Source organism: Mustela nivalis (genome assembly GCF_964662115.1).
Source record: "Mustela nivalis genome assembly, chromosome: 1".
In the NCBI taxonomy this organism is placed as follows: domain Eukaryota; kingdom Metazoa; phylum Chordata; class Mammalia; order Carnivora; family Mustelidae; genus Mustela; species Mustela nivalis.
The window spans coordinates 38,690,831-38,835,009 of record NC_139020.1 but is presented as its reverse complement, the minus strand read 5'-3'; positions in this window follow the sequence as shown (position 1 = coordinate 38,835,009).

Genomic DNA, 144,179 nt, shown 5'->3' with positions numbered 1-144,179 from the left:
TGATAGTGGATGCTTCAAAATAATATATAGTAACAGGGTGTATACGAATTTCAAATTTACTCAAAAAGTTGAATTGCCTTGGATTAATGTAGCATTTATGTTAAATGTATAAATTTTAAACCTCTGAAACTATGTTTCTCTTTCAAGAATTTTCAAGGGCAACTTTTAAAAGAGCCCCTTTAATCTTTCCAATAGAATGTTTAAAGAAAATTACACACACTTATTAAAACCCGACTCTTCCCAAGGTGTGAAACCACTGTCTCCATTACGATTAAAAATTGTGATAATCAAATAAACTAGTAGTGATAATATAATTAAATGCTGAATTTTCCTGTGAAATCACACCTTTCCCTCATATTTAATTAAATCTTTAGTATCACTTCCTGATGTCTTCATCCTGAAAAGCCTGATATATTTCAGGTGCCATTGTTGACATGGAGAGATACTGAATAATAAAATGAATAAAAATATATGATACCGCCTTTCAAGGAACTTAGAGTTCTACATAAGTGTGAATTGATTTTGACATTAGGCACCTGTTTTATTGTTTTTTTATTAAAACATACATTGGATTTCTGAGTGGCTCAGTGGGTTAAGCATGTGTCTCTTGATCTCAGCTCAGGTCTTGATCTCAGGGTTGTGAGTTTAAGGCCCGCGTTGGGTTCCACACTGCGAGTGGAGCCTACTTAAAAACAAATAAAACAAACAAAAAACAAAAACATGTATAACATGAAATTTGCCTTCCTAACTATTTTTAATCGTAGAGTTCTATGGTAGTAAGTACATTCACAGTGTTGTGGGACTATCACAGTTCTTCAACATCTTCCCCAGCTGAAACTTTGTAACCATTAAACAGGAACTCCCCACTCTCTCTCCCTTCACTCCTGTCAACAAATTTCCACTTTCTGTCTGGATGGATTTAATTACTCTAGGAACAGTTTCTTTTGACTGGCCTACTTCACCAAGCGTATCTTCTAGATTTTTCCATGTTATATACCATGTGTCAAAATTTCTTTTCTTTTTAAGGCTGAATGTTACCTTGTATGTGTGACATTAAGTGCCTTTTACATTTTCATGGTTGCCAATGACTTCTTTCTGGAAAATTCTATCTAAATTTTAAATCTCTTATTTAAAGAAATAAACCTTTTATTTTATAATAGTTTCAGATTTGCAGAAAAGCTGCAAAGATAGTTTCTATCTGCCTCCCAGGCAATTTTGGCTGTTACTAACACTTAGTGCAGTGCATGTGTTAGAACTAATGAGCTAACACTGATACATTATTATGAACTAAAGTCTATATTTTCTTAAGATTTCCTTGGTGTTTACTTCATTTCCTTTTTCAATTCCAGTATTCCATCTGGGAGACCATATTACATTTAGATGTTATGTCTCCTTCTGGATTGTGACTCTCAGACTCTTTTTGTTTTTAAAGACCTAGGTAGTTTTTCAGAATACTGTTCAGGTATTTTGATGTTTATCTCATAGTTAGGCTAAGGTTATGGATTTTTTTGGGAAAAACTCCAGAAGTGCTGTTCTTATCACATCAAGGGTATAGACTATCAACATATGTTATCGTTGATAATGTTAACCTTAATCATGTGGCTTGACGTAGTGTTTGCAAGGTTTCTCCACTGTCAACACACTGGTGTTTGCCAGTTTTCTCCACTATAAAGCTACTTCCCCCTTATTTCTATACTATATTCTTTGGAAGCAAATCCTTAAGTGCAATCAATATTTAATGAGTGAAAACTCCTTGAGAGAGGAGTATCTGTGTAACTTCTTTGCAATTCTTCTGTACAAAAGGCTTATTTATCCCACTTTATTTTTTGTAATCATTTATGTCAGTATGAATAAAGCCATTTTTAGCAAAGTAAATTACATCATTTAGTGTTTGCTATGCCCTGGCACCCGTGCAAACTAAGTATCCATTAATTTATATAATTCTAGCCATAACCATATTAGTGTGTGTGTGTGTGTGTAAGATTACATATATACATATGTGTGTGTGTGTATGTGTTTCCTTCCTAATATTGATGTAGAAGCCAAATCTCTTGATTAGAAACTTTAGTTCTCCAAGAAACATTATATATCTAACTACTTTGGCCACATAACTAAAATTTTAAGCTACTCCATGACTCCAAGAAATGGGTGCAATTTTTTGTAATTTTGCAATAATTTGTCATTATTATTTGTTTATTTTCAGTAACACCTATGTTAAGAGCTTTAAATAAGAGTCTTGTGGAATTTTTTTTTCTTTTATTAATTTTTTATTTTTTATAAACATATATTTTTTATCCCCAGGGGTACAGGTCTGTGAATCACCAGGTTTACACACTTCACAGCACTCACCAAAGCACATACCCTCCCCAATGTCCATAATCCCACCCCCTTCTCCCAAACCCCCTCCCCCCAGCAACCCTCAGTTTGTTTTGTGAGATTAAGAGTCACTTATGATTTGTCTCCCTCCCAATCCCATCTTGTTTCATTGATTCTTCTCCTACCCACTTAAGCCCCCATGTTGCATCACCACTTCCTCATATCAGGGAGATCATATGATAGTTGTCTTTCTCTGCTTGACTTATTTCGCTAAGCATGATACGCTCTAGTTCCATCCATGTTGTTGCAAATGGCAAGATTTCATTTCTTTTGATGGCTGCATAGTATTCCATTGTGTATATATACCACATTTTCTTGATCCATTCATCTGTCTTGTGGAATTTTTAAAAATCTGACAAGGTAGAGATAATTGCAGTTGTGGACCTAAGTACAGCCCGTAACTGTTGGTCTATGGCAAGAGTGTAGCTCTGTTGGATCCCAACCTCTGCCCTTTATACCTAGGAATTCCACTGATCTCTATGTTTTATGAATCTATTCTGATTAGTTTTTAAGAACTGAATTTATAGAGAAGTTAAAGCTGTAGGCTTGAGTCCCTTGGCTAGCTGGGAATCGTGGGGATACCACTTGCCCACTTAAAACTTTAGATTCTGGATCTATAAGTTGGGGGGAGAAAGCAGGGATTAATAATAGCTATTCTAAGTACTAAGGTAATTGGTAACTGCTTAGAGTTGTTTGCATGGTGATTGGTAAAATGCAGCTACTCACTTTATGTGAGCTGTTATCAGTATCATTGTGTTCTTTACATGTTCTGTGTTTGTTTATGTGAGATAGTCTTACAGTTTTAGTTTGGCTTGCTAGAAGGCAAGCTTGAGATTTATTCCTCTGCAAGTGATTATGGCTTCAAGCAGGCAGGAGAGGAAAGAGAAGAAGGTAAACGGGGGTACGAATAGATGAAGTTGAGCCTCAGCCTGATCCCAGTGAGAGTTCTGGAGTATAAATGGCTCTCCCAAGGTGGTTGTACTCAATGTTTATAGAGCTGGACTTTTGTATGTTGCACTATTCCATCTATGGGCTGTGGAAAGGAGGGCGGGGGGAGATGGTGACGATATAAAATCTCAGGAACAACCAGGAGGTCTACAGTCCATCCTCAGAAGAATGTTGTCCCAGCTGGGAAGCATGACTAGCAAATTAGTACAGAACCAGTAAGAACTATTGGAGATACGATCAGGGCACCAAGAATGGTCAGTATAGTCTTTTCTCCCCAAATACAGCAAATTCCTTACAGATAAGACATTTATAGGAATTACAGATATCTCTTAAACTCTGTAGATTAGAGCAATGAATTTGCAAAGGGACAATTAGGCATAATATGCTTGCTTGAAATCTTTTCCTTTACAACAAAATAACCCATTCTGTTATGGTTATTGTATTTTGTACATGATTATTTTGTTAACATTGATCTGTGGTAGAGATGGCTTGGTTCTCTTCCTGAAAACCAAAATAGCTATCAGAAACTATTCATGCAAACATGTTGATAGAGCTGCTGCTTCCAAGAAAATATAGCAGAGATTATAGAGCTTTGGTTCTCTAGCTGGGGACACATAAACACTCTTAGCCTTGTTTAGTACCTCTCTTTTGTCCCCGCCCCACAGATGCTCTGATTCATTTGGTGCGGGGTGAAGCCTGGGTTTCAGTTTGCTTTCAAAGCTCCCCAGCCAAGACTGAGAACAACCAGATTGCAGTAAAAAATAGCCAGTTGGAAAATTTCAAGTTGCCTAACTCCTACAAAATGCAAGCAAAGAAATCTGTCTCATTTTGAAATTGTTGTATTGGAAAATGTCAAATAGGTGTATAATGACAATTTAGAAGCTAATGGTAAGGGAAGTATAGATTACTTCAGTATGCAACAGTGTCCATTCAAATGGTCCTGAAAATGCAAGCGCTCCATTACCTTTCCTACTTCCTCCCAAACAGGAATCCTGGGTCTAAAAGAGTAGTAGTTAAACCATTTTGAGTGAACTGACATGTTCACTTAGGAATGCAGATAATGTAGTTAAAATGTTAGACAGGTATACATATAAACAGAGCCAAAGTGCAATTTCAGTATATGTAAATACAAAATGAAGCACTCAGAACCTAATACAAATGCTCGAGTGAGACTTAGTCTGGTATTATTTAGATGGTATAGCTAAACCAGTTCTAACATAATTTTAGTCAGATGGAAAAGCAGTAAAAAGCATGTCATAATATTTTCCTTTCTCTGGAATTAACATTAAAAGTTTCGATGGCACATTAAAAACAAAAACCGAAAGCAAGTGAAACAGTTTTAATTACTTTATTGGCTATTAAAGGCATGGCAATGCTTTCTTTAGTTTCTAAATAACCTGTAATTTTCTTCCAATATATTAATCTGTCAACAATGCCTCTTCAATAATATCAGCACTTATAAGAAATAAAATTCATAGCATTGACAAACAAAGACTAAAACAACAACACCAACACATGTTCCACACCCTCTAGCTACTTTTTAAAAATGTTTCAAGCTCTAGTCTTCTTCTTCTTCTTTTTTTTTTTTAAAGATTTTATTTATTTATTTGATAGACAGAGATCACAAGTAGGCAGAGAGGCAGGCAGAGAGAGAGGAAGGGAAGCAGGCTCCCTCCCAAGCTGAGAGCTGGATACCGGGATCGATCCCAGAACCCTGGGATCAGGACCTGAGCCAAAGGCAGAGGCTTTAACCCACTGAGCCACCCAGGTGCCCCCTGAGCCAAAGGCAGAGGCTTTCACCCACTGAACCACCCAGGCGCCCCTCAAACTTTAGTCTTTTCAGGGAATAAGAACATTGGTGACAATACTACCAAAAAAAAAAAAAAAAAAAATGGCGTCAGGTTTGACTATAGAACCCTTCAACGATGTATGACCTTCAAAATAAAAAAAAAAAAATCTACTCTGTTGATTATCACTACAATTCTATGAAGATTACATTTTGAAAACACCAGCTTTGTTTTTCCTGGCCACGAATAGTTTTATTTTAAAAAACGCAACAACTACTATTGGGTTTCTGCTGGCTTTTCTAAGTTTGCCAGACAAATGCCTCAATCGAAAGCTGTAACTGTGATTTATTGGGCTTGAAATATGAAGCATATCTTTCATGTTGGAACTTTAAATATCTTATTAAGCAACGGTAAGTTCTATTTGATACTTAATCAAAACAAAGCGCAAAACAAGTATGTGGGGTACTTTGCCCTCTCTCAGGAGCCACCAGCTAACGGAGATAAGGGAAGGGAATAATCTCACAGTCTCTACTTGCCTCTTTCCACTTTCCAGAGGTGTTTCTAAAACTTCCATCTAGCCAGACTGATACACCAAGCAAACGTTCAGGCTTATGTGAGTATATATGTTTCCTATAGCAACTATTAGTGCACGAGACTTACATCAGAAACTATCTGACAAAGTATCCTATGACTGCCCTCAATAAAATGAAGAAGAGAGGGCCTCAGTCATTTTGGAGGATGCCAAAATGCAGGTAGCATATGTTAATTCCATTCTCACTAATGTTTCAAAATATATTTTTCAAATCTTATAAAAGGGAAAATGTTTGCATACTTCTGCAAGAATACTTTACAGATATTTGGAAAATATTGCTGCTGCTTGTATTTTTAAAATGATCTCCAGCCATTTAAAAGTATATATTCCACTTCTGATTTTCTCTTTTTCTTCTCTGTGATGACAATGGTGGTAAATGATCTAAAGGGAAATGTGTTTTAAAACGATGGTATTCAGACACTAAGCTGTTGGAAGGAAATGGATGACCAAGAAAACATGATAGAAATTTCATTGTAATATTGACAAATATAATGAACTAAAAACTCAGCTCTGCAACATACTGAAATATGGACAAGATTGAATAAAAATGAACGTTCTGTTCAAAAAAGCCATGAGCCACCCTGGAATGTTAAGTACAGAATTACACTCACCTTTCTGTGAATTAGAGTTTAACCACAACTGGCTATTTAATTGGTCTGGTTGTAACACCTCTGTTACCTCTCTCCGGATGTGCAGAATTGGATAAATGGGAATCCAGAGCTTTTATTAAATTTTAATTGTGTTTTATTAAGGCACAGAAAAACAAAGACTTTTTTTGTGGTTTTATTATTATCATGGTAATTTGCCAAGAGAAGGACTTTAATGGTTTAAATACTAATTATTCAAAGATAGATTAAGCTCTACAAAAAGAGAAATGGTTGCTCAGAGAGCTGGACATGCTGAGGAATAAAAGATAACATTTGATACAACAACCCATGCTGTTTTTTAAAAAAGGAAAACAGATTTTTAAAAATCTGCATTTCATGAAAAGCCACAAGAATAATAAAGCCAAAACAAAGACACATACATATTCATTCATTCATTCATTCATTCGACAAATGTTTATTAACTGCCTGCTTTGTGTACCAGTAACTTTAAATCCCGGAGTATACAAAGTCCAATTATACATGGTCGTGCCCTTGAGGGGGTCGGTGGGAGGCAGAGAGAGGTGAATCGACAGTGGCCTGGGACAGTGCTGTAAAGGATTAGAGTTCCACAGAATTTCAAACAGAGGAACATGTGGGGGGGCGGTGGAGTCTCTCCAGAAACTCTTATATTACATGCAATTTTGACACAGTAGAAGATAAATGTAAATGAGGCAAGGACGTTCCAACCACTACTATGTTGTGAAGCAGAGAGAGAGAACAGAAACTAGGGAAGTAGGCAAGGGCCAGATCACAAAAGGTCCTATTTGCCAAGATAAGGAATTGGAAATTTATCCAAAAATTTAGAAGGAGCCTCTAGGACGGATTTCCTACCCCTCCTTAAATTGAGATAAAGTTTGCATAGAGTGAGATATACTCATGGAAAGATTCTCTAGGCCAAGGGTATGTAGTGAGATTTGCATGTTAGAAAGATTACTTTGGCAGCATGATGGGAAATAAACCAACGACCACCTGGCTTTATACCAGCCATCTTCCTCTACCAGGTGTCTGACATTTGCTGCTCGCGAAGTAGCTATGTGTTCCCATTCTTTTCTTATCGCTTTTCAGTTAGGCAAGACCATGTGATTAGTCCTGGCCTATGGATTATGCCAAAGGATAGTGAGCTCTGTCAGGGACTCCTTGAGTTTTCTTTCTCCCCTTTGGTGCAAACTTAGAACCCTGTGATCTGTATGGTGCAGCCACAACGTGGAGAACCTCCAGCAGCCTGACTACCTGAATGATGGTATGGAACAGGGTGCCCTTCCCCTTGTCTCCACCAGCCTCGTGCATATCATGTCAGTGACCTTGTGAGCTGAAAAAAAATAAAAAATAAAAACATCCTGTAACATAGTCTAACATAACATGAATGCCACATTCTTGTCACTTCCTTTATTTTTTTGAAGACATCATTTCTTGTCACTTCCTCATTAGGGCTATCCTAATTCTTGGCAATTTTAATACCTATGCTGATGGCACTTTGAATATTCTAGGCTTTTTTTTTTTTTTAAGGATTTTATTTATTTGACAGACAGAGATTACAAGTAGGCAGAGAGGCAGGCAGAAAGAGAGGAGGAAGAAGGCTTCCTGCTGAGCAGAGAGCCCCATGCAGGGCTCAATCCCAGGACCCTGGGATCAGAGGCTTTAACCCACTGAGCCACCCAGGCGCCCCTATTCTAGCCTTTGTGTTATTGGACTTTTCTTGCCAAAATTGTCTTGTCCCCCACTCTATCTCAGCCATTCATTCCCATGATTATGTACTAGTTTTTTTATGATGACCCATAATTTCAATTTTGAACATCTTCCCCTCTAATCTTTAGCTTCTGTCTTTCTGGCCTATTCCATGTAATATCCCAATTCATATTATTCTTCAACTTCATTGGGACTTACAGTCTTATATCCAACTTTTCACCATCAGCCCCTTCATATTCTCACTTTCTTATCTCTCTAGATCCTAAGATCATTATTATGATCACTTCTTTGCAAATTCTTTTAACTCATTTGTTCCTTTTTGGGTTTTGATGCTCTCCTGGAAAAACTTTCAATGTTGCTGAATTCAACTCTGCCTTTGCAAATAAATATGGCTAGGAAGATACCAGCTTAACATGCTTTAAATTCATGACTTCTACATATGCGTTTTCCTTGTCCATTTATTTTCCAACAACTTTTAATTTAAAATTTCTCCTCTCATTAAATCTCTTCTCAATACCAAACTCACTCATAGATGAATATCTTGTTTCCTATTCCTCTAGGAAAATTGATTTGCAAGCAAAAAGACTTTTCTCAAGCTATGACCACACATGTGTACTACACACTCCACCTTCCATCCTATAACTATAAGGTATCTATAATGATTTTTTTAGACTAACTTCTCCACTACTGCCCTTCATTTCAATGTTCCTTGCCTATCCATGACTATAGTTCCAGAGATTCTCTCAACTCCTTAGGATGATCAGATTTTCCCTATTGAGAAATCTTGTCAATGTGGAAAAATGTATCAACATTAAACACTTTTTCTTGACCTTAAATTTTCTTACTGTTACTACACCCACCTCTTTTTGTTATGGCAAATCTTCTTAAATATTTATCTATACTATCTCTCTTTAATTCCCTTCTTCCCACTCTTTACTGGGTTTAATTAGAATTTACCACATCGTTCTGCTGGAAACTCTCTTGTCAGGCATCTCCAAAGATATTCATATTGCTATACACAACACAATTCTCAGCTCTCAGATTTCCTGACCATTTTTAATTCTCGTATTTATTTCTACAGCCTGAGTTATTTCCTCAACTCTACATTTTTAAAATGAAGTCGTCTTGTTTTTTTTCCACACAGTGCATTAAAAAAAAAAAAATCCCTCTGCTTCTCTCCATCTCTTTCCTCATCTTTTGCTGATTATTGAGTGTACCGGTTTTTCCCTAATTCAGTGCTTGGCCCTCTTTGGTTTATTTTCAAAATGGACATTAGAATGCATCTTTTGAAAGTCAAGTAAGTCATGTCACTCTTCTATTCAAAACACTCTCCGGGCTTTCAGTCTTTCTCAGAGAGAGAAATGATCTATCAAACCCTATGTTTTCTGACCCCCAACATTTGTGATTTCATCCTACTCCCTCTTCACTCTCTCTGCTGTAGCGACGCTGGTCTCCTTGCTGTCACTGTAATACACCATGAAATCTCCTGCTTTCAGGACTAATATACTTGCTGCTATTATGTTGACTATTATTCTGGAAGATATTGGCAGGTCTGCTTTCTGCTCTACTTTTGGATATCTGCTGAAACATCACCCTCTTAATGAAGTCATCCCAGACCATGCTCAGTAAACATTTTTATTCTCCTGGCAATCTTGTGTTAGATATTATTATTCTATACTAAAATTGAGTAAAAAAGTTCACAGGTATCATCCCCATATTAAAAAGGAAGAAACAAAGGCTCACAGAATAATGACTGTCCTATAGTGTTACTTCGTACCAAGGATTCTAAGCTCTTTACATATATTAACTTATTTAATCGTTAAAAATTCTATTATCACATGTATTAAATGTCCAGAATCACAGAATCAAGGAGCTGCATAGATAACTGAGACACCTTCTTTGAATCAATATTCTTTCCATCATAGTCTCTGGGCACTTAATATTATCACTCAATCATACAAAGATACCCTCGATCATAAATAAGTGCTTAGGAATTAGTTATATGTATTTTTCCTGTTTAAGCTCTTCTATAATCTTATATTACTTTAACCAGAACTTTTTTTAAAGTAGTGAAATATCAACACCTAGGGTGATTATACTTTTTAAGGTTTTAATATCTCCATAAAGACTGTTTGCTGTACTTTATTGTATTATGAATTTTTACCATATTTATGGTCTCCCCAACAGATAGTCTATTTCTTTTCCCAATATAGATTTATAAATTTTCAAGACATGACTTCTAGAAAATAGTATCTTAGAATTTCACACTACTTTCTATTTTTGGATCTCTTTTAAAATATTCCTCATGCAATTGATTCACAACATTAACAGTGCCTATTAAACAATAGCTGAGATTTCACAAAACCATAAAATATAAAAAAGTGAAAAAATGCAAATTTCCTAAAGAAGAGATTTGTGATTTCTCTAACCTGATTATAGGATGGTTAGGTAAAATTTAATTTTCATAAACGAGTATAAATATTTTAAAAACGCATCTCAAATTTGTAATAATTTTAAATATCATTTGGTTGTTCAAATTTTATTTGCAAATTTTCTATTAAATTGTTCTTGTGCTACTTCTCCTCACTTATAAAACCAATAACTCTCATACATAAGAAATTGAGTTACTTATTTGCCCATTAGTGTCTGCACTTGTTCTTTTTTCCCTTCACTCCTGAGCTTTACTTTCATTCCCATCAATTGAACCCCGTTCTGTCATGTTTGATATGTCTTTAAATATTCATAAAATCTTATAAAATACGTAGCATTAATGTTTATGTGTTTTAAATTTTCATATATGGTCTTGAGGTATAAGTCTTGGTCTGCTTTTTATTTTTTGTTTAATTCAATGTTGCTTTTAGGAACTGTTTTTCTCTCACAGGGGGGCAGAGTTAGGGGAAGGGCAGAGGGAGTGAGGGAGAGAGAGAATCTTAAGCAGGCTCTCAAGATTCTCTCTCTCCTTCTCCTGAGTAGGGCTCGATCTCATGACCCTGAGATCACGACCTGAGTCAAAATCAAGAGTTGGACACTTAACTGACTGAGCCACACAGGTACCCCAGGAACCATATGTTTTTTTACATGCACATCTTGTTGATTCTAATTGGTGTGTAATATTTCACAAGTATGTGTATACCACATTTTATTCACCGACTCTTTGAGTTGCCTATGGCTTCTTGTCCTTACAAAAAAGTAAACATCTGCCTTCTTACCCTCATACAGACCATGTGAAAATTTCTCTGAGACATGCATCCAGAACCAGGATCCCCAGATCAAAGGGCATACTCATATGTAATTTTACTAAGTACGATCATTTACTTCCAGAATGCCTGTGCCAGTATATATCCTCTAAAATAACTCATATCTCTCACTTTTCAATGCCACCACTTCCCCCTCCTTTTTTTTTTTTTTTTTTGGTCTGGCCATCCCCACTTTTTTCACTTATCTCTGCTATCTGCTATTGCATATATATTATTGTATTAACATTTAACAACAGGATGATAGAAATTTGGTTTAGATCGCGATGTTTGTCTTGTAATATTAGGGTAATACATGGAAAGATAATTTGTGAGATATAGCTGTACTTTTATCTGTAGCTATTAAACATTTTTTTCCTTTGCCTTATATTTATATGTACATTTGTTTTAGGTCCTATAATTTTGAGCTGCACCTTTAGCTACACTAAAGATAGGAGCTACCCCTGAACATTCCAGTATTCATTCATATATTCATTTATTTATTAAAAATTTTTATTAAACACTTCTTTAATGGTAATAGTTTTCTAGGTCTAAGAATAGAGAAATGAGTAAGACTTTGTTCCTATCCTAAGCATCTCAGCTCAAGAGTGGAGAAATGCATGGAGATAAATTACAAAAAATGCAAAATTGTAACTGTGATCATAGACGTATTTGCACATATATAGGGTATCTCCTTTATATTTTGTTTATGCTTCTCTGGCCTTAGGGCATGAGAAAACAGAGCAAGTGTATGCTTTTACTTTCCTTTTTCTTCCTTATCCATCTCATTCTTTGTTACTGCAGAGCAAGTACTAAGATAAGAAAACAAGCAAAACCACCTCTTAAATGTTAATGAGTCAGAATTGAACTCGAGAATATTTTCTCTGAACATGTACCTAAATATTGATTCTGAAAGCAAGCTAAAAGAGTAGGACAAATAATAATTAAATACTTCTTAACAGACATCCTGGGCATTAATAAACCAAAGGGAAGTAAAATTTCACTTTTGATACAAGCGTGGTGGAGCTTGACTTTTGTGAATCACATCTTGTTTCTGGTATGAGAGTTGGTCAGGAAACCAGACTGTCGTTGTACCTGGCAGTTTGTAAAGAAGATATGTTCAGTCTTAGCCTATTAATATTGAAATTTGTTGGAATTAATTCCTCTGGTACAGACCAAGGAAACTCAAGTCATTGTTTTAAAAAGGTCTCTATGCGTTGGCCAGCCATATGCATTCCAAGGTGAAGAGTCCAGGAAAAAGAAATAAAGGAGGGTAATTAATGATGGATACCACTAAGGACTTTTCCCAATGAACTTGATAAATAGACTTTTTTCTCTTCTTTCGTGTTCCCAATTTGATTGACACATGTGGGTGGCATGAAGTGGGTAGAACTAGCTGTTTCAAATTCTAGAGCAGTAAGAAACAAGTCACAGAAGAGAGGAAAAAAAAAAAAAAACATTGTCAGAGTTCTCTCTTGGAATGTTTCTCAGAGGAAGAAATATTTGAAGGGAGTCTTGAAAGGTGACTCACTGAGTGAGTTCACCAGGTAAATGAGGGAGAAGGGGACATTTCTGATAGACTAGTATCTGTAGTGGCACAGGACGTGAAGCAGCATGCTTGGTTCAGGAAGTTAAAAATAGTTCATTAATGCTGGAGCACAGACAGTGTTTTGAGGGCCAAGAAAGCAGAGTTGTGTGAAAGGAGCCTGGAGGGTAGGTCTCATGAGAAAGAAGTTATAGTTTATTTTAGAGCAATGGGAATCCTCTAACATTCTTTTTTTCTTTTTATTAAAAAAACTATATTTATTATAGAAAATTTGGAAAATGTAGAAAAGCAAACAAGATTAAATATACTTACTCACTATCCTCTCATTCCAACCCAACTACTGTTAACATTCCTTTCTATGTCACCAGCTCCATCCATATATGCATCTGTCTATATTTTTAGCGTATTACTAATATTTTAGCTTTTTACTATATCTTTAGTTCATAAATATATTTTTATTTTTTAAAAAAGTGTTAATTTTAATTCTGATTACTTAACATACAGTGTAATATGGGTTTCATGTATACAGTATGGTGATTCAACACTTCCTTACAACACACCTGGTACTAATTATACCAAGTGTACTTCTGAAAGTTTATGTATTTTGTTTACTAAATAAAAGTTGCAATGTTTTGCAATCAGCATTTTTACTTAAAATATATTGTATTATCCCAGTCATTATACTCCTATAGTATACCATATTCAGAATAAATCTCATTTTATCTAGAAGTTAAATTTTAAAAGTGAAATAATGAAACCCACATTGCTGAGTTTATTTGTTTAGAAAGGAGAGAGGAAATAAGCATATTGTGTGATAGTTATTTCTAGAATGTGATAATATGGATGATTTCTATTTTTTATTTGATTTTTTTTCCAAATGAATTTACTACTGGGTTGTAGACATTGTCTGTGGGTCTTTAGTCTTGCTACTTTAGTTATTTTGACTGTTTAATGGGGAAGTCTAAAACCACTCCAAAGCCAATGACATTCCCCACCCCCCTTTTTTTTTTCTTTTTTGGTTGCTCTTTTTAATTTTGTTTTATTTTTTAAATAAACCCTACTCCCAACATGGGGCTCAAAATCATGGTCCCAAGATTGAGAGTCACATGCTCTGCCAGTTGAGCCAGCCAGATACCTCCCCATTATTTTCTTTTGAAAGTACTCCTATTACTACCTTTCTTTCTAAATTCATATGGAATTGTACTCTTACTGAGATTTCTAAGCATTTCCTCAAAAATTCATTGTTTTAACTTCACTGCCAAGATACCTACTCTTCTATTTTTTTCTTCTATTATAATGTCTACACCCTTTGAGTCTTTTCTGATTCCTCTTATCTTGGCTTCTGAGCTTTGAAATACCCCAGGGTTCAGTCTTCAGATTTTATGTATTATATACAATTTTTTTTCTCTAGATGATTTCATTTAGTCTTTGGACTTTATATACCAACTATATAGTATATATGATATGTAAACTCCCAAATTTGTTTTCCTAAACCAGCTTTTTCCCATTAATATGTTTTATGTAGTTATTTGTCTATATCCTTAATCATCTAATAGGCATTTCAAACATAGTATGTTTACAGTCAATTTCCTCCTCTTACCTACCAAACCTTCTCCTTACACAGTTGCTCAGTCTCCGTTGATGACAATTCTATCCTTGCTCAGGTAAAGGATCTTGGGGGAAACACATGGCTCTTCAAACTCCATGTACTATCTATTAACAAATCCTCTTGGTCTACATTTAAAACCTATCCAGAACTGAGCCGTTCCTCGTTTTCACTGCCATGACCTAGCAGTCATCGTCATCTTAGTCTATACTATAGTGGAAGTCTACTACCTTATCTACCTGCTTCAGGTCGTGGTGTACTAATTCTCCAGTTTGCTCACAGCACATCAGTGGTTTAAAAACACATATTAGATTGTTTCAGTTTTCTGCCTTAAACTTTCCAGTGGCTTTCTGTGTTATTCAGAGTAAAGTTTAAAGTTTATAGAATGCTCCACAAACCCTTGCATAACCTGACCTCTTTATATCTCTGACCTTATTCTCTATGCTTCTTATCTTAGCTTTTGCTATTTCAGCCATACCCTCCTCTGGAAATAAGCCAGATATACTTTTGCCTCAGGGGCTCTTACATGTTCTTCCCTCTCTTGGATACTTCTTCTACATAATGCCTACATGACTCAGTCCCTTACTTGATTCTGTGCCTCTTTTCTTTTCTTTCTTTCTTTCTCTTTTAATGTCACTTTTTCGGAGAAGGTAATAGGCTTCTCAGTCTTTCCTGATTACCATGTTTAAAATAACTGCTTCTTTTTATGCTGTATTTTACTTACTATTATCAAATAATAATACAACTTTTTTTTTAAAGATTTTTATTTATTTATTTGACAGACAGAGATCACAAGTAGGCAGAGAGGCAGGCAGAGAGAGAGAGAGGGGAAGCAGGCTCCCTGCTGAGCAGAGTGCTCAATGTGGGGCTTGATCCCAGGACCCTGGGATCATAACCTCAGCTGAAGGCAGAGGCTTTAACCTACTGAGCCACCCAGGCGCCCCTAAATATTAATACAACTTATTAATAGTTAATTAATGTCTCCTTGTGGCTCAATGCAAGCTCCATGAGGGCTGGTCATTTTGTTTGTTTTTTGCTATATCCCCAATAATACATAACTCCTATGTCATTTTATTTTTTGCTAAGTAAAAAGATAATTGAAAAAAAAAAGATTTGTATAAATTAGACATTCAAAATGTTGAAAAATTAGAAGTTTCTGACTCTTAATTTTATAATTGCATTGAATTTATGCTTTATCTATAAGTGTATTCTAAAATGAGCAACATTGGATTCCTTATGTCAAAAATCCATTGCACTTATAGGGATGGATCATAAAATGTTACAGATCATACAGCATTAGAAATGATTCTTATTTCACTTAGACAAAAACTATAAGATTCTTACTCATGATTTTCCATAAATCATTATATTTATATAATAAGATGACCCTGCAATCATGTCGAATTTCTTGTAGTATATCTTGATGTCAATCACATATTTTATCCCAAGTCATGTGGGATTGAGAGGTAAAAAGGAAGAAAAAAATCAAAATTGTTTAAAAAATTAAAATTACTTAAAATTATTATGTTGAAAGAGGTTCAGAACACATTACTCCAAAATATAGCAACTTGTCCAATAGAATATTTTAAGTTCAAGGAATTTGAGAAATGGCAAGTGCAGGGAAAACTGTCTGACCTCCACCTTGTCCCCTGAAGCAGATCATAAGACCCTCATGTGAGAGGTTCCTTCTCTATACCCGGAGGAAAGGAGCATCCTTATCTCCAAAGATGAAGGGATGCCAAAAGGAATCTGAAGGAACAGGCATTGTTGTTTCCCCATTTACTACCTTTAGCTCATACCTCTTTGTCTTATCATATTTTTATGACTTTTCACTTTTCATCAAAACTGGTATAAAAAGACTCAGACTTAACCTTTTCTTCAGGACTTTGTTTCCTTATGAAGACGCTCTATCATGCAAAACTTCTAGTAAATACATTTGTATGCTTTTCCCTTTTAATCTACCTTCTGACAGTTTATTCTAAAGAACCACAGCCAGAAAACCTAGGAGGGTAGTAGGAAAAGTAATTTTTCCTCCCTTATAAAAGTACTCCAAGTTTTCTTGTTCTGAAGCAGAATAAGGTGTTTTAGATAATTTTACTGTGAAATGACATGAAAGAAAATATTTTGTTTTATATATTTATTATAGGTATATAAATGAATAACATATGTAGCTATTTAGAAAAAAGATAGGTAGATGTACTAAATTTGAGACTTAGTTTTTTAGCTGACATGTATATTTCAAGGTTTCATATTCACTTTAGCACATATTTCTGTGTCTGAAGACATACTGATTTTTTCCCCCTCAGGCTATCCATAATTCAATCCTTTTTTTAAGTTAGGAAGTTCAATTATGCTTTAGTCTTGGCTTTTAGTCTCGACTGTGAAACATAGGCTCTGGATCAAAGGGCTTAAAATCCCATCATCATAAAGCCAGTAAGTGACAGAAAGGCTTTTCAATAACTCTATAGAAACCACTTACATTGAGTAAATTATATGCCACAGTAAAACATTTTTCAGAAAGTTTTAGACCACATAATGGGCATGGGAATTCCATCAATTTGGTTTCTTCAATCAGGAAAGTTCTGTAATATAATTTCTGTGCTGATGTTTGGTATAAGCCTCAGATTTTATTACACCATCATATCTGAAGAAAATTATAGATGATAGTCAAGCAACTGATTATGGAACGTACAGTCCCAACAATTAGGCAACAAACAAGTAAAAAAAAAAAAAAGGAAAGGAAAATAATTGTTGAAAATGCAAAACTCATAGGTAAATCTGTCAGTTTACTGCCAGAGATATCTTAATTCCACTCAGCCAGTTTTTGTAGCTATAATAAGAAACACTAGCTGTGATAAGAAATCAAAAAGTTTAAAGGAACATAGTTGGGACACAATGAAAATGGTTAATTTAGATCTCATTCTACCAATATCATATTGAAAATATATAGTGTTAAAGCCTTCTGCTTCGTATAAAGAATAATGTAAGATGAAATATCTTAATGTTAGGAATGCTTATGTTCTAACTTATAAACTGTCACAGCATTCCACTCCCAGTGACCCCAATCCACTTCTTATTTCTCATATAACAACCACTTCATAGCCCTACAGCTCCGGAGCTCTGTGGCATCTGCACTGGAAGGGTAGGAATTCTTGTTCCTCCTCGAATGACAATAGTCAATGTGAGAAGGAATGGGGAAACTTCTAGGCAGTAAACAGATGTAAAAATCTCCTTGTCCTGCTTCCCAACAGCTGTCAGTCACAGGATATCCAGGACAAGACACCCCTGAGAACAAAAGTTAGCTATCTCTTCCTGTTTGTCGTCTTCATAGAAGACTCACAGCAGGCAGGACAGCAAGATTGGCTACCTGGGAAATCCAAGCTCGGGGATACAGAACAGTAAGAATGGCATTCAACAAATGAACAAGGATGGTAGGGGACTTTTCTTCATTGGGTGCCTGTTTAGCACACATGACTCCAGTCTTTAGGAGAATAATGGAGATCCCAAGAGAATTAACAACCAGCTTGTAGCAAATGCTCAGTTTTGGCTAAGGCATGTGCTCTTTGCTTTACGTTGTCAAAAACATCCAAGTGCTGGGTGTCGTGCTCTACAGATTAAGACAATGCCTTGTTCTTTTTCACAAATAGGATTACCATACTATTTGTTATCTTGCTTAAAACACTCTTTGTTGTTGTTGTTGTTCCTGTTTTTATCCTCAGATGCTTGATTGACAATACCCTGGGAGATGTCATAGTTTCTGTAGCAATCATTGTAGTATTCTTGAGCAACAGAGAGGCTGTGAAGACTTGCAGGTATTTTGTCAATGAACCAGAAAGATGGCCTCTTACGCAGCTCACTTATCCAACACCAATATAAACCGATGTCTACTTGAAGAGCAGATAAGAAGGAAGACACTAAATGGTGTAGGGGGAAAAAGAAGGAGGCTAAGTTCATTATGGGTCTCCATCTGAAAGCAGCATGTGCGGATTGTCAATTTAATAATAGAATTGACAGCTCTTCTCTGGTGTCACTCTGTCACAATGGCTTCTTTGACAATTTATAAAATGGACTCTTTGTAGATGCCAATGAGTGGCACTGCATACATTTGTGAATGCCTCGCATAACTAACATTCTCCCTCATGCCTCGTTTGGAGGATCTGTCCCAAGAATCTTTTTACACTGACCCAGGAAACTGGTACATGGAGATCTGGGGAAACTACTCCATCTCAAATTTAGTATAAAATGTTAGAGACCTATCATCATCAGGTCATAAATCAAAATGTTAACTAGTTTGAAAATACTCTTAGGCTAGAAGGTATTTTTGAGCTATGTTACGCTGCTGTCATGAATACAAAAGTAATTTGATTACTTATTAACCTTGGGATGAGCTTAGTATAAGCTGATTTAATTATTTCAGGCTAAATTTGACCTTATGAATTGAGTCAGGCAGTACTGCATATACCCAGAAATGAAGATTTTTAAAAATCTTAAGTAGCATTGACTGTAGAAAATAAAGAACACTGTAGAAAGCCAAAAAAAATTCTCATTGCACAAGTGTAGAATCTATCACTGAAATTATATTTTTTGTTGCTTAAACACTTTTTTTTTTGTCTGGCTGATTAGAGTTGAATTAGGAAAACAAACAAAACAAGACAAAAATGCAAAGTGGATTTCCCAAATATCCAAAATTCCTATTTAAATTTCAGTCATTTACTTTATATATTAAAATTATTTTATGATTTTAGTAGTGTTATCAAAAATTGTTGTCCCTAAATAAACAAATACATACAAATACGTTCATCTTTTGAATAAAGATGGCAAATATCTAATTCCATTTACTCTAGTCATCATGAAAAATTGATTTGACCAGATCAATGACAATTTTGTTCATTGTGCTAAAACAAAAATTATAAAATATATAAATTATTTTTTCAAGATAAGAATATTGAGTTCTTTTTTTGTTAGGGACAGGTAACAGGAAAACATGTATATTCCTTTTTCTCAGAGGAATATTCATTGATTCATTGATCCTTCAACCATGCTTGATTTCTTTGGAAAATAGTACTATAGTATCTCAATTATTATGTTATAACAGGAAGACATTGCTTTTATCTGTAAGTAACAGATACAAAGTAGAAGATATTGAAGAAGCTAATTTTATATCTAAATTATTTTTACTGTGCTGATATTACCTATTTATTCACTTCAGTAATGTTCAATATTTCACTATGCATAAAACTAATTTAATTTTGGGTGGAAAGAAGAGAAGCATAAAATAATTCTACAGCTAATTTGTAATGTTCTGGAGATGGAAGGAAGCTTAAAGATCCATGAAACTAACTTTATTATTTTAACTTTGAGGAAACTTAAACCATAAAGTTAACCAACTTTCTGAATTTGAGGACAAAATGTCTGACTGATCACAATATAACATGTTGATCATAAATTATTAAATAATTTAAAGATTTTTGTTTAATAACATAAAAATGCAGCTCAAAATATTTGACTGTGAAATATCCCCATTCTGCATGGTTGTTTGTTCTTTGTATGTGGCCTATTTGAGCATCCTGGAACAAAATAGATCTATATGAACCTATCTTATGGAAATATTCAATGTAAATTAAATGTAACACAGTTAACCATCCATTATGTACTGTATTTTTAACACTGATTTGTCTTATCAGTTAACTGGTAATAACAGGCTATTACCTTAAAGGTATATAGAGAGTTAAAGTATCTTTAATTTAGCTTAATAATTATAACAATCTATAAGATGGGAGAAAGTATTGTAACTCATAATCTGGTAAGTGGTTAAAATCCAAAATATATAAAGAACTCATAAGTTCAATAGCAAAATAATAATAATAATAATAATAATAATAATCTGATTTTAAAATGGGCAGAGGAACATTTTCCAAAGAAGATATACAAATGACCAATAGGAACAAGCAAATATGTTCAAAATCACCAATCATCAGGGAAACATGAAACAAAACCACAATAAGATATCATTTCATACCTGTTAGGATGGCTGTAGTCAAAAAGACAGGTGAGAACAAGTGTTGGGAACAATTTGGAGGAAAAGAAACCCTTGTGCACCTTTGGTAGGAATGTGAATTGTTACAGCCAGTATAGAAAACAGTATGGAGGTTCCTCAAAAAATTGAAAGTATAGTTACCATAAGATTCAGGAAGCCAACTTCTGGGTGCATATCTAAAAAAAACAAAATTAAGATGTTAAAGAGATATCTGTACTCCCATGTTAATTATGGCATTATGCATAATAGCCAAGTTATGGAAATAACCAGTCTACAGATGAATGGATAAAGAGAATGGAATATTATTTAACCATGAGAAAGAAGGACATCCTGTCACTTGGGACAAAATGGAAAGACCTTAAGAGCATAATGCTAAGTGAAATAAAACAGAGAAAGACAAATATAGTAGTCCTTTGCTTACCCACAGGGAATATGTTCCAAGAACTCCAGTGAATGCCTGAGACTCTGAGACTACTGACAGTACTGAACCCTGTATGTACTATGTCCTTTCTTACACATTCATTCCTATGATAAATTTTAACGTATAAATTAGGCATGGAGATTAACAACAGTGACTACTAATAAAATAGAACAATAATAACAACTTATTGTAACAAAAGCTATGTGAACTGTCTCTTGCTCTCCTAATATCATTTGATATTCACACTTCTGATAAAAAGTCTGGGCGACAAGTTGAAGTGAGATAATGACACAGACACTGTGACTTAGCATTATGTTACTATTGACCCACTTCACCACACATCAGAAGGAGGATCATCTGCTTCCAGACCATGGTTGAACACAGGTTAACTAAAAACTTAAAAAGTGAAACTGGATAAAAGGAGGCTATTGTATTCTGTGATATTATTTATACATGGAACCTAAAAAAGCCAGACTCATAGAACCTTGGAAGCAGAGTAGAATGATGGTTGTCAGAAGAGTTGTTCTAAGGATACAAAATTCCAGTTGTAAGATAAATAAGTTCTGGGGATATAATGTACAACATGGTGGTTTTACTTCATAATACAGTATCATGAACTTGAAAGTTGCTGAGAGAATAGATCTTAATAAATGTTCTCACCACAAAAAGAAGTGGTAATTATGTGAGATGGTGGAAGCATTAACTAATGCTGGTGTGTTCATCCATGAGCAAGCTGTAAGCATATTACATCAATGCGTTGTATGCTTTAAACTTACACAGTGATATATGTCAGTTATATCTCAATAAATCTTGAAAAAGTAAAAATAAAAAATACATTAATAAATCTAATTTTTCTACTATTTATCCAAACATAAATCTTCTGTTGTCTTCAGGGTGTTAGAGAAAATTGTTGACATAAGCATCTATTCCATGTTGAAAGTAGTTTTTTTTTTTTAATATTGATGATGTTACAAAAAATATGTTAACCCATGATATTGTTTAATAAAATATGTGTCTAGGGCACCTGGGTGGCTCAGTGGGTTAAGCCTCTGCCTTCGGCTTAGGTCATGGTCTCAGCGTCCTGAGATCAAGGCCTGCATCAGGCTCTCTGCTCAGCAGGAAGCCTGCTTCCCTCTCTCTCTCTGCCTACTTATGATCTCTTTCTCTCTGTCAAATGAATAAGTAAAATCTTAAAAAAAAATTATGCTTAGAATACTCACAAAAATTAAAACAATGTAAAGCATATAATATAGCAGGAGTGATTATAGGTTTCTTTTATTTTTGCCTCACAAAAGTTTTTTTAAAGTACTGAAATAAAATGCTCTATTATGAGATTAGATTTTGACACCAATAAGACACATCAATTTCACTTAAAATTACTGCTGGACTTTTAAAAACAAACAGTTGAGGGATGCCTGGGTGGCTCAGTCAGTTAAGTGTCTGCCTTTGGCTCAGGTCATGATCCCAAGGTCTTGGGATCAAGTCCCACGTCAGGCTTCTTGCTCAGTGGGGAGCCTGCTTCTCCCTCTGCCTGCCAGTCCCCTTGCTGTTTTCTATCTCTCTGACAAATAAATAAATAAAATTAAATTAAAAAAACAAAAGTTGAATTCAATGATATAGCCAACCCTTAACCCTTCAAATAAATCTATTTGACTACAATTTAATGCTGATTGTTTTCTTCAGACTATTGTATATAGATGTAAGTTAATGCCATTTTTATCATAGAAAAACTAAAACCTGTAACCTTAACTCTTGTTAAAACAAAAATTACAAGATGCTTTTTTGAGTCACATAAATATTGAATGTAGAAGATAAAAAACCAATAATAGATAATTCTAAAAGAAACATAGATCTTTCCAGGGTGTGAGGTCAGTAACATTAAAATATCACCCATATGATCTCCCTGATATGAGGAAGTGGTGATGCAACATGGGGGCTTAAGTGGGTACGAGAAGAATAAATGAAACAAGATGGGATTGGGAGGGAGACAAACCATAAGTGACTCTTAATCTCACAAAACAAACTGAGGGTTGCTGGGGGGAGGGGGTTTGGGAGAAGGGGGTGGGATTATGGACATTGGGGAGGGTATGTGCTTTGGTGAGTGCTGTGAAGTGTGTAAACCTGGTGATTCACAGACCTGTACCCCTGGGGATAAAAATATATGTTTATAAAAAAAATAAAAATTATATTAAAAAAAATCACCTCTTTAAAAATTAATAGTGAGTTCAGTTTCAGTGAAAAATATTTCAAAAAATTGTTTTAAAGTTCCTGAATTGATATTTGGAGTTGACAGTCTTTGATGAGAGTACACCTGAAATTTATGTTACCTATCTACTAAAGGATTTAAATTTCTCAAGAGAAGTGGTATTTGTAATATGTCACAGATGATCACATACGTGGTAATCAAATATGTTATGTAACATGCCACGAATACATATATGATAGGTACAGTTACCATCTTAGCACTTTCCTATGAGGTATTTCTAAGTAGGCACTTTGGTTTGCATCCTAGCCATACAACTTAACCAAAGAGAATCAGATGCACTAGTTTGCAATGAAAGAAGTCTATAGGCAGAGGTCCTTGCATGATCAAAATTTTATAAGGAATCATGCTAAACTAATTGATTGTAATAGTACTAAATAGGGGAAATGTTTCTATACTTACTGGAAAAGTATTCTTGTCATTGTTGAGCAGACTTTGAATATACACAATAACATTGCTTTTTTTTTTCTTTTCTTTTTTTAAAAAATATATTTACTTGAGAGAAAGTGTATGTGAGGAGGGGGAGGGACAAAGGGAAAGGGAAAGAAGCTGACTCCTCATTGAGCAGGGAGCCCATCTCAGGGTTCCATCACAACCCCAAAATCATGACCTGAACTGAAATCGAGATCAGATGATCAAATGATTGAGCTAGACAGGCGCTCCTGCACAGTAACATTTTAGATCATTTTTTTTTACATCTGACTCTGAATAAAACCACAATTCAGTAGTCCTCATTTGTATTGGAAAAATGTTTCTCCCCCCATTTAAGTATCCTTTGTGTGGATAATTTTATGTGATTCAACAGTTTAATTTATAGCTTCTTTGCGCAGAGGCCAATTTTACTTGAGCTTATTCAAGTGAAATTATATTAGATTCCATTTTATACCTGATTAGGCTGTCTCTGTGACATAGAGTCATGGCACAATGTGGCAAAATTATCAGCTTCTGCTTTTGGAAAATAGATTAATATTAAAGTGGAAGCTGATGCAGAAAAAATCAATCAAAAAGGATAATTCACCTATATTCATCTCTTGATATCATTTTTTTCTAATTTAACTACAAGGTGAGAAAAGTGTTACAAATTTTAACATTTAAACCTTGAAAGTAAAGATAAATAAAAGAAACAGAAAGTAGATTGGTGATTACCAGTGGCAGGGAGTGGGAGAAATTGATGAAGGTGGTCAAAGCATACAAACTTCCAGTTTTAAGATAAATTATAAGGATCTAACGTATAGCATGGTGACTATAGTTTACAATACTTTATTATACACTTGAAAGTTGCCAGCAGAGTAGACTTTAAATGCTTTCACCACAATTAAAAAAGAAATGGTAACAATATGGATTGATGGATGTGTTAACTAACCTTATTGTGGTAATGATTTCACAATGTATGTATGTATCAACTCACCACATTATACATTTAAAATTTAAACAATTGCATATATCCATTATATCTCAATAAAGTTGAGGGGAAAGTCCTCTATCTCTTCAGAAAAAAAAAAAAAAAGAGAGAGAGAGAGAGACAGAAAGAAAAAAGAAATAGCAATTTGAAGAAGCTTTTTACGGAACCAAACTAATTCAGAGATTTTACCCTGAACAACCCCTGGAAAGCCTGAATCTCAGCGATTATATACTACTTCCAACATATTTTTCATAGGCACTGATAGCAATAACAACCTTATCAGCCTTATTGAAAATAGCTTAAATGTGTATACATAAAAAAAACCCATATCTGTACCTATATCTATACCTACATTTGCATCTTTATCTGTAACTCATGTCTATCGTATAGCTTCTGATGTAATGCTTGCACAGAATGGACTGAATTACAAAATGTAAGAAATTAAAAAGAAATTAGTTTAACAATGTGTGAGTTTTTGTCGTGTGTACTGAATTTAATTGTACAATTAGCATTATTGTGGGGAAAAACTGAATTAATTTTAAATTTGTATTAATATGAAATATTACAAAGATTTTTCCTGTGAAGTCATCTTTTTTTATTGACGTGTAATTGGCATACAATATTATATTTGTTTCAGGTGCATAACATAGTGATTCAACAATTATATATATCACAAAATGCTTACCATGAGAAGCATAGTGATCATCTGTTGCCATACAAAGCTCTTATAGTATTATTGACTGTATTTCCTCTCCTCTCTTTTTCAGCCTCATGATTTATTTGATAACTGGAGTTTCACCTATTTTCCTATCCGCAATCACCTGTTTCTTCTCTGTATTTATGAGTCCATTTCTGTGTTTTGTTTGTTCATTCATTTTTTGGATTCTACATAGAAATGCGATCATACGGCATTTGACTTTTCTCCTTTAGTATAATGCCCCCAGGTCTATCAATGTAGGTGTGAAAGGCAAAATTTCTTTTTTTTTTTTTTTTTGGACATGGGTAGCTTTATTTATATTAAACAATATAGACTTTAGGACAAACACTAACAAAGATAAAGTAGGCTATTTTATGATAAAAGTGTCCATTTATCAAGAAGATATAACAATAGTAAATATATATGCATCCAATATATACATATATACAAGAAACAAATGGTAACAAATCTAAAGAGAGAAATAGCAATAAAATAGTAGTAAGGTCTGCAATAATCCACATTTTAACATTTTCTTTTTAAATTTTTTATTTTTTATTTTTTATAAACATATATTTTTATCCCCAGGGGTACAGGTTTACACACTTCACAGCACTCACCAAAGCACATACCCTCCCCAATGTCCATAATCCCACCCCCTTCTCCCAACCTCCCTCCCCCCAGCAACCCTCAGTTTGTTTTGTGAGATTAAGAGTCACTTATGGTTTGTCTCCCTCCCAATTCCATCTTGTTTCATTGATTCTTCTTCTACCCACTCATATGATCTCCCTGATATGAGGAAGTGGTGACACATTTTAAGATTTTTTAAAAAATTTATTTTCAGCATTGACTCTCTTTTCTTGACTTATTTCACTCAGCATAATCTCTTCCAGTCCCGTCCATGTTGATACAAAAGTTGGGTATTCATCCTTTCTGATGGAGGCATAATACTCCATAGTGCATATGGACCACATCTTCCTTATCCATTCGTCCATTGAAGAGCATCTTGGTTCTTTCCACAGTTTGGCAACCATGGCCATTGCTGCTATAAACATTGGGATATAGATGGCCCTTCTTTTCACTACATCTGTATCTTTGGGGTAAATATCCCGTAGTGCAATGGCAGGGTCATAGGGAAGCTCTATTTTTAATTTCTTGGGGAATCTCCTAGTTGAGTACTATTCCATTATATAGACCACATTTTTTTTTTTTTTAAGATTTTACTTATTTATTTGAGGGAGAGAGAGAGAGAGAGAGAGAATGAGAGAGAGAGAGAATGTGCCTGAGCAGGGCATGGTGGGGCAGAGGCCAAGGGAGAAGCAGACTCCCTGATGAGCAGGGGGTCTGACATGGAGCTTGATCCCAAGACCCTGAGATCATGACCTCAACTGAGGACAGACACTTAACCAACTGAGCCACCCAGACTCCCCTATATACCATATCTTTATCCATTCTTCTACTGATGGACACTTAGGTTGCTTCCATATCTTGGCTATTGTAAATAATGTTGCATCAAACATAGGTGTGCATATATCTTTTCAAATTAGTATTTTTTCCCTTTTGGGGAAATACCCAGAAGTGGAATTATGGCATTGTATGATATTTCTACTTTTAATGTTCTGAGAAATCTCCATAGTGGTGGTACCAATTTAGATTTTCACCAATGGTGCATGATGGTTCCTTTTTATTCACTTGTTATTTCTTGTTTTTGATACTAGCTATTCTGACAGGTATGAAGGGCTATCCCATTGAAGTTTTGATTTGCATTTCCCTGATGAGGAGTGATATTGAGTATTTTAAAATGTGCCTCTGGGCCCCGTGCATGTTTTCTTTGGAAAAACCTCTATTTAGGGGCACCTGGGTGGCTCAGTGGGTTAAAGCTTCTGCGTTCGATCCGAGGGTCCTGGGATGGAGCCCCACATTGGCCTCTATGCTCAGCAGGGAGCCTGCTTCCCTTCCTCTCTCTCTGCCTGCCTCTCTGCCTACGAATGATCTCCATCTGTCAAATAAATAAATTAAAACAAACAAACAAACAAACAAAAAACACCTCTATTTAGGTCATCTGCCCAGTTTTTTTTTTTTTTTAAGATTTTCATTTATTTATTTGACAGAGATCACAAGTAGGCAGAGAGGCAGGCAGAGAGAGAGAGGAGGAGGCAGGCTCCCCACGGAGCAGAGATCCTGATACTGGGCTTAATCCCAGGACTCTGAGATCATGACCTGAGCTGAAGGCAGAGGCTTTAACCCACTGAGCCACCCAGGTGCCCCAACTGCCCAATTTTTAATTGAATTATTTGTTTCTTTGATGTTGAGTTGTATGAGTTCTTTTACTCAGTTTATTTTAAAATATTTAAAAATTTTCAACATAAATTATTACAAATAAAATATATAAATACAACAGATCTCCATGTAAGAGACTCAACAAAGTAGATTGACAAATATTAGCATTTTATAATATTTTCTCCATATATTTTTACTTTAAGTTAGAAACCATTTTAACACTGTAAATCAAGACCAATTTGTTGACAGATACTTCATGGGAAATTTATACATTAATAATTCTAGGTCTTTTCCTTAAAGTAGGAAGTTGGTTTATGATAATAATAATGATAATATTAAAAGTAATATTTCCTGAGTCCCAGTTTCTTCCCCATCATTTCAAAGACTTGATATTCGAGGACAACAAAAGCTAGTTGTCAACACCATTAAGAGTGATCACACTTTTGAGAATTAAATTCCCATTTCCCAATATAGCTGTGTGTTTATGAAACTGTATGAAGATTGAGTTTGCTCCACAGTAACATTGGTGATACATTCAGACTGCTAATCACACATTACATCTTTTGTACATTGCTTTAGTCAGTTTTACCAGGTTATATCTAAATAGAACGTGCTTATAATTTAGGGAAGACATAAATGCAGTGTACAAATATTTTAGTACATAGAAATATGAATCAATCACTGTTAAATATTAATGATTATACTTATAACGCACATTTATTAGGATAACAGCTAGATTTTTAGAATTAAGAAACAGAAACGGATTTTACTTGTTTGAGCTAAAAACAAACAAACAAACAAAAACAAGTATCGAGAGGGCATGGAATGGCTCCAAAAAGCTTGGCAAAATTCAGAGAACAAGGTTGAAGGTTACTCACCCATTATTCAGAGACTCTTGATAATGCCAGTCACTGCCACTGGGCTCTGGACACTCAAATATTGCCTCCCTTACCAACTCCAGACTCTAATGCTTCCTCTGTTATTATAACTGCTTTTGGAATCAAAGTAGCTTACTGTTGCTACCAACTCTGCTTCTCTTCACCAATACGATACCTGAACTTCCTTGATATTGTTTCACACTCACAGTCTGGTTTACAGATTTCTGGGTAAAATCTAGATCATGTGCCTTTATCTTCGCATCAGGAGAGTCAAATTACCATTTTTTTTTTTTAACATCTTCAAATCTGAGTGTGGGGAATCAATATCTCACTCCTAAAAATGGGTCAGAAGCTGGATGACAAAAAAATAATAAATGCTTATGATCATTGTGAGAAATGCAATACTATGTAATGAAAGCAATCTTGAAAAAAAAAAAAAAGAATGAACTCGGGGCACCTGGGTGACTCAGTGGGTTAAGCCTCTGCCTTCGGCTCAGGTCATGATCTCAGGGTCCTGGGATCGAGCCCCACATCGGGCTCTCTGCTCTGCAGGAAGCCTGCTTCCTCCTCTCTCTCTGCTTGCCTCTCTGCCTACTTGTGATCTCTATCAGATAAATTAAAAAAAAAAAAAATAAAAAAAAAAAAAAGAATGAACTCAACTCAGAAAAAATAACAACGTTGATAGGAATTAATGGTATTTGGAATTAAAAGTGATTCTCAGCATGGCAGTATGATTTCAAATGATGGAGCCTGGCTGGCTCAGTTGGTAGAGCATGTGACTCGATCTTGTTGATTTGTAGGTTCAAGCCCCATGTTGGGTATGGAGATTACTTAAAAAACAAAATCCTTAAATGATTTACTAACAGTGAGTTAAATAGAATTCTGAGAAGTATACCACACTTTTTTGGTGTTAGTAGGTAGTATAAACTCTACATGGTCCCAAATAGCCTTACAGTAAAATACTATAGTCCACATGGAAATTGGTTGCTATCTTTAGAAAAAAATAGAAGCTTTGAATTTATTTGCGTGGGATAGATAAACATAGTCCATTCTAAACTCTCCTTATATGATTTACTATAGCATTTGATTTTTTTTCAGGATTCTTTTAACATTTTTGGCAGATTCTTCTGGATTATGGTTAGACTCAATCTGTGATTGTAGAGTAGTGCAGCCAAGTTTGTTTTCCACAATATTTGGTACAATCTATAAATTCTGTTTCAATCCCTCTTATATAAATGACATATGACCTAAAAAAAAAAAGACAAGGCAAAATTTACAATATCTTGGCTCACAGAAGATTAATGCAGAACTCCAATTATCATTCTTACTTTCAGCATAAAGTTAGATGGTATTAAGAATACCTGGGTGGCTCGGTCAGTTAAGCATTTGCCTTTGGCTCAGGTCATGATCTCAGGATCTTGGGATTGAGTTCTGCTTCAACCTTCTTGCTCAGTGGAGTGCCTGCTTTGCCCTCTGCTCGCCACTCCCCCTGCTTGTGCTCTCTGACAAATAAATAAACAAAAATCTTTAAAAAAATTAGATGATATCACTGTATCTAATGATCCTTTAATGATATAATGATCATAAAGAATGAATCTGTGGGAGGATCTTTGATGGAAACATTAAAAAACATAGTATAACTCAATGCTGTTAAGCTTTTGATTATATTACAGGAAATAAAGTATATGGAGCAAAGAGGCAGAGACATTATTCATTACTCGTTCATTCAACAAATATTTATTGAGTGCCTACTATGTACCTTAGGCGTTTGGTATTTAAAAGTGAACAAAGCAGATTGCCCTCCAAAAAAAAAAAAAAAAAAAGGGCAAACAAACCTGACCCTGTGGACTTCACAATCTAGTAGAGCAATGTGGATTTTATTTTTTTTCATTTTGGGAGTTTATTATTTATATTTATTTTGATTCCAGTATAGTTAACATACAATGCAATATTACTTTCAGGTGTACAATATTAATGATCCCATAATTCTATACATTACTCGGTGCTCCTTAGGACCGGTGCACTACTAATCCCCATCACATATTTAACCCATTCCCCCAACCCACCTCCCCTGTGGTAACATCTGTTTGTTTTTTATAGTTAAGAGTCTTTTGTCTGTACCCCCCTTTTAAAAAAAAATTTATTTATTTATTTGAGAAAGAGAGGAAAGAGAGAGAGAGCATGAGCTGGGGGCAGGGATGGAGGGAGAAGGAGAAGCCAACTACCCACTGAGCAGGGATGTTGACAAAGCACTAGGCCCCAGGACCCTAGGATCATGACCTGAGCCCAAGGTAGATGCTTAACTGACTGAACCATCCATGTGCTTCTGCCCTCCCTTTTCTCCTTTGTTCATTTGTTTTGTTTCTTAAATTCCACATATGAGTATAATCATAGGTAATTGTCTTTCTCTGGATGACTTATTTTGCTTAGCATTATACTCTCTAGATCCAACCATATTGTTGCAAATGGTAAGATTTCACTCTTTTTATGGCTGAATGATATTCCATGTATATGTATACTCACACACAGACATAGACACATGCACACAACACTCACACCTGCATCTTTATCCATTCACCTATCAGTGGATACTTGGGCTGCTTCCATAGTTTGACCCTTATAAATAATGCTGCATTAAGCATAGGGGTGTATATATCCCTTTGAATTAATGTTTTCCTATTTTTGGTGTAAATACCCAGTAGTATGATTACTGGATTATAAGGTAGTTCTATTTTTAATTTTTTGAAGAACCTCCGTACTGTTTTCCACAATGGCTACATCATATTTTGCATTCCCACCAACAGTGCATGAGGGTTTTTTTCTCCATATCCTTGGCAACACATGTTGTTTCTTGAGTTTTTTATTTTAGCCATTCTGACAGGTATGAGGTGATATCATTGTTATTCTGATTTGCATTTCCCAGGGGTGAATAATGTCAAGCATCTTTTCATGTCTCTTTTGACCATCTGTATGTCTTCTTTGGAGAAATGTCTGTTCAGGTCTTCTGCCCATTTTAAAATCAGACCTTTTTTGTTTTTGGTATTGAGTTGTGTAAGTTCTTTTATTTTGTATACTAACCCTAGCAGTGTGGATTTTAGAAAGTAAATGTTTTAAAAATAATATAACAGTAAGTGCTATGATGAATGGAGAAGAATATGGGAGAGGGTATTCCAAGAACTGGAAGGTGGTGCACTTGGAGATGATGGGGAGAGGTTGTAATTTTAAATAGAATTTTTAGCATCACAAAGAAGGTTGTCTTTGGTCACAGAGTTAGAGGAGAGGCTAAGGCCATTCACCATGTTAGTATCTGTGGAAAAAATATTTCAAGTAGAAAGGACAGTCAGTGAAAAGGCAGGAAAATATTGGTTGTGTTCAAGGAACAGCAGGAAGGCCAGCATGACTGGAGTACAGTGAACAGGGTAACATGGCTGGGTGTAGTGGGATATGAGGCCAGAATAGTAAAGGGGCCAGATTGCAGAGGATTTTGAAGATGAATGTACATAGGCTATCTCTGAGGGACTTGGAGGGCCCCTGGAAGATCTGGAGGAAAGATCATTGCTTTCATTTAGCTGAATTGACTTATAATGTGCTTCTTTGTATTGCTTAGAGGGTTATCCTAGGTAATAAACATTAGAGCCCCAAACTGGAATATTGCCTGCTGAGTTCCAAGTTGACTCTTGGGTACAACACTCAACATTCTAAATGTTTTAGTTTTCATCTATAAAACAAATAAACAAATACATGTAAAGTTTATACATAATTTGACACAGGTTTAGAGCATGAGAAATGTGAGTTAAGCTACCACTAATAGTGGCAAATGTTAATGCTGGTAGGAGTAAACCTCTTTACAAATGCCATTTCAGACAGCATATATATGTGTGATTTAATATTATAGTGTTATATTTACAAAGTATTTATTTTGGAAATTCAACTATGGAAAAATTAAAACTTGAAAATAGCTTTGTAGCAGTTGGGAGCATATTTAGTGATGAATAGAAGCAGGAGAGAGTGTGTGTGGGGGGGTGGCTAACTGTTTCAGTAGGGCATGTAACTCAATTTTGGGCCCCCTGTGGGTTTGAGCCCCATGTTGGATGTAGACCTTACTAAAAAATAAATAAATAAATAAATAAATAAATAAATAAATTTTAAAAAGGCAGGGAATAGAGATGGAATTTGGCCTACCACTGTCTTTGAAGGCGATAGGAGAATGAGCATTTTATAATCTCAAGAGGGCATAATAGACAATAGATTGAGAAAACTGGTTCTGCTTTTATTGAAATCTCACATTAGCAAGAATAAAATGAAACCACTATGAAGTAAGCTATGAACTAATTAATTGTAAGACATTACATTTATTTATTTATTTATTTATTTATATTAATATATAATGCATTATTTGCTTCAGGGGTACAGGTCTGTGATCAGTCTTACACAGTTCACAGCATTCACCATAGCACATACCTTCCCCAATGTCCATAGCCCAGCCACCCTATCCTTCCCCCTCAACCCCCAGCAATCCTTAGTTTGTTTCCTGATTTTAAGAGTCTCTTATGGTTTGCCCATTTGCAATGATCTGGATGGAGCTAGAGGTTATTATGCTAAGCGAAATAAGTCAGTCAGAAAAAGACAATTATCATATGATCTCTCTGATATGAGGAATTTGAGAGGCAGGATTGGGGGGTGGGTCATGGGGGTAGGGAGAGAAAAAATGAAACAAGATGTGATTGGAAGGGTAACACATTACATAGTGTAGCAGTATAAGTACATATTGGAATCTGGAACATGAAAAAATATACTAAGTTTATACAGTGTAGTTCAAGAAAGTGTCTTGATCTATCCTGGGAATATTCTCATGGTAGAAATAGACAGGACAAACTATCAAGAGTACTGTTACTAGATAGTAAGATAAAACAGTCTAATTTTGTTTTATTATAGCTGAGTAACAGATACAGATAGAGATTAACTGGTATGTGATCCTAGGCAATTCAGTATACAAATGTAAATGATTCTAATTACTTATATCATTATCATGATCATCAATATAGATTTTAATAAATTTTCCTCTGAGAAAGCATCTTTAAAATGTATACTAATGCATGCTTTGCTTAGTGAATTGCGCATTAGAAGTCATTTATTCAGTTTCAATGTCAAGCTCTTATAATGGTTCATTCTCATTCAACTCTTGATTAGCTCTAAATGTATTATTCACTTGGTTATTTGTAAAGAATCGGCTACCACAAATATTTAATGCCAACATTGTTTACCCAGGACTTCCAGATACTCTAGTTTCAACATTTTTGGACTGTGATTTTCCCTATCTATGGGATTAAGCCAGAAAAGCCTCAAGAGGTCTTGTCAGTGAAAAAGACTCAACTGTGTTCACTAAAACATCCTTTCATATTCATTGCTTTCCCTTCCAAGACCTTCATCGTTTAGAGATAGACTTCTTTAACTAGTCAATTTCATTATTGCAGATTAGAAGGTGGCACATTTCTCAATGTCTATTAATTCACTGACATCCTAATTTATACATAAATGTTCTTGTTAATTTACTTACCATTAAATAATTCCCCAAAGTAGGAGCACTTCAGGTAAACAGCAGAAAAAAATATATATATATTAGTTATATATATATATATAATATATATAATATATATATATATTAGTTTTTAAAGCACAAAGGAATAACTGAACTGTCTCTAAATTGAGGCTATGGCCCTTCCATAGAATTTCTAATTTTAAAAAAAGAATAATTTATTAAATGATAGTTTTCTAAATCCACATGAATTTACCAGAAGCAGTTGGTTGTTCCACATGTTTTTGAATTTTGTCAGTGTAAGGAGTAAGCAAAAGGAGTATGAGTGTTATTTCAATGTCCTGGAACAAACCCTTTAATGTGTTTGTATATATTGCTGAAAATGTGGCATATAAAATATCTAAGCTCACTTCATTACAGTGTTGAAGCAGGATTGAAATGGATCAAGAACTATATATAACCAGTGAGCCAGCCAAGTCAACCACATGTGAAGATAGAAAATCCTCCATAAATGTGACACACAACATTAACTATAAATGTAACCATGGCCTCCCATTTCATTGGTGATCTTCAATATTCTTCTCAAGTGTTATGCAAGCATAATCCATCAAAAATTCAGACAGAAAAGCCAAATGACAGGTGAATCTTCTTTATCAAAATCCTCACATGAGAGGCACTGTTCTTGTAGAATTTAAAACCAGCAGTCCATTATATTAGAGGAGGCAGATTTAACTCAAATAAAATGACCAAGTAACCAGCTATACTATTCCACACATCTTTATATGATGTTATTGTGAGAGATGATTAGCCTTGGCACTACTATAGAAATAGTACACTTATATGTCAAAATCGTTGCTTGTTCAAAAAAATATATTCATCCATCTCAATGAAAAAAAAATAATTGTCAAACTAATGTTAGTCATCAAATGAATAAATCACTCATTTAATTAATTTTTTTCAGGTTTAGAAAAGAGATGATACAAAAATCACCCACGAAAGCACAACTTCAGCAAAGATGATATAGAAACAAAAATCAGTCAAAAAGGCAATTAAAAGGATAAAGTCAGTTAAAATCAATGGTAAGCGTTTACAGCTCTATTGTGATATTTTCCTACATGTCTACCATGTACTTCTCATATTATTTTTCTGATGCAAATATCTGAATGCTGCTCAAAATAACAAAATGTAACTTGGAACATCACACAGATTCAAATCAGTCAGGTCAAAGCTTTAGAAATAGAGCATATATTAATGTTACTACTGCTGTAACCAATTCTGACAAATGTAGTGAATGGAAAACAGCACATTTGTTATCTTTTAGTTTTTGTTGCTTAGAAGATCGACAAAGTTTTCACTGTGCTAAAATCAAGATGTGAGCAGGCTGTGTTCTTTCCAGAGACTAGGGGAAATCCATTTCCTTCTCTTTTCCAGCTTCTATGGCTTACCTGTGTTCCTTAGCTCACGGCCCCCTTCTTCCGTTTTAAAAGCCAGGAACTTCATCTCTCTGTCCCTTCTTTCATTGGCACATCTCTATCTTTGACCCAGTTTGGAAAGCTTTTAGGCACCCATGATTAGATTGGGCCAACCAAGATGATCCAAGATGACGTTCCCATCTCAAGATCTTTAATCTTAATAGCATATGCAAAGTCCCTCTTGCTATGTAAAGTAACATTCATGGGTTCTGGGGATTGGGGTATGGACATCTTTGAGAGGTCATTATTTTGTCTACTTCAGAGCAGCAATGCAACATAAGCTAAAACATATCAGACTGTGTTTATAATTGATTGTGGCCGGGATCTTTGCTTCAATTCTTGTCAGCATTATGGGGTGTTCACTTTCATGTTTATTCAGTTAATTCAGAGATTTTAACATTATCTGAGTCAAAAATCTGGCATCTACCACAGGGTGTAGAAATTACCTGTTGCTTATCAAGTCTACAAAAAGTCTACAGAATTTGCTGGTTTGTTTTGTAGAACCAGCAGTTTGGAAGATGCTTTCTGAAATCCTTGCTAATTCTGCCAATTAAGGGAATTCAGAAAACGTTATCTTGCATTTAGACCTTTCACTTTGCATTGAGATGAGTTGTTTCCCTTTTGAAATAATTTAAATATTTCATACTATATGGTAAGTATATTAAAAAGAAGAGGGACTGGGATGCCTGGTTAGTTCATTGGTGAAGCATATGACTCTTGATCTCAAGGTTATGGGTTCAAACCCTACACTGGGTATAAAGAGTACTTAAAAGGAAATCTAAAAAAAAAAAAAAAATAACGTAGTGACTATTTAGTATTTAGTAAGAACACCTAGTTGTGATTTTTTTAATATATTTTTCTTGTAATTAACCAATTCGCTAAATCTCCTATGCTTTGTTTTCTCACATATCCATTCTCACCATATCTCACAACATCCGTGTGAGGGTCAAATGTACCAATGTTAGATTTGTTAGCAATAAGATGTTATACAAATGCTAGTTTTTCATAATTTGTTGTTTTAGCACACACAAGGATAGGGTATTATTATTTTCATTTTAATTAAAACACACACACACACACAGAAAAAGATAAATGACATCATTAGGTGGTTCAAGGAGTAGTTCTAGAACTTCCGCATTTGCTGTCTTTCCCTATAGTATTTTCTTTCCTTGTTGGGGCTACTTTAAGAATTCAAAATTCTCTCTTGACATGAGGTTTATATCTGAGGCAGGACCAGGTGTTAAATTGCCCCAGGGTAGCATAAATTAAATTTCGGAGACTTTTGGGATTGATTAATTAAGGCCCTCACTCCACGTGTACTTTGGAATAATTCTTTCAAAGTAAAGTATCTCATAGCAGATTACAGGCACTCGGAGAGAGAGGTCCACGGGCAAGAAAGTGAACTTGTCTTTCCAGTTTGCTTTTAAGCAGGGAAACATGTACGGAAGTGGGGCTCACTAAATGTCCCAAAGTGTCCTCGTGGTTTTGCTGATCTGTGCTAATTTGGATTAATATTTTAATTATGGATATGATTTCTGTTAAAGTTTTGCGTGTAAAGGAGACGCAGCTGGAATTTTGATAAATTCTAAAAGAAATGCTGAGTGGTTGGACGTTCATGGTACCTTTCCTTTGAGGCTTAAGACACCTGCTGCATTTCAAGTTCATACGATCTGCCCCGCAGAAGCACATAATACTTTCCAAAAAGATCCCTCTGCCAGGGGGCTTGCAATAAATCCCTCCTCAGCCAGACAAGTTGGCCTTTATTTTTTGTGTAGCTCTGGGCATCTCACATGACATTCCCATATAAGGTATTGTACTACAAGCCTGCTATGATTGCTCGTAATGACTTAACTGCAAAGGAATTATAACAGTATGAATAACAGTGGTTTGCACTGTGAATGTCCTAGCTACTCCAAAAATGCCAAAGCAACAAATATAAAATGCTTCTCATTCGCCAGTTTGAAAGGAGTAAAAGTCAGAAGACTACAACTGCTGCTAATCTGTAAACACTGATTGTTCATTCAACAGCAGGAAGCAAAACAAATGTAAAACAAGTGATGGCATTAGCCATTCTGCTGTGTGCAAAGGCAATTACCGTAGAGGGATGAAAAGAAAAGAAAACTTCTAGTCAAATCCAAGACATTTGGGTACAAAAAGGGTTTTGGTTGCAAATTTGTTAAACAGGAAATTCACGTGCATTTTAACTTTGGTTTTTGGAATGATTACATTACCATTGTTATGGGATATGTGTCTTTCCCTACATATTTGTATCTGGCCTTATAGATCAGGGGCATAGAAGAACAAAATTAAAATTAAATTTATGTTCTTATTTGTATTTGTATACTTTTTGTTAATTTCCAAAGAAGATTTGAATTAGTTCACACAACTAAGTATAACATCATTTTTTAAAAAGTATAGAAAACTTCTTAAAGAGACCAAATATTAAATGACATTATTTATTGTATGGCATTAGAAGATACATATGAATTAAAGTGTTTCAGTAAATATTCCTATAATACAGGCACACTTCAATCAGTCATTTATTTACTAAACTGATTTTTAAACTCTAGATTTGCAGTCTACTGCTAAAGATTATAGATCGGATGCAACCTTTGTATAGCATTATAAATTAGAGCAGTGAATTTAGCAGACATTCATTTCATAGGCGATGGAAAACTGAGAAAGACTTCCTAGTCTAGAAAATGAATTAATGCTTCAGAGCTTCTATGACTTTAAAATTGATACTACTTTCAAATGTAGGACTTTCCCTGCTGTAAAAGTAACTTTTAATTTTTAACTGTGAATGAATGTCACTTTTTTATTAATAGAAGTCAAACACCTCTGCTCTAGCAGTTCAAAGTATTTCTAGGATCTAAAATAGAACAGGTGTGTGGAATTTCTCAATTATTGTATCATTCTACCCACTTGGACATTCCTTTTACTCAGGTACCCTTTCTACTAGAAATGATCCCATTCTGATTTAATTGCAGCCCTTCGTGGCCTCATGGTGGTGTCCACTTGTCTAAACATTTAGACTACTTAGAATGCCATGTACCTCAGGGTCAGCATTGTGGAGTCTTGGCAAGCCAGATGAATGAAAGTAGGAAGGTATCTCAGATGGTTATGAATGTCTTTTGCAATTGCTTTTATCCACAGAGATTTATTGGCAACTCACCTATCAGATGGGCTATGGGTTCGGAGACTTATCTCCTGAATAGTGAGAACTGTACATCACCCACTTCTCTTGCTCTCTAGGTTTGAATACTTCGTTTCTCCCCCCTGGGACAAGAAATGGCTTACACTTGGGATTCTTGAATGATTGCCAGAAAGGAATTGACTCTGAGAATTGCCATTTTCCAGGTTCCCATAGCATGTAGTAAACCCAATTATCCAAGCTGGGAGTGAGAGGCTTGTCTGGTATGAACATAGGAGTAAAGATCTAATGATAGTCCTCACTAATCACACAGTCATCCTCTAAGGGGTGGGGGTACAAGGATCCATTATTACACTCCATTTTGACACTCTTATAAAATCATTAATGCTCATATTAAGAGAATGAGGCCACTGAAATCACATAAAGTTTATGCCACAAAACATAACCATTTTCTTATTTTTTAAACTAAGTCAGGGGTTGACAAACTTGGGACAGCAAGGCAAATGAGGTCTATTACCTGTCTTTTGTAAGCCCACAGACTACAGAATGGTTTTAAAGTCATTGAAAACAATCAAAAGAAGAAAAATAAATATATCACGGCATATAAAAATTACATGAAATTCAAATTTCAGTTTCCATAAATAAATACGCATTGGAACACAGCCACCCATATTTATGTATTGTTCTGACTGCTTCCTCATTAGGACTTGACTAGTTAGAGACAGAGATGCATGGGCCACAAAGCCGCAAACATTTACTCTCTGGCCCTTTACAGAAAAAAAAAAAAAAAGTTTTCCCACCCCTGAATTGAATTATTTACTTTGTAGGCTCAGAGACCATATTTTGTCCATTTCTAACATCCCTCAGATTAAAGGAAAATAGGAGATTCTGAATGACTGTTAATTCTTGTTCATGCCAATGTGACTACCAATTCAAAAGAGGCCTACGCTGTACTTGTTAAAGGAGAATACGGCAGCCCATGGGGATTTTGTAGCCTGTGAGTGGGACTCTTGGTGTTCAAGCCACAGTGGTTGCACACTGAGCAAATGTTCAGCACAATTAATGGCAGTACTTACTCTACCTTTAATCTTCCTATGGAGAGAATTTACACTTATGTTATTAGAAGATAATGGGGAAATACATAAACATACACTTTGTGTTAGGGAAACAAAAACAAAGGAAGACAAGGACAAGGGAACAGCACTAATTTGTAATATAAAATGATCACCTGTGTGATAAGCACATTATGACTAATTTTTTTCTTGTGTGACAAGCACATATTATAGTCTCTTATTTTTCCCCTTTAATGTTAATAATAATCCTTTGGGACGGTTTTTATTAGTTACAACCTTAGTGATAAAGAAACAGAATTATTATGATTAAGGAAATTCTATAAGGTTTGAAATGCTGGGGAAGCTAGATTAGAACATAGATCTGCCTTTTCCTCAGTAGGTATCTATTATGGGCCAAATTGTGTCCCTCCACCCCCCAAATTTAGCTGTTGAAGTCCTATCCATTACTACTTCAGAATGTGACTGCATCGGGAGGTAGGGTTTTTAAGAGGTAATTAAGTTAAAATGAGGTCATTAGGAAGGGCTCTTATCCCATATGCCTGGTGTTCCTAAAAGGACCAACAATTTGGACACGCACACGCACAAGGGAGGACTATGTGAAGGCACAGGGAGAAGGTGGCCACTGGCAGACCCAGGAGAGACACTTCAGAAGAAACCAAAGCTGTCGACACTAGATGATGGACCCCTAGCCTCCAGAACTTTTAGAAGATAAATTTCTATTGCTTAAAGCCACTCAGTATAAGGTACTTAGATATTAACAAATTAATACAATATCTAAAAAGTTTAAGGGAAATATGATTTTCATGAGACTAAATCTCTGCTGTTAAGAATATGAATACAGGGGTGCCGGGGTGGCTCGGTAGGTTAAAGCCTTTGCCTTCGGCTCAGGTCATGGTCCCAGGGTCCTGGGATCCAGCCCAGCATCGGTCTCTCTGTTCAGCAGGGAGCCTGCTTCCCTCACCCCCTCTCTCTCTGCCTGCTGCTCTGCTTACTTGTGATCTCTCTCTGTCTACTTGTGATCTCTCTCTGTCAAATAAATAAATATAATCTTTAAAAAAAAAAAAGAATATGAATATAACTGAGTGGATCAGTCAGTAAAGCAGGCAGCTCTTAATCTCAGGGTGGTGAGTTCAAGCCCTTTACTGGATATAGAGTGTACTTAAAAAATAAATAAAGAAAAGAACATTAATGAAACTAATTTGATTGCACAATGGAGCGCTTGTGTTTAAAACTTACCTTTTAATTTTTATCTCTTTTTTAAAATATTTTTATTTATTTGAGAGAGAGAGAGAGAGCGAGCATGAGAGGGGAGCAGGTCAGAGGGAGAAGCAGACTCCCCGTGTAGCTGGGAGCCTGATGCAGGACTCAATTTCAGGACTCTGGAATCATGACCAGAGCAAAAGGCAGTTACTTAACCAACTAAGCCACACAGGTGGCCTTTATCTCTATTTTTTGAGAGCCTATCATATCAACAGTTTTGTTTCAGGCATTTTGGATGTATTGGTGAGCGGGGACACGGAGTTCCTGTCCCCCATGTGGTTCATATTACACTGGAGGGACAGTCAATAAGCAGATGAAGAAATATATAACTACTATGTTTAAGGAAGAAATAAAAACTTCATGGGAGGTAATTTAGCTACCACACTTGTGAAGAACTCTGAGGACATTTCAGTTAAACCTATGTGGTGAGGAGGTCTTTAAAACATTGAAGAAAAATCATCCAGAAAGAGTCCAAAGTTTCTAAGGTAGGGCTGCTTTTGGCATATGCCAAAATGTGAGGTTGTTTTTTTTTGTTGTTGTTGTTGTTGTTGTTTTAGATGGTGTGATATTAAGGCTTTTTGGTTGTTGTTTGTTTTGCTATTGGAAGTAATATAGGACTGAGAAAAAATTGATAATACAGAGAAAAGAAGGCTAATTGTACATGTGATTATGAAAAGCAAAGCCCATAAGTGGGTGAGACTGAAGGGGTTCTTCAGACTCCCTACAAAGAAGCAGGGCTTAGATCACAGCAGACATCTCTTCCTTTGAGCAGGAAGAAGACGACTATTTGAACATAAGCAAAGATAAATGAGTGAATTTGGTTGAGGAAGAAAAGATCCATTCTTAGGGTAACAAGTTGTTTTCAATGATGTTTGATTCAGCATCTTGGGTGTAGAGTGAGAGAGGTTAGGTATGAGTGTCTGGAGACAGAAAAAAACTGTGTGAAATAGAACCTTAAGAGCTTGGGAAAGTGTAGTGGAATTGTTACGTGTGTCCGTGTGAGATTTGCAAACACAAATTTAAAGTGAGATCAGTCCACACAGAAGAGAGAATTTTTTTCCTCCGGCCATATACAGCTGAAGACACGGGTGGGTGAATAGTTGAATTGAACCACAATTGGGGGTTTGCCAGCAAGTAGGTCAGAGGGAGAGGAGGACAAGAGCGTTAGCAAGGCATGGGTCATAGTGCTGTGCAGTCATCCAAGGAATCTCTGGAATCTCTTTTGGGTGAAGAAGGCAGTAAGGACAGGGGTGTGGAGGAAGGTAAAAAAAAGATAGATCTGGAGAGTGGAAAAGTAGAATCAACTATCGGGGGCCTGTGAAAGGTTGAAACTTAGCTAGCTTCTAATTACTTCAGTAAGGACACAAGAAAGTTAGAATGTGGTGGTGAAATGGGATCCTTAACATGCAGATTTTTGAGGCAGGATTCATAGCAATGAAGACAAGATCTAGGAAGGAATAACCTTAGAAGTTGAAGAGATCAAAGATGTGGGATCCATGTTGAGTTCCCAAGAATGGTAACTGGAGTAGCAAAGGAGAAATCAGGGAGCTCAGTGCTAAAAATGATCATAAGCCAGAAGAATCGCTGCACATTTTCACTCAAAATGCTAAAGGGTGAGGGATGGTTTTGTATCTTAAGAGCACTGTCTTTTGGGGCGCATGGGTGGCTCAGTGAGTTGGGGCCTCTGTCTTCGGCCCAGGTCGTGATCCCGGGGTCCTGGGATCGAGCCCCGTGTTGGGCTCTCTGCTCTGCGGGGAGCCTGCTTCCTCCTGCCTCTCTGCCTACTTGTGATTTCTCTCTGTCAAATAAATAAAATATTAAAAAAAAAAGAGCACTTTTTCTACCTTTCTAGAAACTGTAGGCTAATAATTTAGTTCTTAGGGATGAATAAATTCGGCTTATCATGCCACTAAACAGTACACATGAACTACTAATGTTGAAGTGACTTTGTATGTGATATCAGAATGCCTGAGAAAAATGCTTCTGATCAAACCCGGGAATTATTGGCACCTATGTGCATTTATGGATCATTCTGATTGCTTTGGTCTATTTGACAAAATTAGAGGGTTTCCTCTGAAATTATCTAGTATTTGCTTGTTATTTGGAAATTTTGTTTTGTAATTCATAACTAAAGTTCAAACAGTATAGTTTTAAAAATTAAAATAATTTCAGTCTAGAGTACAAAATTCTCCTAAATGGATGTTTTAAAAAAGTGGACAGTAAATTAAGAAATAGCTATGTAATACAGTTGATTTAGTTATAAAATTGGAAAATTGAGGAAGTAGATTAGAATACATGTTACATTGAGGAGTAAATTCTAATCACCTTATTAACAGATTATTCTTTGGTTTAAAAATGTATAGCAGAGGTGCATAAAAGTAGGCCCAGAGAAAAACCTGGAAGTAAGAAGAAGACTTATTTTATAAAGGACCAAGCATTCATAGCTGTACTGTATGTACTGTTATATTAATATTTTCTCTCTATAGGAATATGGAAGATATGAATAGAGCATACACATATGTAGAGCATATTCAGAAGGAAATTTCATTTCCTAGTTGGCACAGATATTTATTTGACTTATACCATTATAATCGTTGATAGATGATTGGCTTTTTTAAACAACTAGTGAAAAAATTTACATAGTCCCGTCATGAAGCACAGCTTGTTTAGTCCCCATAAATGGAGCCTTTCTGGAGGTGACCAGAATGTCATACAACTATAAGCAGTAAGTGTGCCATCTATCGGCTGAAGAAGCACAGTGTAATAATGTCAACAAAATCAGGGTCTAAAGGCCGGCATCTTCAATGTATGTCCTATAAAGTGACACTTTAGCACGTTCAAGTATTCAAATTAACCCATAGAGGAATTATACTCTTTGCTGCTGTGCTATTAGTCCAGTAACAGAAAGAACATCAGATCAGAAGTCAAGACATCCGGGTTTGTGCCCCAGCTTTCTGTAGCCTGTGGTGTAACCTTGCTTGTGTTGTTTTACTACCTTATGACCCACTTGCCTTCTGCATAAAAGCAAATTATGAGAGTGATAGCAACAATGCATCAGTTCCTTTAAGACCTAACACTTTTCCAATTTTGTAACTTGAATATATGAGCAAAGGCGAAGATTTTTCCACTTAAGGGAGTCCACCATACTTTGAATTTTACTCTTGGGGACATACGGATTCTTCTAGTGTAAACTGTAGAAATCATTGCACATGGGGTCTTACCTTTAGGGGCATAGAGGTCACTCAACACATTATAACTGAATGCATAAATAAATAGAGGAACCATAAAATGAGAAGTTTTGGAAAACCTTATATTTCTCTACCCCTGTAAGCTGTGTAATCATTAACTTTTATTAACCTGTGGCACAGGGTTTACTGAATGACTACACCGGAAAACCCTTCTTTGAAGCTGATATTACAGTGAAATTAAATATTTATTTAAATAAAGGAAATTCAAGAAATCACGTATTTAAATTAGAGAAATTAGAAGTGTTTTGGCATTTTGTTACCTTTTTGTTTTTAACGGACTAAATGGTTTAGATTTCTCTGAACAATGGATGAATTACCATTTATTTCTCCAATTCATTTTAAAATTAATATCTTTAAAACGTGATGATGTCTTGTGGTAAGGATTGGGAAGCTAGTTGATGGTAGGGGAATTGGTCAAACTTTTGGGACATCATTAACATGTTTCAATCCAATAATTTTTCTTCTGGGATATATCCTTAAGATATAGTCAGAAATGCATGGTAGAAGTTATGTACAGGTATGTTCAGTATTGGAAATATTGACTATTTTTTTAAAGATTTTTTAAATTTATTTGACAGAGAGATCACAAGCAGGCAGAGAGGCAGGCAGGGTGGGCAGGCTCCCCGCTGAGCAGAGAGCCCAATGCAGGGCTCCATACCAGGACCCAGAAATCATGACCTGAGCCAAAGGCAGATGCTTAACCCACTGAGCCACCCAGGCGCCCCAGAATTATTGACTATTAAAAACTAACTTAACAACAGGTATGTGGTTATTCAACAGTAGTTGGAGTTCCAAAGAATATAGAAAGAATATAGACATTCAGACAACATGGCCATAACATTTATGGTACATTCAATTATCACAGTTGATATTCACATTAATGAAAACAAAACAAAACAAAAACAAAATGTCAGTGCCCCATAATAGAAATAAAAATGGGAAAGTGAAATTGAAATAAAAGACATCCATAATTTAAATCTGAATATTTTAAATATATTAATATATATTATTAATTATTTAATTTTAACTAGGAAGATAACATTTGCTAACATTTGATTGCACCTTTATCCAGAAGTTATTGTAAGTCTTACACTTGAGGTCCATACTAGACACACTACTGTTCTGAAATGTGAGATTTCTCTAGAAAACAGTAGTACTCAGTTATTGAAAATAAAGTAAACACATAGACGAAGGCAACACATGTTGAACTTTTTTCTTGGAAAGAAAAATTCTAGTTTATCTCAAGTAGAATAGAAAATATCTGTATTATAGAGTTCTTCTAAATGTAGCACTAATTTTTATCTAACGTTCTAACCATCGAAATGTAAGGGCTAACAACGAGGTTCATTATGATACATTTTTCTTGGAGGACAAGGAGATGGAGTTTATGAGGTGGAGGTAACAACGTTTACAAGGCTCTTGAGTACTTCACACATGTTTCAGACATCAAACTAAGCCTGAGGCATAAACAAGTTTACTCTTTGTGTCTATGTTTCTATTCATTCTTTTTATGTTAAAAAGCATTTCACTGTAAATTTTGGACAGTTTATCGTGATATAAAACTAGAATGTCAAGTATGTGTTTGCATTATGAATTTGAATCTATTTTGCAACGAGAAGGAAACAGGAGGTGAAGGAGTAATACAACCTCAGCAGTTGGATTTTTCCCAAGACCCCACTTATCCTGTATAAGTATCTAACCTCAGGATTTGAGGTCTGGAAATTCACTTATTTTTTTGAGCAAGAGCCATTTATTTGGCACCTATTTGCAATGTTAAATTGATTGTTTAACTTTCCAGTCAGCTCATTATGCATATTGTTTCAGCATATGGAAACATATGAAGGAATAGATAACAAGTTGCAAAGCCAAAAATACTTTCCACAATCAATGGAAATAGAATTATTTTTGCGTATTTGCACATGGCGTCTAGTAAAGGTACGTGATTTCTCTATGAAATTATATAATACTGATTTTGTAATCTTTTGAAATTTTGTATTAGTACAACCACAAACTCTTGTTTCCTCCAGAATGGCAGCTGAGCATGAAAATGTTTCCTGAGACAACAAATAGACAATCTTCCTCAAAATAGATCAAAATAGGGGGAAAAAAAAAACCCAAGTATTTCTAAAAACTCACCACAGGGACTTAAAATGTTTTTATTCATGTCACCTAATAAATACACTGGGGAAATCATAGAAAATGGGGAATTGGAAAGGACATTTGCACAGTTGACATATTTCAAAATGAAGTTTTGGAGGAAAGTGAGTCTGATACAGGTACAAAAAGATAAGAGAAATTTATTTCCATATACCTACCTATCTGAACAGAATTTATAATTAACCGGATGTCTCTTTGCTTTCTCATATATTTCCTTATCTGTTTCACTTTTCTTGCAAGGATACTTCAGATGTTCAAGAGGCATTCCCTATTTAAATTCCTTGATTTCAAGTGCTCTGTAACCTTTTGAATAAATTAACTTTTGAGTCAAAATTTATCATGCTATTCTCAGTCTGATTCTTTCAAAGTTTGATAGAAGTAGTTTGGCTACCTCTCAGTTATTCAAGCATGAAAGAACCACATTTTTCATACTCTCAGACATATTTGGGAAGATTTTCCACCCTTGGTTAACTCACGCTTAATGTGCAGAATGACAAGCTGATATCTGTCTAGCGGCTCCTCCAGCTGCCAATCTGTTACTAGGGCTCACACCGATCTCCAGAGACTGAGGATGGAGGGTGGAATGAAGATAGTGTGAATATCAATTAATCCCAGCAAAAAAAAAAAAAAAAAAAAAAAGAAAGAAAGCAATGGAAAAAAAGCAATGGGAATAAGAAAACTTGGAATGTATTAGTGGAGGTTTTCAATCTCTCCCTTTTCCCCTCTCACATGAGAAATAGAAAAGGAAAGGTCATATCACAAGTGAGAAACTCTTTATCTGATTAATTTCCAAATAGAATTTTGTAGGAAAGAGTAGGAGTTACTAGAAAGGGAATATGAGTAAAGTGGAAACAGTAAAAGTTAAAGTTCCTAGAGTCAGGAATTTGGTTCATTACAGTACTGAGTAAAAAAGTCAAAATTCGTGAACAATAGAAAAGCAGCATACGCAGCTTCTCTCTTTCACAAATAATAAAAAAGGAGAATATATGACCGTAACTTGGACAGTTTAGTTTTGATTCCTTGGCTTATTCAATAATCAATTTGATATTAACAACAACAGAAAAAGAGTAAACAGTAAGATAGTATAAACAGTGAAGCTCCGTGAAGAATAAATTTAGCCTGTCTAATTTTATTCTTTCTGTGATGCAATGGCAAGTTTCACTGTAATAGTAGTGATATCTTTGAATTTCACTAAAGATCTGTTTCCATGCAAGAGGGCATTGTATTACAAGTAAGACGTTAAAAACAAACCTGTTGGAAACATGTCATGTTTTATGAGTTCTAGCTCAAAGTCATTGTTCTTTCATGAATAGTTTTATTTAATCATATAATACCTATTACTTTATATTCAACTGTGTTTAAAGGAACTGATTATCTTGATTAATATTAGTGGGTTATTAGAAATAAAATGTATAAAGATATTTATAACAGTTCAGAATACCACAATTAAAAGATGGTATCAGCAGCCAAAGAAGTTTGGATTGCATTCATCATTGAGAATGAGACTAATGTGTGAAAGTTTTGTTTGCTTTTCATTTATTTCAATTAGAATGGAAGGAAGACAAAGGATATTTTTTTCTGTAAAAACAAATTTTCCCTAAGGTGCTATAGTGGTGTTAGACAGAACACTGAAATAGTCCTAATTTGAGTGATTAGGTGAGGATGTTTACTAAAAAGCATTTTGACATACGGCTCTTTCACTTCTCACTTCTTAGAAACGTCTAAGGCATTGTATTAAAGTGAACATGCCTTTGAATACCCGTCTTCAGAAGCTTAAAATCCAAGTCTGACCACATCTGAGCATTTTAACAATAAAGTTTAGGAATTTATGTTTTCTTGGAACTATTCTCTGCTTAATTTTGCATATATGTTACAAATATAGGAATTTGTAATGCATACAGTACCATATTTTAATATTAATGGAAAAAAATCATATAATAGCTATTCTCCGGGCATGTAATGTCTCTTCCACCCCATGAGGCTGTAGTAAAATAGTTGTGATGCTTTAGTGGTAGCAATCACCAGGAGGAGGGAGCAACTGGCATTTATTGCTTGGGGACAGAGATGTTACAAATTCTGCATTGCAGGGACACCTGGGTTGCTCTGTCAGTTAAGACTCAGCCTTTGGCTCAGGTCATGATCCCAGGGTCCTGGGTTCGAGTTCTGAGCTCTGCATAAGGCTCCTTGCTCATGTGGAGCCTGCTTCTCCATCTGTTTCTGCCCCTCCCCCCGTTCGTGCTCTCTCTGTGACATACAAATAATCGAAATCTTAAATAAATATTCTATAATGCTTAGGAAGCCTCTCAGAACAAAGCATTGCCCTTCGCCCAATCCAGTAGTGCCATTGTGCAGACTGAAGAGATGTTCTAACTAATCTTCATACTCAAAAATGTGCAGGGGTTTGTTTTTTTTTAAACCTTATGGCAGACATCAGATGAATTACCACAAAAACGAGAAGGTTTCTAGAAGGATAGTCTTTCACGGCCAATCCAATTAAATAACAACAAATGTCGATTTAATAACAACCAGACACCTTTACTTAAGCTTGAGTTTAGTAATCCTTTTTGTGTATTGCCTCAAGTGTTCTTCTCTGAAGGGGAAGGCAATCAAGAAACTGTTGACCACTGTTCAGGAACGGTTCTCATAGGGATATATTTCTATCCTCTGCAGAGGATGCTTTGCACTGATTATGTAGCAAAATCTCTTTGGACGAAAGCCATGGAAACTCTCAACAGCTGAGGAAAACTTGGCAGGGAATAAGAGAAAGAGGAAGAAATAACTTTTCTCTGTCGGAATATCGTATCATTGTTGAACTCTAACCTCCTTGTGGATGAGGACATTATCCCAACACTCCTTTATATTCTCTTCAACATCTGGAGGAATTATAAGTAGATTGCTAATATTTCATAAGAGGTAATTCCTAGATTGATAAATGCTCAAAGCAGAATTAGATGATGAAGCCGTTAAGATACACTGTGTGTGTGTGAGTAGGCAATACCATTTGGCTAGCATTACGACTACCTTCGTTTTCAATGGAATTTGAACTTTCCTTGAAAGTCAAATGATAGGAAATATCAATAAGCATATAATGTATAATAGGGAAATAAAAGACAAAATGTTTGGGAATAATATTTGCCATATTTGCTCTGTATTATGTGAGAGTAAAGTGAGGATGCAACGGTGGGACAATTGATGACCAATGACATTGGGACTGCCGGGGGCCATAAGCAATATATTTCTTAGCAATGGTGTTTTAAGAAAGCAAATATCTTAATGATATCTTAATAGAAAATATAGAATCTGAAGGAAAAGAAAATATTTCTCTTAAAGATTAGAGTCTTAATAAATTCTTGTATATAGTTTCTTGTTATAAGCAGATGTGGAAAGTTCAGAGGACATCAAATAAAATTTGGGAGGTAAACAGTAGGCATAAGATTAACTGATGCTAAGAATATACTTTTCTAATTTCATAATCCTATCAAAGCATAGGAAAGTAGGAGTTTCTCAAATAGAATAATCTTTAAAATGGTAAGTTTGCAGTTGCTAAACTCCTTCTAACTTCAAGCACAACAACAACAAAAATCCAGGCACACTATTTGAAGTTTGGCAGGAGAGTAATATAATTTCTTTAGTTGGTGAATTTTCCATTCTGCTTTCTTCAAATCTCTCAAAATTCATTTTATCTGGAAAAAACGTAAGAAGTGTCCATAGAAAGTTGTAGTTATTCTTATTAAAGTGACACCATTGACAGATCTTTTAGGAAAAGATTAGGTAGATTATATCTATGGTTTTTCCTCACTGAAAGTTCTTCCTTTGAGATGAAAGAATGAATGGGGATTTTTTTCCAGCTGTTGGTAAATTGATATGCGGTAAGGATTAATTTTCCTAGGATGATTATAGGAGCAATCTAAACACATTGAGGGAGCAATCCAAAACATTAGGAAAAAACAGATTATATATCAGAGATTATTAAATCATGAAAATATGCCCCCATTAAAATGTGAGGTTTACTGCTTTTCCCTTTTCAATGATTGAGGTAGGGCTGCTTCTTTAGCCTGAAACCCAAGGGAAAAAGATTTGTGCCATACTACTGCACCCAATTGCAGCTTACTTGTAAAACAGTGACATAAAACCGTAAAACCTGTTGTTCAACTTTTTGAGGTTGTTATCTTAACAACTGGCAAAAACTGTTACATCCCACTAAGTTCCCACACTAGATCAGTTCATGTTAATAAACTGTTGTCATCATCATTTTGTTGTTATTCATAATTGTTGTATTTTTAAGTATTCCCACATTCTGAGAGATAGAATTATTGGACCCTAGGAGCTTGCTTACATGTATCACACAGATTTGGGAAATGTGTTCTTGTATCGAATACTACCAGGCAATTGACAATCCCTAGGGGGGATTGAACAGTAGACTAAAAATACAATCAGATGCAGTTTGGTGGGAATATATAAATAATCTGTATCTTACTTTTGGTTTGAGAAGCTAGGGAAGTCCCTGTTAAGCCTAGAAATCAAAGGCTACTGGAGATTATAAATATATACATTTGTATATATATAGTCTCCAGTCATCTCTCCTAGCTGAAGAATACACAATAGACGTTTCTAAAAGTCTAAACAGGGGGCGCTTGGGTGGCTCAGTGGGTTAAGCCTCTGCCTTCCGCTCAGGTCATGATCTCAGGGTCCTGGGATTGAGTCCTGGCATGGGGCTCTCTGCTTAGCAGGGGGCCTGCTTCTCCCTCTCTGTCTACTGGTGATCTCTCTCTGTGTGTCTAATAAATAAATAAAATCTTTTAAAAAATTAAAAAAATAAAAATAAATAAATAAAAATCTAATCAGGAACCCCAAGAATCTCTGGAGATTAGAGAAGGAATGAGGGTTCAAGTTGGACACTCTTAGTTATGGTTAGGCACGACACAGCTTTAAGTCAGAATTCTGTTAATGTTTCTCAAATTCTTGAAGTGCCAAAAGATAGTAGCAACAAGATAATAAATACTAAGACCATGGTAACTTCTAAGGTTAGAGGAAACATTGGTTAGAAAATATAAATGGGTATCCATCATACTTTCTAAAAGGTTGGTAAGAAGAATTTTTTTTTCTCAGTTTATATAATAAGGTAATCAATCCATAAATATTTATTAAATGCCTTTATGATAAGAATGTCTAGAAATTGAAAATGCCTCAGATACTGCCCCAGCCCGCAAAGTGCCTACTATCTCATTAGAAAAATACCTAAAAAATACTTATTTTTTAAACACATTACTGGCAATGCCAAAGATGTAGCATAAACAGGAAGAACTAACTATAAGACTTCAGAGTGTTGTCTATAATGTGCTGTTATGATTAAAGACATATTTCAGTGTTTGTAAACATAGGTATAAAAAGAATTTAACCTACTTGAGGTGAGTGTATCATTCACAGAATTGAGGACTTAAAGAGTCAAATTTATGCACATATGTAGGTAGGCAGGTGTGCATCTATTTGGCTTGGAATTATAGGTATTTGTAGATATTTGAGAAAAATAATAACCTGCTTGTAGAAAAATTTTTAGAGATGACTCCACATTTCTGCTCAGCCTCCCAGTAAGAATCATACTTACATCTAGTATAATTTATTTATGCCCAATTTTTTCAAATTCCTAAGGAATTCAGAAAGATCGAAGCACCACTTGCTCAAGTAATTCTAAAATCGTAATTTTTTGATTCTTTCACCTCATCCTATGCTCCAGCTCATCCATCTCTTCCCTCAAGAGAGAAGGAGGGAAGATACATAACAGGTGATAGATTTCGGGAGGAGAAGAAAGGTAGAACAATTAGGCAAGATGGAATGTAAGGGGACTCTCTAAAAATTCAGGCTTAAAGTAAATAAGCAAGGTTATGATAGAGTAAAATTGAATCACACCACCATTTCATCTAAGCTTTTCTAAAAATGGGCAATTAGAAGAAAATCACTCATGTATTAATGAAGTCCTTCTCCTCTCTTGCATGAGAACTTGTAGGCACCAAACTCTTTTTCACCCATTGGCATCTTGATGTTGACAGCTAAGGATCACAGAGCAGATCTGTTGTGGAGATAAAGCTGGTTCCCATGTTTAACAGCTCCATCTGATGTTTTTCCTAATTTTCTGTTTAGACAAAAATTTGGCTCTTCTTAGTCAAGGAAAGGTTAAAAATTACCAGAGGATATTTTATTACTTGTATAAAATTTATAAGATGTGTTTTACTGGTAATTAGAAGTATAATTTAATGTATATTATGTAAGTGCACTATACATACATTTCAATGTTAGGATTATATAATGGAAATTTTCTGATCTTTTTCTGCCATCTAGTGGTAGACTTAATAGTTTGTCTTTTTTGAAAGGCCAGTGTAGTGAATTGGAATTGCAGATTTGGGTCACTTAAGTAAAAAGTTGTGAAGAAACAGAAATGGACATTCAGTGGATGGTACCTTTATATTATCTAATCAATTGCAAGATTTTTCAAGGCTTCTTCTGCTTTCTACAAAATGTGAAATCTCCCCATTAGAATGAGCTAGAGATGGTTGTTGCCCTAGAGTCGTAATCTCCCAAGTACTATTAGTAGTTTTTATACTCCCAAGTAGTATTAGTACCCAAGGCACTAAATGTAAAATATTACAATGTGAGCCTTTAAAATTCGAACTAGCTGTCTCACATTGTTTCAGTGTTTATAATTTTACAGCACTTACCATGTGGCAGATTTTTTCAAAGCACTTAACACCTATACAAGTTCTATTACTTATTTGTTTACCTGGAATAAAAATGTATTTGACATCATTAAATATTTGTTGTCTTAACACTAACTTTAGAGTTAATTACCTCCAAAATCAGAAAACAATTTGAAGTGATTTAGAGCCCTACAACTTAGATGTGCAGAATGGCTATTAGCTGCGTGCTTAAGCTCTTTTGTTTTGGGTAGAGTCTGTTTTCTTTAGTGAAGGGGAAGCAGCAAGAGAAAGCAGTTGTAAGTGGCTTCAGCATAAGTGATGGAGAATGTCATGCATTTTTAAAAGAAAGTATATCGAAATGAGAAGCTGAGTAGTAGTACTTAAAATGCTCATCATATTTAAGGATGATATTGACAAGTTAATATATTTCCTTTGAAATGTTTGCCCAGTAGAAAGAGCTTGTTATTATTCCCCAAACCTTTTTTATGAACAAAAACTGGTGCATATGAAAAACTCCCTGAGTCGTCACTGTGATCTGTATGTAGCTACGAGGAAGAACTGTTCTTAATATAATGCGAAGTGATTCATACAAATATTAGAATTTCCTGGAACATGGAGACAATTAATATCACATATTGTACAAAAGAAAGTAATTCATTATAAAAAGAACATAAACACATGGCTTCTTTGTCTTAATATTATGAAAAATGAGAAGTAGACATATAGATTATTAACACTTGTTAATTTAATCATTACTAGGTCAATTTACTCATTACTTATTAGTTTTTCTACTTATATTTTGTAAAATGACTCTTCCACTTACCTATAATTAGTAATCTAATTTTTATACCATTATATGAATTCTGAAGGAAAAACACAATTTTTATAAAACTATACGCAAAACTGGATGAAATACTAATTTTGATAAGTGATACTCTATTGAACATTGTCTGTGGAAACCTCTACTAGTGCTTCTGAGAATCTCCAAAGTGAAACAGCAGATGGGTTATTGAAAGTTGTACAGTTGTTTTCCAAGAACATAGTAAAAGTAGTTGCAATTGCTAAGTTCAAAATGAAAAATGAAACAGCTGATTTGCCATGTTCAACTTTATGCTTACAGCATAAAATCTTATTCATGGGCATGAGGTTAGGCTCACAACTATTTGATACAGATCTTTTATCAATGGATTTTAGTTTATATTGGCATGGTCTAATATACATTAGTAATTAGGCACTGAAATTAATGCCATCTAATATACCATATTTTTAAGTGATAACTATCATGTATCTAAGGTGTAACATATTTCCAAAAGGTTTTTCAAAACTGTATTCCTAAAAAAATTGTATTCCTAATTTATGCATGTGTTTTTCCTAATTATAATATCTGTTTTTGATATGCAAATACACATATACAGCTTATATAAGTATAAATACATATAAGTTATATTACTATTTTTTGTACTAAAATCAATAAATAACTCTAAATATTTTAGCCTATTCAATATTATTTTTATTACAAATATCTAGTAGGCAAGTTCAATAAAAAAAGACATTTTAAAGATTTTGACATGTATTTTCTTATTGTTATCCACAAAGTTAGTAAAAACTCTGAGAAATACTTTCTAAGTGGGTATCAAAAGCCTTAATATTTTATGCCCTTTGATTAGATATTTCAACTCCTAAAAATTGACCTAAAGGAAATAATCTAAAATTTATACAGTGCTTTAAGGCTAAAATTCCTTTCAGAGTCCTTTATTACTTTGAAATATTGGAAATCATGTAAATATTTAAAAATGCTATAATGTTTAAGCCAACTGTGGTAGAATATTCTTTATGAAATATTATATAGTCATTTTCATTATAATAACAAAGAATCTATAATATAGAAAATATAGATATATAGTATTAAGTAAAAAATCCTTATCATATGTTCACAGTTTATAAAGAAAAAATACATGAATTCCAGAAAATCCACCAAAATAACATTGGTCACTATTGAGAGGTGGGGATAGAAACTACCTTTTATTTTATTTGTTTGCATTTATTTCTACTAAAAAAATTTATAAACAAGCATGGACTGGTATAGCAAGGAAAATGTATCATGAGTTTTATTTTAAAATATTAATCATGCAAATCTACCTTTTCCAAAACAGAATCATTTGACTCCAGAATTATCTACTATATGTGGCTTTAGCAAAATAGAATTCTAAAAATCAATGTTTGCAATGGAGAAGCCCTGACTTTGTTCTCCTGATAATTTTTCCTAGATTTGAGAGAACTCATAGATGAACATATCCCAGAACATCTTTCTTCCTTTCTGTTATATGAACATTGCATAGCTATGACTGGTAAGAGATATTAGAAAAGGATAAATATTCTTATTTGGTGAAAAATGGTCAAGGAACTACTTATAATTTGCAACAGTAGTTCCTAAACTGCAACCCAAGACACTTAAAGGGAGATACAGAGTTTTTGTATAGATTTATGGATCGAGGGGTACCTGGGTGGCTCATTTGATGAAGCATCTGCCTTTTGCTGAGGTCATTGTCTCAGGGTCCTGGGATCAAGTCCCATATCTGACTCCATGCTCAGTGGGGAGTCTGCATGTCCTCCTTCCTCTGCCCTCTCCCCCCTCTTGCTCTCTCTCTCTCAAATAAATAAGCAAAATCTTAAAAAAAATATATTCATAATATGGGCTGCCTGGGTGGCTCAGTGGGTTAAGCCTCTGTCTTCAGCTCAGGTCATGATCTCAGGGTCCTGGGATCGAGTCCCGCATTGGGCTCTCTGCTAGGCAGGGAGCCTGCTCCCCACCCCCCCGCCTCTGCTTGCCCCTCTGCCTACTTGTGATCTCTCTCTGTCAAATAAATAAAATCTTAAAAAAAATATTCATAGTTGTATCAAGTATCTGCAGATAAAAATATGTATTTCATACACTTATGCAATGTAACTGGGAACTCAATGAAATGACCAGTATCAGCATCATAATAGTATGAATAAATGAATGAATGAAAGTTTTATGACAAATTAACATTAAAATGTTACCTGAAGGCACATTGTTGCTTACTGTCATCATATTTTTTCAGCTAATGAATGGTAGAATTATAGCTATTCTGTTTTTCTTCTGCAGTTTTTTAGAAAAAACCATGATTCTCAAATTACAGGGATCACATGGCGTGTTCATTGCCTAACTGCAGAGATTGTGATATGGAAGTTTGGGGAAAATGCCTTTTCAGTAAGCATTCTAGAAGATTCTGATGTGTGTGATCTTTGGGCCTTGCTGTTGGAAATAGCACTTAAATTCTGGGAACAGCGAGATGGTGAAGCTATAGTAAAGTTCTTATCTAACAAAGGGATAGTAGCTTTTTAGTCCAATGGTAAGCATATCTATCCTATTAGTAAAATGATGTTTGAAACAGGAAGTTGTCATTAAAAACTATAAAATTCAGTTTTAATTTATCAATAAGTACTAGTGTCCAGGAATCCTAGGTGGGTCAGTCAGTTAAGCATCTGCCTTTGCTTGGATCAAGATCCCAGGGTTCTGGGATTGAGTCCTGAGTTGGGCTCCTTGGTCAGTGGGGAGCCTGCTTCTCCTTCTGCCTGCTGCTCCCCCTGCTTGTGCTCACTCTGTCTCTCTCTCCTCTCTCTGACAAAGAAATACATAAAATCTTTAAAACTAAGAACTAGTGTCCGGAGGGGTAATATCGCTTATCAAAACAAGTTCCGTGTGTGTTTACATGTGTGTGGACACACGTGCGTGCATAAGCAATTGCCCTCCCGGGGTCCTTGAAAATAAATTAGTACAATTGTTTCTGTTTTTGCTTGTTGTATTATCAACAGGAGGGCATTAAACACGTTGTATATTTCCTTCTGGTGTCTCTATTCTTAATTTACTATGAGAGGTATGTAAATACTGAAAGCTGAGTGATTAGTGTCTTAGAAAATTCTTGAAATTTATAAGTATAGCCATTTCTACAAGACTACTCAAATAAAATCTTACACAAATAAAGGATCAGGTTGTAATTAAATGTCAGCAATCTCTCCGGTGAGTCAGAATTTAAAAGCTGCAAACATGTAATTTTTTTGTAGTTATTGCCTCTGAGATTTCTGTGGTGGTTTGTTTTGTGCCCTCATGTCTTCTCTGCTTTCTTCTCATACTGGCTTGCAGCTCGCAGGAGACACTCTCAGACGGTGATGTGATTTGCCCTTGAACCTTGCTGTGACTGTAGATTTTGTAATCTAAGTTAATTTCACTCACAGCAGGGGCTATTGGTAAAGTATTTCAATTTTAAACAGCAAATTGGTTAAACGCTTTAGTTTTGGGTGTCCAAGGGATATTCATGGGCAACTGACTTTCATAAATCCAAATAAAAGGCTTCTAGTCCCAGTGTGACAAATACCTACTTTATATGCTCAACTGAGATACAGTGATGCTTATAATCTTCAGAGTCAAATACATTCAGATTTTGGTTATCTGACCATTTTTATTATTGTTTGTAATCTAAGCCATGTCTTAAAAGAATATAAGCTTCCCATTCTTAGAGAAGCTAAATTACAGTCCACCATAAAATATGAGGCATGAAATTGTACACATTTCCAATTTGTGGCATTGCAAACAGCAATGAGGTAGGCAAATCAGGTATAAACTGACTCATGTACACATGGAACTCCAAAACAATCTTAACCTGAATTCTTGGGTAAAAAGAACTTCTCAGATTTCAGAGAACAATATTTCAAATATGAGGTCAAATAGTTTATGTAGAGCCTTGGCCAGAGAGGATGATAAAAAACATAGTTGTATACATCGGATTGTATGTAAGATAGCAGGAAATGGTGGGGCCAGTGACAAATTGGTTAATATATGGTTCTCCGAAATAAATTTTCATTTAACTCAAAAATAATGAACACGCAGATATAATAACAACACTGTGACTACAAAGAAAACATACCTGTGGGTTTAATTTATTCTATAGGATAACTCCATATGTAATATAATTCCTCATTAACAGTAGCTTTAGGAATTAACTCCCACCATTCTTTCCTATCCCCTCCCCCACACAATTTTCCTGCTTTCTGCAAGCCATTGTTGACTTTTCAGTCCACCAATTCAGAGACACTGTTTGTAGTTCTGTAGCCATTTTCTTTTTAGAGATTTTATTTATTTATTTATTTATCTATCTATTTATTTATTTATTTATCAGAGATGTAGAAAGAGAACACAAGCAGGGGGAGCAGCTGGCAGAGGGAGAAGCAGGCTCCCCACTGAGCAGGGGCATGGGACTTGATCCCAGGACCCTGAGATCATGACCGGAGTCGAAGGCAGGTGCCTTCAAGTTGTCCCTCTGTAACCATTTTCAGCTAAGAATGTCCTTGTGAATAGGAACTCTTGTTCAACACATAATATTAAATTTGAATAATTTAAATTTAGAAGGATAGTGATGAACACACTTGATTTGATACACCTGATTCCTAAAATATTACTTACCCGACGGGCTGCGGGACTTTTTATTAATGCTTTAAGAAAACATGATTTTTAATGTGTTTTTTTGATAAGGCCTTTTTCCTCTGGGTGCTAATGCCTGTGCTTCTTAGCCTGTGATGCTGGTGTAGAATGTCATCAACCACGTTTTTTGGAGGTTTTGTTTTTTCTTTCTTTCTTTCTTTCTTTCTTTCTTTCTTTCTTCTTCTTCTTCTTCTTCTTCTTCTTCTTCTTCTTCTTCTTCTTCTTCTCCTTCTCCTTCTCCTTCTCCTTCTCCTTCTCCTTCCCCTTCCCCTTCCCCTTCCCCTTCCCCTCCTTCTCCTCCTCCTCCTCCTCCTCCTCCTCCTTCTTCTTCTTCTTCTTCTTCTTCTTCTTCTCCTTCTTCTCCTTCTTCTCCTTCTTCTCCTTCTTTCTTTTTTTTTAGAGAGGTTCTGAAAGAGAATCTCAAGCAGGTTCCACCTCCACAGCAGAGCCTAATGGTGGGGCTCGATCCCACACTTTGTGTGTAGTTAAACAAAAAGTGTGACTTCTGAAAAGTATATCAAATACTGACATTGGATTCTATGGGCTGTTGATAATTTCTCTACTTAGGAGAGAGCCAGAGTAAGTAGGCCTGGGAGAATTTATACATTGCATTTGAAATTTGAGAGCATCTTTGTGAATATTTTCTTAAGATGTTTATTAACCAAGTATCACAGTGGTTTAAGATTTTATTCATTTATTTGAGAAGGAGAGAGTGTTCAAGAGAGGGGAGGGTCAGAAAGAGAATGAGACTCCCCGCTGAATAGTGAATCCGATGTGGGACTGGATCCCCGGACTCTGGGATCATGACCTGAGTGGCAGGCAGGCGCTTACCTAATTGAGTCACCCAGGTCCCCTAAAAGACTATTTTTGAGAAGATTGTAATATTGTTTTTATAGAGAGTGGAGAATTACTAGTTAATGTACTTTTTCTCAGTTATCTGTGTGTTAAGAAAAGCGTGTAATATTTTAGAAGGTTTTATCCATTTTGAATATGTGGTTGATTTTTTATTCACAAAAAATAAGTCAGGGGAATGCAGGAAATGTGCTGATGGCTGTTCTTTGAATGTTCGTGTTACTGAATATTAATAAAATTGTGTGATCTGGAGGTCAAAACATTTTTTTTTAATTTCCAAACTTTCTAGAGCTGTCTGCATTTTTTATTTGGAAAAAGAAACAATATATGGAAAATATTTAGCTGTTTGGAAAAAACAACTGGCACATAATACATCAGTTACCACACACTGTCATACAATACACTGAAGTGGTTACCAAAACAACATGGTTTAATTTTATTTGTTTGTTATTTGCACATAAATATTTTCCACATGAATAATGTCAAAATATCTTCTGATTCAAGCAGAAACTCACAAAACCCATTTCTTTTTCTTCCACTAAAATGTTAAGAAGTAAGATTTACTAGAAGTTCTTGTCGAAACATGAAATTTAAGGGAAAGCCTATATAACTATTTGCTCAGATAAAATACCACAAATCACAACAGTGCATTTATCATATTTCTTTGTAGGAATATGTATATATACATATATATATATATATATATATTTCAACTTTTAAATTAAGATATATAAGCATTAACTGAACAGGAGTTATAGGATTCTAGTGTTTGTGCAGGCAACTGAGAAAACTGTGTTCTTAATACAAGAATCTTAACTAAGAAATAATCTACAGCTGCTTAGAAATGTATTTTTGCCCTTATTCAAAGATGACTCACTGTCGACATGTGTTGAGAAGTTTCCTTTTTATTGAATCATAATTGACATACAGTATTATACAAGTGTCAGGTGTGAAAGACAGTGATATTGATATTTTATACCTCACAAAATGACCATGATAAGTCTAGTTACCATCTGTTACCATACAAAGTTATTACAATGTTATCACCTGCATTTCCTATGTGATATATTACATCCCCATGACTTATTTATTTTATAGCTAGAAGACTGTACCTTTTAAACCCCTTGACCTGTTTCATCTGTCCCCCGACTCCCCTTTCCTCTGGCACCCACCAATTTCTTCTGTGTATCTCTGAGGCTGTTATTGTTTTGTTTTCAGATTCCATGTATACATGAAATTATACAGCACTTATCATTCTGTACCTTATTTCAGTTAGTATAATACCCAGTAGGTACATCCATGTTTTTGCAAAAGGCAAAATTTCATTCTTTTCTATGGTTGAGTAATATTCCATTGTGTGTGTGTTTGTCTATATCTCTATCTGACTGCAACTCTACGCCAATAAATTTGACAATCTGGAAGAAATGGATGCATTCCTAGAAACATATAAACTACCACAACTGAACCAGGAAGAAATAGAAAGCCTGAACAGACCCATAACCAGTAAGGAGATTGAAACAGTTATATCTCTATCTGTCTCTAGGTATCACATCTGCTCTATCCATTCTTCTATTAATAGACACTTACATTGCTTCTATTCTTTGGTTATTATAAATAATGCTTCATTGAACATAGGGGTACATATGTGTTTTCAAATTAGTATTTTTGTGTTATTCAGAGAAAAACCCAGAGGTGGAATCCTGGATAATATGGTAGTTCCATTTTTAATTTTTTGAGAAACTGCAGACCATTTTCCACAGGGGCTGCACCAATTTACATTTCCACCAAAGCGCTAAGGGTTCTCTTTTCTTCACAAACTTATCAACACTAATTCTTGTCCTTTTGATAATAACTATTCTGACAGATAAGAAGTGATATCTGATTGAAGGTTCTTTTTTTCTTTTTCAAGTTTTTATTTAAATTCCAGCTAGTTAACATACAATGTAATATTAGTTTCAGGTGTAGAATTTAGGGATTCATCACTTACATATAATACCCAGTGTGTGTCACAAGTGCCCTCCTTAATACTCATTACCCTTTTAATCCATAGCCCTGCCCACCTCCCCTCCAGCAATCCTCAGTTTGTTCTCTATAGCTGAGACTCTGTTTTCTGGCTACTTACTCAGCGGGGAGCGCTCCCCGCTGAGTAAGTAGCCTGATGTGGGACTCCATCCCAGGATGCTGGGATCATGACCTGAGCCATCTTTTTTCTTTTCTCCCCCTATGTTCACCTGTTTTGTTTCTTTAATTACACATGTGAGTGAAATTGTATGGTATTTGTCTTTCCCTGACTGACTTATTTCGCTTAGCATAATATTCTCTAGCTCCATCCATGTCATTGCAAATGGCAAGATTTCACTTTTTATGGCTGAGTAATATTCCATTCTCTCTATATACCACATCTTCTTTATCCAATAATCAGTCAATGGACACTTTGGATGCTTCCATAATTTGGTTATTATTGATAACACTTCTATAAACATCAGGGAGCCTGTGCCCCTTCAAATCTATATTTGTGTATTCTTTGGGTAAATACCTAGTAGTGCAATTGCTGGATCATAGGGTAGTTCTATTTTTAACTTTTGGAGGCACCTCCATACTATTTCCCATAGTAGCTACACCAATTTGCAGTCCTACCAACAGTGCAAGAGGCACCTCCATACTATTTCCCATAGTAGCTACACCAATTTGCAGTCCTACCAACAGTGCAACAGTTCCCCTTTCTCCACATCCACCAATACCTGTTGTTCCTTGACTTGTTAATTTTAGCCATTTTGACAGGTGTGAGGTGATATTTCTTTGTAGTTTTGATTCAGATTTCCCTGATGATGAGTGATGCTGAGCATCTTTTCATGTGCATACTGGCCATCTGTATATATTCTTCAGAAAAATGTCTGTTCAGGTCCTTTCCCCATTTTTAAATTGAATTGTATTTTTTGCTATTGAGTTGTATGAGTTCTTAATACATTTTAATATTAATCTCTTATCAGATACATTTCATTTGCAAGAATCTTTTCCCTTTAATAGGTTACTTTTTTTTAAAGATTTTATTTATTTATTTGTCAGAGAGAGAGAGAGAGAGAGAGATCGAGCATAGGCAGGCAGAGTCACAGCAGAGGCAGAGGGAGAAGCAGGCTCCCCGCTGAGTAAGTAGCCTGATGTGGGACTCCATCCCAGGATGCTGGGATCATGGCCTGAGCCGAAGGCAGCCGCTTAACCAATTGAGTCACCCAGGCTTCCCATACTTTTTGGTTTTATTGATGGTTTCCTTCATAAAAGCAAAAGCTCTTATGTTTGGTGTAGTCTAATTTTTTAAAAAAATTTTGTTTTCATTTCTCTTACCCAAGGACACATGCCCAAACTAAAGATATTGCTTATACCAATGTTAAAGAGCTTACTGCTTATGTTCTTTTCTAGAAGTTTTATGGTTTCAAGTTTTCCATTTAAGTCTTTAATCTATTTTGAATTTATTTTTGTACATGATCTGAGATAGTGTTCCAGTTTCATTCCTTTGCAGGTAGCTATCCTGTTTCCCCAGCACTTTTATTGAAGAGACATCTTTTCCACACTGTATGTTCTTGCCTCATTTGTCATAGGTTTATTGACATAAAGTAAGGGTGTGATCATTTATGGGCTTTCCATTCTGTTTTATTGATCTGTGTATCTGTTTGTGTGCCAGTACCATATTGTTTGGTTTACTACAGCTTTTTTTTATAGACTGAAATCAGGAAGCATGATACTTCCAGTTTGTTCTTTCTCAAGATTGCTTTAGCTATTTGTGATCTTTTGTGGTTCCATATAAAATTTTGGATTATTTGTTCCAATTCTTTAAAAAATGCCATTGGTATTTTTTTTAATTAATTTTTTATTTTTTATAAACATATATTTTTATCCCCAGGGGTACAGGTCTGTGAATCACCAGGTTTACACACTTCACAGCACTCACCCAAGCACATACCCTGCCCAATGTCCATAATCCCACCCCCTTCTACCAAACCCCCTCCTCCCAGCAACCCTCAGTTTGTTTTGTGAGATTAAGAGTCACTTATGGTTTGTCTCCCTCCCAATCGTATTTTGATAAGAATTACATTAAATATATAGATTGCTGTAGGTAGAATGGACATTTTAACAATATCAATGTTTCCGATTCATGAGCACCGTATATCTTTCCATTTATTTGAGTCATCTTCAATTTCTGTCATCAAGCTTTTATAGTTTGCAGTGTACAATTCTTTTACCTCCTTCGCTACGTTATTCCTTTTGATGCAATTATAAATAGGATTATTTTCTTATTTTTTCTTTTTGATAATTTGTTATTAGTGTATAGAAACACAACAGATTTCTATATGTTAGCTTTGTATTCTGCAACTTCAGTATATTCATTTATTAGTTCTAATAATTTTGGATGGGTTATATGCTTTATAATGTATAGTATTATGTCACCAACAAATTATGACAGTTTTACTTCTTCCTTTTCAATTTGTATGCCTTTTTTTTCCTTGCCTAATTGCTATGTCTAGGACTTTGAATATTCAATAAAAGTGGCAAGAATGTTTTTGATCTTAGAGGGAGATGTTTTAGATTTTCACCATTGAGGATGATGTCAGCTGTATACCGCTTTTACTATGATGAGGTATGTTCCCTCTTTACCTTTGTGGTTGAGTGTTTTCATTAAAATTGGACATTGAATTTTGTCAAATGCTTTTTATGCCTCTTTTGAGACGATCATATGATTTTTATCTTTCATTTTGTTAATGCAGTTTATCATACGATTTATCTGCAGATGTTAAATCATCGTTACATCTCTCAGATTAATCCCTCTTGGTCATGGAGCATGATTCTTTGAATATACTGTTCAATTCTATTTGCTACTATTTTGTTGAGGAGTTTTGCATTTATGTTCATCAGGGATATTAACCAGTAATTTTTTATATAGAGTCTTTGTCTGGTTTTGGTATCAGGGTGATGTGGGCCTTGAAAAATGAGTTTGGAAGTGTTCCTTCCTTTTCAATTTTTAAAAATAATATCTGGTAGAATGTAAATGTGAAGTCATCTGGTCCTGGACTTATGTTTCTTGAGAGTTTTTGATTACTGTTCAATTATTTTGCTAGCAATCAGTCCATTCAGATTTTCTATTTCTACATGATTCATTTTTGGAAGATTTGTGTACCTAGGAATTTTTTCCCAGATTGTCTAACTTATTGACATGTAATTTTTTATAATATTCCCTTGACTTTTTGTGTTTCTGGAGTATTATTTGCATTTCTCCTCTTTCATTTTTGATTTTACTTATTTCTCTTATATTTTCTTGATGAGTCTGGCTAAAGGTTTTGTCAATTTGATTTATCTTTATAAAGAAACAGTTTTCTTTTTTTTTAAATAAAGAAACAGCTTTTAGTTTCACTGATCTTTTTTGTTTTTTTGTTTTGTTTTCAATCTTTATTTCATTTATTTCCACTCTGATCTTTATTATTTCCTTCCTTCTACTAACTTTGGGCTTTGTTTGTTTTTCTTTTTCTAGTTTCTTTAAATTTAAAGGAAATACTTAATTTAATTTTAAATTTGATTTTAGTTCTTGAAATTATTTTTCTTTTTCTCGTTCCTTTAAATGTAAAATTAGATTGTTTTGAGAGTTATGAATAACTTTTGTTATTTGTAACAAAATTTTGCTTCATCTCAAAGATTTTTAGAACATTATGTTTCCATTTTTATTTGTCTCAAGGTATGTTTGATTCCCTCTTTGCTTTCTTTATTGACTCATTAGCTTTTAGTAGCATGTCGTCTTTGAGTTATTGTTTAATAGCATATAGTTTAGTCTCCATGTGTTTGTGTTTTTTCCACTTTTTTTCTTATAATTGATGTTTACTTTTATACCATTATGTTTGGGAAAGATGCTTACTACGATTTTAATCTCCTTAAATTCATTGAGACTTGTTCTGTGGTCTAACATGTGATCTGTCTTGGAGAACGTTCTATGCACACTTGAAAAAGAAACATATTCTGGTTGTAGCTTGTCGGTGTGTGGGGAGGATGAAGCTCAGGGCACTTGCCCAGCCTAGCTGCAGCTCATCTGATGCATGGGAAAGTCAGGATTGAAATGCTCCCCATCCTGGTTGTAGCTCAGTCTCTGTGTGGAGTGGGCAGGGCGTGGGGCACTTAACTAGTAGTGCAGGGTGGGCAGAGCATGCCCTCCAGTACCAGTAGTCTCAAGAGATGGCACTATTGCTCTGTAACTAGCAAGTTAGGATGAAATTGTAAAAATGGCATTCACCAGCACTTCTATGCCTGAATAAATTTCCTGCATGTGCTTGCCTCTCCAGCAGCCACTTTAAAACTAGTAAATGGGTTTCCTTCATGTATAGTCTAGGTGATTTTCACTCTGTTGGTCTTACTCTGGATCTCAGGGCAGGTGGGTTTGCATGTGAGCTTGATGAGAGTGAGCTCTTTGTTCCTTTTAACTCTGCAGTTCTCTTGGTCTTGACCCTTGTTGAATTTTAAAACTAGCTATTTTGTGGGCTTATATTTCCAGTACTGCCCTCCAGGGCCAGCATGACTGCTATGGGGCACAATTCCTTTATCCTTTGAGGGAGTATTCCATATTTGGGGAATTGCTTCCACTTTGCTGGGTCACTATTTCTAGAGTGGCATCCCAGGTAAGGCTGTGTCTACCTCTTCTACCCTTCTTGATGGGTGTCTTGTCTTTTGTTATGGTGGTACTGTTCATCTAGTTCTCATGTCTTTTGAACAAGAAAATTATTTCATACATAGCTCTAAATTTGTTATGTCTGGGGGAAAAGGTGACTTCAGGGCCTTCTAACACTGCCATCTTGAACCCACTCAGATATGAGACATTTCTCAGCTAGCTACCTCCTAGGACATTACAAAAAGCTGATAACAGTCTTCTGTCTTTTCCTTAAACAGCAATTTCCACCTCTACTTGTGTTCCCAAGGTGACTGGTAAGAAGTTGTAATTCATTTTCTAATTTTCAAGATCAAGCTGATAGGTTTGGAGTCATTAGAACCATACTTCAACAAATTGAAATGATATCATAGGTATATATCAATAATCAATAATTATATTATTGTAATAGTATTATTATTGCAACTATTATTACAACAATGATTATTACAACTTCTTGTTGTGTTTTTGCTAATGTGTAGATCATTTTAAAGTTAGAGTATTACACATCTCTTGACAAGATAGAAATGTACATATAAACATCTTTTATGTTGGCTAATTGAATTTAAATAAAAACAAACAAACAAATCCTCCCCCATCTATTACTGTATGTTGGTCTCATCAAAGCTTTTTTTTTTTTTAAGATTATTTATTTATTTATTTGGCAGAGAGAGATCACAAGCAGGCAGAGAGGGTGGGGGGGAAGCAAGCTCCCCGCTGAGCAGAGAGCCCGATGCAGGGCTTGATCCCAGGAGCCCGAGATCATAACCTGAGCTGAAGGCAGAGGCTTAACCCACTGAGCCACCCAGGCACCCTCATCAAAGCATTTTATACAACAAATGTTCCTTTGATTGCAACATCATTGGGATTTGGTGTTTATTTAAAATATATTTCCATTCATCTGTTAACTTTACTGTAAGGAAGAAATTTTTGATATATTATAGGTAATACTGAAAGTAGGAGAAAAACTAGAGATGTTTTTAAAAATCTTGGAGAGAAGAGCGTGGGTGGCTCTCATAGTTAAGCATCTGCCTTCGGCTCAGGTCATGATCCCAGAATCCTAGAATCTAGACCCGCATCAGGCTCCTTGCTCAGCGGGAAGTCTGCTTCTCCCTCTCCCTCTGCTGCTTTCTGCCACTGGTACACTCTTGCTTTCTCCCTCTCTCTCAAATAAATAAAATCTTAAACAAAACAAAACAAAAAAACAAACAAAATAACAAAAACAAAACAAAACAAAAACAAAAAACCTTTGGTGGTGCCTGGGTGGCTCAGTCATTAAGCAGCTGCCTTCAGCTCAGGTCATGATCCCAGCGTCCTGTGATCGAGCGTGCTCAGTGGGAAGCCTGCTTCTCCCTCTTCTACTCCCCCTGCTTGTGTTCCTTCTCTTGCAGTGTCTCTCTCTGTCAAATAAATAAATAAAAATCTTAAAAAATAAATCTTGGGGAAAATATTTGAAATGGTCTTTAAAAGGACTTCCTGAACTGTTTCACATCCAGAAGAACCAGTACAGAAGACCTCTTCCCCAACATTAATAATAATAAGGACAATATTTGCAATAGAAATAAAAGTAACAATTTTAGCTTAAATTACAGTTTCCATCAAGATGTTAATAAGTGTAGTCTCTATTGTCTCATGCGAGATAACTTTTTGGGTTTGATATAAACATTTTAAATTCCTGTGTTTCTCCACATGTAACTAAACATCAAAACAAGATCAAAAGATCATTTCTTACTAACAATTTGCCTGCTGGTCTTTTAAGTATCTAACTTATCGACATGTATAAACTTATAATATGTAAAATGAAAAATGTAAATAGTATGTGCTCAACTCTGTTCCTAGGGAGTTTAGTGAATAAATTTCCATTAATTGAGTGGCAAATGCACCCTAAAGTTGTATAATTCATGCCCTTTTTGGATGAGTTTAATAATAAGTAATCTGCTATTTTTTTATTTTCTTTCCTCTCTCTGCTCCAATTGCAGTTCTATAGAAGTTTTAAATGTTTATGTATGTATCTGGTTATGCATATTGTAGACATCTGTCAACTCAGTAAAACTCCTGGCAGGGTAGTCATTATTTTGAAGGAAGAGCTGAGCTCATCTTAATGAAACTTAATTTAAAAACTACTTCAATCCAAAATTAAAGAAATAGCAAGTCAGAAATTTGATTTTTACTTTTTGATTTCAATACCACTAGAGAAAAATAATTTATGTTCTTTTACAAGTGTCTTTAAAACATGCAGCGTGTATAGTATTCCATTGTGTATATATACCACATCTAAATATATGTTTATAAAAAATAAATAGTTAAAAAAAATAGCAACAGTAAAACATGCAGCGTGTATATGTTTATATATTATGTGTGTATATATATATACACATATATGTATATCTATCTATCTATATATATATATGTCTGTGTTTGTCTGTATAAACGTATCATCAATAAATGTCATACCTGTATTCCAAGGGACAACTAGATGTAACGAAGGTCTTGTCTGCAGTGTTTATGTGTGATATATAGACTATTCGGGTTTTGTGGGATACCACATCAAGGTGTACTACTTTCCTTTGAAAGAGGGTACAAATTGCAACTAGGAGACTATTGAAAGGGGCACTGAACAGATCATGTTAACCAAATATGATTGCAAAATATTTTCCAGTGACCAATTGAATGGATTTGTTATTTTTTTTTAATAATGTTTGAAATTAGTGGTTTATAGAAAACATCTACATGATAACTCATTGTCAGGCAACATTCATTTCTATTTTGTCCTAGTTGGACTATTAAAGGGGGAAAAAAAGAACACTGGACTAATTATTCCTTCCTTTAAAAAGTTTTATAGCTTGGGTTATGATTTCATAGATTTTATTACTTATTGTGGGTTGCTTTGGCAAATTTAAAGCATCCTATTTAATAAGATAGACCTTTAGGGCTAAAAATTAATTATAGGTAATTTATTTTTATTTTTATTTTTTTTTAATTTTTATTTTTTATAAACATATATTTTTATCCCCAGGGGTACAGGTCTGTGAATCACCAGGTTTACACACTTCACAGCACTCACCAAAGCACATACCCTCCCCAATGTCCATAATCCCACCCTCTTCTCCCAAACCCCCTCCCCCCAGCAACCCTCAGTTTGTTTTGTGAGATTAAGAGTCACTTATGGTTTGTCTCCCTCCCAATCCCATCTTGTTTCATTGATTCTTCTCCTACCCACTTAAGCCTCCATGTTGCATCACCACTTCCTCATATCAGGGAGATCATATGATAGTTGTCTTTCTCTGCTTGACTTATTTCGCTAAGCATGATTCGCTCTAGTTCCATCCATGTTGTCGCAAATGGCAAGATTTCATTTCTTTTGATGGCTGCATAGTATTCCATTGTGTATATATACCACATCTTCTTGATCCATTCATCTGTTGATGGACATCTAGGTTCTTTCCATAGTTTGGCTATTGTGGACATTGCTGCTATAAACATTCGGGTGCATGTGCCCCTTTGGATCACTACATTTGTATCTTTAGGGTAAATACCCAATAGTGCAATTGCTGGGTCATAGGGCAGTTCTATTTTCAACATTCTGAGGAACCTCCATGCTGTTTTCCAGAGTGGCTGCACCAGCTTGCATTCCCACCAACAATGTAGGAGGGTTCCCCTTTCTCCGCATCCTCGCCAGCATCTGTCATTTCCTGACTTGTTGATTTTAGCCATTCTGACTGGTGTGAGGTGATATCTCATTGTGGTTTTGATTTGTATTTCCCTGATGCCGAGTGATATGGAGCACTTTTTCATGTGTCTGTTGGCCATCTGGATGTCTTCTTTACAGAAATGTCTGTTCATGTCCTCTGCCCATTTCTTGATTGGATTATTTGTTCTTTGGGTGTTGACTTTGCTAAGTTCTTTATAGATTCTGGACAGTAGTCCTTTATCTGATATGTCGTTTGCAAATATCTTCTCCCATTCTGTCAGTTGTCTTTTGATTTTGTTAACTGTTTCCTTTGCTGTGCAAAAGCTTTTGATCTTGATGAAATCCCAATAGTTCATTTTTTCCCTTGCCTCCCTTGCCTTTTGCCTTGTTCCTAGGAAGATGTTGCTGCGGCAGAGGTCGAAGAGGTTGCTGCCTGTGTTCTCCTCAAGGATTTTGATGGATTCCTTTCGCACATTGAGGTCCTTCATCCATTTTGAGTCTATTTTTGTGTGTGGTGTAAGGAAATGGTCCAATTTCATTTTTCTGCATGTGGCTGTCCAATTTTCCCAGCACCATTTATTGAAGAGGCTGTCTTTTTTCCATTGGACATTCTTTCCTGCTTTGTCGAAGATGAGTTGACCATAGATTTGAGGGTCTATTTCTGGGCTCTCTATTCTGTTCCATTGATCTATGTGTCTGTTTTTGTGCCAGTACCATGCTGTCTTGATGATGACAGCTTTGTAATAGAGCTTGGTAATTTATTATATTTAGTTTGAATCATAGATGTGAGGTCGATTGATTCCCCTTTATTATGTGAAACATCCTAAACTTACAGATAATTTATTGTATCTGTTTTGAATTTTAGATATAAAGACAGTTCTCTTTTTCCTTTCTTATGCAAATGATCATAAACTTTGTATTTCGTCCTAGGATTCTTATTTAGCAGTACCAGATTTGGATCATTATCGCAATTTTTTTTTTTTTTTTACTTGTAGCGATTTTATCTGTACTTTGTAATTCCATATATTTTAAGAAAAATTTTATTTTATTAATTTTGGAGAGGGAATCCAAATGTGGATCAAAATATTATGAAATCAAGGGGAATAGAAATCTCAATATTTGACCCTGTAGTTCCATATCACTGGGATATGAATGCCACATCTTGGCTAGTGACCACCTAGGAGATCCACTATCCTTTGAAGCACACCATTCCTGAAATATAGAAGTCAGTGCCTCATTAGATGCATCACAGTGATACCATGCTTGTTAAGCAAATCAGCCTCCATTTCCTTTTTGCTTCTCTAACCCTCCTTAACATTAGGCTCTTTGCCACTTTTTCCCACTCAAAGGTCAGCTCAGGCTAGACAAATTTAAGACAGGTAAAACCTGGCCAACCAAACATAAAGAGGCATAACCCAGAGCACAGATATACAAGCACAGCAATAACTGATCCTATTCAAGCCCAGTGAACTGTGTGTAATTGGCCCAGTTAGTAAGTCAAGAGAGAGAAACTAAAGATTCTTCACATCGGTGAACATTGCCATGGCATCATGCTCATAGTACCAATTGTTTTATTAGGATACTTAACATCTGCTGCTGGATGTTTGGCAGCACCCCTCTACAGAATTTATGGAGGTCGGGATGAAGAACAGATAAGTATCAATGAACAACAACAACAACAAAAATAAAATAGTTAACAACCAAAGAATTCTCTAAGGAGAAGGGCTCAAGTTTTGCCTGGAGTAGAAACAAAAGGGGCAGGGGGATTGGATTTGCTGGCAGGTGGCTCTACTTTATATTGAGGTTTGAAGGTGCCAAGAAGGCCAGGGTTTACGTAATTTGAATATCCCCTGTACTGTCAAGGGAGGCTTATCACCATGCACACATGTTGGGAGAAGGGAGAAAAGGGAGGGTGCGCATGAAAAATGTCAGAGTTCAAACACCAAAAATAGAACCAAACTCTTGCTTACACTGACTAGTGTCAATTTTACAATTTTAAAAATTTTACAAAACTTTAAAATTTTGAAATTATATTGCAAAAAAAGCATCTATCAAATACTTGGGAATTACCAAGAGGAAAACTATAACTGAAGTACTATATAGAGAGGTACTAAATGACTATTTATTATTGCTAAAAGAATCTAAGCTTCAGGAAGTAAATAAATTGATATGTTTTCATGTATTGTAGTGCTTGGCACAGAATGTAATAAATATTTTTGAGTGAAAGAATGGTACTCTGTACGGGAATGATAATAAACTGATCTAGAGGGAATGCTCTCTAGGTCACAGAGAAAGATTTTGAGAAAGCTGATAAGGGCACACGCTTGAACTGTTGAAGAAACACCAACATGCCCAGTGTGGCTGGTTCCAAAGGAATTGTGGTCTAAGATGTGAACAAGCCCAGGAGTGCCTTGATACATGGCTCAGTTGGTTAAGCATTGACTTTTGATTTTAGCTCAGGTCATGATCTTAGAGTTGTGAGATCAAGTCCTGGGGTCTGGCTCTGTTCTGAGTGTGGAGCCTGCTTAAGATTCTCTCTCTCCCTCTCCCCCTCTCCCCCCTCTTAAAAACAAAAACAGAAACAAAAAAGATATGGGAACAAGACCATGTCATCTGGGACATTGTATACCATGGCAAAGAGCTAACATTAATGAATGGTGCTTTTCAGGACCAAATAAAACAATGGGTTAAATGGTATTGGGCAATTTTCCAAATGTGTACAAAATTAAGAGGAGCTCTTCTGATACTTCTAACAAATTTGAATTTAAGAATTTTTAGAAAAAAATTCAGTGCCTTAATTTGATCAATTTCCTTCAAAAATAGCTAGAAGATTGAAAGATGAGAAGTAGTTGGAAGATTTTAAGAAAAATAGTATGATGTGACTTGTATATAAATATAAGGAAATCATTACTATGAGGATAAAGATTACATAATATAGAAGGTGATTTCAGGAATTCAGCTGGGTATGATGGCAGCTTGTATTAGCTGGTAAGAAATGTCTACCTTTTGGCTGTGTTTTCAAGATAGAACCCATAGGAAATATTGATAGATTGAATATAGAAGTTGAAGGAATTAAGTTAGTGGGTAAGGGGAAAAAAATCACTTTGGACAGTTTTGTATTAGATCTATTGGCTAACATATTTTCAGGTTTCTAATACCTGGGAAAGTGTATTTCTCATGGACAGAGTATAGTATGTATTTATTATATGCAAAGAAAGGCAAAAAGGGCTTGAAAATACTAAAGAGCTGCTTGTTAATAGATATTTATCCAAAGGATACAAAAATAGTGATTCGACCCAGCACATGCACTCCAGTATTTATAGCAGGAATGCTCACAGTAGCCAAAATATAGGAAGAGCCCTGATGTTTATCAACAAATGTATCAATAATGAAGATGTGGGGTGTGTGTGTGTGTGTGTGTGTGTGTGTGTGTTAGAGAGAGAGAGAGAGAGAGAGAGAGAGAGAGATGGAATATTACTCAGCCATCAAAAAGAATGAAATCTTGGGGAGCCTGGGTGGCTCATTTGTTAAGCATCTGCCTTTGCTCGGGTCATGATCCCAGGGTTCTGGGATCGAGCCCCACATCAGGCTCCCTGCTCTGTAGGTGGAAGCCTCTCCCACTCCCAGTGCTTGAGTTCCTTCTCTTGTGGTATCTCTCTCTCTCTGTGTCAAATAAGTAAAATTAAAAAAAAAAAAAGAATGAAATCTTACCATTTGCAACAATATGGATGGAACTAGAGGATGTTATGCTAAGTGAAATAAGTCAAAAAAAGACAAATATTATATGATTTCACTCATATGTGGAATTTAAGAAACAAAACCGATGAACATGGGAAGGGAAGGAAAAATAAGATAAAAACAGAGAGGCAAACTCTAAGAGACCCTTAACTATAGAGAGCAAACTGAGGGTTGCTAGAGAGAATGATAGGTGGAGGGATGGTGTAATTGGGTGATGGGCATTAAGGAGAGCACTGGGTGTTACATACAACTGATGAATGCACTATATGTTAAACTAAATGTCTTGCATCTTTTCACTTACCATATGTTTTAAAGGTTTGTCTATATTTTGTAGACACGTATCGGTACTTCATTTCTTTTTAATTACCAAGTAATATTCTAATGTATAATATAGCACATTTTATTTATCCACTCACCAGTTGATAACTCTTGGGTTTTTCATTTTTTGGCTCTTATGAATGTAATGAGCATTTGTTTACAAGTTTTTATGTGGACATCTGTTTTTATTTTTAGATACATATCTAGGAGTAGAATCACTGAGTCATGTGATAACTCTTTGTTTAAGTTTTTGTGGAACGCTATACTATTTTCCAAAGTTTTTCTCTGTACCATTTTATGTCTCTAGTATCATTGTATGAAATTTCCAATTTCTCTACATGCTCCTAAAGCTTGTTATTGTCTGTCTTTTTTATTATATTCATCCTTGAGGGTGTGAAATGGTTTTGATTTGCATTTCCCTGATGGCCATCTAATGTTTTTAATGATCTCAAATTATACTGGTTGCCTGAGATAACTTACAAAGTGCCTTGTTTCAAATGGGTATTGAATTTATCTCAAGCATTTTTTAAAATACTAGAACTAATAATGAATAATATCAAAATGCAGATGGGAAAGTATCTGTACATACAGGATACTTTTGATGGCTTATTCTTACTTATGATTTCTCCACAGATCTTTGCCTGTCTCATGTTTACCAACGGTGGTAGAATTGGTTATGAGTGAAGGATGCACTAAGTGTCATTTGTTTTATTCCGATCAGGTGGCCTAATAACAATAGTACAGATGGTATTTCTAAATAATTATGATGAACCCCATCATTCCTCATGTATAATTCCAATAAAGTATTATAGATTGGTTTTTACAAGAGATTAACAAAAAAAAAATCAAAAGTCACAAAGTCTTTTCACCATATTTTGTTCTCACAGATGCTACCAAAACATCTTACATAAATGTATTTAAAAGATAATTGGCCCTCAAAGAAAGCCATAGCTCTTTTGGGGGAGGATAATTTTGGTACATTAATAACAATGACAATTAATGTAACATGAGAAATAGGTGTTATCAAGGAAAAAACACATTCACTTGGTCACACCAAACAAATTCAAAGAGCTTCTTTGGCTTTTAGTCTTGTTTTGTTTTTTAGCCTTTTTTTTTTGTGTGTGTGTGAACATACTGTGGAGTTCTATAAATGAAACTGCTGTTTGCTCTTTATTTACTAAGTATGACATGATTCTTGAATAAGTAATTTGTGCAAGAAGATTAAAAAGTCCATTAACATTCTGGCTTAGAAATTTATGACTTAAAATTTTTATAAGCACAAGAATTTTAAAAGTTATATGTTTGTTGAATAAGTAGATTTTTAAATGTGCAATTCTATCAAAATTGCATTTCCATATGGCACAACAATAATTCATAACCATATAAATTTCAGAATTGTCCTACAATGCTGGAGGTTCTATGTAGAAGCAAGAATGATGGACTATAATTAAGTGTATTTGTCCATGCCATCTGGAAGCCTTTTGCAGTCCATTAATTAGCAGGATTATTACAATATTCTCAGCTAATGGATTTTGTCAGATTCAGGCTTTAGATTTGTTTGTGGTTGAAGGGCTGTTTGTGTCTTTGAATTAAGTGCTTGGTTATTTCAGTTATGTGTAAGAGTATTACTAAATGCCACTTACCCAATCCTTAACATCTTGTTTTTTAATAGATGGAAACTCAAGAAATTTATTGAGCTGTTTGCAATTTTTGACTGGCAATACTATAAAAGTACTTATTGTATGTATAATTGCACAAGGTCTGTAGAACAGTACTCATCCTTTATTTAAGGCTACCATGGGTCACATAGTTTGTCTCACCAGGATGGTAGGTTTTGGAGGCAAGAAAAACCTATCCTTTTAAATCAATTTGTGCACCTTTTTGCAGAATGAAGAATTTGTCTGATCTGTGTTCACAGTTCCTGGGAGGAAACTTCAAAACCCTTGGGATTTCCCAAGATAGGGAAATGGTTTTGTTATTTGTGATGGGCCCTTGGACCACATCTGAATTCATGCTAACAATAATTCAGGATGGAGACTGGTCATACTAAAAAGACTAACTATGTGTTTAGAGATTTGGGGCTTTGAGCCTCATATAACAACAACCTGATCTCCTGACACCTGGGAACGATAGAGAGTGGGGGATTGAGTTCAGTCATGTGGCTAAACATTAAGACAATTATGCCTCAGATTTGTAAGCAGTTAATCAGAAATGCAAGTAGATAGATCCCCAAATTTGTAGCTGACATAAGGGCATTCTTGTTGGGGACCATACCACTAACTTGTGGAGTCTGTGCTAACTTTGGGTGATCAATGCCAGAATCACAGAATAGTATTGCAAACTTTCAATTTAGTTTTTCCTTAGAGCTCTCCATTTGACCCTGGAAGTGCTATCTGCAAAGCCTCTAAGTAGCCACATTCTAAACTTTGCAAAATGGCATTGCTTGTTGGCTGGATATCCTGATTCTCTGGATTCTGGTCATCTGTCTTATTTCCTTCCTTATTTAAACTCTTATTTGTGAAGAGTGCTTTATAGAAATTATAGTATTATAGAGAGGAATATGGCTCAATGAAAACAGGATGCGACCGAGTGTTAAGAGTTGAACAGTCATTTAATAACTCTATCGCTAACTATAATTGTGAGTGAAAAGAATTGAAAATAATTTGTTCATCACTTTGAGCCTGTTTCTTCATCCAAAAAATAAGGTGGCTGATTAAATAACCTTAAAAGTCTCTGGGAGCTATTAGATAGTAAGATTCTTTGAATTTTAATGCCCCCGTTTTCTTGTCAGCAAATGGGAGTCAATCTGACTGATCTCACTCAAATTTGATGAGAAATAACTAAACCATTTTTACCCATAGGAAAGAAATATACTTTACTTTTTCTAAATGGTTTTGATTCTGTTTAAATTCCACAAAACAAAAGAAAGGTAAAGATCCTAGTGTTAATAGAAAATAGTTTTCCCTCAGAATTCATCAATGAGATAAAATGTAGAGGTTTATCTGGTGAAGAGCAGAGATAGTGTCACTTTATTTGATTTCAACATTAGCACAATGGTATAATTAATACATACGGCAATTTTGTTTAAAATGAGCTTGCAATAAGTGACAGGGTTTCTGCTTACTACCTGAATGTCTGTGTTTAATTTCTTCTTTTCTTTTTCTTTGTTTTGCTTAATAACTCCACCTGACTGTGGCTTTTGAGGAAAATCACTGACATTAGTGCATAAGCCCAAGTATGAATCATTTGGGTCAGTCACATATTAACCCACGTGTATCATTGAGCATTGTAGTACAGGAGCTATGTGATTAGAATGCTACAGAAATTTGCATTATATATATATATATATTTATAAGATTAGGAGTCAAGCAGGGCCAGACTGATTCCTAAGTGCACCATAACAGCTGTGTGACCTTGGACAGCTTACATTAACTTTAAAGAGCCTCAGTTTTCTCCTCTACAAAAATCTTATTTGACAGTGCTGTGTTTAGTGCTTAGCGTTAGTACATAATAAATGGTCAACAAAATAGTTAACTATTCTTGAGGGGATGATGAGATTCCATTTTCTTTTGTTGGTTTCAGGTTCTGCATCTTTAATATGAGCAGGTTGGACTAGATAATTGCTGAAGACTTCCATCTTTAATATTCTGATTCTTAATTATTTTTTTCTTTTTCATTGACAGAATATAATTTATAAGGCCACATTGTGTTATATGAAGCTTCTTGGCTCAAGCTATTTATATTATCCCTGGTATTTTGCAATAGCTCTCCTAGAGTATAGAAGAGGTACTTCAAGTTTATTTTCTTGCCACCATCCTCTTCACCCAAGTGTGTCTGAGGTGGAGCACATTTTCTGGTCTGTTCTCTTTGGGACATATTGTCATACTTTGTGGTGGTAGTTCAAGCCACAAATACATTATATGATGGTAAACAATATTAATTTTGAATGAAATATCTCAACCATTTCAATGTGCAGATTTGTTCAAGAACCCCCACAGGGAGAGAAATGTACCTGATAGCATCTCTATGGCACATCCCTTAAATAGACATCATAACTTCAGAACCTTCATTCAGCAGGTGTACAACATTGCATTAAGTAAATGGCTTATGTAAAAATTCATTTTCACCCCATAGATTAGCTAGGGCATTATTATGAGTTTTATAAGTGCATATAAATATAGAATTTATTTAAATAGTATTTATCTTGGGATACCTGGGTAGCTCAATCAGTTAGGTGTCTGCCTTCAGCTCTGGTCATGATCCCAGGGCCCTGGGATGGAGTCCCACATCAGGTTTCTTGCTCAGCAGGGAGCCAGTTTCTCCCTCCCCTTCCGCCCTCTGCTCTCTCTCTCTCTGGCAAATAAATAAAATCTTAAAAAATTAGTATTTATCTGAAACAAGATGGGATCGGGAGGGAGACAAACCAAAGGAGACTCTTAATCTCGCAAAACAAACTGAGGGTTGCTGGGGGGCGAGGGGTAGGGATATGGACATTGGGGAGGGTATGTGCTATGGTGAGTGCTGTGAAGTGTGTAAACCTGACAATTCACAGACCTGTACACCTGGGGCTAATAATACATTATATGTTTATAAAAAATAAAAAAAAAATTAAAAAAGTATTTATCTTTTTGTGTCCTCAAAGACATCAACTTATCCTTTTGGATTCACTCTCAACATTGAGGGAAGGGTATATGCATAATATAAATCATTAGAATTCCAGTCTATTTTGTTATTGTCAAACATTGGATATTTTCATTCTTATTGCAGAGAAGTAAAAAAATTATTGAGTTGAAGAATAAAAATAGGGTTTTCTATTAATGGTGGATTTTACTATCCATTACTAAGCGTTGGAATCTAACTAGAATTATTATATTTTTAAAAATTTTTTAGAAAGAACTGATATGTTTCTCCTTAAAAAGGAATCTTGTTCATTGCATTTTTATTTTTGCAAGTAAAAATGAAAATACTTGTCTTCGAAATGGGGAAGGAAGAAGACAAAGTGGGGCAAAATTATTTAGTTGATTTGAGGTTAGTGGGGAAAAAAAAAAGCCCCAGCCCTACAATGTACACTTCCTTTTTTGCTGAGGAAACTGTTTGGCAAAGATGTTACCTTTAAAAACAAGAGTCAATTATTCTTCTCGTAGAGAGCTGTGAAGTGTGTAAACCTGGTGATTCACAGACCTGTACCTCTGGGGATAAAAATATATGTTTATAAAAAATAAAAAATTATAATAAAAAGATTATAAAGTGGAACAATTATAATATTCAATAATAAAAGTTCTGTGGAAAAAAAAAAAAAAACAAGAGTTTTTCCAGCTCTACATTTTTCTTTGTGTGTACAGCCATTTACAAGACTATCTTCATCTCCTCACTACAGATTTGATTTTTATGAGGCTCAAATTTTCTTTGTATTGAACTTCTGTCACATTATAATCCCAAAATAAGATTTATTAGGGTACAACTCCTTTGGCAAGTAGAGGGCTGAGCCTGCAAAAATGACTTTTGAGAACACACTTGAGGAATGGCAAAATTTTAGACAGATCATTTTTTTCTTGGTGTTAGTTTCTAAAAAATCCTAATAGGGAAGTTTCCTTTACAAATATGAATTGAATGGCCAATAAAAGTTGTATGAGGAAAGGATGAATTAATATAACAAAATGAGAAATTTAAGAAAAATGCTATATATATTTATCCATCCCCCAAATGTTATTATTTCAAATAAAAATATTAAAAATATAATATTAAGTTTAATTTAATAAGTTTAAGTTTAATATTAAAAAATATAATATTAAGTTTAATTAATAGTTATGACAAAAATTTTATAAATGGATCATATTTAGCATCGCTTGTAATTTATTGGACATGTATTATAAAGTCACATTTAAAGACAAGGTGTAACAAATTCCAGTTGATTTACATATATGCCTTTTTCCCAGATGGACTGTTGAACAATTTATCAACTGACACAGTATAGAGTTTTATTTCCTTTTTTATTCATTTATTTTGCATGAATTATCCAGGATAACTGATTAGGTCCCCAAAGCATATTCTTTAGGTGTAGCAACAGGCTATGAATCTTCCCAGAAGGCAGGTGATCTCATTTCTGGCCAACTTAAATCATATTTTTCTTACTGGAATTCTTATAGTCTCTGTTTCTTAGGTGCTAACAAATCATACCAAATGTCTGTATCTGGCCCTCACTTTTCTTTCTGTCCCTGGTGTTATTAGTTAGGAGAGCTCTTAAATATGTAACAGACAGTGTGTGAATGAGCAAATTTGGGACAAGTCTTCCAACATTCTCTGGTAAAGGATACAGAGAGAATTAATCCTGATTCCATAGCCATCACTCCAATAAATATTATAAATATTACAAGTTATATCCAGAAGGAATCTTTATTTTAAATATTTTAAACACTTTCTTGGGTCACACTTCCAAGATGACCAAGAAATGAGGGAATAATGGTTGTGCCAAAAAGGGTCCTGGTCACTTGCAGCCTATTCACTGCACTAGCTGTGCCCATTGTGTGCCCAAGACCAAGGCCATTAAGAAGTTTTCTTCAGACCATAATAGAGGCCACTGTCATCAGGGGAATTTCCAAAGCACAAGTTTCTTTGAGGCCTATGTACTTCCCAAGCTGTATGTGAAACTTTAGTACTGTGTGCCATTTACAGCAACGTGGTCAGGAATTGCTCTGGTGAAGCCAAGAAGGACCTAACCCCCCACCTCAATTTAGGCCCAGGGGTACTACTCTATGACCTCCACCAAAGTCCATGTAGGAGCTAAGTCCTTAAGGATGGAAGAAAAACTGTTCTCTGGAAAAAACAAACCTAAAGGAGATTATACTTAAAAAAAAAAAAAAAGATTTTAATCATTCTAGATATTTAGTAAAATGTGAGTAGTGTGTTAACCTTGGAGGATTAGACACAGTGAGTCAAAAGTCATAAGTCCTCAATTATAAAACATGGGGAAAAGGCGTGATGACATTCATAGATATGTCACAGAGAATTTCAGATCACTCATTTCTTTATGTAAAAGCATGTAGGAATAGATGAAATTAGCAGCATACAATTTCAGACCACCAAAGTGCAAAGTGCTATACCTTGGGTAGCTTTTTCCAAACCAGTAATACCTTTACTTCATAGGCATTAATAAATAGCCACGCCACTCTATTTTATCTAGTATATAACATTTGTTATTCACTGACATACATTTTAACTTTATTGTAGTGTGGGTATCTCTAGATCTTTTCACCTTAATGTAAGCTTCTTGGTGGAAGGCTCCACCTCCCTTGGTCACTGCCGTCAAACAGTGTCTTGAGCACTGTTAGCTCTAGATTAATATTGAGCACTGACAGGAAGTGACTTCCTTTTATACCTTATTTCTAATGGGACACTATTGATGCTAATTTTTGTGAGCACGTCACAAAAACTCTTCACACATTATATTTTAAAAATCTCCAATAACACTAGAAGACCTAAGATAGGTATTATTTTTCTCATGTAACAGTTGAAAGAAAAATAGAGTTGTAAGAAGTCAAAAGATTCAGAAGTAGAATGAAATCCAACTTGTCTAACTAAAGAACTGCATATGATGATTTTAGGATGCTCCAGTTTTAAAAAGTTTTAGTTTTTATTTTATCATGGACAAAAACTCAATGCATTACACAGGACAAACCATTTATAATAGTACAACAGATGTGAAAATACTATCAAACAATTAAGTCATAATTTTGATAACTAATGCAGTATGTGATTGTATTCCCAAACAGAGACAATGCTAAATAAATTCTTCTGGGAAGTTCTTAACACAGTACTTGAAAAAGCAACTTTGAACTAACACCAAGGTATAGTTAAACAATAATTCTCATATATTACTAAGTGTTTTTTATGCATAATTAATCCATTGTTTAGAACACAAAAAATTCCGATTTATTTATTTATTTATTTATTTTTGCAAAAACAGAAAACTGGAAGCTAAGTAACAAACCAAATATTTACCCAGACCTATAGGGGACTATTTTTAATTCCAGTGCTTAATAGAAATCAAAGCAAATTATGATTTCAAATTGCAAAATTTCTTTTCTCCATGGAAATTTAAGCATGAATGTCTTGTGCCTAGCAGAACAGCATGGGCAGGGGTGGGGTATGAAGATTTGAAAATACATAAACAAAGCAATTCAGCTGTGGATTTTATATGAGATATAGTGCTCTGGTTTTAAAATTCATCAGTAGTGTCAAAGGTTTGCTATTTTGCATGTCTAAAAAGCTATAATGTACTATTTGTATCACTAATCTATGGCAGATTTACTAGTACAAAATTTTACTATTCCCTTGTAACACTATTCCCTACATATAGTGTTACAACAGCTGTGACGTTAATAATAAGCTTATAAGCAGTAATATTTATTTTGTAATCCCTGAATTTATGTTTCCTTACTGTGAAAAACTTCCATTAATACGAATAAGCTACTGTTAACGTTAAATTAAGCTGGATCACTCTCTACACCTTGAACGTGGTGTGGAAAAATACATGATAAACAGGCACTCTTAACATTGTTGAGAAGCATTTAAATATTTTTGAATAGAAGTCATATCTTTGGAACCCAAATTTAAAACCTAGATAAAACAAAGCCTTAGTAATTCAAGACTGAAATGTTTTATGTTAATGTGAGGACTATTTGTGTTTTGATGAAGTTTTACTATTCACTTTCATTTTTCTAGTTCAAAATTTGACTACTTCCTATTTTATGTCTGTCTGTTTTTTGTTTGTTTGTTTGTTTGTTTTTAATCACCAAACACTAGGCAGGAGGGATGGTTTCATGAGAAGGCACCTGGGTAGTTGTCTGAGTATTATAATAAATGCCTATTAAACTTCATCTGGCCTTCTATCCTAACTATATTCACAAACTCTTCAATAGCTCACTTTACTATTTTTTCTTCTGGTATCTTGTGGAGGAAGGGACATTAAAAAGTAATTTAGTTCAACTCTGTAAGAGAGTTACTACCCATACTGCTGAGAGATCATTTGTGGCAAAAATAAATAAATAAATAAATCTGACCTGAATTTTTTTTTTAAATTCAAACACTTCAAGAGATTATTCACTTTTTACTAACTTTTCAATCCAATTACTTTTCTCCTGACTCACTGAAACATAGTTTCAAAACACGAACATTTTAATGAAGATCATAAGCAGCCAAAGGAAGGAGTGGTCCTTTCAGAAAATGGAGCCCATCACAGGAAATTAGGCCTGGGTTTGGAGGAGCCAAAAAACTGCATAGGGAAAGAAATGACTAGTTACTGGAAAAGTGTATCAGAAAAGGAGAAAGGAGAGCAAGAGAAAAGCTTTACATTTATCAGAAATTTTGCTTAAGGCTGGTCCTAGGCGATTTCCTAATTTTCAGGACTCGACCCAATTCAAAACTGTTCTAAAAATGAGGAGGGAACTGTAGTTTAAGAAGCTTAATGGTTTTTTTTTTTTTTTTCCTATACACCAGTAAACAAAAGTCATAAGTAAGTTGCCTTAAGTATTTTAGACATAGTCTATGTGATTTTATCAGTAATGGTAATAGCGTGTATGGAGTGAGGAAACTAAAAATATACAGTCTAATTCTTCCTGACCTCATAAAATGTTCCAATACTTTAAATAGGCTTTAGCAATGATTCCAGAGAAAAGGAATCTGTTGCTGCCAGTGGGTTTAATTAGTATAAAATAGTATTCACATAATATTCACCAGCTGTGGTTTGAAAAATACTTTTTTTGAATTGATAAAATAGATGATTTTTCATATTTTGGGATCAACACTCTTATTATATTTTCGAAAGGCAGTTTTAACAGTTGAAGTGGCAGTGGCAGAATGCTGTCATTTTAATTTTTTATTTCAATGTTGTTCTCCAAGGCAGAGCCTCCTATGGAGATTTTAACACATTCTATTTGTTTTTTAATTAGTCATATATCCTGCATCTTTCAGGATAAGTTTCACTGCTGTTAGAAGTAAAGAGGAAAAATTAATGGTCGTTGAAATATGAGTAATGAACCCTGTCTAAAAGACGTGTGTATGGGTCTCACTCCACAATTCATAGAACAAAGCCCAATCCCAGCCGTATGGCTGTGATCATCTCTTTGCGGATCTGGTGCAGAAGTAGTAATCAGCCATGCTGATTTTCATTTAAACCACTGGAGCCTCTTATGGGTTCAGGTGAAAATTTCTGTGACATTAAAATAATATCCATTCAATGGCTAGATATAATAGCTGTGTGCTCTGCCAGATAAATTGTAGTTAGTTATACTCTAGAATAGAAAGAGCAAATTTGCATTCCATAAATCTCCACTCCTCAAGTCATAGGTTGTTTGCTGTTCTGCATTCCTTATTTAAAGGATGAAGAGCCCTTAGGACAACACTCATTATCTAAACAAATCAATATTAAAAGGAGTACAGAAAATAAATGTAGAGCCCTCTGTCTATTTGTGGACCTTAAACTACTCATAAACACTGCCACATATATACAATATAGAATAAAATTGAGACATTTCTCTGAAATTTCTTTAATTATTTTCATATTTTTACGGGAATATTTGACAAAATATGGCTTTATCTGTGGGTTCTTAATTAACTCCATATGATGTCTGTCACATCTAATAAAAAAAAATCTATAACAGTGTATTTAAGCAAAAATTACCTCAAGTAAACTCTGTATATATCAATCAAATTCAGTAATTCCGAGGAAGGTCCACTAGGTCTTGTAAAATGCTCATGCATTTATTAAACACTAAGTCACACACTTCTATACCTATTAGTTTGCCCAGCTGTGTAGCTGTTTATCCTCTTGTACTGAATTCCTGAGAGAACAAGAGTATTCTTGTTGACATCCCTTAAACTGCTGCTGCCCCATAGGGGTTCAAAGCAATGAAGCGAGAAATTGAGTTGAGGGAGTGGAGAGGACTCTTGACAATATCAGCAACAAACTGTTCTGTGCTAATCATCAGACAATGGCCTTGGAGGATTCTGGGTCCTGACTAGGCCTCTTTTGATGGCTCTGTTAACCTGATGGGGTTGGTCAGATTGTGTCCACGCAAATCTACAACTGTCAATTAGAAAGTAGTGGGGAAAATTAAACATTTAATTCCATGTTGTATGGACAGCATATCAAGCATTTTGACTCTTTTTAAATAAACCAACTGGCTAGAAATCAAGTAAACATAGATGTGTTCAGAATGGAAGTATCCTCTTCAAAAACTAACATCCTAGAACATAAAATCAAACAAATGAAGAGTAGGGAGCCACTTACATAAACATGTAAGTAAGAACACAAGTATACCATTACAGTGCCAAAGGACTTATTTATATTTTAAAATTCCTTTATCTAATTAACCATTCTACTTAAAAAAATAAGGTTGTGTTAAATTCTCTGGTAGATTCTCTAAGACACTGTGAAGGATAAATCAAGATTCCTGACATCATGGAGCTTCTATTCTAATGAAGTAATAAGAACTAAAAGCAATAAATACTGAATACACAAATTGTAAACAGTAAAAGCAGAGGGAAGATTTGTGGAGTCACTGAATAATAAAAATAATCCCCTTGATTTAAGTTAACAAGGTCTATACTGGGGTGTCTGGGTGGCTCAGTCAGTTAAGCATCTGCCTTCAGCACAGGTCATGACCCCGGGGTCCTCCCTGCTCAGTGAGGGGTCTCTTCTCTCTCTGCCCCTGTATATGTGCTTTCTCTTTTTCCTTTCTCAAATAAATAAAGTCTTAGAAAAATAAATTTGGAAAGACTATACACCTTAAAAATCAGTCTGTGCCCATCAAAAGATACAGAAGGGGTATCTATATTTTATATATTGAAGGTTTTAATTAAAAACAAATAATATAATAGTATCTGCAAGGTATTCCATTTTTTTCAGGTGGGAATACCATTAAAATCAAATGAGGAAGCTTGTTTGAAAACTCTACTCTCTTCTGATGCTGTTATTTTCAAAGTGGCCTAAGATTCATTGTAGAGAGATAAATTACCAATGACTTTATAAGGAATAATTTATAGAGTGTAGACAGATGTCTTTACAATGATTATCTTTCTGAATGCATCTGTTCAATGTGTTTCTTACGTTTTCAACAAAAAGGTGGCATTTTGGGCTGTAATTCTGTCATTTAATCACATGGAAATATGCCAATTCTTATTAACATCTTGACATTTTATTGCCATAAACTTATCATAAGTTCTTCTAATGTAAAATGGATTTAAATTCACGGAGTTGAGCTTTTTGTTATGTATCCATTAAATGCCTGATCCTTTGCTCCTTACATCAGCATGACTTTCAGTCAAGTAAATCAGCTGTTGGCCAGAATACGAATTATAGATTAGGCCCTGAAAGGTTAACAGTTTGCTGTTTGGGATACAATTGAAAAGCAAGAGAAAACAAAAAGAATAAATGTGTGTTAAACTCTTTCATATTAACTTCTACACCAGCCAACTGACATGTCAAGATCCTTATATTTAGACATTACCCAGTGGAGGTGCCGTGGATTCTTATTACCACACTATAGTTCTTCTGTTGCTTAACAAAAGGTGTTCACCTTTCAATTGCTACAAAATTAAAGGTTTAGCCTGGAAACCTATCTCTAGACAAAAAGAAAACCATTATCTGAGGCTGTAACCAGGCTCATCGAAAGGCCGAAAATGCACCAGAGATATTCTCAGGAACATCAGGATATAGTATAAGGAAAATGTCACCATGATATTTTGTCTGTGTTGCAAATGATTAGAGAACTATGAACTTAGTCCTAATCCAATATGTAATAGATACCCTGAATGCACCTCGATGAATGCGTAACCAGATGTTCCCTAACCTAAAGGATCGTCAAAATCTTTTCTCGAAAGAATTATGATTTCTCAACTATTTGTATTAATGTTCACCTGGATGATTTAAAATAAGACACAGAATAGCACACTAACTTTTTTTGTTACGTTTGTGTCAAAGACAAAATAAGTTTGACACAACGGTGGCAATTAATGATTATTCACAAATAAGTGTGGCAAGGGAACCCTTCTGCTGCAGTGGTTCAGAGGTAGTAGCAAGGAGAGTACATTTTATAAAATCAAAAAAGGAAATATTGATAAAGCCTCTCTAATTGCAGCGATTATTCTATTAAAAAGAGATTTGGAGAAAGTTGGTATATTTGGTTTCAGGTATATTTGGTAATCCTTGGTTGGCTGCAAGGGAGCAGTTTGGAGACATTTCAAAAGAGAAAAGATTGTTCCTTTTTGTTGGGAAGGGGTTGGGTTTTTATGACCAACCACTTCTTGTACCAAGTCAGGGCCAGAGGGTGTTTCATATATGAGAGTTTTCTGTGTATGTACTGACTGACTTGAAGTTAGAAATTGATGGCCATATCTCTCTAAACCTGTTAAAGGCAAGGAAAATGCACCTTGCCATCAAGTCAGACACAGAAAATCTTCCTAAAGTATGCAGCCAAAAGGTGTTATATATATTGTGGTTATTGGAAGAAAAATTAAAAACAAAACAAAACACAGTTTTAAAATGACTAACTGTATTTTTACGTGCTATAAGCTAAAAATAGAAAATATGTTTTGTCATGTAAAAACAGACTTTATTTCTACTCTTCGCTAACAAAGGAAACTAGCCCACTCTACTATCACCATTTCGATCACCATCAGAAAAAAATAAAACATTATAAACTTGTTTCTTACAAACAACCCTTTCAAGCTCGTACATGCTTCTCCCTTTTTCTCGGTGAGCAAAACTTGTTTTTGTTGTTTTTTGTTGGTTTTAGTCAGGAAGTTAACCAGTGAAACCTCAAAGTCTTTTTTTTTTTTTTTATCAGAATTGCTAACTTTAATTTTATTATATCCACTTTTTGTATTTGTTTTCCATTTTTTTAAAATTTTTTTATTTTTTATAAACATATATTTTTATCCCCAGGGGTACAGGTCTGTGAATCACCAGGTTTACACACTTCACAGCACTCACCAAAGCACATACCCTCCCCAATGTCCATAATCCCACCCCCTTCTCCCAAACCCCCTCCCCCCAGCAACCCTCAGTTTGTTTTGTGAGATCAAGAATCACTTATGGTTTGTCTCCCTCCCAATCCCATCTTGTTTTATTGATTCTTCTCCTACCCACTTAAGCCCCCATGTTGCATCACCACAACTATCATATGATCTCCCTGATATGAGGAAGTGGTGAAACCACAAAGTCTTAATGGCAAGACAGTTTACTAGGGGATGTAGACAGTAGGAGGGGGTCGCAGCTGTGTAGGTACTTACAATCTACCTAAAGACATACATACATGCACAGAAATGAAGAGCAGTAAAAAGCAGAATGGAGTTAAGTGTCACCTGAGTGTTCCAGCAGTACAGATGAACTGAGAGTCAATGGTAACCCTAAAGCATGAGTGACTGTGAACTTGAAAGAGATGTTACTGAGTCTGAGGTGGTTTGAAGTGGCTGTATGAGATGAGTTCTGAAGAGCCCAGTGCCATTTCTACGGAATCACCTCAGTGAGATTCCACTTACTAAATGGTTGTCTTGATAAAAATGTGAATAGATACAGGAATTGCTAGCTGGAAGAATATTGACATTCCAAGAGGACAGAAAAGAATGCTGAGGCAAGGGGTGAGAAGAGGACATTTTTGTTTGACACACATTAGTCTGGCTTATGTTGCATCTTCGCATGAGAACTAGTGAGATGGATTTGACAAAATTGAATGGGACAATCCTGTGGATGCTAAATAGGCGAGGCTTTAACCGGGAGTCAAGGTTTATCTAGGCAGCGGTTTTGTCTCGCAGAGCCTGGTTTTCTTTTGTCTCACACTATTAGCCTCTTAGGATGATCCTCTCCATCATCCAAACTTCAATTGTTAGTTATTCTATGTGTTCACAGGCCCTCACGTAAATATCTCTGGCTGGTAACATTCTCTCATACATAGATCTATAGGTAAAAGTTCATAGTAGACAGTTCTATCTGAATGTCCTATAAACATTTCAAAGCCAGCATATCTAAAAACGCATATTGTATTTCTCTGTATGCTTTTTCTTTTTCTCCTTCTTTCTTTCTTATCTCAGTAAATGACACCACCTAGTATTTGCTCTTGACTTTGGATTTGTCCTCACTCTCCAATCCAATGCACTACCAAATCTCACCAATTCCACCTCCAATATATATTCCAAATCCATTAGTTGTTGTCTGATTCCTCTGCCACAAATGTGGATGAGACTTCACTCATTTCTTGTATTCATCTCAGGCTTTGAACTGGTCCCTCTACCTTCAATCTTGTCCCTGTGTGTGTTTTACCTGTGTGTTCTTCTTCCAAAAAACTGTAACCCAAGAAAACTGTTACCAAGGGACAAGGTAAATCTTGTCCCTTCCCTTCTTCACACAACAGTTAGGATGATGTCCAAGAACACATACCTTCCATCATATGCATAAATTAATTTCAGAAATATTAAATATAGAATGTAAAATTTCCACAAATAAATTACTGAATACAGTTAAGGATGACTATATAGAATTCACCCAAAATAGCCAGAATGGACTTATCATTGCTCTTTAAGCCCTCCTTCCTTCAGACTTGTTCAATTTTCCCTACATGTAATGCCTTTTTCCCAGCTTCACTCATCAAATACGCTACTTTTCCATTGGGATTTTTAATAATATTAACAACAACATTTTAAAAATCACAATAATAGCATTACTTCAAATTTTATATGCAATTCCCAAATGCTTTCTCTAAAATGTACCCTTCCGAATTAGTCATGAAAGACATCATGAACGAAGTTATATGACATGACACCTCAAAGATATTAAGTTTCCTGTACAAGGTCATACAACTAGTAAATAGCCACACCTCCAGTTTCCCCACTTCTCCCCATGAGGTCTTCCCTGGACCGTTCTCTTCCTCATGTTTATGACATTTTTGTTTTTAATTTTTTATGGCCCTTGATATTAAGAATCCTTTAAATTTCATACACTGCTTTTCTGTTTGCAAAACAATTTCTCATGCTAAATTCTTAGTTCTCTTTTTTAATACATATTTTACATTAAAATAGTTTTAGATTTACAGAAAAATTGCAGACAGCATAGACAGTTCCTATATGTACCACACCCAGTTCTCTTTATCATTAATATCTTACACTAATATGGTTCAGTTTTCACAATAAATGAACCCATATCAGTACATTATTATTAACTAAAGCTATGGTTCACTCAAATTTCCCAATTTTAAAAAATCTCCTTAGATGTTAACCCAATGTCCTTTTTTGCTTACATGATCCTATCCAGGCTATCACGTGACATTTGGTCCTCATTTCTCTTTAACCTCCTCTTGGTTGTTATAATTTCTGAGACGTCTCATTTTGGTGATCTTGATGGTTTTGAAAAATATTGATCTGATATTTGATAGAATGTCTTTTGGTTGTTATTTGTTTGATGTTTTCCTCGTGATTATTCTTGGGTTACAGTTTTTTGGAAGAAGAACACACAGGTAAAGGACCATCTTATATCATAGTAAGTGTACCTACTCTCAATATGACATCACTATTGGTGTTAATCTTGATCACTTGACTGAGTTTTTGTCAGTTTGTCCAACAGTTCAGAAATAACTAATTTTCCCTTTCCACACTGTTCTCGATGAATGGAAGTTATCATGGAGAGCCCACACTTAAGGAGTAGGGAATTATGCTCCACCTGCTTGAGTGCATAGTAGCTACGCACATTATTTGAAATTCTCCTGTGTGGGCGATTTGTCTATTGTCCCACGTTTATTTATTTATTCATTCAATTATTTATTTATATCAGTATGGATCCATGGATATTTATTTTATACTTCGGACTATAATCAATACTAGTTCATTTTTTTCACTCAAATTTTTACATCTTTGAATATTGGAAGCTCTTTCTGTTGGCTCTCACTTCTCTTTTCTTCTTACAACTGCTTGCAGAAACTACACTATTCCTTCCTTCCACTAGTATACTGCTGCTCCTCCTTAACTTTATGTAATGTAAAAAGGTATAGACTACCTACCAAGTTAAACCACCTCCATCCCCCAGCCTCTCCTCTCCTGCGTCAGTCTCCAAATACAAAGGAAACTAATATAAAACAACCCCCTGCAGTTTAGGTGTTGCATTAGTTTTTATTATATTTTCTCCTTCTTCTTCTTTTTTTTTTTTTGTATTGATAAATCTTTGCCTTTGGATGTTGGAGTGTTTTATATAAATGTTTTTATTCTCCATAAACACCTGGGTGTCAATAAGTACTTGACCCCCCTATGAACATTTATTGATGTGTAAGTGCTAAGAAATAAGTGGTGATACTGAGAAGGAAATGAGACCCTTTATGAATTTTATTGCAATGACCTGAGTTGGGGATCATATCATATTAATTCATTCCTCAGTAATGAATAAATCAGTGATTTTTAAGCTTTAGTATGTATCAGCACCATCTGAGAATCTTGGTAAAATAAAATTGCTGGACTCCATCTCCAGAATTTCTGATTCAATAGGTTCTGTGTAGACTCAAGAGTTTGCATTTCTAATAAGCTTCCATGTATTGGTTCGCTAGGGCTGCCATCACAAGATACCACAGACTGGGTGGCTTCAACAACAAAAATTTATTTTTTCATAGATCTGGAGGTTGGAAGTCTAACTTCAAGGTGTTAGTGGGGTTAGTTTCTTCTGAGGTCTCTCTCGGTTTGAAGATGAATGCATTTTTGATGTTCCCTCATAAATTCTTTTCTCTGTGGATATAGCTTACTGCTATCTCTCATTTACACTTCTTATAAGGACACCAGTTAAAGTAGTTATGTAGGGTCACATTCTCATGGCTTCATTTTAACTTAATACATCTTTAAAAGCCCTATCTCCAAATATGGTCAAATTCTGAGGTACTGGGGATTTGGGTTTCAACACACGAATATTGGGGGGAGGGAAACACAATTAATCCTTTATACCAGCTTATACTGATGTTGATGTTAAGATTTATTGACTTAAATCGTCAGGAAAAGCTGAGGATGTGTGAAGAAAATCTGACAGTGATCTGGATGAGTTGTGATGACAATGCCGGTGAAGAAAAGACAGAAGACGACTACTGGATAGGAAGTCTCCTCTTTCACAACTTTGACTAAGACTGACAATCATACACCAGGTGGTTTGGGAACAAGTTGAGTTGTTGTCAGGAAAATGCTTTGTTTTTCACCTTCCACAGACTCCAAATCATTAGAAAGATTGTATCCATGTGAGAGATGTTTAAAATTACTGGAAATTCAGAGCCGTCATAAGACATTTGCCGATTCACTGCTTAATGTGTTGTTTTCTGCTTCCTCCTTATGGCTTCCTGTAGATTACTCTTAAAGGTGTTTATGAATGGGGGACACTGAGCTTTCCAGACTTAATTACAATGACATTTAAGTTGGGAAGATTACATGTATCATGACGATTAAGGAGCACCTCATTTCAGAGGGTTTTTCAGCATAATTTAACAGAGGTCTCTCCAGAGAGATAAGCAAGTATTTCTGCCAATTCCATGTGGATCAGGATTTATATTTTTAGTTCACACTCTGAAGTTAATGGCCCTTGAGAATACATGCCAAGTGCTGGGATCTCTAATTTAGCATTCTGTCTTGCTTAGGGTTCAAGTTTCATAAACTCTCTCTCATATGAACAAGGCCAGGCTCTAGGTCACTCAGAAAAAACAAGAGCCACTATTGCAAAACTCTGTTTTTGTCTTGATCCCTATAAATTTCTCCAATAATTCATTGTACAATTAAAGAAGATAATTGTGTGTGTATGTGTGTATGTGCATGCATTTTTGTTTTCTATTCCAGTTAGCTATAATTTCATACAGCAAACCGATACTCTTACTGGAAGCATCTCTGGATTTCTAGTTTGCTAGTTTACTAAAATTGTCCTTATTTGCTTAGTATTACTTTTATCGTTGCCAAGTTTCTTGAAAGTAGTGTTTGTGCTTGCTGACTCGTCTTATTGTCTTTGATTTGAATCAGTATTAAGTAAATGTGGAAGGGACCTTAGTGGTTATGCATCTCAAACCACATATACTGTAGTTTTCCGAGATCGGCAGAAAACACAACACCACTGAGGCCAGGACAGAAAAGAGGTATATCAGAAGAAGCATTTGAGAAACTTTTATAAGAGTCAAAGTGAAATCAATGAGAACTAATTTTATTATCTTCCCAATCTTCCATTTCAAATGTGTGTGTATACATGTGTTCTTCTGTGTATAGGCATGCATTCTTATGGCAGGGGGGAAGAGAGAAAAAATACACTCCCTAAATAATCTTCAGAGACACCTCCTTCTTTTCTAAGTTCCATATTCAGTCAATCACAAAATATTGAAATTCAAACTTCCAGTAGGTTCTTGATCTTTGCCACAAGTAACATCAACCTTACAGAAACTATTGCTTTATTTCAGGTTTTTGCTTTTCTCCTTAGTTCAAGGATCAGTGTAATATCCTTGACTTATCTCTTTTCCACTGAGCTTAAAATATTTACTATCTGGCCTTGTTTAAAAAAAAAAAAGTTTGCATATACCTGCCATAGATCAAAAATGTTCCTTGAATGCTTATTTTTGGTTTTCTCTTCTCCCGCAAAATACTCAGTTTGTGACCTACCATCTAAACAGTGGATTCTTAGCTCTTCATCATGATCTGTGACACAACCATGTGTAGCTACTCCCTTCTGCGACTGTATCGCATACCTCTCTTCTGCTTATTCTATAGTCTAATTCTAAACAATCTGGAGTTCTGTGACTCCATCGTGCTCTCCCATACACACACTAATGCCTCAGCCTAGAATGTGCTTCATTTTTTGTCCAACCTAAAACATTTCTAATAGTCTTTTAGTAATCATGACAAGCATTGTTTCTTCCCTAAAGTCTATGGATTTTTCTCGAACAATAGTAAAGTGAAGTAGTCAGAGCATGGATTCTCTGGTGCCACAGTGCCTCTCTCTATGCTTCACTCCGGGCTTCACTACTCACGAGCTGTGTTACCTTGGGCAAGTAATTCTAAAACCTCAAGTTCACAGTCTCCCCCCCCCCCTTTTTTTTTTATCCCAAAAAGAAGTGTGCTCAAGAAAATGCATTTGGCTTTAATTTGCCCTTCCTCTTTGCTGTCAAATTCATATATAGAAAATTAAATCACTGTCTTGAGAAAAACTACTTGAAAAAGTGAACATATGTATCTTTACAAAAACACAATAAGGACAAAGATAAGAAAAGAAACATGAAAAATGTAAAAGAAGAAGTTTCAAAATGTGACAATCTGTCAGGTAGATTCAGGTCACATAGGGAAGTCTTCAGTTACATCAGGTGAAATATCTGTCTGAAGCATTACTTCCTTCCACAGATATGTTCTCAGTTTTCCATTTGAACAGTTGACCTTTCATTAATTTTTAAGTCTTGTGCTATGTTTATACTGCTGTCTTCTCACATCATTTCTGACTGCTTTTAGACTCAAAATATTCACAGTTATATGATGGATTTAGTAGACGGTTTGAATTGCTTTTGCCCTGTCATCTTAACCAACCTGAATTACTAAGTATAATTTTAATATCAAAATAATTAAGTAATTGTTCAAGAGTCAGTCCAGGTTTACAAAATCTCTCTCTCTTTCTCATTTTATCATCATCATCATCATCGTGTGTGTGTGTGTATATGTTTATATATATATATGTGTGTGTGGTGTGTATTCTGATAAGAACTTATTTTTATAAGACAATGTTTAATTATCCATTAAACCAAAGTGACAACAAAAGATATCAAAGGCAATTATAAAAGGTTACATAGTTGTGAGTAAAATTTAGCTCTTTTAATATTAAGCCTCAGTTATTTTTAAGTAACCAAAGACTGACAAACAAAAGAAATTATTTTTGCAAACATAGAATCTTTAAACAAAAGGTAAAGAAAAACTTACATTTATAATTTCTGTTAAGAACTTATATTGTTGATTTTATTAATTTTTTTTCACCAAATTAAAACAATTTGTTGTTTATATCCTACCTTGTTCAATGAAACTTTCTTTCTTCAGCTGTTAGAAACAAGTGATATATAGTAACATACCCACCTAAAATCACACGTATTCATATGGTGACATTCATCAGAAGATATTACCTCTTTCATTTTTTCATCCAAACTTTATAATTTTGATGTTCAGTGCACTTGACCATGTGTCTGCCTGCTAAGCATTCCTTTCCTTAAAGGGGATAAAAACTTCTCTGTTGTCTTTCTTAAAATGTAAAAACTGATGTAGCATTATTAGTAGTATACAAGTAATGTGTGTATAAATCATATTTCCCTGACTATTGTTCTGTTTATAGATTAGCATAAAATCTATTAAGATGTACTGAAATACCTCTTTGATTCCAGGGCTTCAAATTCTTTCTTTTCTATCATTGATGGCCAAATTGGAACTTGGCTTCTTTCCTTTTAAACTGACAGAAAAGAATAAGAACAACTCCAACTCAAAAACATAAAAATCAGTGAGGACAAAGAGAGGAACTATATTTATTTATTTATTTATCTATTTGGCAGAGAGAGAGACACACACACACACACAGCAAGAGAGGGAACACAAACAGAGGGCGTGGGGGAGGGAGAAGCAGGCTTCCCACCAAGCAGGGAGCCTGATGTTGGGCTTAATTCCAGGTCCCTGGGACCATGACCTGGGCAGAAGGCAGATGCTTAGTGACTGAGCCACCCAGGTGCCCCAAAAGGAACTATTTTAGATATGATGTTATAACCACATTTAACAGAATCTTAAAGAGTTATTAGCTAGTGGTTTAAAAACAGATTCCACTAATTTCTGTGGGAAGCTAGGGGAATGAATTGATAAAGAAACAAACAAGTCTCTTCAAAGTTTTTATTAAAAATTCAAAATTTTAAGTAAAAAGAAAGTAAAAGGTGTAATAGGCAATATACTTCATCATGTTTTTTCTTGTTGACACAAAGAACTCCACTGAAGGTTGTCATTAATTGTCAGACCATTAACACTATAATATCACTTGGCAGTTTTCACCTGCTGCATCCAAAGTGTTCAGTTGTTTTCTTACCACTGCCAGCTCTATGAGTGGTTTATAAGAATGTGTGGCTAGGTGAGACTTCTTGAAACACTTGTACTAAAAATATAAAACTATGCTCTCTTTCTTAGATTCATGGTGGCTACAATAGGGTCATTTATGAATAAAGTTCCTTTTGACAAAACCAACCCAAGCCTATGTATAATTGGCTAGAGAATAAATCTAGATTCTTCAGAAAACAAAGAAAAATTAAGATTAAACAGAGAAGGAAAACACATTTTCAGATATTCATTAACTACATCATAATCATAGGAGGCCTTTTCTGCATATTTCTCTTTCGTTTAAACATTGTAATAAGTTGCAGTGATAGCTTTGGGGTCACACGTTGGTTCAAAACAGATTTTTTCCAACAGCATGATCTTGAAAAAACCTTACCATTTTGGACTTCAGACTCTTCATCTGCCAAATGGGTTAATAATATCTATATTAAAAAGTTGCTGTAATGTTTAGTAAAATATTAAATATTCAGTGAGTGGTATATAAGACACCCTCAGAATAATAGTTCTAATTATGAAGACTGCTGCAGACAATAAAGTAGAAGTCATTGATAGTGTAAATACATTTTATAACTTAGCAAATGGCACAAAAAGAAAACACGTAGTGGAATTAGCCAAGTTATCAACATTCTTCCCCTACCTTCAAATGACTTTGACTTTTCCTGTGTATTAGAGAATTTAACCAGTAGCATTTAACTGCTTCTCCTAACTCTTCCCTGAAAGCTTCCTTCTCAACAAAGCTCATGAGAATCAGTTGATCCCTGGGAAAAACTGGAAGTGCTTTAGCACCAGCTTTGTAGGCAGGTGAACTAGTCAGCCCAGGCTGTCCTAACAAAATGCCACTGACTATGTGGCTTAAATAAATAAACGAAATGTATTTTCTCACAGTTCTGGAGGCTCAAAGTGCAATTTCAGGACTTAACATGTTTGTTTTTTTGTGAGGTATTTCTTAATAGCTTGTAGATGGCCACTTTCTCCCTGTGTCCCCATATGACTTCTTCTTGGCATATACTCTGTGTATACACAGCACGCAGTGTCTTTTCTTCTACTTACTAGGAACCAGTCCTATCAGATTAAGGGCCCCACCCCATGGACATTTTTTAACCTTTATTTTCTTCTGAAGGGTCCTATCTGCAATGATAGTCACATTGGGAGTTAGGGCTGCAATATATGAACTAGGCAACACACAATCCAGCCCATAACAGCAAGTAGCCAAGAAGATATAAAGGTTGGCAAATCATCTATAATATCTCACAAAATGAAGAGATTATAAATGTATATATTTGGATTTTTTTACATAATTTTAAACATTAAACTTCAATGATTCTTAAGTTTTTCTTCTGTCACCACAGAGTCCATATAAATATGTTGTGTATTATTATTTTTTGTCTTTTTGTTGTTTTTATTTCATATGGAGAAAGTTTCTGGATTACAGTTACCTGCATCAATTTTTATACTATTACATTTGTATCATTTATTTTGGAAATCTTTGAACTAGAATAAGAATTTTCTCACAATCCAAATTGTTGTGTATTTTTTTAAAAATAAAATAATTTTAAGACATTTTAAGGCAATTATGAAACTGTCATAAAATCCCTTACCATAACTAGAGAAAAAGATTATTCTACAGTGTTTTATACTTTGTATGATATGCTGTGTTTGGTCCTGGAGACTGAATAAGAAGGTGTGAAGGGATAAAAAAGCCCAGCTTGGTGTTAGATCTACGATTTTATGCCAAGAATCAAGATTTTTCTTTTCCAAGGAAGTGGAGAACTGTGAAAGAGACATAAAGTGTTTTTTGTTTTTGTTTTTGTTTGTTTGTTTTTTTAGAAAGGGTTTTGTTTATTTCTCCAAATAACTTATCCAATCTATAAATGTGTGTCAAAGCATTGTGGTTACTTACAAAAAAGTGAAAAAAATGTTATTTTTTAAACATTTTCATCTGCTACTTGCAACTCCTAACGAAAACCATGCTTGAAGCTTTTGTAACATTTCACATGTCAATATATGTTTACTACAGCATCCAACACTTTGTAAGAATTTGAGAATAAGAGAACTATGTTAAAAAAACAAAAACAAAAACAAAAACCTAGGATTGACTTTCTTCTAAACACTGTGAAAAATAATGGTAAGGGCCAGGATTAGAACTTGGCAATTTTCATTCATAAATTTATTCAGCCATGTTTTCAAAGCCTGCCAGGAATTAAGCTCACGAAGTCAAGAAACAAAGTGAATTAAATAAATGCAACTCAAATGAACTTCTAACTAGAACACTGGGAAATGAAAAGAAAAATGTATTATTTATTGCATTCTCACATAAAAAAAAAAAAAAGAAAGGAAGAAAAGAAAATTTTAACCTGGATAAATACCAGACATGGCTTGGATAAGGGTCCTGCACATTCTTCAACTCTGTGCCAGTTCTGAGTCTGGATTGTGATTCATGGAACAAGTGTGTGCTTTGCCTCTATTCTGATTCTGTCTGCATCCTCTAAAAACACAAATACAAGATTAGAGCAATATGACCTACTTTTGCAATTCCCCTCACTCCCTTCCCTTTTAAGAAATATTCTTTCTTTTAATTCTTGGGAAAAAAACCTAAGCCAGTTTACAAACACAGTAACATTTTAATTAGCAGATTGCTAGAACCTAGAAGATGTATTCTGTAAGATATATAACATGTTATGCATAATAAGATAGTATTCATACGTGGAAGAGTGTGTGCTGATACTCTTAAAGTTAAAAAGTAAATCACAGTGTTTTGCTTCATTTTGATGAAAACACAGGCTTCCCTGGAAAATCTCAATGAGCACAAAGAAAGGGGGGAGGACATTATATAAGCCATTGTTTCAATACATTTTCAAACTATTGCTTATTGATAAGCAGAGTGGTTTAAACAAATCCTTTTGGAGAGATATTGAATTTTGCAAATGAAACTATTTTGGAAAAAATTATACTTGAACAAATGGCAAATGATGACAGGATAAAGACACAGCCTAGGATTACTACAGAATCAGATGCTTTAGTCCCCAAATCTAAAACAACATGACCTTAGAAAGCACAAGTCTGAGAGTTTGGTTTTTCTAATTAGGGAAACACAGAAGTATAAGAATAATTAATATTAACAGTTTGAAGAGTGTAGGATGATTTTTATTTTGAATTAGACATTTCTAACCCAATTTCCTGTTGGAAGAGAGTTAGATAATTGTGCTAAGTATTTGAGTTCCATTTTCATATTAAACTCTATAGTAAATGAAAAATATACAACCTAGATTCCCTCGTTATTAGGTGGCTCAGTATTTCAAGATCCTTAGCAAACTGTAACTATATAATTTGAAAGTTGCAATTAAAAATTTTCACAGACCTGTACCCCTGGAGATAAAAATATATGTTTATAAAAAATTAAAAATTAAAAAAAATTTTAAATGTAGCCACTTTTCCAACTCCATGTTATAAGGTTGACATTTTAAACACTATGGTGGACTAAAAATTAGTAATGAAATATTAATTTGTTACAAAGTTAGCAACATTTTAGATGAGGGCAGTCAAGGTGCTACCCTTTTTTATCTTCCCTTCCAGAAGAACGGTTCTTGACTACCGAATCATCCTTTTTATAGCGAGTGCTCTATAAAGTGGAAGATTATGCAAACATTTCTTTCCCATCTGTGAAACAGGAGGCTGAGTCCATTAGCTGAGTTGTGTATTTTCTGCTATTAATATAATAATATTAAAGGAGTTATAATTAAAGGGGTCTAGGAGAAATCCATAAAATGAATTTAGATATAGACACTAAGTTCTGAGATTTAAAAAAGAAGAGAAGGAGAAAGAGTAGTGGATTTCAAATACAGGTGAATGTTAAAAATTATTAATATGCCAAACATACAATATCAAGGTCCCAGACTCAGGTATTTTGATTCAGTAAGACTACAGTTAGGCCCCCAAATATGAAGTTACAAGAAAAAATTTTAAATCTTCACATCCATAAATAAATTTTCACAGAAAAGGATCATTATCATTTTCTTCATTCTCTGTTGTAACTAAAGAAGAAGAAATAGGTCACCTTGCAGATACCACTGTTCTAGACCGGCGGCGCTACACAGCCAGGGACAACCCCATGTGTTCTTGGACATTGCCATAAATGGTGAGCCCTTGGGCTGAGTCTCCTTGGAGCTGTTTGCAAAGTTCCAAAGACAGCAGAGGACTCTTGCTTTGAGCAGTGGGGAGAAAGGGTTTAGTTATAAAGTCTCCTGCTTTCCCAGGATTATTCTGGAATTTCTGTGCCTGGGTGGTATCTTCCCATGCCATCATGGCTCAGGAAGCAAGTTCATCTATGGGGAGAAATTGGATGATGAGAATTTCATCCTGAAACACATGGGTCCTGGCATGTAGTCCATGGTGGATGCTGGGCCCAGCACAACTGGTTCCCAATTTTTCAACTGAGTGGTTGGACAGCAAGCATGGGGTGTTGGGCAAGGTGAGAGAGGGTAGGAATATTGTGGCAGCATGGATTAGTTTGGGTTCAGGAATGGCAAGACCAGTAAAATCATCATTGCTGACTATGGACAAATCTAATAAATTTGCCTTGTGTTTTATATTAGCTACCAGACCATTTCTTCTGTAGCTCAGGAGATCACTCCTAACCCCCATCTGCTTGAAAGATCCTATAATCTGTATGCCCTTGTAGTAATTCCATATTTTCCTTACTCCCCTCCAAGTCTAGCTGTATTTCAGAGTTGTTTATGATTATGTAATAAAAACTAAACAACAATGATAAAAAAGAAGAAATAAAATTAAGCTGCTTATAAGGTATTTGGCTTTAGTTGTTAGAAATAAAATATCTAACAGTAATAATTATAATATTTAAATCATGTAATGGATACCTGTGGCTATGGAGTATCCTTTTTAAAAGTTTTTAAAATTTTTTTATTAACATATAATGTATTATTAGCCCCAGGGGTACAGGTATGTGAACCCCAGGGGTACAGGTCTGTGAATCGCCAGGTTTGCACACTTCACAGCACTCACTATATCACATACCTTCCCGAATGTCCATAACCCAGCTGCCCTCTCCCTACCTCCTGCTCCCCGCAACCCTCGGTTTGTTTTGTGAGATTAAGAGTCTCTTATGGTTTGTCTCCCTCCCCATCTATAGGGTATCCTTTAACAATCTTTTAAAACTGTGAATAAATTTTATTATTTCAGTTACATATTAGTAGTTAAAGTGGAGAGATAATTTTCTAGGAAAGAAAACTAATTTTTAATTACCATCCTGGCACAAACACATTAATTTTCTACAGATAACCCTCACGACAACCATTTGGGTAGGTCCAATTCATCATGATTTCATACATGATGATGTAAGTTGCAAAAGGACGGACTAAGGATTTGCCCAAGGTTACACTGCTAGTCAATTATTAAACCAGATTGCAAACTCAGAATCCCCAGCTACAAATCCCATTATTTTCTTCTGCATTGCCTCTCCCTAAACTGAAATATTCCAGAATCAACAGGTCTTTCCTCATCTAATTCTTCCCACAGCATCACAACTATTTGTCTAGAACTACAGATATACGTGATTTGCCAACTTGAAAATCTTCAGTAACTTCCCACTTCTCGTATAACTAATTCAAAATTTCTGGGCAGAATATAGAGGTCTCCAATATATATATACCTTCAGCCTCTCTTTGATCCCTCTCCAGCTTTGTGTCAATCAGATTTACCTGTCTTCCTAGAATAACAAGATGCCCCATCCCAAAGTTTTCTATCTGGAATACATGTAACAATTCATTCTGAGTTTTGTTTTTTTTTTTTTTTTTGAGGGGGAGAGGAAGCCTCCCATAAACACCTAGTTTTTCCTTCTTTGTGATCTCACTATATTCCATTATCTAACTGTTTGTTAAACCCCCATTATCTAACCATTTGTACATGTCAGTGTCCATGATTGAAATACAAGTAACTCAAAACAAGATTCTAGTTTTATTCATCTTTTGTCCTTGCACCGAAGTATTATTTGGGGCACATTAAGTTTTCTTAGATAAACTAAAGTATGATCATAAAATAGTTAATAGTCTTTTTGCCTTGTAATAAATTTCAATTCACCATGGATATGTCCTACAATTAAAATATGAACTTTTAAATTAACTATATATGGATGAAATTATAGTTCATTTTCATATTTTCATTAGCATGCCAAGGTATTTTCCTAATGAATAATTTAAAATGCTTTTGAAAAATCCTCCTTATCAAGGGCCAAAAGATTATTTATTATTAGCTAAATATGCCTTTGCCTGATATTTAAAATTAACAGTGGGTATATCAGCATTATTAATATGCAGGTATTTAAAAACTGAGAAATAGATTACATCATGCATCTATAAATTTTCTCCCTAAACCATATTAAAAATATACCTTCATAAATATTTATAACTTAAACTCATTTTTTATTACTAGCAAAATCTAGAGGACAGAAAATGTTGTAACTGAAAGAGGCCCAAAATCATTAGTTGAATGACATGTTCTTGAGTAGAATGAGTAGAATTACTACAATGAATTTCTGTTAATTCCTCTGTGGAATGAATAGGAAGATAGTTTATTATTATTTAGTTTATTAAAATTTGTATTTCTCTTTCACAAACAAATTTGGACCCTATTCAAAATGCTTGCTCTGAGCTATGGTATGCACATCTTACGTGTTTATGCATTTTTCTGCATGGGGGCTAACTAACATTCTTCAAAATCCCTAAATCTACACTTATTACACAGAAGGTTATGATGACAAAGTTCACTTTGACATGCTTGGAGACCTTGTACCATTCGATTTTCATTAATAGTATATCTGTAGTTTATAAGCAGGCACACTGGAGCTCTAACACACTTAGTTCTATTAACTGTATATATATATATATATATATATATATATATATTTTTTTTTTTTTTTTTTTTTTTTGGTTTCTAAGATGCTTGTAACTAAGTCTTTCCTTTTTCACATGCATATTTCTGAAACTTTCCCCCAAATTCTCCTATTTTCAGGTCTTCATACCAATTAGACATTTTTATTTTCATACCCCAGTGCATATGGGTTTTAGCTGTCTTTGTAACACTGGGAAATTGCCTTATAAAAACTGTGTTATTAATAAAACCGGGTAGAGTGCCTTACTGGGGTAATGCATTATTTCTAATCTCCTACCATTATGTTTCAAGACAAAATCTTGACTGATGTCCCTGAAATTGCCTCTACCAAGGCCATTTACAACTACAACTTAGAAGTGATGTGTTCCATGAAGATCCTGATAATGCCGAGAACAGAGGCTGGGTTTGCTCAGCCTTGATGAATGTTGCCCAAACATTTGAGTTATTGGACTTGAGCAATGTATCATTCTGCAAAATCTGAGAAAAGAAAACAATTTTAGAAGATAACTATAAACACTTTCTGGAAACATTAGTCCTTCCCAGACACTTTCAAATAGCATCTCAAATTAATTAAAACATCTTAGTTCAAAACCCACAGCTACTATATTCCTTTATGTGACCAATCATAGCAAAAGCCTAAAAATGCCAACTTTACAATGCAGAAAGTAAATCTCTGAATTGAAAAAAAAAAAAAGGAGGAAAACTCAAATGTCAAATTTAAATTTCACTTAAAAATGTAATAGTATGTTTCAAGTAAGCAAACTTCAAGTAAGATTTTTAGTAGCTTCAAGAAACAAATATGTTTATTTCCTTCATTAGTCTTTCACTAAAGGTGGGAAAGTAAAAGCAATTATAACTCATCCTTTGTATATGTAGATTACAATGATGTCATCCATGGATTAAGAATTCTAACATTCTCTGCTGTCTACCCATTTCTCTTGAATTATTCAGCACTGGAACCAGAAATATTTTACCTTAATCTTCATCATTGCTGGTCTTGCATGTACTCTTGTCCCTAGGGGGAAACTTCAATTACAGAGCTGGAAACACATCACTGTCATCATCAAGTAGTGAGCTTTGCTTTGCCTTCATTTTTGCGATAACTTTTTGGTATCTCAGCACTGTATTGTATTCTGCTCCTGCAATTTTTTAAGATACAATTCTCTGGGGTGCTGGGGTGGCTCAGTCAGTTGAGTGTCCAACTGTTGACTTGGGCTCTGGTGGTGATCTCGGGGTCCCCGGCTCTGCACTCAGCTGAGAGTCATCTTGAGGATTCTCTCTCCCTCTCCCCGATCCTGTGCGTGCACACGCTCTCTCTAAAATGAGTAAATAAATCTTAAAAAAAAAAATAGTAATTTTCGTTCTTATATGATTCTTGTATTTTCATCTAAATGTTGTTTTACTCTTTAAACCATTTCCTGTGTGCCATCTTCTGTCATCCTTGAAAGTCTGCTTGCCATAAATCATTTACTACCTTTGAAGAAAATAGCTGTAGGATAAGCTATGTTGAAGTACTAGAGAGATTTTGAATACTCATCTGCCCTCAAATATTTTTTCTGGTGGCAACCAAAATTCTGCCATTTTGAAACAAATGGTCTCAAAAAGAACAATACCTTCTTCCCTCAGCCATTTCATGTACATCATCTCATCAGGTTAATTTCCTTAAGTGAATAAAGGGAGCAGGCAGCCAAGAAAGTAAATGTTTTTGTGGGGTAGGATAAAATGCAGAATGATATCAAACCAAACCAGACCATGAAACATGGAATAGTGGCCTCCAGAAAGCGGGAAATATTGGAGCAGAAAAACACCTTTTTCTAACATTGACCGCTAGGGGAGCCCGGGTGTTTCAGGTGGTTAAGTGTGTTTGGCCCCTGTCATGATCTCAGGGTCCTGGGATCCAGCCCCAAGTTGGACTCAGTGCGAAATCTCCCTCTCCCTCTCCCTCTCCCTCTGTGCTCTCTCTCTCTCATTGGCTCTCTCTCAAATAAATAAATAAAAGCCTTTAAAAAAAAATTGACCCCTAACTTCACTGCAATATTGATATCTTCCAGAAAGTACAGAAACAATAACTTACACTCTGAAGGTCAAGCAGAGGAAGGTGACAATGTAACACCAGGTTGAAACCTCAGCTCTTCCTAATCATTTATCTTCATGAAAGCACACTCATCAGCTTTTGCCTTCCATGTTGCACTATGTGAAACTCTATTTCAGACTGATATGTAATGTGTTAATAGTTTTTACCAGTTGTGGCAGCTCTTTAAAATTTTTCTTTAAAAGACCCATATGCATATTTATTTTAGTATTCAAAAGTGCTAGGTATGGTCACATTTTAAAATTTGGGCAACTTCATGTACTATAAGCTTTAGATCATTAGTCCAAAAATTAAGAGTTATTTATTCTTCATCTTTGTTCACTGTTTTATATTACTATTTTACTACCGGCCTTGGAGAATTTATTTATTTAATGGAGTTACTGTCTCATGTGTGTCAGAATGTTTTTCCCAGACTGGCACTTGACTGTAGTCTGCTCTTTCTTTTTGTGCTGTTTTATTGCTGAAGTTATGTATCCTAAGTTTATAGGTAAAATTGGAATACTTGCCCAATTTCCATTTCCCTAGTAAAACTTGACCCTGCACAGTTACAATTAACAATGCACCAGGCTTTTCTTTGGACTCGGCAGTATAGAGGACTAACTCAGTCCCCAGAGTACAATTTCGTACAATGAAACACTCACTTTGCTGGATGCCCTGGTGACTCAAAGAATTAATGCGTTTTTCAAGTGCCAAATTTAATCTCAGATATTAGGTCATGTTTTGGGAGAATGCACTTTAATAAAAAAGTCTTCATATTAGGACACAATAAGGAAATCATAAGTTTATGAAAGACAAATAAAATGTTCCCTCTCTGCAAAGTGTTTTTCCAAGAGATATTTATCAAATAATAGTGACAAATTTATCAATCATGGAGTGCTCTAGGGTGAGTTCCATGCTTACTGTTAAATACACTTTTTCAAGCTATAATTACAAAAAGTTATATGCAATTTTAGTTTAAAGACAGTAAAAATAAGCAAAGTTGCCTGTTATCCAAGCCCTCCTTGATGCACACCAGCATGGGAACTTGTAACCATGTCTTCCATTCCTTAAGCAATAAGCCCAGCACTCTACTGGGAAATAAGAAAGTGAAGAACTTGTGCACGCAAAGGAGATTATTTTATAAGTAAATTTTAGAAGAAAATAATATAAATCTACACCAATTCGGTAATTTCTCTCTTAGGATTATCCCTATTAAAAAATGCAAACTAAGTAAAGCATGAAATATTGAAGTATGCAACAATAAAATTTGTTCATCAATAATACAGAACAAAATAAAAACAATACTAAACAATTGATAAAATGATTTATTTTCAAGATTTTATTTATTTATTCATAAAAGACAGAGAGAGAGAGAGAGAGAGGCAGAGACAGAGGGAGAAGCAGACTCCCTGTTCATCTGATGCGGGACTTGATCCCAGGACCCTGAGATCATGACTTGAGCTGAAGGCAGGCGCTTAACCGACAACACCCAGGTGCCCAGTAAAAATGAATAAAAATTTAAAAATAAAATAAAAAAAATTATTTCTATTAATCAAATAACCTAACTGGAAGTTAAAAAATTATACCCCAGATAATTCCATAGTCCATAGAACCTTCACCTTAATAAAGATCTTTATCTTATTTTCCCTATAATATTTTACATACCTCATACATAATAGATTATTATTAATACTAGTTTATTTTTTTATATGTAAAAATATTCATCTGAATTTATCAATCATTAATGAAAATGACAAAAATTAATGAAATTTAAATGGGTACAAACGCAAACATAAAATTTGCCAAATAAGTAGGCTGAACCAAGAATTCATTAAAAGCTGAAGGGGTGTTTGGGGTATTAAAGGGGGAAACCTTATCTTGAGTGACATCTAGTGGTCTACTTCAGAATGCCATTTAAAAAAGCAAGCTTTTGTTGAAGATTAGGCTGCTGCACAGATTAAGGAAGTATTACAGATAAGGCAATTTAGTTCTTGATCATACCATATGTTACATTTGTGTAAAAATTATAGGCATCTGATGAAAAATAACTTTATGTAAGAAGTAAAATTATTTGTTTCAGGTAACAATGGAAATTATGAGGCTTAGAAAATTCTGTAAATGGAAAAAAAGAAATTTCTTAAAAAATGTATCTATAAATTCAATGCTGATGTAATAGTATGTAATTATTGAACAGTGTTTTCAACACTTTTAACAGTCACTAATGGTCGAGTCCTCCTACTTTGTGTAAATATAAAAAATAGTACTTTTTTTTTACTTTAAAAGCTCAATGTTGGGATCACTTAAACCTTTTTTCTAAATTAAGAAATTAAATTGTCTTGTCAGAAACATGTATTTCCATTTTATATCTTCCAGTTCTCTGTAATTATTTGAGGAACAAAGACACTCTATATTTTGTTAATACTATCTTAAGGGGACTTTGGAATATTTTCCCATTGCTATCGTATTTTAATAATATGTAAAAGTATTCCTATTATTTATGACTTTTCCATTGCCTTATTTCTAATTAGCCCTTTTGCCTTTGAAGGTGTAGTGATCTTACATGTTGTTTTTTCATCTCCTTTTAAATCAAAGCGTATCTATTGGTAAAAAATTATTTGGTGCTTGACCTTCAATGTGTCTTAGTACCTCTTTGGAGGATCTCTCAATTCTGTTCTTTGTATGTCTTTGGTAACCTTGCTCAGCTCATCAGAATTTTCTTTTTTTGTGTGTCATCTACTTCATATTCCTTTTCTGAATCCTAAATTGCCTTGTATTGTTCTTACCACCTTAACGCTTTCTTTGTCTGTTTTAATGTTTCCCACTAATCCTAAGCATACTTACAAGAGAAAACAATTTTGTGATCTCTAATTATTTTCCTTAATGAATCCTTTGTCTTTCTATTCAAATACTGTTTACTTATTTTTCTTATCCAAACACTGTTTACTTACTTTCCACATTTATTTTCCTATAGTTCATAAGGCTATACTTGAGTAATCCATGAATGTAATTTTATTATCTCACTGTTAGAATACTCATAGTCACTTTTAGGGGGGATTTCCCTAATTAGCTTTCCCACCATCCCTGGAAATCAGCAAGGATTTACTTAATTCTTACTATATATTTGGTTTTAGCTCAAGTTCTTTTGGGGTAACTGAAGAAAAATAGCTTATTTTCTATTCCTCAAATCAAATGAAATTAACACATGCAAAACAACCACAAGTAAGACAGTACATAATCAAATGCTAAATTTTAAGTATTGATCCAAGGTGACAAATTCAGAGAAAGCAAAAAGCAATGAGGTTCATGAAAAAGGTAGAACTTATTTTAAATCATTTGAAAATATACTCAAAATATGTTGTATAATTTATTTTATTCCCCATTATTATCTATATATTTTTTATATAAATGGTTTCTCTAATAGACTAATCCAATGGGTATTTATTTTATATTTTTATCAGTTACATAAATAATAAACTTATATTTAGAATTATTATAAATAAAATTAATTTGAGAAAGGGTTTGGAAAAATCTATTGTCACTTTCTAGCATCTTTTAGTATTTGGTGTAATACCTATAAGATTCTTTGCTATTGGCTACATAAACCAAAAATATCAATTTTATATTTGTTGATAATTAGGATTGCACTTTAAAAACTTCAATATGTTTGCACAGTTAGTGGATAGAGGGGAGGAAATTAGTGAATTCAAGGAAAGAATCCAAGGAAAGCCTAAGAATCTGAGGAAAGCCTAAGACCAAGGGAATTAAAAATAGACATGTCTTGAGAAAAGGTGTACCAAACAACTTTAAAATCCAGAAGAACATACAGAGGAGTAATAATAGTAATAATAATAATAATGAAATAAAAAGCCATAAACACCTGTGAAATCATGAAAAAAATATATCATAAAAAAAGAACATGTGGTAGGTAATATATATGGTGATTATTGTTTTCCACAAGGAGATAGTGACAGTTATTGAGAGGTTGAATAAGTTGATCAAAGTACTGTAAATATGCTATAAATCATCGTGTGTATTGGAGAAAGGAAAATCAATAGACTGGAAGATCATTAAATGAGTGTCAAATACACTTGCTCTGAAATTGAGGTGGGCTTAACTAGGTTGTGAGGTGGTAAGATGAGAGAAGCATGGGTGGAGAACAGAGACATCTCAAGAGGGGAAAGAAACACCTAATAACTTTCTGAGGCTAATTGAAATGGTATCAACAAAGATTTTTATTTGAAGCCATAAGACATCTTTCCAGCTGAATGGAATGAAATGGATTTGAAGCCAAAAGACATATTTCCAGCTGAATGGAATAAAAAATTATCTCATTAAAAGGCTACTGTGGAGGTACAAAATTGTTTGGAGGACTGGAGAAGTAGACTCAAGACAAAATTTGAAGGAGCAATATCTAAAAACTGACCTTCGAAGGAACCATCACTACTGCTGCTACTGTGTAAGCACCAGCGGAAACAGTTTCCTTTACTGCCTTGCTCCAGTGAAATAGGTCTGCTAAAGAGAGAGAGAGAGACAAAGACAGACAGAAAAAGTGCCAGAGAGGCATACTCTAATAGAAGAGATAAAGGCTGACAATTCTGTAAAATTGTCTAAAGATATTAACAAACATTTTCAAGAAGCTGGTCTGATCCTTTATATGTCAAAAGAAAAAGCAACCAATTTAGAATTCTATATCTTTCAAAAATAGTTTTTTAAAAAAATGTATTTCTAGAAAAAAATGAAAAAAATCTGAGGGATTTTTTAACCAGCTGATAGGCACTAAAGAAAAGAAATCCAAATTGGAATTTGTTAGACAGAAGGAAAACAATCTCATAGAAAAATAGAATTTTCAGGAACAAACAAAAAACAATGTAGGAAAGTAAATATATGAGTATATTAATGGTATATTGGTCCTAAAATATAATATTAATGTCTTATGATGTTTAAAAATACCAAAAAAGCTGCTACACTATTTTTTTAAACTTTTTTTTTTTAAGATTTTATTTATTTATTTAACAGAGAGAGAGAGATCACAGGTAGGCAGAGAGGCAGGCAGAGAAAGACGGGGAGGCAGGCTCCCCATGGGGCAGAGAGCCCAATGCGGGGCTCAATTCCAAGACCCTGAGATCGTGACCTGAGCCAAAGGCAGAGGTCTCAACCCACTGAGCCACCCAGGTGCCCCTGCTACACTATTTTTAAGAGTGGCTTTAACATTTTATATTCCCAGCGTGAATGTGTGAATGATGCAGTTTCTCTCATCATTGGCAACACTTGGAGTTAACTAGATTTTATTTTTGCCATTCTCATAAGTACATAGTCTTATGTTCTTGTGGTTTTACCTAATGGTTGATACTGTTGAGTGAATACCTTTTTTTCACTGCTTAGTTCTCATCTGTGTACTCTTTTCATTGAAATATCTGTTGATGTAATTTGGTATCTTCTAATAGCATTGTTTCTTTACTATGGAGCTTTGAAAATTCTAAAGTTCTTTGTAATTTCTAAATATAAAGCCTTTGTCAGTTACGCAGTTTGTATAATTTTCTCCCAGTCTGTAGCTTGTCTTTCCATTCTCTTCACAAGATCTTTGTCAAACAAAAGTATTAAATTTTGATGATGTTCAAATAATCTTTTTTTTCCTTTCATGGAACACAATTTTGTTGTCAAGTCTAAGATCTCTTCACTTAACCTGAGTTCCCCCAAATTTTATCTTTATCTTTCTTTTCTTTATAGTGTGATATTTAAGTCTGTGATCAATTTTAAGTGAATTTTTGTGTAATATTATTTATTATTATTTTTATATTGAACAAAAAGTGAATTTTGTGTCATATGTATTCGATGATGGCTCAAACTCAACAGCATTGCGCTGAGTGAAAAAAGCCAATCTCAAAAGGCCACATAGTGTGTGATTCCATTTTTATAAAATTCTTGAACTGACCAGATTATAGAGATACTAAGTAGATAAATAGCTACCAGAAATTAAGAGGTGGAAGGAGAGAAGGATATGGCTATCGAAAGGCATCCTTGTGGTAATGGAATAGTTCTATCTCATGATTCTGGTGGTGGTTACATAAATCTACATATGTAATAAATTTGCATAGAACTAAATGCACACACAATACATATATGTAAATGAGTACATGTAAATTTAATAAAATCTGAATACAGTCACTGGACTATACCAATGTCAATTTCTAAGTTCTGCTACTGTTTAAAATAAATATGTAAAAGTTAACAAGTCATTCTTTAGATTCTATTTGCATCTCTTTGGATTGCTGTAACGGAATACCATAAAGTAGGAGGCTTATAAAAGAGAGAATATATTTTTCATAGTTCAGAGGCTGGGAAGTCCAAGAACAAGATGATGCAGATTCAGTGTCTGCTGAGGGCTCTTTTCCTAGTTCATAGAAGGTTTTCAAATGTCAAATGGGGAAGGAATGTTCTGACATCTTTTAAATAAGGGCACGAATCTCATTTGGGAGGGCATCAGCCTTATGACTTACTCATCTCCCAAATGCCCCAGCACCAAATACCATCACATTGGGGATTAGGTTTCAACATATTAATTTTGGGAAACACAAGCATTCAGTCTAAATCCTTAAGTTAGAACAGAAAGACAAAGAAATCTAACAAAAGAAGCATTTCTTAAAATCAAATTAAAATATAATATTTCTGGGTCATAGGGCAGTTATATTTTCAACATTTTGAGGAACCTCCATGCTGTTTTCCAGAGTGGCTGAACCAGCTTGCATTCCCACCAACAGTGTAGGAGGGTTTCCCTTTCTCCGCATCCTCGCAAGCATCTGTCATTTCCTGACTTGTTGATTTTAGCCATTCTGACTGGTGTGAGGTGGAATCTCATTGTGGTTTTGATTTGTATTTCCCTGATGCCGAGTGATATGGAGCACTTTTTCATGTGTCTGTTGGCCATCTGGATGTCTTCTTTGCAGAAATGTTTGCACTATTGGGTATTTACCCTAAAGATACAAACGTAGTTATCCAAAGGGGCACGTGCACACGAATGTTTATAGCAGCAATGTCCACAATAGCCAAACTATGGAAAGAACCTAGATGTCCATCAACAGATGAATGGATCAAGAAGATGTGGTATATATACACAATGGAATACTATGCAGCCATCAAAAGAAATGAAATCTTGCCATTTGCAACAACATGGATGGAACTAGAGCGTATCATGCTTAGCTAAATAAGTCAAGCAGAGAAAGACAACTATCATATGATCTCCCTGATATGAGGAAGTGGTGATGCAACATGGGGGCTTAAGTGGGTAGGAGAAGAATAAATGAGACAAGATGGGATTGGGAGGGAGACAAACCATAAGTGACTCTTAATCTCACAAAACAAACTGAGGGTTGGTGGGGGGAGGGGGTTTGGGAGAAAGGGGTGGGATTATGGACATTGGGGAGGGTATGTGCTTTGGTGAGTGCTGTGAAGTGTGTAAACCTGGTGATTCACAGACCTGTACCCCTGGGGATAACAATATATGTTTATAAATAATAAAAAATTAATAATTAAAAATATATATAATATTTCATTGCTCCTTAATTATAAGTTACTAACCAACTAATAAAGTTGGGGTTAAGGATTTCTGACTGGAATATGGGATACAGACATTGGAAGGTAACTGATGATACAAGTCCTACTTTCTACTTGCCCAATGACTGGTTCTGGCTGTGAGAGCATGAGTTTTATTCTTATATATATATTTATTTATTTATTTAAGATTTTATGTGTTTATCTGTCAGAGAGAGAGCGAGTGAGTTAGAGAGCATAAGTTGGGGGAGCAGCGGCAGGCAGAGGTAGAAGCAGACTCCCCACTGAGCAGGGAGCCCCATGCAGGACTTGATCCCAGGACCCTGCAATCATGACCTGAGCTGAAAGTAGATTCTTAACTGACTGAGCCACCCATGTGTCACTGTGAGTCACATGAGTTTTAAAGAAAAAAAAAATACTTTGTGATTACAGAATAGTTGGAAGAGCAAAGACTGATTTGAAAGGAATATCATTCAATATAAAAATTGTGCAAATAAAGTTGTGTCAACTTTTATTTGAAGGGTAGTAAGTGGTCGAGTGAATGTCGCTCATATTGAGAGCAGTGGGAAATTAACTTTGCAAAGGATTGTTGAAAACAGATACTGAAGTGTACTATATTTTAGCAATTCTCTCTTACCAGCAATATTATTTTAGACAAAGTCTCAACTACTTATTAAATGGCGAGCATGATGGAACATAATGTTGGAAAATGTTTTTTTTTTTTCAATATAAAGTAAAGATGTTAATTGATTATATCACCTTGTTTTTATATCATGTTAGATATTACCTGTCTTCTTACTAGGTTCTCAGAGATTTTACCTATCTTCAGGGTACAGTGTGGGGCAATGGTGTGGAAGAATATAAGGAGAAATAGCACCATTTTCTTTTTTTATATAAGTTTCATTCTCCCAGGACTAAAATCTCCTCTCTGTAGAAAGTCTGTTTTCATAAAGGGATTAGATTGAACCTTTCATCTTTTAGAGCTTCATGGGCTGCATACCTTCTTTCAAGGTCTTAATATTATTGGTATCTGTTGTGTTCTGCTCACTGACTATATTTTCCTCAGTCTCCACCAAGAGTCTGTAGCTTTTTTCTAGTGATTTTTCATTTTATTCTCAACGATCCCCACCTACCAATTAAAAAAAAAATCACTTATCAAGATTACTTTTAAACACAACCTCCCTTTCCGTTATTCCTGGACGTCTAGTGGAGAGATCGCAGTACAAAAGGCCTTCATGCTTGTCTTCACACTCTCCTCCCAACTTTGTCCTGAAGCCCCCTTTCCCACCCATGTGTGAATAGGATTATCTAAAATCATTTCAGTAGTTGGATCCTGAAAAATTTTGTGAGTTTAGATTTTTTTTGATTATTTTATTTGCCATATAAAAGAAGAAGAAAGAAGGAAAGAACTTCCTTTTGATTCTAATACCCACAATAGCCATTTTATTTCTAAGAAGTAAGGGTCTGTTTTATAAAACCCATCCAAAACGTAGCTCTAGAACCATGCTAACATTGCAAAAGTTGTCTAATGCTTGTACACTTTATTCAATTCCAAATCTGAGAACAAATAAATTAATAACTTAAACTACAGTCCTCTTAGTGCACATGCTGAATGAATCCAAAGTGTAACAACCTCCCTTGTTCACAGGCATGGATGCAGCCGTCAAACACGAATCAGTGTGCAACGTGGAGTTTACCCTCATTGTTTAATGCAATCCATGGTGGTTTGAATGAAGAAAAGAATACTCATTAAATTTGTAGCTGATGCCAAGCAATAGGCTCAGTATGAGTACTTGTGTCTCCTTTCCATTATTCCTTTATTTATTAGTGTGTGTGTATGTATGTCTATGTGCTTGATGAGGGGAAAACTGCACAAATTAGACTGAAGCTTGCTTCTTGCAGTCAGAGGTTCCAGGTTCAACCCTTCCATTTTCTATTTAAAAAAAAAAAACAAAAAACCTTAATTAATTAATTAATTAATTAATTTATTTAAGTGAGAGTGGTGGGAGAAGGACAACCAGACTCCATTCTGAATGTGGAGCCTTATGCGGGACTGGATCTCATGACCCTGACATCATGACCTGAGCCAAAAATCCAGAGTTGGGCACTTAACAGACTGAGCCAGCAGGGTTCCCTGCCATTTTCTAGCTTTATAAACTTTGGCCAGTAAGTATTTTTCTGCTTCACTTGCTTCATCTGTAAAATTATACTAATGGTTTTATCTCACACAGTTATTGTAAATATTGAACTAACTAAATGTTACATAAAAATGTGCAGAAATCTCCAATTCCTAGTATTGACTTTGTCTTTATAACCCTGCTTTATTATCCCTGTCTATAAGATCATCAACAGCATTCATAGATAAAACTACATGATATTTTTAAGTCCATATTTTTTCTGTACCCGTTAATCATTCATTCCAACTTTTAGCTACCATGATACTGCAATCGACTGTTTTCTTTTGACTTCCCATTCCTTTGTCCCCTTAACAGGCTCTTATTCCTTCACTAAACCTGCTTCTATTTATTGTGCATTTATGATGAGTTGGGCTTTCTGGAAAATACTGATAAAGATCCCAGCCTCTGCCCTGGAGAGGCTGCTTCTGTAATGAAATACGTGGAAAAATGTACAAAGTGCTCTTGCACCCACCAGGGAGATAGGAAAGTTTAGAATGAGGAATGGATCCATACAGATGAGACATATACAGTGAAATAAAATTGGTGATTTCCTAGTGATTAGTGATTATTAGGTGAAAAGATTGACAAAGGGTTGTTCTGGTATGGGGGCACCTGGGTGGCTCAGTTGGGTGAGGTCTGCCTTTGGCTCAGGTTGAGATCCTGGAGTCTTGGGGTCAGGTTCCCCATTCATCAGAGGAGTCTGCTTCTCCCTCTCTTCCGCTCTCTCTCTCAAATTAAAAAAAAAAAAAAAAAAAGTTTAGTGGTGAGAGAAACTGTGAATTTGAGGGACTAAAAAAGATTCCACAGGACTTAATTTAAATATTGTGTTGTTATCAAGTGTGGAGGAGGGGCAAAATCAAGGAGATGAGATTGTGTTGGTACCAATCATTCAGAATGATTTTTCACCATTTTCAAACAGTGAGTGTTATGTTAAAAGCAGTGTGGAAATATTGAAGGGTTTTACACAGTGTCGTTGTTTCTGACTTGGATTTTTGTGATTATTTTCTAACACATTTCCTTGCTTCCTACCAGACCAGAGGGATAAATTTATAAATTCAATCTTGACCATGTTGCTCTGCTGTTACACAGATATTCAGGGTCTAAATCTTCTGTGTCTCTCTCTATGAAAACATTGCATAATAATAACCTCTCTCTGCATATGCTTTTCCCACCCAAGACCATGGACCTCTTAAAGGGGACTATTAACCAGTGTATTACTAGTGTCTAGCTCAATACCTAACACATGGTAGTTGCTTATATGTAACAATGAATTCACCATCAGGAATGATTAAAATTTGAATTACAGAACTAGATGAAATACCTTTAGGATCTTTTCAAAGCCATGACTGCACAACTCAAATTATTGATAATCAAAGTGTGATTCTTGGACCAGCAACATTAGCATCATTGAAGAAGTTTCTAGAAAGACAAATATTGTGTCCTTCTCCAGACCTACTGAATCAGAAACTCTAGAGCAGTGCCTAGTGATCTGGGTTTTAATAAGCCCTCCAAGTGACTCTGAAGCTCTGGAAAGCTTCAGAATCACTGTCTATACCATTGATCTATCAGTGGGGAGTAGGGTTGTTTTACAATTTGGCCATAGGTGTAACACTGCTGTTGATTTGTTGGTCATTCTGCTTCAATATAAGTAAGGTATGATGCTTCTCTTCTTCCGCTGGTGCTAATTGGGATGTGTTCTGTAGGTTTATTAAGGAAGTCTTTTTGATACATTTTAAATTTGCAAGTTGAGTTAATTTATTTGCTCTCTTCCATTATTATTCTTTACAAAACTTCAGGCGGAGTTAAACAACTGATAAAGATTCAAAACCTGTCACCTTAACTCAGTTACTTATCAAATATCTGTGCAAATGAATGAAGAAATGTGCTATAGAATGGTTTGAGGACTACTAATTAGCAACAAAACTGATAAAGAATTAGAAATGACAATTTGGGACCTTGAAAGTAGAAGGAAAAACTGTCTTATTGACACATGCATTCCTTTGACATCTGGATCAATGAGTCAGACATAACATAAAGTCATAACAGTGATTTTTTAAAATTTTATTTTTAAAGATTTTATTTATTTATTTGACAGAGAAAGACATAGTGAAAGAGGGACTACAAGCAGGGGGAGTGGGAGAGGGAGAAGCAGGCTTCCTGCCGAGTAGGGAGCCCGGATGAAGTGTTCGACCCCAGGACCCAGGGTTCATGACCTGAGTGGAAGGCAGAGGCTTAAGGATGGAGCCACCAGCTGCCCCCATAACAATTATTTTATTTCCATAACTAATTAGCAGTATTTCTGGGGTTTATTTGCTGCTTTTGCTTGTTTGTCTTCACTCAAGAGTACAATATGACTTCTTGTTCTCTTGATTGCTTTAGGAACATTGTTTAGAAAGCTAAATACATTTAGATCAAATTAACAGAGCAGTGTCATATTGAATACAATGGTCAATATCTAGTTACAAATATTTATTCCATGGTGATCATTGCAGATAGATAATTTCTACTCTGAAAAGTCTTTTCAAAATATAATTGACAAAATACTTAAAGTTTCTGTTCACAATGGTGCATATGAATCAAACAAAAACAAACAACAAAGACAGCATGGAAACCTTATTCTGTATATTGACATTTACTTTTAGAAATACACTACACTATGATGCTTTAGGTTTAATTAGGAAATTATTGGGGTACCTTGGTGGCTCAGTCGGTTTAAGGCATCTGACTCTTAAATTTGGCTCAGGTCATGATCTCGGGGTCCTGGGCTTGAGCGTTGAACTGGACTCTGTGCTTACTGCAGAGTCTGCTTGTCCCTCTACCTCTGTTCCTCCCCCCTGCTCTCTCTATCTCTAAAATAAATAAATAAAATCTTTTAAAAACATAATAAATTATAAAATATAGTCATTCACAATAATCCAGATAGACTCAAAGCATTTTAGGTTGGAGGATGTTGTAAATTAATTCTGTTTCTATAATTTTACATGAGTCAGTTGAATTCAGAGAGGTTAAGTGATTTGCTTGAGGATAGATAATTTGTGGTAGTGTCATAAGTATAAAACAAGTGTACTGACTCCAAGTTGAATGGTTATCAACTTGATTATATTAAAAAGTTTATATAAAATATATAAATGTATTGCTCTCGTGGTGTTCTTAAAAAGAATATAACTTGAATATAGGATGTATATTATATTCCAATATATATTATATATCACATGTTATATATATACATATATAATTATACATATATTTTATATATAAACACATATATATGATATATAAACTTCTGTTAACATTTAAGTTACTATAGTTAATAGAAGAAAATTGGGAATAGAAGAAAACTTTTTAAATGTTGGAGGGTTTGATAATTTGTTATAAACATTTCTAGGATTTTATTTTTGTTTTTTATTTTTTCTAGGATTTTAAGAGTAATTGCAACTTCCTATTCTTAAAAATCTGTATTTGAGGTAGAAGCTATGGAGAGCAAAAAGGAAACAAATAATTTAGAATATCACATTTCACTTCTGTATGTAACAAAGAGCCAGATTCATTAAATATAGCATCAAACTTTCAGAAAAGGAAATATTGATTCATTCACTTTTTCTTCTCTATGTTTGTAAAGCTAGTATCTTTCACTCAATCACTCAATAAATATTTATAAAAGCCTAAGAAGTCCCAGGTACTATTCTTGGTGTTGAGGATAACTCAGGGAATAAAGCAGGAAAATTCCTGCCCTAATGAAGCTTGCATTCTGGTGGAGGAAGTGAGATAATAAACAAGTACTTTAGGAGAATGTATAATACGTAACATGGTTGCAGCTGGAGAAAGTAAGGCAACAGAAAAAGAATAGAGAGCACAGAAATAATCTGGAATGTACCTGAGACAGAATGGTTAAAATGATATTTGAAAACATCTAAAAGAGATATAAAAGTCATATATATTTCTGGGTTAAGTGTATCTTAGAAAGAAAAGCAAGTACAAAGACTTTTAGGCTGGTGTGGCCTGCTGGGTTCCCAAGGGTCAGGAAGGAGGCTAATATGGCTAGAAAAGAGGAAGTGAGAAGGAGAGAAGATGAAGTCCAAGAGATTTCAATTGATTACTGCCTTTCAAATGTTCTTTCTGGTTTCTTCTCTTGCCTTGAATTAGTTGTTATATAACCATTGCACGGGCCAACTGCTTTCAGTAGCCATACTCTCCATGGATAAGGCAAACTTTGAAACTTGAGGGATTCAGAGCAAATAATAATGGGTGTGGCTGAGGCAAATTAACTGTTTTCCAGATTTTCAGAGTTGGCGTAGAAGAGCCCATAGGGTTATTTGCTATCTGGATTAGATTATTTTACTTATACTTAATGTTATTTCAGTGTAGAATCTCTAGATCAATTTTTAGAATTCCATGGATGCCAGGCAAAACCAAAAACCAAGATATAGACAGTATATTCAATAGAGCCTCCCAGGATAGGCTCATTTCTGATTAGATTAAAAAAAAAAAAAAAAAGATTTGGCAGCAAATTCTGTTTTGTTTTACATGTGCATCTGGAATGAAGTTCCAGAGGATTAAGATTAGATAAATTACAGAAAATTGGAATTTTATTTGAGATGCAACAGAATGTTGAAACTCCACTTTTACATTATTTCAAAAATGTTCTTGCATGGATGTAAACATTGTTGAGAAGTTGAATCTAATGAAATTAGTCAGTATGAAAGTATATCATGAGAGATACTTTCAGCCAAATTTTAGGTTTTCTTTCTCATGTCATGCATGTTACACAATACTTTTACTAAGGTATTTAAAAAAATAAGAATTAATATTTTAATCTAAATTTCAGAGCAGTTTACAGCAACATTAAAGGGCAGATATGGAGATTTCCCATATATCTTTTTCCTCTAGACATATACTACCTCTCCCATTATCAACTTTCCCTACTAGAGTGGCATATTACAATCAAAGAGCCTACACGGATACATCATAATTGTCCAAAACATAGTTTACATTGGTGCTCATTCCTGAGTTTCAAATTTCATGGGTTTGGGAAAGTATATATTGATATGTACCCATCATTATGATATCATACAGAGTATTTTCACTGCCCTAAAAATCCTCTGTGCTTTGCCTATTCATTCCTCTCTATCCCTAATTCCTGGCAACTGCTAATATTTTTGTCTCCATAGTTTTGCCTTCCCCAAGATGAGATAGAGTTGGAATCATACAGTTTGTAGGCCTTTAAGAGTAACTTCTTTCACTTAGTAATATGCACTTAAGTTTCCTCCATTTGTTTTCATGACTTGATATCTCATTTCTTTTTAGTGCTGAGTAATATTCCATTATCTGGATATCTCCATTTTTTCCATTCATCTACTAATGGGCCTTTTGGTTGATTCCAAGTTTGGGCAAGTATGAACAAAACTGCTAAAAACATACTTATGTGGGCTCTTGTGTGTACATAAATCTTCAACTCCTTTTGGTGAATACCAAGAAGTACAATTACTGGATCGTATGGTAAGAGTATGTTTAGTTTTGTAAGAAACCACCAAACTGTTTTCCAAAGTGGATGTGTTGTTTTTTATTCTCATCAACAATGTATGGGACTTCAACTCCTCTTCAGCATTTGCTGTTGTTGTTGTTCCAGATTTGGGGTATAATAATAGGTGTGTAGTAGTGTGTTAGTTTGCATTTCCCTGTTGTCATATGATGTGGAGCATTCTTTCATAAGCTTATTAGTCATCTGTACATCTTTTTTTAGAAAGGTTCTATTAAGGTTTCTGTCCTATCTTTGAATCAGATTGTTTTATTATTGTTGAGTTTCAAGAGTTCTTGTTTTATTTTGGATAACAGTCTTTTATTGTCAGTATCTTTTGCAATTTTCTCCTAGTCTATGACTCAGTCCTCTCATTCACTTGATAGGTTCTTTTACAGAGAAGAAATTTAAACTTTTAATTTAATTTCCAGATTATCAGTTCTTTTGTTATGGATTATGCCTTTAGTGTTGCATCTAAAAAGTCATCACCTAAATGTTTTCCTATGTTAAGTTCCAGGAGTTACATGGTTTTCTATTTTATATTTAGGTCTGTAATCCAGTTAAGTTAATCTTTGTAAAGGGTATAGGGTCTGTATCTAGATTCTTTTCTTTTTTCCATGAGGAGGTCCAATTGTTTTAGTACCATTTGTTGAAGAGACCATCTTTGCGCTATTGTATTATCTCTGCTTCTTTGCCAAAGATCAGTTGATTATATTTACATGAGTTTATTTCTGGGGTCTATTATATTTCATTGATCCACTTTGTTATTCTTTTGCCAATACCACACCGTCTTGATTACACGAGAGCATTTTAAAAAATGAATTTCAGCATACTTAATCTTGTTCCTGTATTTTATTACTACATTTGAATACTAACATACTAGATTGGTAAAAAAGAGTATATTTTTATCCTATCAAATGCTTTCTTAGTTGGTAAAAGTTACCTGCCACCTGCCACATGGAGGTCACAGAAAATAAGGTGAATTTTTTGAAATTTTTTGAAATTGTCCCAGTCATCCAGCTCCTTCTCTCTCTCTCTTTTTTTCTTTTTTTTTGACAAGGGCTCATGACCTTAGTTCTAGAGAAGATTTTAGGCTTCTGCATCATAAATACTTATACTCAAAATGAACCTTAGCCTTATAACCTTCAGAAAGTTATTTAGATTCTTTAAGTTATGGTCTCATGAAATTGGTATAATGATACTATCACATTCATAGAGTTAATATAAATATTAAATGAGGTTATATATAATGTTATAAACATCAATGGGATATGATGCAGATTAAATAAAAAAATGCACATAAGTGGTCACCATAGTGTCTTGCATGTGGCCAGGACTCAGTAAATAATACCTATGATAATGTCTTTCTTGTTAAATATTGAGCTTGTTTTAGCACATTAGACATCTTTATTTTAATTATTAGATATATACCAATGCTATTTAGAAATAAAATCTTTATATTGTGTTCTTCTCAATTTAAACAATATAAATTTCACAATTTAAATCAGGCATATTTTATTCACAATATGCTGGCACCTGCACTAACCTTTGTTTGCAGAAAAGAAAACGAGGCCAAAAATAGGATGATATCCCAAACTCAGACATATTAGAAGTCATGTTGTTGTTTTAATCACCAAGCCAATAGTCACACTTCAGAAATATGAAGACTTTTTCTTTTCCCTGTAAATCATTACTAATATATTAATAACAAAATACTACCATTCAACACAAATACAAAGGTTTTCAAAGCACTTTCACATAAGATTTTATTTGATCTTGAGAACTTTGTGATTCCCAGAATACAGATGCTTTCTTGGGTGAGTGGCCAAGAGATGAACAGGTAATAACCAGTGCAGCTAACATGAAAACTCCCTATCTTCTGATTCCCTGCCTGGATTTCTTTCTACTATTACTTTCACTTCTCCTGTAATAGGGGATTCCTGGCATCACCTAAGGACAGATTGAATGGGCTTCATTTTCTGAATGGTAAAGTAATCTGAGGAGGATAGTCTTAACAAAATTATAAGGTTTCACAGTTTTCTCCAAAGGATACCTTATAGTTACACCTTGATATCCTCAGATTGTCTTTGAATTAATGGAAGGATAGTAAGAATATACAAATCTACTAGGTTAAACTTCTATAGTCATTTAAATCCTTAAGAAATTGTTAAACAGCTAATTTTTAAATATTTAATTAAAAATGTGTATACACAGATATGTGTGTGTATATTTACTTTTAAATAAAAGCATACCGTGAGAAAGAGTAAATTATGTATCTCTTTGAGTCTTCTTAAAGATTTTTCAAACTTCATTAAGTATGGCTGCTTCTGTAGTTTTTCCTCTTGCCTGTTCTGATACAGAAGCATTCTTACCTCTAAAAGTACAGTTGTTTCAAAGCAGAAAGATGAAGCTGGGGATATGTATATGTGAATTATAAAAGATAACTCTTGTTTCTAATTCATTTTAAATAACTGGCAGTGAAAATACAAACAAGGAGGGTGTAACTAAACACAGTTTGGATTGAATCTTACATGACATACAAGCAGCTCATTGAGTGATTCAATCTCAAGTTAGCCTACTGAAATTCTTAATTGCAATCACTTTTAATGAAACATGGTCATTGGAGCTTAGATGTATTCCATCAATTAGAAAGGAGCAAAAGGAATTTAAGCACTATGTAGGTTATGTGCTTCCCCCCACCCCTGTGCTTATATTTTTGCATGAATCACAAAGAAGACATCTGTAAATTGATTTAAAATAGGGCAAAGTCACTCAATAAACCAATTCTTTAAACAGCAAAGCTTCAAATATACTCATCAACAATAATTCTATCAAATAACCTTTGAAGAAATAAACTACATAATGAGAATGAAAAGTTTCAACAATACCCATTAGGGTATTCTCCTGCACCATTGATTCCACTAGTATCAATTACTTTCAGTTAGCTGAACTCTTGAGTGTTTATTGGAAAGCACTAATAAACCACGATCAATTTTCTTTTTAACTTCACGGGATATCTTGAATGAATTAAATGTTTTCTCTCCCTTTCACACCCTGACCACTTCTTTCCATTTTGGACATATTGTAGGAATATCTTGAGCATTTATGTTTCTTTTCTTCCAAAAATAAAAACAGGGAAAGGCATATTAATATGTTTTGTCTCTTATTAACTTCCCCCCATACTTTAGATTATGATTGCACATATGAAATTCTAGGGATATACCTCCCTTTGTTTCAGATTAAAAAAAACAATAAAAAAAAACAAATGCATTTGCTGTTTCTCATTAATGAATTCTATTTGCCTCAGTTTTATTGAGATGCCATGCTACACCATATTTTAAATACATATAGATAGATAAACAGATAGATAAATAGCTTATGTGCCCAAGATCAATGCTCTCAAGTGCTTGGTAATGCAGAGGAATAGTGCTTAAAACGAATGATCTTAAGCCTCTAATCCTTTGCTCAAAGCTATTCTGTCACCATGTCAAAGGACAGATCTATTGTCTCTTCTTTTTTTTTTTTTTTTAAGATTATTTATTTATTTATTTATTTGAGAGAGAGAGAGAGAAGGAGAGAGAGAGAGATCCCAAGTAGGCACAGAGGCAGGCAGAGAGAGAGGGGGAAGCAGGCTCCCAGCTGAGCAGAGAGCCCGACGAGGGGCTTGATTCCAGGACCCTGAAATCATGACTTGAGCCAAAGGCAGAGGCTTAATCCACTGAGCCACCAAGGTGCCCCTATTGTCTCTATCTTTAAACTTAAATTAAAATGAATTTATAAGATGTGATAGAATATTATGTTAAAATTAAAAGAAAAAAAGGTATATAGATGTTATAAGAAATTGATCTTATTTTCAATCCTAATTTGTTCTAAAATAATATAACATTTAAGCATTAAACAAAATGCTGAGAACATGTTTACAAAATACTAAAGAGAATTGGAACAGAACTGGTTGAGCATTTTTATTATGTCTTGAATGATTTATATTGTTTGAAAAGCATAGTTGTTATTAAAAATTATTCTTTGCTGAAGTCTTGATGATGCCATTTTGTTGTATCTGAGGTATAGGTTTTTCAGATTTATTTGGTGATCTTTCCATGAAAGCTAACATTAAAACATGTCAACACACTATTTCTAAATTGTATGTGTAACTATAAAGCTGTATTATTACTATTACTATATATTTATTTACTTTTAAGTGAGTTCCGTGTCCAGTGTGGAGCCCATGCAGGGCTTAAATCATGACCCTGAGATCAATACCTGACCTGAGGTGAAGGGTTGGATGCTTAACCGACTGAGTCAACCAGGTGCCCCTAAAACAATTTACTATCAACAAATAGAAAACACTGACTTATGGTAATCAAACTGACTTACGGTTTAGAGTCAGTCAAAATCCTACCTAATACTTCTTGAAATGGAAACCTTTGGTTTAGGCATCATTTTTGAGATTTGGATGGATTGATGTTCACGTACATTTCTGGTTTTAGAAAGCTCATCCTTCCCCAAATATTTACCCAGGGAATTTATTAGAATCTTGAAGTAAATTGCAGTTGCTCACTAAACTATCAAATCCTTGTGGACAAATACAAAACGTGTGTCTCTGAGGCCCAGAATGTGGCTGGTGCTCAGGAAATTCTTCTAGGTTGCTGCTGGCATTGACCCTTCAAAACAGTGAGTATTAATGATACTTAAGAATTGTGTGTGTGTGTGTGTGTGTGTGTGTGTGTGTGTGTGTGTGTATGTGTGATTTGAAATACTATGTTTAAAACAACATGTAACAAAATGTGACAAAATATAATATGGTATAACATAGAGTGATTCTCAACTTGAGAAAACTCTTCAATAGAACACATTCAGTGTTTCCATTCAAATGTTTAACAACAGGCTGCCCTGCTTACCTCTTCTCTCAGACCTCCCACATTTATGCTCAGAGTCCTGGCCTTCTAATTATATAGCAATTGATTACCTATATACATGTATAAGTAATGGATATGGATTACTTCTATAGATATATATAGCAATTGAGAGGTAGAACATCAAATGTAAATATCAACATGAACATGCATTTAACATGCCATCATTCATGCTTATATGAAAGCTGATCTCTATTTAATGACTTAATATAAATTTTATAATAATCTTTGAAGTAAATCACACAATATTAATACAATTTATCAAATAGGTTAACAACTAACTCCAAAGAAAACTTTCAAGGACTTTTTTAAACACACAGGACAAGGTTTACTCCTGAGAATTTACTCATTGAAATTGAGAAACTTCATCCACTTTCCATAAATAAATATCACTGTAGTGACAGACAGAAAAGTAAATTTCTATCTATACTGAATAATAAGTCTTTAGGAAAACTGTCATTTGATAAAATGTCAAGCAGTTCATTTAAAACGAACATAGTCTATGAGGTGGTAATGTGAGAGAAGTTGTCAACAATTTCTTCAAAGACAAATGTATTAGTCTTTGGTTCTCCCTAAAGCTTCCGTGTCCTACTCAGCCACACAGACTGCTTCTGCCCGTAGGGAAGAATATTAAGATGGGTACAACATCTTGAGTTTTCCAAGGAATGGCCACTGTAACAAATGAATGCCCCCAGTTAGCCCCGCTCACAGTATATGTGCAGAAGGACTGGATCATGGCTGTTATAAGGTAATGATTTTGCCTCACATTATTTCAGGCTGTGCCCTGCATATGATCCCTTTTAATCTGTGGTGGCTAGCAACGCATGAACCACTGTGGCATCAGAAGACTTTGCTGAGCCTGTATTGAGATGGGGCAGATAATAGTAAGTAATGATTCATTTACTATCTCTAAATAAAAAGAAAGCTGAATATTTTATCATCCCCAAATCCATTTAACTGAAACTTACATTCAGGTAAGTTATTCAACTCTTCTCTGTGCTTGGGGTGTGTGTGCATGTGCACATATGCTGTGTACATGTATTTGTAGGCATTTTTTAAAATGACAAACCTTACAACAAGTATCTCTGCTTCTTTACTTGTTTACCTGGTTTCCCTACCTCACCCACAATAAACCCATGAACATTTTCCTTGCCTTTGCTTGAAGTGGAAAATTAAAGTCATATATTTTCTCTCCTGTTGCTTCCAAGACAGTAATACTTTTGGTGTTAAAAATTGTCTCAAAGGATTTGCTGGAAATATTAGTTAGCTAAGTTAAAGGAGTTCACAACATGTAAATTTTTGAAGGCAAGGGGTCTAGAATAATGCAACTTTGCCTCATCAACCAAGAAGCACGTGACTTTTCCTAGTCCTCTCTTTATGCTTGGATTTAGGTGAAATAACAAGCTATAAATCTTTCATGATGCTTTCATAAAACATGTTCATGTTTTATATGAATAGATTAGAAGTATTATATGTAACACACAAAAAATTTTTCTGTGTATACTTTATTTAACATGTGTAATAAAATACATTTATATTTTCACTGATTCTACAAATATATAACACCTATAAGCTATGAGACCTGGGTCATAGACCATTAGGTTGCCCAGAGGACCCATCATATAATCTGGTGCACAGAGCAATGTAAAGGACATTGTGAGGTGTGCTGGCAGAGAGTATGTAAAAGTATTACGGAGTATAAGAAGGAATGATGGCCACGGATGAAGTGGCATTAGAGCTGAGATTTTAAAGGGTACCTAGTATACCTCCATGTGGTCAAGTAAACAAAACAAAACAAACAACAAACGTGCATGACTCATTCAGAAACCGTGGTTAGTTACCTATCAGAGCATGGGTTGAGAAAGACAGGTGGGCAATCTGGAAAGAGAGGTTTTGATGTCATTTGTATTTTGGACATAATACTGTGGTCATTGGAGAACCAAAACATCTTTTTAATGAGGAAATGTATATAATTAATAATTTTTATTTTGGAAATATTTTAACACACAAATTAAGCTTGAAATGGCAGAACGACTAGTTAGGGAGCTATTTTGATAGACCAGAAGAGAGATTAATTTAGCTAGCTAGAATCCATGGAGGTGAAGGAAAGTCTAGTGCAAAAGGTAAAAATACCAAAGATTATGAAAAATGAAAGAATATGGGAGATCATGGTAAATGTCATCTTGCTTTCATCAGTAAGTAGAAACTGAAAACACTCAGTACACACACACACACACACACACACACTCTCTCTCTCTCTCTCTCTAAGATGCTGAAGAGGAGAATGAGGAAATTTGAAAATTTCAACAAATTGATTTTTGTTTCTTTTTCCCTCTGGAGAATACAGCTTTTTGATCTAAAGTTTTATTCAATAATATAACTACTGTTTATCATTAGTTATCCCATGTGCACAGATCTGTTCTAGGTGTTGAGATTTAGAAAGAGAAACAGAATTCCTGGTGAGTATGGAATTTGCATCCTAGTAGGATGTCATTGACATTGCTTCACTTTAAGCCTGAAAGATAAATCAATGAAAGAAATTTAATTTAGAAGGCTTTGCTCTGTAATAACAAATTGGACCTCCTTGGGACTTTTCCCCAAGATAGTGATTTCATGATAATTATAGAATAAAAAGTACCCCCAAATCCACTGTTGCATGGAAAAGATGTGGGAAGCAAATATTTAAAAATTAGACAAAATAAAAGCAGTAATAATAATGTCATGACATTATTAAATAACTCAAAATTGTCTTGGAAAATTTCACTTGTTAAGAGAGACAATTGTAAGGGAAACTGATAAATTCCACCTGTCCCCCCAACAATCCAGGCAGAAAGCATGTAGAAATTAATCATTTAATTCAGTTGTTTCACTTAATATTCTAATTAGGAGCAACTATGTTAAAAACTTGCAAGCAAGATTCTAATTTACCTGTACTACAATAAATTGAATATGAATAAAACAATATGCATATATGTGTACAGTGTTATTAGATATATCTATGCATGTTTATAGACTCACACACACACACACACACACACTCTTTGTTTCCTGATCCTAGAAGTTTCATGTCAGATTTTTTTCAACTACCTCAAATACAAAAGAAAAAAAAAAAGTCATTTTTACAGACCTCAGGCCAGTGACCCAGGTGAAAAGAGAAATGAAACAAAGCTTCCTTGATGGAAGAGTAAGAGCTTTCTCATCATCCTTGGACAAGCTTTAAGCCATTTAAAAAATGATATATTTTCTGAGAAAAAAACAAAAACATCCAAATTACTCAGTGGGGGAAACACAATTGGAAACTGGAATTTGAGGACACAGACACCTAGAGGTGTTTTGAATCGTTATAGATGACATATCTAGATGCTAAGAAATTGTAAGGAAATTTTAAAGGGTAGATAGAATTCCCAACAGTGCCCCTTATTTCTCAATTGTTTTCACTGGTGAAATATATCTTTTAAACATATTGTGGAGGCTTTTATATATCCTTGTAGCTGAATGAGATTTTATTACAACAAACTGGGGATACTTTTGTAGACACACCAAATATCCTATATACCTCATCCTTTTTATTCTATTAACTACTTGAGTTATTGAATCTGAAATCATTAATGGATTTGTTTATGGTTTTTACTCATTCTCTTGTCTTCTATACAACATGTTGAAAGTTTGCTTCCATTCTCTGAAGAATATCTGCCACTTCTGTACCCATATTTTCAGATGAGTCAGTTGCTAATACCTAATCTAGGAAGCTTCACTCATGCTGAAATGGGGTAGACCATGAACTAACCTCTGATGGGACCAGAAGGTACAGGCTAATAAAATGCATAACACAATAACAGAGTTTATAAAATACTTAGTTAAAAAAATCCTGGAGTGGTACTTTGCACATATTTATACATGTTCAAAAAAAAAAAAAAGATAAAATAAATACAACATCATATAATTGGTATGCAGGGAAATGTTCTCAGAATACAAACAGAATGGAAAATGGAGGTCATACTTCAAAATGAAATAGATCCCATTTATGCTCACTCAGATTTCTCTTCAGTCTTTCCTGATTCTAATGTTACTTAAATAAGGTTTCACCAAGTGCGTTTTGAAGTAAAACATGAAGAATGAGCACAGACATTTTGTGCTCCATGGAATAGATTTTCAGATTAGTTTTGGATGAATGCTTTTTAACATGAATACTATATTTAGGTGCTTAGTACAAAAGGTCATTCCATAAGCACTGCTTGATATAGTGATTTGTGTCACTTTCAGAGAATTCGGAATTATCTTGCTATCTCAAATGACTTAATTCTGCTTGGCAATTCTACTATTAGACAAAAGGAAATTATACCCTTCTCATTATATCCTTAAGAGGCTAAAATTCACCACAGTCATGTTTTGTTCTACTTTATTTAAGTCCTGCATAGTTTAAAATGCAACTATTCATTATAATTTTAGTTAGTATTTATTTAAAATCTCTTGTATATCTTTATAATTCATGCAATGCCAATAATAGGAACTGATAAGAAATCTAAATTGGGATCAAATTGTTTTCATTTAAAAAATTGGTCTTAAAACTAATAAAGAAAATGATAGTGACAATATGAGTTTTAGAATAAATTTTATAAGGATCAATCGAAGTGAAATAAAGTTAGCAAGTGTTTTTGAATGAAAATAAAAGGTAACATTTGAATTTCTTTCATAAAAGGAGTTATGAGACCAATATGTCATCATGTCATTTCAATCTTTTTTACAAGAGCTTCTCCTGAGATTTTGAATAGACTGGAGTAAGTAGAAAGACAAATAATTGAAGTACTTTTTAAGTCAAAATATTTTTTAAGAAAGCAAGTTTCTTGAATCTATAAGAAAATAACTAAAGAATTGGTGGACAATATTGAATTGGTTACTTGTAACTAGGTTGATAAATCTACAATTTGTGAATATCTATGTCTCTTTCAGGTTTTACTGGATGATCTTCTCAATGGAGTAAATGAGTAGTCATCAACATAAGCTGATTCTGGATAGGTGGTATTTGTTACTCATATAGATGGTCTTAGTGTTTCACAAAATACCACGAAGTTAATAAATAGCCTATGAAGTTTGGTTTAATCAAATTATGAATCAAAACCTTTTTCCTGGGGTGCCTAGGTGGCTCAGTCAGTTAAGTGTCAGATCTGATCTCAGCTCAGGTCTTTTTTTTTTTTTTTTTTTTCAGATTTTATTTATTTATTTGACAGAAATCACAAGCAGGCAGAGGCAGGCAGAGAGAGGAGGAAGCAGGCTCCCTGCTGAGCAGACAGCCCAATGTGGGGCTCAATCCCAGGACCCTGGGATCATGACCACTGAGCAACCCAGGTGCCCCATCAGCTCAGGTCTTAATCTCAGGGTCATTTAAGCCCTGCCTTGGGCTCCACACCCACACTGGGTGTGGAACCTACTTAAAAACAAAACAAAACCAAACAAAACATTCTGACTGGTGTGAGGTGATATCTCATTGTGGTTTTGATTTGTATTTCCCTGATGCCGAGTGATATGGAGCACAATACCCATCTTTTTCCCATTTTTAAATCCTGATCAAATCACACACAGATTTTTATTTTGTCCAATAAAATCACAATTGTGGTAGCGGCTAGTAAACTTTTTAATTTTTTATAAGTAAGGATTTTTACATCGTGGCTGTGTGTGCATGTGTGTGTGTGTGCACAAAATGTACCAATATAAAAATTTTACTTATTTATCTTTTACATTAGAGAAAGCTCAAATATATAAAATTACATTCTTATAACACTTTAGTTCAGGAAATTATTTTAAGGAGCTATATAAAATGATTTTTAAATAACATTTAATGTTTCCCATTAAAAAATTAAGGTTGATAACAACTAAGTTATAAGCAACAAACTGATGACAGTGACAGATATCCTGATTTACAGTATTGATGATTTCACCAACACTTAAACCTATATAATTATTTTAAATAATGGAGGAATTAATGCTTTAGTACCTCTTTCTAACAATCGTCTTACCTACTTTTCCCAGGAGGTCTGAGTAAATGTAACTGATTCTTTTCCCCATCATATACACTATGAATATTCATGCTAAAGAGAGAACTAACTATTAAAACAGATCATGAATTATTTACTGTGCCCAAAGCGGCATTAACTTCATGGAATATTTCTAATTCACCAAGGCTTTGAACATCCACCTGAGGTCAGTTATGCATTCATAATACATGATTCTAAAAATAATATTCTCCAAAGTATGCAATTTTCACTTGAAAAAGTCAATATAAATCTAACGGTAATGAATAGTATGATGGCATCCAGGCCCGAAAAAGGTATTTCTTTTTTCTCTGAAGGCTTGGAATAGAGTGGTACTCCTGGACACAACTCTTGTGGAAGGAAACAAGGTGCTTGTTTTGGGACGCCATCCTCACACCCATGATCTTTCACAACAATTGGAAAAGCAGGAATTATGTTCCATGCTGATGTTTTGATGGTGCTAGTGTCACAGCAGAACATAGTGGGAAAAACCAGTGGGGCAGAAGTAAAGAGCTTCATAAAACACAAGTAATGAAATTTCTTCTCCCTTGGTTTCCAGGCAGAACACAAAATTAGGACTGTGCTAGAAACCTCTTCCCTCTAGAGTTAGCGTGGTGTGGTGGAAAGAACACAGATCTAAAGCAGACTCATTTATGTAATTTCATACAAATTAATGAATGACTCTGAATTCTCAATTTCATCTGGAATATATCTACATCATCGGGAAAATAGGTTTATGAAGTGAATTAATACATATTAATCACTTAATGTATTTCCTGGTGAGGAAGTGTGAATTTTAGGAGTCAGACCCTGGGGTTCAAACCTTAAGTTTGCTTCTTGAGCATTTTGGTAATTTAGGGGAAGTTACCTAATCTTTCTCAACTCCAGTTTCCTCAGCTGTGAAATGAAGATAATAATAGCCTCACTTAATGTGGTATTTGTTGTGTGGATTAAGGTCCGTGTGTGTATATGTGTGTATGTTTAGCACAGAGAATAGCATACTGGCAAACTCAATTCAGGTTAGATTTGACCTATAATGATTGTTAGCTGGTTATTTTCATTCCTTTTTTAAATGACTTATCTGGTGATGATGAGTGTAAATGACTGGATTGGCAGGTAACATTTCAGTTTTAGGAGGAAGAAAATAGTTATTTTATTGATAAGTTAATAATGAATATTAATGAGGATACACCATAACTATTTAGGAGGAATATTTGATATTTCCACTTTACTTTAAATTACTGTATAGTACTAGTTTTCCTGGGTCATTGAATAACCATCCAAATGTGTGCCTCAATCTTTAAGAGACTTTCTGAACTTTTTATAGGACTAGGTTGTAAGAAGAACCTATGACACAAAGCATTCATTGATAATTCCTTAACTAATCTCAATTTTGATTAAAATAAAAGACAATTGTGGCACTTTGGTGGCAATATTACGAAGTTAACTGTAGGTATGCGTTCAGAGGAATGAGGCATAAAATCCTATTTACTTATTCATTCATTCTAAAGCGACTTACTTTTCCAAACTCTGAGCATATGGCACTGAACAAAATAGACAAAGATCTTTGCCTTTAGAAATTTTCTTGAAGAAAACAGTAAACACGATAAATACTTAAATATAATGTAGGTTAGATACATTTTAGTAATTAAGAGACAAATATAGCAAGAATGGTTGATAGAAAGTGACAACAGAAAAGAGCTGAAATCTTAGTGGTGCTGGGAAAACCTCCCAACGAGGTTCCATTTGACAGAGACCTGAAGTAGGTAAGGGAGTAGGTGATGCGAATCTCAGAAAAGTGTGCTCCAGGTAGAGAGAGTTGCAGATGCCGAAGCTGCAGGAAGAGTGGGTCTGATGACTGTTCCTGTAGAACGTAGTTAAGAGTGCAGCCTTAGTAAGAGGAGTCCTCAAGCTGCCAACCTTTGCTAACTACCCAGCTTGATCAGTAGCTGGTCACTGGTATTGGAAGCTTCAGTCTGGAAATTCCAGTAAGCCAAGGAGATAACCTGCCAAGACCTGAGCTCACATGGGGGCTCTTTCCTTCAGCAGCCCTAAGGGATTCCTTCCTTCTTTCTCTCCCTCTTGCTTCCTTCCTTTCTCTCCTTCTTCCTTCCTTCGTCTGTTGTTGTTTAATTACCCTATAGGCATAACAGAGGTCCTACCCCTAAAAACAGAGGAGGCATTGAGTTCCTGAATTCTCAAGTTCTTTCTAGAATCCTCCATTCCACACATCAAGAGTAGTGCCTTTTTATGAGAGAAGCAGGAAAAAGAAACAGAAATAGCTGACAGGTACCAAGGGAGTGAGATTGTTTGAAGGCTGTTTCAGAATTGTTATTAATGTAGTGGTACAAGGATTATTTGATATAGTCTTATGTGGCCTTATCATAAAGAAGGAAAAAAGAGATGAACATTTTATCTTCTATAGAGTAAAATATCTTGCAAAACTGCAAGCAATAGAGAATTGTTATCAGAGCAAGGGGACTGCCTTATAGGTAAAATGCCTTATTAAGAAATTTTTCTGATATTATTATAATTAATATACCATTTAATATGTCCCCAAATTCCTGCTCTTTACCAAATGCACTAAATTATCTGTGTAATTCATAAGTTTCAAATATGTTTCTTTAAACAAAGAGTGAGTCCAAGTTGGAAAATAACATTTAGTTAAAATCTTTGGAAGGATAAAAATAAAAACTCTTTGTTGCTATCTCTGGGTGGTGGGATTAGGAATGATTTTCTTCCTCTGTGCCTTTCTTGTCAAATTTCTCAATAATGAATATTCTTAAAAAAGCATGAAAACAAATAACACAAAAAGCTGTATGTCAGAAATGTGAACATTTAAGCAAGATTTAAATGTAAAGAAAAATTAGAGACTTCTGCGTTATTGTACTCCAGATGGCGTTCAGCTTGCGTTTTTGTGTGCGCAGCCTTTGAAAGTTATGACTTTCACATACAATAATGATAATAATAATTGTCATAAGAACAGCAATCTCCTGAGTTCCAGCAGATTCCAGCCAGGTTATTTGAAAGCGCGTGGAGGCAATGCCGGGTTTGTGCAATTTAACTGAGCGGTTCAGCGACCATTGTTACCACTGCAACAAGCAGATGTCACTGCAGACTGTGTGAAAATGTCAGAGAAAATGAAGCAGATCCAAGTAGTAGTAGAAATGAAATCTCACCCTTAAAGTGTGTTCTTTCCCACCCTGAAGATTGTCAATTTGAAGACTCTTTTGTTCGTTTGCGGCATTTACTCTGACTGCAACTCATAGTCTGAAAATATTTCCATTTATCTCGACCTGGAATCACAGCTTCCCTTCTCAGGCTCATTAGGCTCTGAGGGGTCTCTCACCAAAGCGCCTTAACTGCAGAGGCTGATAAAAGGAGCTTGAAACCTGTTCAGGTGCCCAGGAAGCCACAGGGGTGGGGATGGGGCTGAAGGGAGGGAATGTTATTAAGTTGCAGGACTGAGTAGGACATATCATTTTCTGGATAGATGGGTAGAGTAATGCATGTGCTGATCTCAGCTCGGCAGGAATAAAGTACTTTTAGTCCAATCTGTTTTTCACCACCACTACAAACAAGCCTTCTAAGGACTTTTTCATTAAAAGTAAAAGCCAACAATCTCTGAGCTTAAGCTTGGAATTTGAGAGTGCAATCCTCTAAAATCAGACACTTTATAATACAGTAGTGGAATCCTCTTTCTGAGACTAATTTTCTATCCACTCAGGGTGGAGAGTATTTAAGTTTCCACAGTGAAATACTACCTGGAAACAGACTCCTATTTTTCTTTTATCAAGTAAAAAGAGCTTAATAAAATGTTCTTAGGGTACATACTCTTTAAATTATAATTTCAGAATTAACCCTAATCTATAATATATGCACATAGATAGTTCATGTTAATTTATTTTATCAATAACTAATTTGATCTCATAAAATATAATTTAGGCATAATAAATACCTACAAGCCCCATATCCGTCAATTTATCTATTATGATGATAACTCTAATCAAATTTTGAGGGTGCTAAAAATGTCATCAGTCATAACTCTGGTGAAAGCAAAATAAGATCTGAGGACAGTTGAAATATAAAGCTGCAGCAAATTGAGACATTTATAGAGCTCATGGAAGGAGAAGTTATAAAAATCTGGAAAATAAAAAGATTCATCTCCTCCCCATGAAATCATTTTTTCATAATTTCATAAGAAATTGATTAATTATAGATGCAATTTTTGTAAAAGCAATTTTCTCACAGAATATTTTGGTGCTGCAGTGCCGGAGAGAAAAAAACTGTGGAAAGCCCTGGACCCGGACCGTCAGTCCCATCGAGCCCACGGTGAGTTCTCTGGCTACTCATCCAACCACTCAGCACCCTCTGGTAAACACACCTCCTGGCCGCTTGGGAGATCATCTGATCACAGGCGCACACACAGTTTGCAAACTGCTAACACTTTAAAAATGTTAACTATGAAATATCATATGTCTAGTCTTCACCCCACTGAGGAGAGAATACACTCGTGTCTTAATAGTCGTGTCCTAGGTCAGAGAATGTACAGTTTCGCTTACCAGCACATCTGCAAGTGCCGGCTGGAAGTTTGTGGACTTCAAATCTCTGAAGACACTGTGTGCCCCTGTGACAACTCCCAAGGTTGGAGGGGCCTCCTCTTACTAGTGTCTGATTTCAAAGCATGTAGAGTTGAAAGGAAGAGAGGAGAAAGAAGGAAGGAAGGAAGGAGAGAAGTCAGGAAGGAAGAAAGAGAAGAAGAAAAAGAAAAAGCCAAGGCAAGGATTTTCTCTAGCAATGAAGAAAAGTCTGGTTTTATAATTAAGGGTTCTGATCGGCTTAGGTTCACTAAAACAAAGCATTTGAATTGGGAGGAAGGAATGATTTCTCTCTTCTAATGAGGAAATCTATTCCCCAGAAAGGATGGCAGAATGGGAATGGAGATTTCTGATTCCTGTTTTTCCATCCTCTTTACCTCCCTTACCTTATAAATTAGCAGATTTGCATACATAAAATATACCTAAAAAAACTCAATAAAAGCATGGTTTAAAAATATGCAGCTAATTATATCAGAATGTTCATTACTTTTCCCTATAAGGCAAATGAATATTTATCAAGTTAAATTCCAAGATACTTATTATCTCGCTTGCATTTTGAATATAATTACATTGGAAGGCAATTGTTCTGATGGGTGTAGGCAGAGATTAAAAGATTTGTATGCACTTCTTAAAAATGCAAAATAATCATAGTTTTTTTTTTTTATCATTAACAAAGTAGCTCAACCCTTCCCTTCAGCTGAAAAATAAGTTAGCATTAAAGCGTAACAGTTCTGAAGATATTACATAATAAATGAAAACGGCCAAATAAAAACTAGGTTGCAATTATTTTTTGGAACCTAAATTTATAAACATGAGAAAAAATGCCGGAGATATTTAAAGGAGCTATTTAATTTGCTATTTTAAAACTCAGATTTAAAAATAACTGCTCTCAAATTGTTCCACTAATGTATAATGTAGATAAATAATATCAAAATGAACAAGATTTATAAAATAGCAAATAGGCTGCAATTGTCTTTAAATTAATAAATTTTAATTATGCTAGGGCAAATAAAATCAAGGTTTCCTACATCCACATGCATATAACTTCTATAATCATAGCAGTTTTTTCTCACACTGCATTTTATAATAGCACCAAAATGAACTTGTCCAAATACATGCCTTGGTTTCCCATCTATATCTAAACTTCCAGAAGAAATAGATTTTGTATTATATTTCTTTTATTGATTCCATATGATCAAATGTGTCTTAAAGCTAACTGGTATTCAATAAATAACTTAACAGCTAGCAATAGAAAAAATGAGATAGAAAATTTGAAAAATTATAACACAAATTATGTAGGAGACTGAATTTAATTAAACTACAGGACAAATAGCTCATTTATTATGTATGCTTTGTCACATATAAAATCTATCTTATTGTATTCTTATTCTCTTATATATCTGCCAGCCTCCTATTGCAAATATTGTCAATGTCTTTCCAGACTAAATACAGAGCCTAGAAAATCATGAAAACTGTTCAACTCCAAGTGTGTTGTGTCTCCTTTCATGTTTGACCAAAACACTTTGATAATTTTAAGAAGCAAAGCTAAAATGTTGGGTGGTGATATTGGACTAAAACTCATATAGCAGCTATCACTGAGGTAGGGGAAGAGTCAAAGCCTAAAAAAGGCTGAATCAATTTTAACTGAGATTAGCTCTAGGAACTTTATGGTCAAATAGGAATAGAAATACATTACTGCTTAGGCATGAGTTTTGCATTTTTATAAAAATACTACATGTACATGTAGTTTGGTTTGAACTAAGGGAAAAGAAAACAATCTCTTGGACTCTGGAGCCCTTTTATGAAATTTCTAATTAATTTTGATAAATCCCTTTTAATATGGCAAGGAGTTCCACTTGGGCTTATCAATTTAAGAGTTATACTTGCACTCAGTGGACTAGAATCTGCCCTAAGCTAGTTATGCATAACACCTGCTAAAGTTAATAGACGTTCCACATGAGTAGCTGATTTTGCCAGAGAGTCATGTGGAATTAACTAATAATGAAACTTGGCTGACAATATCTTTAATATTTTCATTTAAAGAGTATTTATTACCTTGCATGGCCTCTTTCCATAATTAAGTATTTTTGATGTGCACTCACCATATTTCAGATGTGTCATCATTCTTTTTCTCTGATGCCATACAATCAGGCAAAGAAAACATTTTTTAAAGTTTTGTCTCCCAATATTCATTACAAATGATGCAGTGGCGTACTCTCTGTCTGTCTGCCTCTCTCTCTCTCTCACACACACACACACAACATATGTTTAAGAAAACTCATAAATGTATGGAAAACATTATTTTTTAAAATCCTTCTAGACTCTCACAGACTGTATAAGCTGTCCTCTTTCAAAGAAATGTCATTATTGATTTAAAGATGAAAGTACTAAAATCTTAAAAAACTTGTGTTCTTGGTTAAACATTGCACACAAAATGGCAGTCATGACTTCCTCTCCATTGAGTCACTCTTCCCAGACTAGTTTCCTTTACTGTGTTCACATTTTAATTCACATGGTTTGTCCTTCTTGGAAGACCCTTTCTGCAATCCCTGTCAAACAAAAACCTTAGTTTGAGTTCCACCTCACATTTTGGTTAAGTGTTTGTAACCCACAGAGATTACTTTCTCCATCAATTTGTTGCCTTACTTACTCTGTATACATCTCTCACCATAAACTAAGGTTATATTCCCTGTGGGCTTTTTTTTTTTCTTACACAAACTGAATGTTCTTAAAGTATGAGGGTTTTTTAGTAAGGCTTTCTTCCTAGGCTCTTATGCAAAAACTTGTATATGCTCAGTGCATGTTTAGAGATGGATTAATGAAAAGTGATTTTTTATATTGATGAAAAATGAATCCAAATAAATGTGAATCCCAGATGAACTAATTACTGAGAGATATATGTTATTTCTACTATGACAGCCCAGTGATTTCAGATAGAAATTTACCAGATATTATTCTTTTTGGTACAATGTTTTAGGATCCATGTTTGTGTCATTTTATTTGATAATCATTGGTATTTATTTTGTGTATGTGCTATATATTTAACCTATTAAAGACTAAAATGAAATAAGAGTTATCACTCTCCCCACTTCCCACAGGGATTTTCAACTTGTTTGGCAAGATAGAAAAATTAATGTCTAAGGGAATATTACAATTATTTGAAACACAAAGTTAGAGGAGAATTGTGCATGGGCTATAAATAGTTTAGGGAAGTGATGTTATATGCTGAGACAGACAAGAAAAAGATTTTTAAAAAGGCATATTAGATTTCAGATGCAGATGAGGGATCTGAATAGAAATATCCTAGGCAGATGTTACATAGCCTCTGAAGAGAGGATTATATCAATGGGGATAGAAATAGGAGAGTCATCAGCATATTGGTGGTAGTTAAATCCACTCAAGTATACACACCACCATAACAAATGTAATTGAAGAAGATTAGAGAGTCAAGCACTGAAAGTTCTGGGACAATCACTCTCAACAAACAAGATAGGATTAAGAAAAAGAAATCTAAGCCAAGAGAACCAGCAGAAAACAGAGACCCAGACATTTTTAGAGAATTTCAAAGAAATTTGTTCAGCTAACATTCTCTGGTTTTGTCAACATCCCTCTCCCACTTTTTCTTTGTTATCTTTTTAACTTCTGTCCCTTCAACCACCACATATATGTTATCTTCATCCCAGATCTCTCTCCTGACTTCTGGACCTTCATGTTCAGGCATCTTTATAGAATCTTGTGCCAGACTGCCATAAGACATCAAATTTCGGTGAACTGATTAGCTGGGGTAAAGATAGTGACTTGTCTCTTGCTCTTCGGTAATAAAGATATTTGGACTATATCTGGACATGGAACCAACAAAAATAAAGTCTACATTCTCCAGACCCTCTTGAAGAAAGGTTTAGCCTTGTAACTAGGTGTCAGACAATGGGATGGAAGAAGAAATTGTGTGTAACTTCCCAGAAATGTCTTTGAACAACATAGGCAAGCCTTCCCTTACCTTGCTGTTTTTCCTCCCAGCTAGCTGAAATGCACATTTCATAGCTGGACATGGAGCTAGATAAATATACTAGATTATGAGATAGTTGTGGAAACTCAGGCCGTGCAAACAGAGCAACAAAATCAAATGAGTCTTAATCTCTCACCCTTGTGAAAAACTTAGCCAGCCATGGATATAGGATTGGACTTTGATGTGAAACAAATTCTTGTCTTCTTTAAATCACTATTGTGTTGAGCCCTCACTCACAACCCACCAAAAATAATTCTAATTAATACAGTATATTTACCACAAATCTTTTTACTCTTATATCCCATATTTTGTGAATAGCATTACCGGCAATCTAGGCATTGAAAACTGAGTCTTTCCTTTCTCCCTAAGCCCTTATGACACCATCCATAGTGTGGTCTCTCCTGCCATTGCCTTAGTCATGCTCTTGTCATTTCTTGCCAAGATTATCTAAAATCTGTTGCTTCCCATTTCCAGTTTTATTTTTCCCCTAAATTTAAAGTCTGTGCTTTGCAACTAAAATGATCTTTTTACAAATTAAAAGTCTTATCTTGTCATTCTTTTTTAAAATTAATTTAATGAATTCATTTAACAAATTTCCATTTATTATCTATCAGCTTCTTCGTGATATGCCTCCTGCCTATGTCTGCAATTCCATTGTTCTGATTTTCATACTTCTCCCCATGTCCAACCACATAGAATCGCTTACAGAAACCCACTTGGCTTTTTCATGCTTTCTTAGGAGTTGTTTCTTTTATGTGAAACTTCCTTTCTGTCTCTGTTATTTAGCAAAGTTCTACTTGCCTTCAAGTCTGTGTTTAATAATTTCTTCCTCTTAGAGACTTTTGATAAAGACTGGTCCCTTATTCATTCCCTGGTACCCCATCACAGTCTTGGTGAAGTTCTTTTTTAATGTGATCTCATTTCTCTATACATTCCTTATTGTAGAAATCATTAGAGTGTAAAAGATTGTTTACTACTCCACCTCCGCCATTTGTTTCTAGGATTTTTTAGAGCAGGAGGTTGTCTTTCATTTCTGATTACCAATGTCTAACAGTGCCTAACATCAATCATTCAACTGATATTTATTGAAAAACGTCATGACTATGTGAAAGATCATGAGTAAGAATTCAGCGATTACTCTCTAGTTTGAATACTAGAGATCACATCAAATCTTAGAGGTGAAATATATTAGCTACTCATGAATTAGAAGCTAAGAAATCTGTTACAGGCAAACCTTGGAGATATTGAAGGTTCAGCTCCAGAACACTGGAATAAAGTGAATATTGCAATAACGCAAGTCAAATGAATATTTTTTTGGTTTCTTAGTATAAGCAAGTGTCATACTGTATTACAGTCTATTAAGTGTTCACTATCATTATGTCTAAAAAACAGTGTACATAACTTTAATTAATAAATATTCCTAAAAAATGTCAACCATCATATGAGCCTTCAGTGAGTTGGAATTTTTTAGCTAGTGAGGGTCTTGCCTCAATGTCGGTGGCTGCTGAAGGCTGGGGTGGATGTGGCAATTCCCAAAAACAAGACAATAGTACAGTTTGCTGCATCAATTGACTTTTCTCTCTTGAATGACTTCTCAATAACATGTGATGTTGTTTGATAGAATTTTACCCACAGTAGAACTTTTTACAAAATTGGAGTTAATCCTCTTAAATTCTGCCACTGCCTCATCAACTAAGTTTGTATGATATTCTAAATCCTTTGTTGTCATCTTAGCAGTCTTCACAGCATCTCACAGGGAGATATATTTATATGCCCTATAAAGAAGCCACTTTATTTTGCTTGTCTGTAAGACACAACCCTCATCTACTCATGTTTTATCAGGAGACTGTAGCAATTCAGTCATGTCTTTAGGTAAGCTTGAACTCCAATTTTAGTTCTCTTACTATTTCTACCTCATCTTCAGTCACTTCCTCCATTGAAGTTTTGAACCCCTCCAAGCCATCCATGAGGATTGGCATTCACTTCTCCCAAACTCCTATTCATGTTGATATTGTGGCCTCTTCCTGTGAGTCACAGATGTTCTTCATGGCATCCAAAATGGTGAATCCATTATAGAAAGTTTTCAATTGACCTTCCCAGATACATTAGAGGGATCACAATGTTTGGCAACTATATTGCCTTATAAAATGTATTTCTTAAATTATAAGACTTGAAGGCCAAAATTACTTCTTGGTCTATGGGCTGCAGAATGGATGTTGTGTTAGCAGGCATGAAAACAATATTCATCCATTTGTCCATCTCCATCAGAGCTCTTGGATGACCAGGTGCTTTGTCAATGAACAGTCATATTTTGAAAGGAATTTTTTTTTCCTGAGTAGACTTCAATGGTAGGATTAGCATATTCAATAAACCATGTATATGTGCTGCTGAAGTAAGCAATTCAGCGAACCATGTAAAGACATGTACTGTCATCCAGGTTTCGTTGTTGCATTGATAGAGCACAGAGTAGACTAAGCATAATTATTCTTTTTTAAAAAGATTTTATTTATTTACTTGACAGAGAGAGAGATCACAAGTAAGCATAGAGGCAGACAGAGAGAGACGGGGGGAAGCAGGCTCCCTGCTGAGCAGAAAGTCCAACACGGGGCTTGATCCCAGGACCCTGAAATCATGACCAGAGCTGAAGGCAGAGTCTTCACTGAGATACCCAGGCACCCTGACTGAGCATAATTCTTAAAGAACCTAGGATTTTTGAATGGTAAATGAGTATTGGCTTCAACTTAAAGTCCCTGGCTGCATTAGGCCCTAACAAGAGAGTCAGTCTGTATTTTGGAAACTTTGAAGCCAGGCCTTGACTTCTCTCCAGCTGTGATAGTTGGAGATGGCATCTTCTTCTAGCAGAAGGTCATTTTATCCAAAATGAAAAATCTGTTATGTTAAGTGAGCCACCTTTGTTAATTATCTTAGCTATTTATCTTAGCTAAATCTTCTGGACAACTTATTGCAGGTCCTACATCAGCACTTATGGCTTCACCTTGCACTTTTATACTATGGAGACAGCTCCTTTCCTTAATTTTTATGAACCTCTGCTAGCTTCAAACCATTCTTCCTTAGCTCTCTTATCTCCCTCCGCCCTCACAGAATTGAAGAGTGTTAGGGCCTTGCCCTGGATTAAGCTTTGGTTTAAGGAAATGATGTGGCAGGCTTGGTCTTTTACCCAGACCACTCAAACTTTCATCACATCAAGAATAAGGCTATTTTGCTTTCTTATCATTTGTATGTTCACTGGAGGAACACTTTTTCACTTCCTTCAAGAACTTTCCCTTTGCATTCACAACTTGGCTAACTGGTCCAAGGGGTATAGTTTTTGGCTATCTCAGCTTTTAACATGCCTTCCTCACTAAGCTTAATCATTTCTAGTTTTTGATTTAAAGTGAGAGGCATGTGACTCTTCCTTTCACTTGAACACTTAGAGGCCATGATAAAGTTATTAACCGGCCTAATTTTAATATTGTTGTGTCTTAGGAATAGGGAGGCCCAAGGAAAGGGAGAGAGGTGGGGGATGGCTGGTAGATGGAGCAGTCAGAGCACACAGAACATTTGTCGATCAAGTTCACTGTTTTATATGGGTTTGGCTTGTGGCACTCCAAAACAATTACAAGAGTAACCTCAAAGATTGTTGATCACAGATCATCATAACAATTATAATAATAATAAAAAGTTTACCATGTTGTTAGAATTACCATAACGTGACATAGAAACATAAAGTGAGCAAATGCTATTGGAAGAATGTCAGTGGTAGACTTCCCTCATTCAGGGTTGCTACAAACCTTTAAAGGTTTAATTAATTTGTATAAAATGAAGTATCTGTGAGGTATAATAAAAGAAAGCACAGTAAAATGAGACATGCTTGTACAAAAAATAAGACTCAAAGAAGTCACGACCTGTACAAATTTATTAATTAGTAAGCTCATATGCATACAGGAGATGCTATAATACGTGTGTGTATGTGTGTGTGTGTGTGTGTATAATTTCAGAAACCTGAAGACTAATGCATGTGGAGTGAAAATTATCAGGGATGATACGCAAATAATTTGATTAACATAGCATTCTTTTTGCTGATGGTTTTTCTATATAAATAAAACTTGAAAGAACATATCTCTGTGACATCATTTTTTCTTTTTTTCAGTGACATTCTATCACCATATGTATGAAACCACGCATGATTAGATTGAGAATTGAAGAAATCCAAATAACTGTGTATATATAGGTACTTGCTTCAGTCATTTTTAAACTGTTTAATCTTTATTCTATCGCTGGATTTGAGGAAAATAAAGCCTTTTAATTCAGCTTGAACCTCTTCTTAGTATTAAAAAATATTTAGGGTTATATAAAAAGGAGTGTTAAGTGATGTATAAGGTTTTCTTGTATGGCAAGAAATCTGCTTGTAATGGTCTTAACATTTACATCTATGTACATGGACCCAGCCTTGGTCCCTGGAACTTGAGGGCATCTTAGTGTCAAGGGTACTTCAAGATCCCTCTACTTAGCCTTTAGTCTTTTCTCTAGATGGAGAGATTTG